The sequence below is a fragment of the Schistocerca cancellata genome, chromosome 6 (assembly GCF_023864275.1).
Source record: "Schistocerca cancellata isolate TAMUIC-IGC-003103 chromosome 6, iqSchCanc2.1, whole genome shotgun sequence".
Lineage (NCBI taxonomy): Eukaryota > Metazoa > Arthropoda > Insecta > Orthoptera > Acrididae > Schistocerca > Schistocerca cancellata.
The window spans coordinates 389858552-390002730 of record NC_064631.1 but is presented as its reverse complement, the minus strand read 5'-3'; positions in this window follow the sequence as shown (position 1 = coordinate 390002730).

The following is a 144179-nucleotide window of genomic DNA, read 5'->3' as shown; positions in this document are numbered from 1 at the left end:
TAACAGTACCATCGGCACTGCGCAGCGGAGGTATTGACTGCGTCTTGCCGCTTGTGTACTCTACATACGACCAGAATTTCTTCGGATTTTCTACCAAATTTCGAGAGAATGTTTCGTTGTGGAACCTATTAAAGGCATCTCGCATTGAAGTCCGTGCCAAATTTCGCGCGTCTGTAAATTTTAGCCAATCTTCGGGATTTCGCGTTCTTCTGAACTTCTCATGCTTTTTCCGTTGCCTCTGCAACAGCGTTCGGACCTGTTTTGTGTACCACGGGGGATCAGTTCCATCTCTTACCAATTTATGAGGTGTGAATCTCTCAATTGCTGTTGCTACTATATCTTTGAATTTGAGCCACATCTTGTCTACATTTGCATAGTCAGGAGAAGGAATGGAGATTGTCTCTTAGGAAGGCTTCTAGTGACACTTTATCCGCTTTTTTAAATAAAATTATTTTGCGTTGGTTTCTGGTGGATTTGGAAGAAACGGTATTGAGCCTAGCTACAACGAACTTGTGATTACTAATCCCTGTATCGGTCATGATGCTCTCTATCAGCTCTGGATTGTTCTGGAACTTCTCTAAGCCAACAGAGACATGGAATATCTCAGTACGCAGGTCAGTTGAAGAGGAACGGACATCTTTAAAAAGGGCGATCACAAATAGGGAAAAAGAGGGTAACTGCGAAGAAGCGACGGGTGACAGCTGATCGGTGAAAGAGGAATTACAAATTGGAACTACAAAAATGTTCAGGGGAATTCAGAAATACGAAATCACAAGTCACTTACGAATGAAATGAATAGGGAGTACAGGGAAGCTAAGATGAAATGAGTGCATGAAAAATGTGAATAAGTCTAAAAACGAATGACTATCGGAAGAATTGTCTTAGCATGTAGAAAACTCAAAGCAGTCTTCGATAAAATTAAAAACAAGGGTGCTAACATTGAGAGTCAAATGGAAGTTCCACTGTTAGTAGAGAGGAGAGGGTGGAAAGAGTGCAATGAAAGCCTCTGTGAGGGGGCAAGTTGGTGTGTTGTCGTGATAGAAGAAACATCATGAGTATATATAGGAGAGAGAGGGATCCAGTATTAGAATCAGTATTAGAATTTTGGAAAATTAAAGATCAAAGAAAACAGAAGGGGTATACAACAGTCCACTGGAATTTCTAAAATCCTTCTGGGAAGAGGCAACGAAACGACTATTCACGTTAGCGTGTAAAGTGTATGAGTCTGGAATTGTAGTGTCTCAATTTCGGAAAAATATCCTCACAATTCCGAAGACTGCAAGCCGACAAGTGCGAGAATTATCGCACAATCAATTTAACAGCTTGTGCATCCAAGTGACTGACAAGGATAATATATAGAAGAACGGAACAGAAAATTGATAATGTTTTAGATGACAATTAGTTTGACTTTAGGAAAGTTAAACGCACAAGAGAAGCAGTTATGATGTTTTTGTTGATAATGGAAGCAAGACTGAAAATAATTGAAAACACTTTCATAGAATTTGTCGACCTGCGAAAAAGTTCGACAATGCCAAGTGGTGGAAGATGTTCGAAATTCTGAAGAAAAATACAGGGGTAAACAATAGGGAGAGAGGAGTAATGTACATTATGTAAAAGGCCGCGGGTCTGCTCGAGTTAGTCCGGACAGTGGTCGTTGGCGGTTGGATCGATTGATCGATCGGTTGGTCGGTCGCGGTGAGACGCGCGATAACTTGTCCGTCTTGGGCGTCCGAGCGTGTGAGGTCGCTACGTCAGTCCAGTGGTCCGCGCCGTATAGCGAGCGGTAGTGGCTTCGCGGCCGACACGGGAGCAACAGGAGCCAACCTACGACATCGGTCTGACCGGTGCGAGCTGCGACGCCGTGAGACTGGAGATCGCGCGCCTTCCTGCGGCCGTTGAAGCGGCTGGCAGCGGACTGTTCGGGAAAGCGTTCTGAGGGTGCTGCGCCAGGTCTTCGCCAGGCATCGCAGTTTATTAGAAGTTAAGTGCTTCGTGATATGTTGTTTCTTTTACTTGTTAAATTCTACTTGTCTTGGTCGGTCTCTCGTCCCCAGCTTGCTCGTCTGACCCCGGTCCGCATTTGTTAGGCAGTTAGTGTCTGTCTGTCTGTCGGTCTGCCGTACGTTAATAACTGCCTCTGTCATGTTTGTCTTATTCGGTGTTAACGAATTTGTTGCCTAAGGTGTAAAGGCCGAATTCCTGAAATATGTTTTTAGCTTGCCTATCAGCTTGAGAGGCGGTATATGTGTTATGTAGAGCATGTTTGTACATTTTATGTAAGACTGCATTTCATGGGTTTTTATTTAAATAGTCATTTTAGTATATAAGTTGCCACCCTTCCACCGTAAGAGTTCTTTTAAAAGCAAGTTTCACTTTCGGTGGCAAATAATTTTTAATGTGAGTGTTTTGTACCTTTTCCATCCCTCTTACGGGGTGCATAGTTTATGTGTTTGTGTGAGGTGTTAAAATTTTCAGTTTAAAGTGATCTGGTGTATTGCAGATTTGCACCAGTGTAGTCTTTCAGAGGTTGTTGTGAGCGGTCGTGACTACAGCCGTGTTAAAAGTTAGCGGCAAGGTTCTCAGCCCGAAAGCTCATACTATCAGAAAAGAAAATTGTTATTTATGCCTCTGAATAAATTGTAAATTGATATTTACAGGGTGCTTTCTGATTATAATTTTAAATCTGTTGCAAGAAAAAAAAGAAGGGCGTATAGAAATAGAATTTCCATTTATTAAAAAAAAGTTATTTGTTTCATCAGTTACCAATTGCACGCTCACATAGAGTGATTAAATGTGTTAATGTTCTTGATGAATCGCTAGTAAATAAAGTAAATTCTTTAAGAAAAGATTTTGAAAGTAAATCCACGGTTCAGGGATGAACAGCGTGATGAGTACATTATATGAATTGAGCATAAATGGAAGAAAGATGAAAATAATAAAAATTGGGCAAGCGGTAACAACAAGAGATTTAACACCAGGATTGGCGACCACGCCGTAAATTAAGTTATCGATTCTGCTACCTAGGAAGCAAAATAACCCATGACGAACGAAGCAAGGATGACACAAAATGCAGACTAGAACTGGCAAAAGCGGCATTCGTAGCCGAAAGAAGTCCACTAATATCAAACTCAGACCTTAATTCGATGAAGAATTTGTGAGAATATACGTTTGGAGGACAGAATGATATAGTAGTGAAACATGGGCTGTGGGAAAACCGGAACTGAAAAGAATCGGAGGATTAGAGACGTGGTACGACAGAACAATGTTGAAAATTAAGGCATGAGGAGGTTCTCCGCAGAATCGGTGAGGAAAGGATTGTACGGAAAACACTGACAAGAAGGAGGGACAGGATGGCAGGACATTTGTTAAGACGTTAGGGAATAACTTCAATGCTACTAGAAGGGGCTCTAGATGGTAAAAACTATGGAGGGAGATAGAGATTGCAATACGTTCTGCAAATAATTGATGATGTAGGTTGCAAGAGGTACAGTGAAATGAAGATATTGGCACAGGAGAGGAATTCGTGGCAGCCATTTCAAACCAGTCTGAAATCTGATCAAAAACACATACACACACACACACACACACACACACACACACACACACACACATCAAAAACAAATGAATAATGAATAAAATGTCTGAAAGGAAAACATCTCTGAGTGCCACTTTCAGTAAAATTATGCGAGATCAAGATTTTATGAAGCCTGAATGTACCTATTTCATTCTTGTGATGCCTCTTGCCTTTTTCCTTTGACACAGTTCATTGTTAAGATTCGCCTACATTACTTTATGTGCTACATCTCCATCCCATTTTAACGGTCGAATCTTCATTATTGTGCTATTTATCAAAACATGGAGAGAGTCAGTTTGGTTACGGGAGATATTGTATTTGCCTCATATTTCTATAGTGCACTATACGTGCACTTTATGTTATACACACCTCCCCAATCCGCGAAGGAGACGTTCCGTTTCGTCTCGAGGGTAAGTGTTTCCTTTCGTTTCTCCGGTGGTATTCTGTGTTTGAGCAGTTGTATCGCTTTTGCCGTTACCTCCTTCTGTGTGACGGAGACCTGGTAGTCCTTCGGTGTCCTAGATCCCCCACAATAAGGACACATTATATATTTTTGGAGGCACTAGAATACCGTATTCAGAGTAACTTTCCATCCGAATTCTTAATATAAATTCCCCCATCCGTATTCTTTAACTATATTAATATAATCCTCCAAATTTTACTGCTGCAGACAAAGTTACCAAGTAATCTCTAGCATTCGCTTGATGACGACGCAGCCGGCCGGAGTGGCCGTGCGGTTCTAGGCGCTACAGTCTAGAACCGCGAGACCGCTTGGTCGCAGGTTCGAATCCTGCCTCGGGCATGGATGTTTGTGATGTCCTTAGGTTAGTTAGGTTTAAGTAGTTCTAAGTTCTAGGGGACTGATGACCACAGAAGTTGAGTCCCATAGTGCTCAGAGCCATTTGAACCATCTGATGACGACGCCATCTTATGGGAGCAAGGCAAATACAATCTGGTAACACAGTATCAAAATAAAAAGAAATATTACAATCTGAAAGATAGGAAGAAATGTACCGGTGTACATATAGCAGATAAATAATATTAAAACGGCAAATCGGATCTGGAAAATTCTTTTTCTCCTCTCAAATCCTAGGCACTAATACCCGTTTACGGCTTCTAGTGTTGACGTGGTGTACGGCGCTTCTTTTTCCAGCAGCCTGTTAGTTCCAAGTGTTGTGAATTGGCAGGAGCTAATTCACGGAGTTTGGAGGAAGCCGAAAGGCACGCGTTTAAGCTCACGCAGGCTGGCGTGAGGTCTGGAAAATGACAAGGAATTAGTAGCCAAAAATAGTACATAGCTTCTGGAATACTTAACTTTAATCCATAATTGGAGAACATCGCTCTTGATGATACATAATTACAATCTCAATATAAACTGGTAATGGCGCCTTGCTAGGTCGTAGCAAATGAGGTAGCTGAAGGCTATGCTAACTATCCTCTCGGCAAATGAGAGCGTATTTGTCAGTGAACCCTTCCTAGCAAAGTCGGCTGTACAACTGGGGCGAGTGCTAGTAAGTCTCTCTAGACCTGCCGTGTGGTGGCGCTCGGTCTGTAATCACTGACAGTGGCGACACGCGGGTCCGACGTATACCAGCGGACCGCGGCCGATTTAAAGGCTACCTACCTAGCAAGTGTGGTGTCTGGCAGTGACACCACACAAAGTCCTTCACGATCCTAGACTGATCCATTCATTTGGGAGCTTGCCCTTTATTCCTAAAATATTGTGGAACCTGGACTGTTCCTAAAACATTTATTCTTCGTGTGGTGTAACCAGAAGATTCCTCCCACTTCATTACCACATTTAGACTCTTGGTACTCTCTTTCTGTTTTTATTTGTTTTGGTCCATGTTCCACTCCGATACAGTTACAAATAACTTAGTTTTTCTTTCCCACGTCGCTTCATCTTTGAATGAGCAACGCTTGACATAGATTGTCACACGTTCAACCAAATTTTACGGTTGTCTGTGTACAACAGGTCGATCTTATAATTTAATTGGAAGTTTAAGTTCTGTTACTCCTCAGTGTCTGACAATTCAGCTCACGATATTCCCCCTATTTTGTGTTCATACTTCAAATGTGAGAAACTTACAACACTATAAAGGAAAACCGTGACGAAATTATATCTTGGAAACTGAACTCATGCGCGGAAACACAGATATTATTTGTATTATGGAACTGTACACTGATGCTGAGAACCCTCTGAAAAACGATTTATTTATAAATTTAGGCTCCAGATGTCGTGGCAAATATTAACGGTGGACCCTGCGATTCTCCTGATGAATTTACCTACACAACTTTCGTACATACGTCCATGTTAGTATGAACTGTGATTGCTGAAGGAAGAAATATTAGGACAAAGTTCAGTCACGTCTCGGTTACTGGGCTTAAGGATAGAAACATAAAGGGATAAGGAAGGATAAGGAATGAAATCGGCTTTATCCATTTTAGAGAAAATATTCCAACACGTACGACCTAAATCCTTACATGGGGATCTGAATGACGTCCTTCCGAATTCATGTAAAGTGTCTTAACTATTGCGCCAGATCGCCTGAGGACAGTGTGCGGGATCAGACGAACGTCCCAGGTAAATGTTGTACCCTTGGCATTTCCAAGTACGCTTGCGCAATGCAAGTAAGTGGCTGGGCCGAGCCCAGTTGGAATTCAGGATGTGGTGTTTTGGTGTTTTCTAAAGGAAGGTAGTGTTTGGGGATATCACACCTTAATTGCCGCTGCCACTTTGCGGTCGATAAATTCAGTAATTCCTACACATCTGGTTTTGTATTCGAACTTGAACCGTATCACTGACGAGAATTTTGGTCGAAAATTACATCAATCATTGCGAGGGAAATCAAGTGATACCTAAACCTCTCGATAGCTATAATCACAGCACAAGTCCCAACTGGCAGGAATGCAGAAGACAGCCCGCTGTAGCTTGTTCGAAGGAAATGTTACGAGATTGGCCAGAAGTGATTAATGAACGTAAGACGTACCATAAATCTGGAAGGTCGAAATGTGATTTGAATCCACAGCTAACAAATACGATTGTAGCTTCTCAGCAAATTCATTACCATGCTTCGAAAACGGAATACTTACACTTCCTTTGTAAGCAGGTGTACATTTTTAATCGTCCGAAGCGTTGTAAGATCTGAATACTGCTGCAAATGTGAATACACTCCTGGAAATGGAAAAAAGAACACATTGACACCGGTGTGTCAGACCCAGCATACTTGCTCCGGACACTGCGAGAGGGCTGTACAAGCAATGATCACACGCACGGCACAGCGGACACACCAGGAACCGCGGTGTTGGCCGTCGAATGGCGCTAGCTGCGCAGCATTTGTGCACCGCCGCCGTCAGTGTCAGCCAGTTTGCTGTGGCATACGGAGCTCCATCGCAGTCTTTAACACTGGTAGCATGCCGCGACAGCGTGGACGTGAACCGTATGTGCAGTTGACGGACTTTGAGCGAGGGCGTATAGTGGGCATACGGGAGGCCGGGTGGACGTACCGCCGAATTGCTCAACACGTGGGGCGTGAGGTCTCCACAGTACATCGATGTTGTCGCCAGTGGTCGGCGGAAGGTGCACGTGCCCGTCGACCTGGGACCGGACGCAGCGACGCACGGATGCACGCCAAGACCGTAGGATCCTACGCAGTGCCGTAGGGGACCGCACCGCCACTTCCCAGCAAATTAGGGACACTGTTGCTCCTGGGGTATCGGCGAGGACCATTCGCAACCGTCTCCATGAAGCTGGGCTACAGTCCCGCACACCGTTAGGCCGTCTTCCGCTCGCGCCCCAACATCGTGCAGCCCGCCTCCAGTGGTGTCGCGACAGGCGTGAATGGAGGGACGAATGGAGACGTGTCTTCTTCAGCGATGAGAGTCGCTTCTGCCTTGGTGCCAATGATGGTCGTATGCGTGTTTGGCGCCGTGCAGGTGAGCGCCACAATCAGGACTGCATACGACCGAGGCACACAGGGCCAACACCCGGCATCATGGTGTGGGGAGCGATCTCCTACACTGGCCGTACACCACTGGTGATCGTCGAGGGGACACTGAATAGTGCACGGTACATCCAAACCGTCATCGAACCCATCGTTCTACCATTCCTAGACCGGCAAGGGAACTTATTGTTCCAACAGGACAATGCACGTCCGCATGTATCCCGTGCCACCCAACGTGCTCTAGAAGGTGTAAGTCAACTACCCTGGCCAGCAAGATCTCCGGATCTGTCCCCCATTGAGCATGTTTGGGACTGGATGAAGCGTCGTCTCACGCGGTCTGCACGTCCAGCACGAACGCTGGTCCAACTGAGGCGCCAGGTGGAAATGGCATGGCAAGCCGTTCCACAGGACTACATCCAGCATCTCTACGATCGTCTCCATGGGAGAATAGCAGCCTGCATTGCTGCGAAAGGTTGATATACACTGTACTAGTGCCGACATTGTGCATGCTCTGTTGCCTGTGTCTATGTGCCTGTGGTTCTGTCAGTATGATCATGTGATGTATCTGACCCCAGGAATGTGTCAATAAAGTTTCCCCTTCCTGGGACAATGAATTCACGGTGTTCTTATTTCAATTTCCAGGAGTGTATTACTGCCGGAATGTGAGTATTACATCACGTTCGATGAATGAATAGACGCTATTGGTTTCGTTTATAGTGAAGTCATAAAATGGTCTAATTATGGTTGTTATTTCTTCCCTCTTAGTTTTACAAATTCAGATTTGGACAGCAACATGTGTTATCAGTCGCCACAAGAGCATGATAAAAATTATACATAGGGAGAGTAAGAAAAATATTATATATATTTTATCATATGAGTCGACTGGTTGATTCAGAATAGACTTAGGCATCCAATATCTCTTAAGCAGAGGAAGTAGCAGCATTGTAGAAGATTATACATGTATATAAAAATCTGATAGTGTGAAATAGTTTATCGAAGACGTTTGTTGTAAAAGTTCCCTTGAGACTTCATGTTCCGTCCTGATTCCACTGTGAATACGAATGGAGTGTAAATGGTATAATGCTAGATCACATCTTAAACGGCTGACGTGTCTATAAATTTCTTAGTATTAGACACTATAGCTGGGTCAATTAGTTTAAGCAAATTGCTATTCTACAGTCGTGAAGCAGCGCAAGTTTTCTAGCTACCAGCACTTACAGTTTGAACAGAAATCGGCAAAGCAATTCTGACGTTCTCAACAGCGAGTACGCTTGACTATTTACTCGGCACAGAGCCAGGATTAAAACCGTACACGGAAAGGGATTCACAGTCCAATTAAAAGTCGAACTTCGTTAGCGTCTCTAATTAGCAGTTAATACATGCATTGTTTCTCAAAAAGTTTATTCGCCCGATCCTTCTAACGAGGTCACTTTGAAATCATGCTACTTCTTGTATTAATTGCAAAGGAAGAAAAGAATTCACTAACACCAGCGATTTATGTAAATGACCTGAAGTAGCATCTCCAAACGTGAAATGTATGCATCTGTAAAGGTTTCGTGGGCATACGTAAAGAGCCACACTACCTCACAAAGGCTGTACCTTTATGATCGTGAATAGGGATGCTACGTTTCATGTTACCACACTGTCTAGTCGAGGAACTACGATTCGCAACAACATCAGCGTAATTCATTCGTCCTTTTAAAATTTGCGCACCATGCTCTTGACTGAAACAGCGTTTCATTAGCGCGTTGCTATACGTAAAGGAGGATATGACACAATAACGCTGCGTAGCAACTGTCTTCTGAGTGCTACGTTGTAAGCGTTAATCCCAGCGGATAATGAATTGTATGGATCTCATCTATTAGTTATGTACTGGTCGCTGTTTCTCTCTTGATTATGGACAATGTGGTCAGGTACCGAATCAGTGACGCTGCTGATCACATACAGCCCTATTCAGGCACCATATGTACAGCAATCACGTTCAGTCACTGCTGTCACGACTGAAGAAAACCGTTACGGTTTATTTGAAAAACTAGTTGTTATGTACTTTCTAGAGCCGAGTAATTTAGCAGTTATTTAAAGCTCGATTCACGCGAAAGCGAGCTGAAAGAGCATGATGTAGAAGAAGTGGATAATTTAAAGTTTCTATTCATTCCTGAAATGACATACTTGGTGGAAAACTGACAGTGGAGGCGACCTCAGATTTTGTTGGTTGCCTTAGTTAAATCACATCGATATTTAAAAACCATACGATTGTCTCATCTCTCAATTTAAAACAAGAGGCACCCATTCTGATTTATAACAATAAAGAAATAAATATAAAATGTGAAAACAGTCACAAGAGGTGCGTTACATATCACATTATTAAATGTAGTAGTTTCAACAAAATGACATGCAGGTGAATCGAAATAAAGTTAATACAAGTAATTATACCCTCCTCAGCTAACATTTAAAATTTTGAGTTACGAATTACCACCTTCCTCGGTTATGTTTTTTCACAAAATATACTAAAGTTTTAGAGGTAACGAAGGGCAGCTAACTGAAAGATATCTGGACTGAGCTTTATATTACAATTCTATATTTATAAATATCTGAACGAAAGCAATAGTTTGCACTGTCTTTATATACAAAGTGAGTTCTTCACGTAAGATAGTGTTTGAAGGTTAAATTATTTTGGAGATTAAAAGTGTCGTTTATGGCCTCGGTGCAATATGGCAACATATTTCCAAAAATCTGCAATATTATAATCAATGTTTCAAATTTTTTCAACTGGTTTGTGATAACTTCTCACATTTTATGTTTATTTATAATGTCTGAATAGCGGCCTTGCCGCAGTGGATATACCAGTTCCCGCGATCTCACCGAAGTTAAGCGCTGTCGGGTGTGGTCAGCCCTTGGATGGGTGACCATCCAGGCCGCCATGCACTGTTGCCATTTTTCGGGGTGCACTCAGCCTCGTGATGCCAATTGAGGAGCTACTCGACCGAATAGTAACGGCTTCGGTCAGGAATACCATCATAACGACCGGGATAGCGGTGTGCTGACCCCACGCCCCTCCTATCCGCATCCTCCTCTGAGGATGCACGGCGGTCGGATGGTCACGGTTGGCCACTCGTGGCCTGAAGACGGAGTGCTTTATAATGTCTGAATCAGTTTTGCAGTATGTTCAAACTAATTTACTCCACAAATAAATTTCTGATAAAAGACGCTCTAATTTGCTATCAATTCTCTGCCAGAGGAAAAACACAAACTCTGCATCTTTTTTAGTGTTATCAGTCTTCTGACTGTTTTGATGTCACCCGTCACAAATTCCTCCCCAGTGGAAACATTTTCATCTCAGAACAGTAATTGCAGCCGAAGTGCTCAACTTTTTGTTGGATATATTCCAGTCTCCGTCTTCCTCTACAGTTTTGACCCTCTATAACTCCATCTAGAACGATGGAACTTATTCTCTCATGGCTTAACCGACGTTATAATATCCAGTCCCTTCTTCTTGTCCGCATTTCCGATTCTCTTCTATTCCAGTTTCCCACAGTTCATGTGTTACTACCTTACAGTGCTACGCTCCGAGAGTACACTTCTTTTTTAAATTAAGGCTTATTTTTGATACTCGCAGCCTCCTCTTGCGCAGGAATGCTCTTTCTGCCAAAGCTAATCTGGTTTTTAAGTCCTTCTTGCTCCGTCCATCAAGGGCTATTTTGCTGCCTACGTAGCAAAATTTCTCAATTTCTTCTACTTCGTGATCTTCAATTCTGACGTTTGGTTCTCGCTGTTCTCATTTCTGCTACTTCTCATTACTTTCGCGCTTCTTCGACTTACTTTCAATCCATATTCCGTACTTGTTACACTGTTCATTCCATTCAACAGATCCTCTAATATTCTTCTTCACTCTCGCTGTGAACAGCAACATCAGCGAGTCTTATGAATGCTACCATTTCATCTCGAATTTTAATCCCACTACTGAATTATTCTTTCATTTCCTTCATTGCTTCTTCGATGTATATGTTGAACAATATGGACGAAAGACTACACTCCTAACTTCCACCCTTTTAACCCTAGCTTCCTGGGCATCGACCTTTATTGATCCCTCTTGGATCTTGTACATACCGTATATTAACCGTCTTTCCCTTTAACTTACGCCGTGCGGGGAAGCCGCCCGGTCTTGGGCGCCTTGCCATGGTTCGCGCGCCTTCTCCCGTCGGAAGTTTTAGTCCTCCCTTGGTCATGTGTGTGTGTGTATGTGTTGTCCTTAGTGTAAGTTAAGTTAGAGTAAGTAGTGTGTAAGCCTAGGCACCAATGACCTCAGCAATTCAGTTCCACAGGAATTTACCACAAGCTTTCAAACATTTCCTATAGCTTAGCCCTATTTTTCTCAGAATTTCGAACATCTTGCACGATCTGGCATTGTCGAATGCTATATCCAGGTCGACAAATCTAAGAATGTGTCTTGATTTTTTTTATATTCTCGTTCCATTATCAACCGCATTGTCAGAACTGCCTCTCTTTGATTATACCTTAGATAAAGCTAAACTGATCTCCTTCTAATAGATCCTCAACTTTCTTTTCCATTTTTTCGTATATCATTTTTGTTAGTAACTTGGATGCAAGATGTGCTAACCTGATTGTGTGATAATTCTCATTCCGGGTGTTACGGTTTCGAGATTGGGTGGATGATGTTTTCTCCGAAAGTCGGATGGTAGTCGCCAGTCTGATACATTCTATATGCCATCGTTAATGCTCGTCCCTCAATGATTTTAGAAATCCCGATGGAATGTTGTCTATCTGCTCTGTCTTATTTGATCTTAAGTTACCCAAAGATATCTCAAGATCGGATTCGAATACTGGGTCCCCTATACCTTCCATGTCGACTCCTATTTTTCCTTCTGTCACGTCATCAGACAAGGATTCCTCCTCATGGAATCCTTCCATGGACCCTTTCCACCTATTCACTCCCTGCTCTGCAGTTAACAGTGAAAATACCATTCCAACCTTAATATTCCCTCCCTTGCTTTTAATTTAACCGAAGGTTGTTTCGACTTCTCTTTACGCTGAGCCCGTCGTTATAATGATCATCCTTTTCCATTTCTTCATATTTGCCCTAGCTTCCTGCACTTACTATTTATTTCGTTACTAAGTGACTTGTATTTGTGTATGCCTGAATTTCCCTGAACAGTTTTGTGTTCCCTTCTTTCATTGATCAGCTGAAGTGTTTGTTCTGTTATCCGTGGTTTCTTCACAGTAACCTTCCTCGTAGCTACGGTTTTCATTCCAAGTTCTGTGACAGCCCTTGTTAGAGCTTTCCACTCCTCTTCATAGAACTGCCTACTTAGCTATTTATTATTGCAGTATCTCTAGCCTCAGAGAACTTCAGGAGTGTCTCTTCATTCCTTAGTACTTCTACATCAGCTCCTCGCGCATTCTTCCGGCTAGTAGTAAACTTCAGCCTAATCTTCATGACTACTTAATTGTGATCTGTGTTTACGTTTGCTCCTAGGTAAGCGTTTTAGAATGTCTGTTTTCCCGTGTCTATCGATCTGTTGCAGGCAGTCTATACTTCCTCCTCTCGTGATTGTTGAATTGTGTGTTTGCAATTATTTACTCATATTTATTGCAGAAATCAAAGACTTTCTCCTCTCTCCTTCCTACTACCAAGACCATATTCTCCCGTAACCCTTCCTTCTACTTTCTCCGCTAAAACCGCATCCCAACCCCGAAGACTATTAAATTATTGTCTCTCTTACGTACGTAAGTTAGTGCTTTCATTATCCACACAGTTATTAATTGGTTATACTTCTAACTCTGTCTCACACTATTTTCTAGTATTGTCACGGTTATTTTCTGCTACCAGTCTATTCTCTAGACTAACGTCTTGCAAGTTTTTTACTTCCTTCACGGTAGCAGGATTTACATGCTTATGCGGTGTCAGGCTTCCATCCTTGCTTCAATCTTCTTACGTGATCATCCTTTTAACTTAGAAGTGCTTTATCAAACATTCTTTCGGACTGTGTTTTCTCATACCTTTTTTGTGGTCAATCGTCCTAGTATTTTTATAATAAGAGGCGTATTAAGTACATTTAATGTTTGTCATAACTGCCACTGGACAGAAAGTAGAATTGCTAAAATTTGGCATTTTTATGATGACAGTTCGTAGGTGACAAAAAAATCACAATTAGGTAGTAAAATTATGTCACATGGACGCCTTGGTAAATGAAATAGGTCATTCGACTGAGGATGAAATAAGTGGGACTTGGTATATGGTAAGAGGGCAAGCATAAGGTAGAGTAACTTGGGTGATCATTTTGGTAGGGGAGACTGCTGTACCTAGAGGATAGTACACCTAAGAAAACATGACGTTTTGCTGTCGGTACCTCAATCTAGCAATTGATTTTAGTATCGCGTGAAGGAATGCACCCCAGAAATGGGTGTAATTTTTAGCCATTTCTACTGTTTTTGTTGTTGTTAGCCATGAGGTTGTGTTTTGCGTAACATTTATAAATATTTCGTGTTCTACACATTTTAGTACTGAATAATATATTAAAGCTATTTGAAATATATTGTTAATTCTTCTGGCCCAGAATTTCATAGTGTGTAAGAATTACGTATATTTTAGAACTATTTACATTACAAGTGTAAAGTCAAGCCATACTTCGTTGGTCATGTAATATCTTGTACTTCGGTAGAGTGGAAGATGTTTTACCGTGAAACAAGTGACACTTGCAAATGAACTGACCTTCTTTAATGTCGTAAGAATACTACTTGTCTTGAAAACAGTCATTTGTGTTAGCTTACTAAACCTACTGTTTCAAAATGGTTTTCATTAGTAACCGGTTTCTGGTAAAATTTACACTTACTTTGATTTCACTTATTGATTATTGATGTTTAGTAGATCAGTGATGTAGCAGATAGATATTAGATACGGTATTGGGTAGATATTCTAGACGGCTTCGTGTTTAAATCTCAGTCGAATCTTTGCTCCTAGGTACATGATCATTTTATGTCCTGAAACAGGTTTCCACATTTCGAAAAATTCAGTTTTTCAGATTTTATAATGCATATAAAGACTGCAGCATGCAAAAAGTGAATCTCATCATTCAAAAATGGAATAAGAAAAAACATTAAATTTCTATTTTAGGGCTGGTTAGGGGGCAACGTGAAAAAGTGAACCCTGATACAACACTCTTACATACCTATTTGAAAAAAGACTGAACATAATTATGTGCAGGTAGAAAACACACATTGTTATATAGTGTATTTGGTTAAAAGGTGGTTTATCTTTTTTAGTAGAATGCGACAGAAATATATCCTGACCAGAGAGATGGAAAGGATACTTAACATTTTGTAATTCGACTACCTATCACAAATAGACAACCTGAGCTGGGATGCGATAGAAAAGGCTGTTTGAGAATTTAATGAGATTTTAAATTTAGTAATATATTGGTAACCGTACTCGCGGCTTATGACGTGTTACACAGTGATCAATATACTTGTACGGAGCCCATTAAGCGAAGCAGTAACAGTTTTTCATAACAAAAAATCTAAATCTATACAAGTCTGTAGGGAAAGGTGACTCTAGGAGGTGTACACTACGCTTTTTCTCATTGCACATTTCCTTGCCGACGTACTACTTAATCACATTTACATTATTCTTTCAGTGGCAGTCGCAGTAGGGACGGAATATTTGGTGGTAAAATCACAGTAATGGTTCGATTCCTTTATTATGGACGATGAGAATTTAATTATGCCAATGACAGAACTAGCCCCATTTGATAATGCAACCACAAGGCGCGTAGAGTCACACACTATCTGCCTTATGGTTCTAATTCAAAACTTCTTATTCATTTACGGGTCCCATCACACGTATCAAAACAAAAAATTAGGATACATCCATCATAGTGGAATCAGCCTCCTGTTGGAGTCATCAGTGATCTAAAGCATGAGACAAGGATCATTTAATTTCACACTAAGTCACACCGTGCGAGAGAGAGCTACGTTCATTGCTACTGCCGGCCGCTGTGGTCGAGCCGTTCTAGGCGGTTCAGTGCGGAACCACGTGACTGCTACGGTCGCAGTTTCGAATCCTGCCTCGGGCATGGATGTGTGTGATGTCCTTATATTAGTTAGGTTCAAGTATTTCTAATTCTAGGGGACTGATGACCTCAGATGTTAAGTCTCATCGTGCTTAGAGCCATTTGAAACACCCATTGCTACAAATCTAGTACCATGAAGCAAACAAAGAATGACCAGAGAAGATACAGAGAAGTATCACCTCACAGCCAAGCGGTTTCCAAGATTTTGAGTAAAAGTCAAGAAATAGCCCACTAAATGAGAACTCTCCACGGACGTCGGAATTTATTAGGGACACAATTTCGCTACCTAAAAATGCATGGTCCCGTTCGCTGAAGAGTACGAAAACGCCAAGACATGAGGGTCTTACGGACAAGGGTGTTGGTATCAACCAGAAGGCTTCGCCTACTGATATAAAACCGAATTTTATACTGTATTAAACATACGAGATATTGGGTAACACATACACAAATTAGCAAACGAGAGCTCTTAATGGCTACTCAATTGGACTAAGGATTTGCGTGTTGGTAGCTCAAATCCCGAACAAAGCATATAAAACACGTCATCCTCAACGCATGAAATTAAGTAACATAAATTAAAAGTGGCAGAGCTTCTTGGAACCATCCAGCAGTCATAAAGAAAATTCTGTCAATCACCACGGGATAGGAAACACAGGTGATGGACAACAGATTGCGACAGAGCACTTGAATCTCGTATTCAAGCCTGCAAAATTTGGCACAGCAATCGAACACCGGAGAATTGGCAGAACGTTTTGGAAACACAGAAGAAATCATCCAAAACCATTAGACAAATTAAAAGCATTTACCATCAAAAGCGATCAGAGGAAATTGATAATGATTTTAAAACAAACAACACGATAAATTTTTATAGGACATTTAGGGAAGAAATAGCAACCTTCAAGCCACCCACTCTTCGTTTTCGGCACCCTGGTGGAACACTTTGGACGAACACAAAGGCCAACTGTGAAATTCTGAAACAGCATTTCGAGAAGATACACCACCAGCAGACAAAACTGACTTCCATGTTGCGACCCCAAACCAGGATTCAACTCCACCTAGGCATGAGGAGACACGAAACATTGTATAACATATGAAAAAGTACCAGAAGAAGAGGGTATAATTGTCGAAATGCTCAAGATTGGAGGTAAACTCTTGATTGACAGACTAAAAACTATCATTGCAAATATATGGAAAAGTGGAGTCATACCAGCAGACTGGAAAACTGCTTTGATTCACGTCTACACAAAAAGGACGACAAGACCGATCCTACAACTCCTACGAGTCATTTACAGAATGCTCTCTGGTACTCTTCTCACCAGATTAGGACAAATAACATATCAGGAAGGCTTCAGCCCACATCTGTCCTGCGCAGAACAGATCTGGAACCTGAAGATGATACTGCAACACCGTCAGCCGAACCACACATTAGTCAGCTTCTTTGATTTCGAGAAAGGATACGACATGTTCATCGCACCAGTCTGTTCAATACACTTCGTGATTATGGTGTAGATAACAGAACTACTCTATTAATTGACACAATCTCAAAAGTACAATTCATTGAAGAAGTTTCTGAACCTTTTCATATTAGGACAGGTGTGAGACAGTGTGATGGTTTGTCCCCTCTCCTCTTTAATGTGGCGCTGGACAAGATTATCAAGACGAGGGGGACAGAAATACCTGGAATAAATATGGGGACAAAGGACAAACGAATCAACACAAAATGTCTTGCTTTCTCTCATGACCTAGCAATAATTACGCTGACTTCCGAAAAAGCCAAACATGCCATCGAGAAACCTCATGAGGTTGCCATCAAATCTGGACTCCAAATTTCTTAAGAGAAAACACATTTCATGGACTCCAGGAGCTCAAATCTGAAACCACTTGCAGCAAAATATGGTGACAGCAAAAACGTTAAGTACGACAAGCAGTTGGGTGAAATGATCAGCAGCACTGGCAACGGAAAAGTAGCTCTCAAAACACGAACCGAAATATTACGTAAAGCTTCTACAATGACCAGGAACACATACAATAATAAATCGCTATCCACGCAAGCCTAACTTCACCACTATCATACAGTCACTCTTCCAGAAGCGCTCTAAGTAATTGAAACCACAATTAACCATCAATATCAAGGAAATGGAGAAAATGGAAAGGTCAGTATTCAGGAAAATATTTGGAACCAAGATACAAGATGATATCTGGATGCGCAAAAGCTCTGAAGAACTCTAATCAACGACTGAACGTTCCACGTCAGTTGAATGGAAAAGACTGTAACCTCCCAACGGATAAAAATATGTATATTGCATTCACATTTAGCGAAACATTTCAACCGATAAATTTCGTAATCTAGCAACAGTTTATTATTCCGAAACCTCACAATAATAAAATGCGACTAACCTCCTAATTAAAAAAAAATCTGACTCATATACAACCTTTCAATAATTGACTGACTGTGAATCTAAACTGGTAAATTTGGACGTCAGCAGTGCCGCGTCATGGCCCTGAAAGATCATTCTGAATAAATTGAAAATTCTTACCTCAATAAGGTCGCCGGATAACGCGTATATATCTGCTCCAATAAGAAATTTTTCTGGCACAGCCCAGTACAATGCTGGTCGATAGATTTTTCATGTATAAAAGAAACAACTGATTTTTCTTTACAATAAATGGGATAACCATGGACTGGAGAAATTAGTAAATTCTTTAAATTGAGATGAATGATAGTCAAAAAGTTAATTTTTATCAGAAATATTATTATTAAGAGATTTTTTTAAAACATTTTACATGGGACTTGATATAACAATAGTACATATGCGCGAGGCTCCTTTTACCTTATACTACATCGCTCAGGCACCGCCATCGCTCCCCACGACCAACCCAGCCAACTCCATACACCAGACCGCTAGCTACTACTTACTCCTACTGCCACACAGCTCCTACTGCAGCCAACACTGCTCTTTGGTCTGAGATTATCTTACAGCTTACATATCGCAGGCAGCGCATGAGCAATCCATCGAAATTACATCTGGTCGATTGCGCTAGCAATAATTCATTAGTCATGGACCTCCTACATAACTCTCCACGGGGGGGGGGAGGGGGGGGGGGCAAAATTTGGGAGTGATGGTGAGTCAATTGGACTTGCCATGAGCAACAAATTTATCTGTAATCCATTTAGTTAACTAAGTCTACAGTTACAAAGTATATATATATATATATATATATATATATACTCTGTTGCTGAGTATGTATATACTGAGTATATATATATATATATGTATAATAGAGGGAAACATTCCACGTGGGAAAATATATTTAAAAAGAAAGATGATGAGACTTACCAAACAAAAGCGCTGGCAGGTCGATAGACATACAAACAAACACAAACATACACACAAAATTCTAGCTTTCACAACCAACGGTTGCCTTGTCAGGAAAGAGGGAAGGAGAAGGAAAGACAAAAGGATATGGGTTTTAAGGGAGAGGGTAAGGAGTCATTCCAATCCCTAAGGTAAGTCTTTCCGCTTTATATATATATATAAAACTGTAGACTTAGTTAACTAAATAGATTACAGAAAAATTTGTTTCTCATGGCAAGTCCAATTGACTCACCATATATAATATATATTATTGATAAATAATATAAGTACAGAACATATTAAGAAATGAAATAGAGTGCACACGCACTGAGTACAGAACATATTAAGAAATGACAGAGTGTATATGCAATGAGTAAAAAATATATTAACAAATGACGTAAAGTGCACACGCACTATATAAGTCTTTATCATTTTTACATGAACTGATCACATTAAGAGATGAAAAAAAAGTGCACATGCACTATGTAAGTCTTAAGCATATTTAGGAGAACTGATCATATCAACAAATTTAATGAAGTGCACACGCACTGCATAAGTCTTTAGCAGTTTTTACATGAACTGATCACATTAAGAGATGAAATAAAGTGCACACGCACTGTATAAATCCTTAACATTTTTACAGGAACTGAATACATTAAGAAATGAAATAAAGTGCACATGCACTGTAAAAGTCTTTACCATTTTTACATCAATTAAACATGTCAAGGAGTGAAATAATGTACTCACGTACAGTGGAAGGCTTTAGCATATTTAGGAGAACTGATCGTATTAACAAATGAAATGAAGTACACACATACTGTGTTAGTCTTTAGCATTTTTTTACAAGAACTAGGAAAGGAATGAGAAAGATAGCATCATGGTTGTAGCACAGTGGGTTGCATGTAGCTGCACTGAAAGTCCATATCTTTCTACAGAAGCACAACACCAAGCGAGACAATCTGAAGTTCTCTTCTCCAAAGTATTTATCATTGTAGCCAAGACACTGAAATGTTGTATTAATATTCTATGTTATCATTTTGGTAGTACATTAGGTACACAAAACAGTAGGACCATAATAACGTCTCCATTGTTTAAGGTGGTGGACCGATTGATATGTCAACACCTCATTCTTGTAGATTCCATACTCTTACACCAGTGTAGAATTAGTGCAAAAACCACATATAGTGCTCCATGACCATGAGGATGGACAGGACATATGGCTATTGCAGTAATTGCTGGTAATTAGGTCAGAAGGTGAAGGACATTAAGTCTTATGCTAGTCATCATTCAGAATTACACTAGTGTATCAACTGATTTGAATAATTATTGGCACTCATTGGCGAGTTACTAAACGTTTATGTAGTATGTATAGAGCATTAGAACATTATTCATAAGTCATCTGATTACAGTAATTAATGGCACTCGCTAGCTAAATACAAGGCATTTATTATGCATTATTCAGAAGTCATCATTAAAAACAGGAGTTACTGGGTGTAGCATCAAGCTGCTAGTGTTTATATATGATATCGTGTAAGTGTCATAAGACATATTTAAAATTTAAGACATTGTAACTAGTACTCAAGGTCTGTAGTCCAAAAATACATAGACATAATGGAATCAATACATCAGAGAAATTTGAATTATATTTAGGACTAGAAATATATCTTAAACTGGTAGCATTAATTAGTTGTATACTGGTAATAGTTGAGACTGGTAATAATTTTTTTTTTTTTTTGCTAGCAGTACATTACGCTGAGATCGACAGTCAATTGCTGGGGCCAGAAAATATTTGCTTTTGACTTATTGCTGGAAACAAAGATTAATAACATCATTTGTCATGAGTCAGCTGTAGCAACATTATGAAACAAGTACAGTATATGTGATCACATTCATAAATGATAGACACAACTGCATAAAAAAATGCAAGTATTAGAACAGGTTTATTAACTAACTGCTTAAAGCATATTAATAATATGAAAATCTTCTCCTGAAAAAAATACAAAATGGATTATTGACCTGAAAGAAAAAATGTATATTATGCTGAAAAGTAGTAAACTTCGGATTAACAGGTAATGAAACGTGAACTTAATATGTATGTACTTGAGCTGTCTTCCCAAAACATTCAGTCATTATACTATGTGACATAAGACATACTGTCAAAAGGAACTGCAACAAATACTTAAATAACTACATAGCACTTCTTAACTAACAGAAAATATATAAACTTCATCATTAACGTCATCTGCAAAGAAAACATCGTTATTCACATTACCATAACTTCAACATTATCATCATCTGCAAAGACTTCATTATTAATATTACCATATTCTTCATGTAACTACTCATCATCATTTATTATCATCTGCAAAAAATAGACACTTCATTGCTCATTATTCATATTCACAGTACCATTCTCCTCATACCACTATTCATTAACATTTATTACTTCGTGTAGTATAGAGTTTCTTACTTATAGCATATTTCATCACTAAAATTAACAAGTGTAGTTCTGTCTCACAGCCTGCATTAATCGCCTTGTATTCTGAAAGAAAAATAATTACTCAAGACTGCTATTATACAGTGTGTATAGTACATTCTTGTTAATTCTGATCCATTTACTCTTCATCACAAGGTATTGCAGTTTCTTTCCTTCATTCCAATGGTAAAATTTCCATTCCATAGTAAACCACTGTGGTTGTATAATTTATTTCTTTTACACCGTATTGCTTTCTGAAAATGATGAATATGGATTAAAATCTTGCATGTAATTCATATAACCATCAAATGAAAACTTGTTTCTAGTGATATGACTAAGCATACAGCATAGCATGACAGAGAACTTATTATGTCAAACACATAGACAGCTTTCAAGTGCGAAAATGTACATACAATATGATAATGTAGTAGCAAAAAAATGTAGAATAGTCAAGATATTGAGATATCATAAGGCAAAAATGTTAGAGTCAGCTGGTGTTTGTTACATTTTAAAGATATCATGCTGTATACAGAGAAAAATTCTACTTTCGTTAGGAAAACAATCATACACACACAAAATATTGGAAAATGTGCACGGTTTGATATATAACGACAAGAAAAGCGACCTGCTAACCTTACCTTGCTGAGCACTTGCCAAGGAAGAATATGATGATTATCAGTAAGTAGTCACATAGATATAATTGCATAAGTGATCATATAAATATCAGGAAGTGGTAATACAGTGTGATAAATCATAAAGTATGTTCATTCAATAAAGGGTTTATTATTGGAGACATAGTGATTGTCTTTGCTTTTTCTGGTTCTCAAAGTTTCGATGTGTACTGCATTGGGGTGAGGAATGCTACGAATTCTATATGGACCTGCATACAGAAGCATAAATTTAAAGCATCTACTCTTTCCTCTGTTGGATAAATAATTTGTGCATACTATTACCTTCTGTGCAATGTGAAAGTCATGGCGTGTACAAACCTGTTTTTGCTGTCTTCTCCGGCGCTCTGCGGCAGGTTTGATGTTGTTGAGCGCAATGCCAATTATTTTATGGTGGCGTAGTCGACGAAATGTAGGGAAAGATCCTAAATCTTTAATTTTGTTAGGTGGTTCAACATTTTTCAATATAACAGTCGGAGTTAGCATAGTGGATTCATTTGGTATGAAGTTAATTACATCCTGGAATGAGAGTATGTGTGTATTCCAATCAATATGTTTTTTATGGCGGTATATTCTACATAGTTTACTAATTTCTTTCATCAGTCATTCAGAAGGGTTCGAAGAAGCGTGATACCCGGAAATATAGATCAGACATATGTTTCTAGCTCGTAACATACGTGTACACATTGCAGATCGAAACTGTGGTCCATTGTCAGGAATTACTTTCAATACATACCCTACATGAAATAAGAAATGTTTTTCAAATGCATTCGATATAGATTTAGCAGTAGTTTTGCGTAACGGAGTGAAGGTAACAAATTTCGAAGTGAGTTAAACAGCGACAAAGATGTAACAAAAAACTATTCGATGTGGGAATCGTTCCACAAATGTCTACAGTGACCATGTGTCTCAATTTAAAAGGCCAGTGGAATGTAACGGAGGAATATGTGGAGTCGTGTCTGATTTAGCTTTCTGGCAGATTTTACATGACGCTAAAACTCGTGGAATATTTTTCGCCATGTTGGCAAAATAACAGTTCTGTCTCAGTATAAGAAAACATATTCTGCCTCCATAATGTGCGTAACTTAAATGATATACCAAATTAAATTGTTTACAAGCTCGTCAGGAATGCATAAAAACCAATTATTGCTGTCAGGGTGAGAGCAGCGAAACAGAATGTTTTTACGTACAGTGTAATGGCTTCTAATGGTAGCGTTATTCCTATCTTGCCAAAGGTGTTTAATTTCTTTCCACACGTTGTCTTAGGCCTGCTCTTGTGCTATGTCTCGTAATGACGACGAAATGAAGTTTTCAAATGCAACTCGTTGAATATACATGACACTAGAATTTGCTTGGCATAAGTCGGTTGCGATGTCTTGCTGATTGTTGCTGAGAGAACGGGATAGTGCACGTGCTACAATTTTTGTGTGAAAAGAATGTGAACATTTGTAAAATAAAATTCCCGTAAATAAAGTTTCCATCTGCCATCCTGTCACGTGTAAATTTAGCGGAAAGTAAAAACTGTATAGCCCTATGATCTGTATAAACGGTAGTACGTCTTCCTTAAAGAAAATACCTACATTCTGTAAATGCCCATACAACACATAATGTTTCAAGTTCTGTAACAGAATAATTACGTTCAGCAGGTGACAGAGTGCGACTTCCAAAGGCGATGTTTTTAATGACTGTAGTACCGTCTTCTTCAATTTCCTGATTAATGTGTATGCCTAGAGAGGTGTTAGAACTGTCGGTGGCAATGGGAAAATTTCTGGGAGGATCTGGGTGTCATAAAAGAGGTGCATTCAACAAGGCATGTTTCATATTAAGAAATTCAGACTGTGCCTGGCTATCCCAGGATCAAATACCGTTCAAGTGGCATAATCTAGGGGTGTCTATAGCAGAGTAATGAATAAATTTACGGAAAAAGTTAATCAATGCCAAAAATCTGCGTAGTTGTTTCTTCGTCGTTGGAACAGTAATGTCAGGTACAGCTTGAAGTTTTTCTGGGTCAGGCTCAACGCCTTCTGCTGAAATTAGATGTCCAAGAAATTTCATAGAAGTTTTGTCAAAGTGTGTTTTGCTAAGATTAACTGCGAGTCCTTGTGCACGAAATGTTTGCAACTGTTGTTCCAGAATCAAATTGTGTTCAGACCAGTTAACTTCTGCAATAAGGATGTCGTCTACATATGTGGTGATTCTGTCGGAAGTATAGTATTCAAACCGCAAATAAATGCTGCTGAAGAAATTGTTAGAACAAACGGTAATTTGCAAACTTGATAACAGTCACCAAAACTAAGAAATGCTGTGTACTTTCCCAGTTCAGATGGAGCTGAATTTGCCAAAATCCCGATTTCAAATCTAATGTAGAAAAAATATCAGTACCATGAAATATCTGTAAAAGTTCTTCTAGTGTCTGTGGGTGATCTGTTTCATTAATAATAATGTCGTTGACATGACGCGAATCAAGTACGAGTCGAGGTGAACATCCTTTTCTTAACAATATGGAGCCGGTTCATGTATGGACTAACTGCCGGTTCAATAATTCCTTGGTCAAGTATAGCTTGCAGTTTTTTCTTAACTTGTTCTTTGTGAATATATGGAATGGGATAACGTTTGGCTATAAACGTGTCGTGCAGTTTAACTTGAAATTCATACATGAAACTGGACATAGTACCAGGGACGTTGTCAAAAACTGGAGCTTGCTGTAATAGAATTTTGCGTAGTTGAGTACGTTCGTCATCTGTATTTGCGTTGTTCTGTTTTACCTTATCAGAAATCATTTGCATAATGTCATAGTCAGCTTCGTCTGGTGTATTATAGTCGAGTACGTACATATTTGTGAACAATGTGGAATGACAGTTTGTGTTACGAGATGTAGAAATGACCTCTGTCCGATTAATTGCCTGTTCTTCTGCTGATAAAGAGTACTGAAATTCTAATGCCAGTTGTACCTTTTCATCCTTTAACAGTAAATAGAAATTTTGAAAGTCAATAATTGCGTCGTGTTGTACCAAAAAATTCGTACCTAAAGTAACGTCTGTTGTCAATAGGGGAACAATCCAAAAATTTGAGTGGAACGTATGACCTGCAATACAAAACGATAAGTGTGTCTGTAATGTTACATCTACTCCTTTACCTGATACTGCTCCTTTTACTTTAGTTTTGCCTAATGGTAACGTAGCATAAGTGTTGTCTTTGTTACATTCATTGAAAGTTTCTTCAGTTGTAACTGATATAGGTGATCCAGAATCGATTACTGCTGAAAGTGTGGATGATCAAATCTTTACTTCAATGACAGGGTGGGAAATGGTTTTTTGAATAACTGGTTTTTCATGCAAAAGTGTGTCTCGGATGTTGTCAAAAGTAATAACATTTTTGTGATCAAGATTCTGTGTGTCAAAAGTATTGCTTATGTTGCTGGAAGATACAACCTGTACTGTGTACCTAGTCAAATTCTTTCTGACATGCTGTTATTTGCAGGAGTATGCTGTGGCATTTCGACTATTTGTACTGTTCTGTTATTTCTTCCTGACGTATAAGGTTCGGGATAATACCGACTGTCTGGTTCATTCATGATAATCTGTTGTTGTTGATGATTCTGCTGCTGATAAAACCTACTGTTATTAAATGTACATTGAAAACTGTGCTCATTACTTTTATGTCTTATACGCGTAGGCGGCAAAACATTAAAGCCTGGTTGACCTTGACCATTAAATTGTTGGTTAGGTATGCTAACCGGCTGCGTTTTCTGCTGTTGTAGGGCAAATCCTCTATTGTTGCCAAAATGTGTTGCTGTTGCTGATAATTTTGACGATATTGATAATTAAAATTTTGTCTCTTATTAAAATTCTGATGGTTATCATTTCTGGAGTGTCTATCACCTTTACTATTAAAATAGCGTAGCTGATCGTAATTACTGTATGCTTGTTGGCCTTGGATATGTTGTGAAAATTTTTTGTTTATGAAAGAATATTCTGATTGTTGGACTTCCAAAAGCTGTAGCAAATCTCTAAATGCCGAAATATTTTCTTTCTGCTGTCCTGTTAAAAGTGACAATCTTAACGATCGTGATAATACATAATTGAATAAGTGCTGACTCACTGTATGGCTCACATAAATATTGGTTTTGTTGTACCAATCCAAAGGGTAAATCTGTGTTCTGTCATTCTTAAATACCTTAAATTTCCTGACAGATAGAAAGTGCTTCTAATCAAAATGATCGTCTCTGAATATTTGAGCATGTTCAGGATTGTATGAGAATCTATTTGTCTGTGTCTGTTCGGAATCTAAGTCATGTACTCTCTGTAAATTACCTAAGTTATACTGGCTGTGTGATTGCGACAAATGTTCAGAATGTGGCGTATGCTGTGACGTGTTGGACGCTGAAACATTTTTCATTTCTGTCACTTCTTGCTGTAAAGATGACAATTTTCTACGTAATGTATTATTGGATGTACCCATGTCACTGATTGTCTGCTGCATGTTTTGGAATTCGGGTGTTTGATTGAACGAAAGTGGTGACGTATCGTGTCATTTGGTGTCATTGTTATTTTCGATAACGTCTATATGACTGGCCAATTCATCAAATTTTTCAGTCAGTGCATTTACCTGATCGTCATTTTTAGCGTCACAGGCATCGATTTGTTTTGTATTTTACGTGTGGTTTTGTTCAATTTCTTAATGTTTGCTTTAATGGCATCGGGATCCTGTATTAATTCCAACTTTTCAAATCTGCTGTTCATTGTCTGAATGTCTACTGTGTGTGTATGTGTGTGTCTGTTTTAGTTTTAAGATCGGAGATTTCATAATACAGTTCGGTGTTCAGCTGTTTGATTTCGTCTGATATTGAAGCAATATTGTTGTCTATGTATGTTTTTGCTTTCGTAAATAACTTTCGCTTATCTTCATGTCTCTGTGCGGTAATTGTTTCCGTGACTTGTTTCTTTACATTGTTCTGTTCCTGAATGAATTTACAGTAACTTGTTTCACTGTTTTTTAGGTAGTGATTAAAACGTTCGTCAATTTGGCTCTTCTGTTCGTCAAATTTCTTGTCTACTTTCGCATCCAATGTGCGTGAAAGTTCTGCTGACATTAATTTAAACTCGTCGCATAACTGTGTTGCGTTTTATGAACATTGTTTAGCAACTGCACTAATTCTGTCTCTAAGTAAATTTGTTGTGTCTGCATGCGTATTACGTAATTCGTGTGCATCATATCTAATTTCTTCCTTACTATTCCTAGCACAAGCCTTAATTTCCTCACGTAATTCTCCTTTTGTATCATGACATTACACGGCAATGGCTGCAATCTGTTCACTAATCTGTTTAAAGTTCTCATTAATTTGTTTGATCGACCTGTCATGTTTTTCATTCGACTGTTTGGAACTTCCATTAAGTTGTGTGTTCGATTCATTAAGGTTGTTGTGTTTCTCATTCAACTGTTCGAAATTGTTGTCTCCTTTCATTAAGTTGTTTGTTCGATTCATTAAGTTGTTTGAAATATTCAATAAGCTGTAACAGTACTGCCATAACTTGATCCATGCCAAAATTGGCGACTCTATTTTTTGTACTGTGTGATGGTGTATCTGCATGTGTCACGTTTTGTGTAACCATTTGGTCATTGTCTGATTCATGAAAAGGTTTGCCAGTCGGATGTGCACTGTTGGTCACTACATCAGAATCAAATAAATCTGACATGTTTTGAGTATATTGTTCACTTACATTAGAAACATTTGTCTGTTCACTGTGTAAATTTTGCAAATCAGTTGTGTCAAACTGGGCAGCGTTCATTGTAACGGAATGTGCGACGTCATCAATTGTCATTAAATTTATAGTGGACACAATCGAATTTGTTTGCTCTTTATTTAGATTAGAATTATTACTGGTGGTCGGTATGCACTGATTATCTGTAATTGGAGGAATATCATTATGGAACTGAGAGTTGTTACTATATTCTGTCAAATTATTCAAGTCCTCTTTTTCACTCACTGCACATCGAAATGTACTGGTAGCAGTTTCTCACGGCTTTTTCACAAGTCAAAGTAGGCACAAAATCAAACAAAGACAAAGCAGAATTGAACAAATACAATAACAACAAAGAGCAATAAATTGCTGATGATCTGTGAAAGAAAGAATGACAAATTAGTGAATGCATTGCGCCAGATGCAAACTACATTTAACGTTAAGTAAATAAGAGAATTTATAAAACTTACTGCTTAGTCATGGCCTTCTTACAAGACGATTGAAATTCTATGGACATTTAGCAAGAATGAACGCCTCCACAATGACCAAGAAAATCTTCATTATCATCAAAGTAACTCCCCAAACCATGAAACTCTGGCTAACAGAAACCCAAAATCACCTCACAGAAATTAGCATTGACCCAATAGAAACCACACGGATTGCATACAGACAGAAAATCAACTCTTCTAAGTTCACGACCAAAAACCCGATGGAAAAGAATCTGAAATAGAAAAACGCACTGTCACAAGAAAGAAGACAGGCCAACGTGAAAGTTTTGGGAAGAAAAGGAGAACAAGGAAGCTAAGAAGACCAGTGCTAATTAATGGTTCCTTGTGCTCCTTAGAGGGTGAAACGAGTAAATAAATAATAGTAAAAGAGGTACAAAACATTCCTCTAATATAGCCAAGCCGAAATAGAATGGCTTGAGCTCTTCTACAAGTTACACTATCAAATTGGAATACCTGCACGCACAACCGAAAATAATAGCTCAAAAGAGCATGTGTCTTAACTCACCAGTTCGCCAGAAGATAGTGATGAACATGGCGCTAGCCCGAAATGGTTAGTCTTTCGAGCAGATGCGGTGCAGAGATCCCGAGGCATCTGACCAACCACATGACGACAATGGCAGGACCTACCATTTATCTCCAGAATTGAACACTACTTTTTTCCACTGGTGCGCTTCCCAACTATGTTTGTCAACTTCGACCTCCTGCGAAAACGTTTATGTGCTGCCATAAGACATAATTGAGACACAACTATTGAAAAACCGCCCTGGCTGAGATGCGACCATCGCTGAACGACTTCTTTGGGGTTTTGCCTTTTAGTGGGCCTCAAAATGGATGCTACTACAAGGCGCTGGCTGAAACCAGGAAGCGAGAGTGCAAGGAAACTGGTGGAGTCGCCCAAAAGAGAAACGTCGAGAAGTAGCCTTGGAACACCGCCTAAGAATTATGTCGTATTGACTTAACTGTAGGCCTGGGCATTTGTGGTGTAGTCGGATGGTATTAGGAAGGATGATCTGGTTGAGCTGTTACTGTACGACACATTGGGTGCAGTTTACTTGGGGCTAGCTCTCCAATCTGTTCCTGCAAGATACATTGAAGGAGCGACTTAGCCTCTGTGAGTGTCTCATTAGACATGGTTACAATGCTGGTTACCTCTCTCCCTGTAATCAGTAGTGCGTTCGATAGGAGAGATAGGAGTGATTTTTAGGTTCAAAATTTCTCGTCGTTACCAGGTTGCTCTCAAAGAACTACATGTTTCGCAGATTGTTATTAAATGGCATTGCCTTTGTGAAAGAAGTATTGTTCAGTAATTGTAGTAGTGTAGTAGTGCACTGCAAGAAAGGGACCAACGACGACTGCAGATAATCCTTCAAAGAGACACAAGTGCTAACTTTCCTCAAATTGTTGCAGAATTGAAGGCTAGCCATCAACAACTGTCAGCACAAGAACCATTCAACGTAACATCATCGATATGGGCTTTCAAAGCTGAAGGCCCACTCACGTACCCTTGATGACTGCACTACACAAAGCTTTAGGCCTCGTCTTGGCCCATCAACACAGACACTGGACTGTTGATGACTGGAAACATATTGCCTGGTCGGACGAGTCTCATTTTAAATTGTATCTGGTGGATGGATGTGTAGGGGTATGGAGACAACATCATGAATCCATGGATCTCCATGTCAGTAGGGGACTGTTGAAGCTGATGGACGCACTGTAATGGTGTGGGGCCAATGTAGTGGGAGTAATATGGGATCCTGATACATATAGATACGACTCTGACAGCTGACACATACGTAAGCATCCTGTCTGGTCACCTGCATACATTCATGTCCATTCTGCATTCCGACAGACATGAGCAGTTCCAGCAGGACAATGTGATACCTCACACGTCCTGAATTGCTACAGAGTGGCTCCAGGAAGACTCTTCTGAGTTTGAAAACTTCCGCTGGTCACCATACTTCCCAGACATAAAGATATTGAGCTCATGTGGGATGCCTTGCAACATGCTGTTTAGAAGAGTTCTGCACCCCATTGTACTCTTACGGATTTGTGGACACCCCTGCAGGGTTAAAGGAGTCAGTTCTATCCAGCACTACGTCAGACATTAGTTGCGTCCACGCCAAGTCGTGTTGTGGCACTTTTGCATGTACGCGGGGTCCTTCGCTATATTAGGCAGGTGTACCAGATTCTTTCGCTCTGTACAACATGCTATAGGTAGCCATGAAGAGAAAGTTACCATTTGCCTTATTTTGTGTACTTAGCTGTAGTCAGCATTCTTATGATAGAATGCACTGTGAATGAGTCGCTAAATTATATTTTGGGGTGTAGAAATCTGACGAGTCAATAGGAGGTTAAGTTAGTAGTATGAACCGAAGTGCTCGACGTATGTCTCTCTCCACTTCAATGAATAGAGAGTTAATAACATCTTGGAAGGTATGTACCTGAGGATAGGATGCGAATCATGTTTATTTCCCCACCAAGGAATTTTGTTCAGCTGTAACAGCTATTGACAGAGGCAAGGTATGTTGAAAGGAACAGTTTTGAGGAAAATAACGTAGGACTGGTACAGGAGAACGTTAAACATAATTGAATCTAGGAATATAAAAGGAAAGGTGTGCTGTGTTAGAGGTGTAAATGCCTGCGTCATTTGGCCAGGAACTGTCGTGAGAAGCAGAAAGATCCTGGTGGATAACGCCAGTGGACTGGGGGATGTGACTAGGTCTCAAGCGCAATATGCTATTTGCCGCCTCCGAAAGTTGCGTTCCTTTTGTACACGCTGAAGTAAATTGACATGTTTCTCCACTACTGGACATGAGCAGTTCAAAGATATATGCAAGTTTAGATCCCTATCAATGAAGGACAAAGTATGCAAGGTAGCCCTATAAAGTAAAATGATCTTACTGAGAGAGTTGGCTGTACAGTTACGTGTTAATACACTCATGCTCATAAATTAAACATAATGCTCATACATGGTGAAACGATGATCTGGACTGCGGTTTGCGGGTTTAAATCACCTTGGGGTATGACCATGTGCCTTGTTTGACCTGTGGTCATCGCACGTTGGCCCTGGCAGCAGTCCACATATGCAGAGATGTGTTGGTGCACGTCAGAGTACGGTGCAGCGTGTAAGTTTGCAGACGTTTTCAGACATGCTAATGGTGACTATATGTTGAAAATGGTTCAAAGAACACATATTGATGCCGTTATGAGGGGTAGAATACTAGGGTGACTGGAGGCTGTTCAAACACAGCAGGTCGTAGCATGGGCTCTCCGTGTGCTACGAAGTGTGATTTCTAGATGAAGGCAGTGATTCCAGAAGACAGGAAGCGTGACGAAGCGCTACAGTACGGGACGTCAACAGTGTACAACACCACAAGAAGACCTATATCTCACCATCAGTGCCCGCAAACAGCCATGGACTACTGCTGGTAGCCTTGCTCGGGACCTTACAGCAGCCACTGTAACAGTTGTCTCCAGACATGCAGTCTACAGACGAGTGAACAGACATTGTTTATGTGCCTGGAGACCTGCAAGGAGCATTCCACTGACCCCTGGTTACAGGAGATCCTGTAAAGCCTAGTGTCAAGAACACACTACATGGTCATTGGAACAGTGGTCCTATGTGTTCACGGACGAGCCCCCGTATAGTCTGAAAAGTGATTCTCGCCGGATTTTCATATGGCGTCAACCAGGAAGTAGATGCAAACCCTTTAATGTCCTTGAAAGCGCCTGTATGGAGGTCATGGTTTGATGGTGTGGGGTGGAACTTCGATTGGTGCACGTACACCCCTGCATGTCTTTGACAGAGGAACTGTAACAGGTGAGGTGTATCAGGATGTAATTTTGCACCAGTATGTCTGCCTTTTCACGGGTGCAGTGGGTCCCATCTTTATCCTGATGGATCACAATGCATGGCATCACTGAGCTGCCATCATGAAGGAGTACCTTGAAAGAGAATATGTCAGGTGAATGGAGTGGTCTGCCTGTTCTCCAGACAGAAACCCCATCAAGATGGTGTGGGATGCTCTCGCAGCACATCTTCAAACTCCTACGACACTTCAGAAGCTCCAACAGGCATTGGTGCAAGAATGGGAGGCTATACCCCAGCAGCTGCTCGACCATCAGATCAAGAGTACGTCAACCCATGTTTAACATCTGCATGGTGATCATATCCCATATTGATGTTTGGGTACATGCGTAGGAAACAGTGGCATTTGGTAGCACATGTGTTTCGGGTTGGTTTTCTCAACTTATGACCTATACTGTGGACTTACAGATCGGTGTCGTGTGTGTGCCCTATGTGCCTATCCTATTAGCGCTAGTTTTGTGTAGTACCACATTGTGTGACACCACATTCTGCAATTATCCTTAATTTGTGAGCAGAAGTGTAAATTTAGGCCAAGAAAGGCGCGAGGATTATCAGCAACAATTATTCTAGGAGCAGATTTTGTTTACTGACGATTTTAATCTCTAACTGACATCACAAGACGTTTTATTTCATTTTGAGCCACAGTAGTAGTTAGATTTTGTAGGATCTCGACCACTAGACCAATCTAATAAGAAATTAAAAATTACTCGTTAGCACTCGCAATTTTCAATTTTCTATAAGATTGATGTAATGATCCAGAATCTACAAAATCTAACTACTCCCCCTTTTACCTAATAATAAAATAATGTAATGTGATAGTGTAATAATAACTATAAAAAAATTATTTATCTTGCATACATTTCCCATAGGTGAATGTAATGTAATTAAATAAATTAGGTAATTAACTATTATTTAAAAAAAAGCATTTTTATAACATTTTCAAAGCCCCAAAAATGTCCTATTTTTGGCTTCTGTGAAGAAGGTGTTTTTTAAATTTATTTTCAAGACAAATTTTAAAAAAAGACATTTTTACATCATTTTCTTAGCCCCCCTTGCCTTCATCTTGAATCACACTTCGTAGCGCACGGAGAGCCCATGCTACGACCTGCTGTGTTGACTTCCATGAACAACGTGTTTTTTAAAAATTATATTAAAGAATAAGTACATAAAATTATTTATTTTCTGTTTTAGCAACCATAAAATCATCATGAGTTGTTTGTAAATGTCTTTTGAGATAACACTTATTTAAAGTTTTACCACATTGACAAGTAACTTTAATTTTACTACATTCTTTGCAGCATTCTTTACATACATATTTTTGTCCACCTGTTCAATATTTATCTTTATAAAATTCATCAATCCTTTTTTAATCATACACTCACTACATGGTCCTAATAGTGGCTCGGCACAGCCTAAAGACTGCTTTAGCTGTCGCTTAGTGTTGTCCATTTAAATAAAATAATGTAAATGGGAAAAATAATTTTACATTGTGAACATAAGAAAATGTAATACTTAACAAAAGTAAATTTTTTACATTGTGAACTCTATATCATGAAATCCATTATTTCTATTTGTAAGTTTCTTCATTCCTCTATGTTTCAGTTTCACTTGTCCTTTTTTTAATTATTTCAAATTTCAAAGGATCAATTAATTTGTAAAATCTATCTGGCAAAATAACTTTAAAATCATTATTACGTTCTATACAAATGTTTTCTCCATAACTAATATCTAAATATTCAAAGTCAGTAAAATTATATAAAACATTAATCTCTAGTTCAGTTATTTTTCTAATCTCTCTCGAGACACTAACATCATTGCATTTATTGCTTATAGTCTCCATTTATATAGAAAAAATTTATTAGATTTATATACAATAATTATTTATTAGATTTTCAATAATGAGTAATGACCATATGGTATATATATCTATTCTATTTTCTTAATATATCTTTTATTATCATGAGGACTAGGTGCATTTTTGTTTACTTGAATTGTATATATTTCATGTTTTTCACTTTTAATTAAATTAAATTTTCTGTATTGTTCTATATTGTTAAACAAACAATGTTTATAATCTTCTAAACGTATTCTGTTTTTAACAACACATTTTTAATTCCTTTAGACTTCTTATCTATTTTGTCACCAACTTTATAAGCATACATCTTCGCTCTTAAACCACAAAATTCTTCCATTATTTATCCATTACATTCATTTTACCAACAAATTTCTCGTTTATTAGTGGAACATTATATATATAATCTGTCGGATATTCACTTCTATCAAACTAATCAATCACTGACTTCATATCTTCATAGAAATCTTTGTTTTTATATTATACATACAACTATCTGTATCTTGATAACATAATTCAATATTTTCTCCATATTTAGGTTTCATAACTCTATAATGAAAATCATACATAAATTGTTTATAAAAAACAAATATACTTAACCCAACATAAATAGGTTTATTAAATATTATTTTAGTTTTATTCATATGAATCACAGTAAGATTTTCACTAAATATAGTTCTCTTTTTAATATTTGGTTTAGCTGCAAGTTTATCACATATTTTCTTATTTGAAACTAATTTTATATCTTGTCTATTTCTTATATTCCCCGTTATGTTGCCAAATACAGAATTATTAATTAATTTATAGACATGTTTTTCAAAATCATTTTTAGCTTTAGTTCTTAACTGTGTGTTTAGATATATGTACTTCTTTAACCAATCAGATTGTTTAAATCTTAAGACTTTATATATTTTTGTATGTTGCATTCCTACAGATAAATATTGTTTACGATTTCTATAAACTGCTACATAACTACATTTTTTATCTAAAGTAGTTACTAATTTACTTTCTTTTGTACGTGGAACAAGTTTTGATTCAGAAGTTAATGGTAAATCTTTACATAAATCATGTAATCCTTTTGGATATTCTAGTTCTACTTCAAATATATAACCATCTTGATTATTGATTGACATTTCACTTATTATTGTACAACTAAAATTATTTGGTCCTTCCCATTTAAATCTACCATATGGTAAATATTGGTTGGTAGCACAACCATATGAATTATTTGCCACTAGATACATTCTATAATTAGATATTTCTATATTATTATAATCTTTTAAATATTTGTTATTTGGTTTTACGTATCTTTTACAACATTGTGGGATTCAACCTTTTATTCCTCTTTCCACCATTAAAAAGCATATTGTAATCATATAATAATTCCAGTTTTTGAATAGTAATGTTTAACATTGCATCCCAAGATAAACCTGGTACAGTAAAATACCAAGTTGGATCTAAATTATACATATTTATACATGTTTTTCTAAAATTTTCAAAAACGTCACTTAATAATAAAACATCAGTTTTAAGATATAAATCACGATATTCAACAATATTTTTAATATCCAATTTTTTCCAAACTATTTTTGCATGTTTATAATCTTCACTACTTATGTCACAATCGTTTGATTCACTATAAAATTTATATTTTGTTGGTAATTGTGTTACTTCAATTGTTTTCTAAGAATCCATGTAATCATATGGATAAACATCTTTCCTAATTACTAGATTAAATAATTGTGGAGAAAAATACTTTTTGATATTTTTAATTAATTTTTCTTTAAATTTGATGAAAGTTTACCAAGTATAGGAGCCATAAATGTAAATGTATCAACAAATCTCATTTTTAAAGTTTTTGTATGTTTACTAAAAATAATGTATTTATTTTTATTGTTCGGTATTAATTGCATTTGTTTATTATCATAACCAAGTTCCTTTACAAAAAGATGTGAATCATAAACAGATAAATTATGTAAATAATTAGGTACAAAAATAGGTTGTTGTAGTTTTAAATCACACATATTACATAATGGAGCAATATATTTTCCACTTAAATGATCATGATGATGAACTTTTTTTATTCTTTTTTGTATAAGGCCATTAACATAGTGTACAATATCTATATTTATGAAACATTCTGTATTCATCAAGTGTAAGTGGTTTCATTTCTTCAATTTTAGAATAAATTTTTCCAGTTTCTTCAACTTCTTGTTTTATACATTCCACAAATTTTTTTGACAATCTGGTCCTCTATAAACAACATTATCCTTATAATTTCCATATATATATTTAATATAATAACAAAATCCACTTCGTTCATGGTTTTGATATTTCATTGTATATGGTGAATCGGGATTTGGTTCACAATTATCCATTTTTAAAAGTAAATTTCAAAATCAGCATCAATAACAAATGGAACTTTTGTGTAAATCAATAATTTTGAACATATATAAATTCTCCTCCACCTGACATTTCAACATTGAATGGTTTATTAGTTAAATAATTTTTTGTGTGCTCATCTAATTTTTCTTTACTTTGAAAATGTAGTAAACATAAATCACAAATAGATTTCCTGAAGTATGTTTCGTCATTGACTCGATACAAGTCTTGACAAATTTTTTATGTAGCAATAATGTGAATTGTCATCTTTCTTAAAATAAAGTAGTTTTACATGTTTTTGTTTTTAGATTTTGTTATTTTTAATGGATACACTTGATAATTTTCATCTTGATAATCAAATGTTTAAACATTAATAGATACATCAATTATTTTTTCTATTTTTGGACTATGATAAACTAGTACAGGAAATTCAATATTTTCATGTTTTTTTTATCAAGGACAAGACCAACATTTTTATATTTTGTTATTCTATAAGAATGATCATCTACAGGAAACAAAGCTGATTTTACAGTCCACAGAAGACATATTTGATCATTATTTTTTACAATAAGACTTGTTTCTTATTTTTTATTTTATCTGGTAACTCAACATAAGATGATCCTCTTAGTGGAACATATTTGTTAATTGCTTGCTGTAAATGAATAATTCTATTTGATGACCATCCTGATCCTTGTGCTTAAAAATTAGATATTTCTTCTCAAATATGTCTCTTACCATACTTGAATTTATTATTAAAATCCTTTTCTGCTAAAATAGTATAGTTTGGTGTCTGTTGTCCAAATTCTTGAACTTTTTCATTTCTTTCATCTGTTTGTAGTTTATATTCATAATATAAACTAAAATTTATCTTTACCCCATGATGTACTTTCAAATAATCATTAACAATCTTACAAATTTTTTGTTATTACTGCATTTAAGAAATGATTAGGATTAAGTAAATCCATATTATTTTCTAAATTTATAGTTTGTAATCTTGCCTTTTCGACTACGTAATCTTTAATTGTTTTTCTATCTTTTAGTTTTACATTTTCTAGAAAATGGAAATATTCCTTTTAATGGTTTATATAGTTTCTATAGTTAGAAAAACATCACAATTCTCATAAAATGGTAACTTTTTCCAAAGATTTTCACTAGGTTTAGCTTTATTATTTTTAACAATATTTGTTTGATTTTCACTTACTTCTTCAGGTAGATAAATATTAACAATATTTTTACTTCCTTCAGTTAATTTTTTTATGATTTTCACTTACCTCAGACATATTATTTTGAACAATATTTGTATTATTTTCACTTACGAGAGGTGTATTATTTCTAACAGTATTAGGATATTACCAATAATATTTGAATGATTACTAATAATAAATATAATTAAATCAGCTTTAAAATTTGAATATTAGTGGGTTATGCGTGTTCCTTTTGTACTGCTCGGTCTGGAAGAAAGTTTCGTGATGATGATTGTGAGAGTCGAAGTGTGAGAAATAATAAAAGATCCACCATCCTATCCAGAAAGTGCACTGTAGCGTTAAATAATTACGAGACCATAAGGTAGAGAATCACCAATGTTAAGCCATGCCCACTGGGCGGAATTTCTCATGTGTTATTGTTGTAGGTTATAGAATTTGTGTGTTTAGGTTATAGAATTTATCGGAATAAATAAGATAGTGAAAAGAAAAAGATTGGTGGCCTCTTCCTTCGAATTGTATGTTGTCATGATATCCAGAATTTAGAATGTGTGCGCCACTCATATTCAGTGCGATGGCCATGTGTTGATAAAAGCTGTTAAATAAAAAGGAAAGAAAATGTGGTATTGCCAGTGCATAGTGAACAGTGAGAGTTCTGTAAATTTACTGATAGTCAGATGCGTGTTTCCGTTGCGTATTATTCATACAGGAGGATAATTTGTAACTAAATTGTGAGTACGAGAGTTCATGTTACTCGATAAATAAGAATGAATCCACTCGCTTGGCAGACCACTCATCTTGCAGCCCTGACTGCTTGATGCCACAGTGTGAGCAAGGCACATGGGAGCCTCTCATAATTTCGACCCTGCCAGGATTATTGCTGTTAAGATTATTTTTGATGGAATATATAGTGATAGCGCTAAGAAGTAATTTTTTTTGTTTGCAATTTCTTTCAGGATTGGTGAGTATCTTTTATTTTTTTACGTAATTAATTGCTATATCGCCCAAGGCTGGAAGATCGTTGTATATTTTTTTTGCGTAATGTCCGTAGTAACTAGGTCACAGTCGAAAAGTGTAGTCACCATGGAGAATAGTGATTCTAGGGTGAACAGAGCAGTTCAGCAGGAAGTAGCTGTTGACCATGGGTTAATGAGCGAGAAAGACAAACACTCGGAAGGGGCTGAATTGTTCAGCGGACCGCGGCTAGGTGATCCTTTATGCGGCGGGCTTTGTCCACAAACGGGAGCTTTTCCCGACGTCGTGGGCGAGCCAGGACTAGATCAGGTATGCTGTGAAAGTGCAGCTACCCTTAGCGAAGCTACCGTTTCTCAGGCGAATGAGGTGAGCGCACCAAAAGTAGCAAATTACAATGTGCTACTGCAGTTTTTGCAGAGGATCGATAGAGATAAAAGGGAGAGAGATAGGGTGATTAAGGAAATATTGGAAGCCATGGATAAAGATAATAAGGAAAGATGGGAAGCGATGGATAAAGATAGTAAGGAAAGTATGGAGGCATTGGATAAGGGAAATAAAGAGGCAATGAGTAAGCTACACTCAGTTATCAATGAGCTTCTGCCCGCAGTTAATAATCGGTTAGATGAGGGGGAGAAGAATCTGGGTGTGTTGAAGAAAGTATGTGACACTGTGAAAGAAATAGCCAATAATTTGGAGGTACGAATAATTGCAATAGAGAGTGATATTACAGAACGTAGGGACGTGTTGCCAGATGAGTGAATCAAAGAGGTAGTGGAGGATTTACTTGCAGATAAACAAGGGGCATTAGACAGCGTGGAAGCTCAAATCATCCGGCAAGAAGTGGCGCTAAATAAACACAGGGATGAAGTTGTGGAGGTAGTGGTCAGAAAGAATAAGATTAGTGCAGATGTAGAAAAGATCAGTATAAGAGGCGAGACAGGTTCTGACAGTACGCAGCGAGAGGTTTATTCCGACCAGGAGGACATACAATCACCATTACAGTTTAAAGAGGCACAATTAGAAATCAGTAGGAAACATAGTGAAGAACTAGCACAGTTGCAATTAGCGTGCAGTAGCGAAGGTGACACACCACCAGGTAGATTGCAGAGGGAGAGTGAAATAAATTCAAAAGGCGAAAATAGGCAGAAAGAGGAAGACGAATTCACAGAGTCAGAAGAACGGTTGTGTCGGATAAAACAGGTGGCAAACCCAACTGGGTATAGTCCAAGGCTGTCTCAATTTCAAGATTCATTACCTTCATCGTGGGGACCGCTCCTCAAAATGAAGTTTGTGTGTAACCATTTGAGGGACGAGGCTAGAGCGAAAATGCAGGAAGTTATTAAAGACTGTAGTAGCTATTTAAATGAAATCTGGACGAAAAGTAAGCAGGACCAGGTTACGCAAAGCATATTGATGATGCCAAATTGTAACGAAGGTGGTATAAGAGATCCAGTGGCATGCTATGAGGAAATGCTGAGACGAAATAGGTATTTGGATGTGCCATACGAACCTGGGGAGTTCATTAGGATCTGTATAACGAAGTTGCCAGTGAAATTGCGCAGAGATATAGCGATAGCAGGCAGAGGCGTAGACGATTCTGCGTCATTTCAGCACTTGTTACAAGAATAGGGTAATGAGAGCAATATCGTGAACGGAGACACGACTCATAGGTCAGATAGTGTCGAGGATAGGAACGGCAGAAACTATCAGAATGACAGGACAGCATGGAATCCTGGCATTTCTTTCTTTTCATAATAGATTGATGGATCCAACATATCAATATATCAGCCCTTAGCATGTTGCCTTAAAACACTTGCCGCTGGTACAGAAAATTGTCTATGTAACAGACATACTCTACTGATATGTAGGAAGGCAAATACCATACTTCTGATCACAGAATAAAACACCAGTAATTGAATCTGTTAGGCTGGTCTCTCAGAGCAAAATTTGCAAATTTTTATTTCGAACACTAAAGTAAAAGGACTGTTTCCTCAAAACAAACCAGTTGCTAGAAATGTTATGTAATAATCCCAATAAATTCAGTTTACTTAGTGTGATTTGACTATTGCAGGTACTTAACACGTAATGTAAAAAGTCAACATTGTGATCTGTATGGCATGGGGTACATTTATACTGCTGTTACAGGTAACATCAGTAATGTGATCGAAGTTTTTAAATTAGATGCCACCTGATCTACAATATGTCATTGTCATAGTGACAGTTATAATGAAGTGCTTGCTGTGTATGGTTGTTCGGAATCTGGTGTTAGGGAAAGAGGCCACTAGCACCAAAGTTTCTAACACTTTGGCTGTCCCAGCTCTCCCAGCTTGTATACTCTCTGCACACATTTAATTTTCATGTAAACTCAGATTCCTAACTAGCGAATTCTTTACTGTGTATAGTGGACCATGCAGAGTGAGGCGGATTGTCCAGGAAAATGCTGTACTGATTGAGACGATCAAGGGAAAACAATTGCGTGGGCTTCATCACATTTCTAACATCAAATTATGGAAAACTTAAGGATAGATCGAAAGTAGGCAATTTATGGTAGATAGTCAGTGTATTTATTTGTGGTGTGTAACGTTGTGCAGGGTCAAATCGAACATAAGAATTCTCAGGCGGGATGTCAGGAAGTATGACGGAATAGACTGGTCGAATGAGTCATGAACAGGAGTCGACAGAGTGGTGTATGCACGTATTTTTTGCCATATGAATAAGGATCAAGCAGAAACGACGTGATGATTAATGAGTGGATAAAGAGGGTAGATAGAGAAGCGACGTAATAAATAGTAGTTGATAAAGGTGATATTTATGGAGAGAGGCGACGTGAAGCAGTGTGATTAATAAAGAGAGATTCGGCGTGATGAAACAGTGGTAAATAAAGGTGAGTAGAACTAATAATGTGGAGATGTCTTAGAGGTATGTTACAGAGAGGCCTGTGTATGCTGCAATCGAGATTGATGCGAATGGCGAAGGAAGACCAAGAAATGATGGAGTAATCGACGGACGGAGGGCCGAAATATGAATGAAGAGATGAGGACAACTGCACAACGTGAAAGGACATAAAGGGAGTATGAGATCCAGATGGTGAACGTTGTGGAATACTGACGTAAGATGTAAAATAAGTGTAAATCTAATTCTTACCATAACATTTGCTTTATAAAAAAAATAATTTTTGTTGTTGTTGTTGTTGAAGCCTGGTACCAGTATAACTAACCAAAACAGTACCGAGAATGTGTACAGTTATTTTGCAGGATGAATAATTTGTGTATTTTTTGTTCTTAGATGAAATGTCGCAATTCTAAGTTGATATTTAGCAGGATGAATAATCGGTAAAGTGAAGGCAGAGGTAAGCTGACGGAGAGAGGTGCCAGAGTGAAAGGACGAATTCGGAGACTGGAATGCTATCTCCGAAACAGCTTCATATGTTATGTGGTTGAGTATAAGGGAGCAAAGGTATGGTATGTTGTCGTGAGTGTGGTGGTGTTAAGATTAGCTGACTTCTAGACCTATTCTGTTAGTGTATTAATGGATTGAATGAGAAGGAAAATGTGATGTCTGGTGAGTGAGGGTCGTAGAGTAGTGTGATCAATGCGCACACTCCTGTAAAGGGGTGCTACCGATACATAACTAAAACATTATTGTGTTATTGTTTGATTTGGATGAACCTCGATGGCAGGTCAGGATCTGACATTATGTGGATGGTACATACATGTCCTAGAAATGTTGTTATATATAATAAAATGATAAAATATATAAAGAGATACTAATTTCAGTCTGTCACGAGCACAAAGGTGGATTGTACGTTGTAGATTTAGAGTCATCAGTTTCTAAAATGTTTATTGTGTTAGGATGTTAAAGTAGTTTACTATTTAACAAAATGTGGTAGGTAATTGTGAGCTGTGTAGATTATTTCTTATTTTTTTGTTAGAACACTTTCAAGGGTTATTAATTTCAGTCTGTCACAAGCACGAAGGTTCATTGTATATTGTAGCTTTAGAATGAACAGTTTCTAATATTTTCAGTGATAGGATGTTAGAGTAGTCTACTATTTTATATTGCAATTATGAGTTGCATAGATTGTTCCTTATTCCTTTTTTTTATTTTTACACTTTCATGTTTTGTATGAGGGACGACAGGTACAATCAATAGCACAAGTGTGGGCTGTATTTAGATAAGGGATAAATGTTGATGTTGTATGTGTAGAAAACTAGGGTGTATGATTTTATGAATTTTAAAACAAAGATTCTTTTATTACCAATGTATCTAATAGATCATACATGTAATGAGTGAGTATATAAATACTGTAAGAATATCCTTTTGTCTGTAACGTTGCGAGATGCACGGAAGGGTCTGACTGATTGGGTGTCGTAGCGCTGAGGTGCTACGCGGAACGCGCCCTACCGCATAAAAAATGAAGGAGGCCAAGCCGACTTCGCCATGGGAGAGGCGACACAGCCGCGGCGCTGCCCACTCCACTGTCGGTCGGGGTACACTCCACGCGCCCGCTACAGCAGGTCAACGGCCTGGGGCGACGCTCACGTACCACTGGCCATTCATAAGTTCCGCCACCCTTACGACTGGGGAAAGTATCCCGCGGAGGCAACAGCAGGTGGTTTCTTCTGCTCAACGGCTCGCGGCAGAATGAACGACGCGCGGCAGAGTCCGGCGGGCATTTTTTACCAGCAACTATTAACTAGTACTGGACTGTGGAGCCGTGAAACAAGATTACTGCTCGTTACGTCTCCATAAGGTGGAAAGTGAAGGACTGGTGTTTCCACGTTGTGAGTGGTGGAAAAGATTTTGTCTTTAGCAGACAGGACGATTGTTTTGTTTTGTCTTGACCACTGAACTGTGGGATCCATGTACTTTTGGCAGTGACTTGTTAAGTGTGCTTTGTGAATTGCATGTGGGACGCTTGGTATACTTAAAGAGGACAGTTGTTGTTTGGTGACTAATTATTGTATGAACGCAAGAAACTAAAGTGGGACATTGACATTTGCATTTGTAGTAGGAGACATTTCTTTAATTGGTGCGGGAATAAGTGCTGTTTGTTGGAACTTACGACTTTTAATTACACCATGAACTGAAAGGACAGAACCGTGGGTAATAGTAGTTGTAGGGCCATTTCTGGACGACCAGATTCGTGTGGATGGTACTCTGAGAGTGACTATGACATTTGTGTTTAATGTGAGATACAGTTTACTGTTCAGTGCGTGTTTAAAATGCCAATTTGAGTGACGTAAAGACTTTCATCCGGGTAACCATGGGAGAGCTGTGACACCAAGAAAGTGTTTCTGGGGAACCTGTCAGCAACTCTTTTGACCCCAAGAGAATCACAGAATGAAATGTTTCCGTGTGACTCGCAAGATAGGGAATAATGTATTTGTACTTGTAATTGTGTAAATTTTTTTTATATGTTTCATTCCTGAAGGGACAGCAAGTGTAATTGTATTTCATTAACATTTGTGTTTAGAATAGTTAGTCTTTTTTTGTTTGTTCTGGGCTACCTGTTCACGTAGCATGTTTATTAGAAAATTTGGTACAATGATGCTTTAATTATTAGCCAGTGGCGTAATACTAACGTAGCGGCTCTTGTTGCATAGATCAGTAAGGTTGTCACAGGGGACAAGAGTTTGCATTGCACAACAAATATCGGAATTAATTGATGCATTTTGATGTCGTGGACAGTAATGATCTTGTAGGTGTGTTGACTGAAACCACTTATTTTCATTATCACAGTGGTGATATTTCACATTAAAGTGTAACGAAGGCTAGTCGAAATGCAAGTTCTTGTCGTCCAAATGTGTAACAACAGAGAAATGAGCAGTAGAGTAAGATACGAGAGGTACTGGTGGATTCAAGCACTTATTGCTAAACTATTTACTGCGTGTATTGATCAAAGTTGATGGACTGACCGGCTCAGCAGCAGGTATTTGTACTGGTGGACAAGGATAAGGTTAAACTCACAGTTGAGTAGTGGTGGCAATTGCTTAAGTTGACTATATTACGTAACCAGTATGTAACTTGTGGTATATTTCATTGTTTTTCTTCTCAGTTTTATTTCTCTGTAGGTTTGATGTATATTTTAGAGTACTGATATGGAGCCTGACTTCTACGTGTAACTAGTGTACGAATTTTTTTTTTGTTGATTTTGGTTTGTATTTAGACATTGCCGTGTAAAGATTATTACAACACAATTTATGAATGTCAGATTACTTGTTCTGTGTTTGGACGGTGAGCTATTTAAAATTTCATGAGTACAATTAGTATTTGTTTTGTTTTGTCATAGAATTAGTGAAGTTGGGATTACTCATAAAAATAACGAAGATCCCAGTAACTAAGCAAATTTTTATCTCAACATTATTTTTATTTGTATGATGTAATGTTTTATTTGGCATGTGGATTGTTGTAAATTTGTATGTGTACGTTACTCCGGATTGTGGAGAGTACAATAATGGAACAACTGTGTCAATAATTTGGTAAAGTAACAGCATATGGTCGTCTATTTGATGTCACCAGGGGCTAAGGTCTCCTCCTACGTTTGTTCTAATACAGCTTTCTTAAAAAAAATGTTTGGAACTACCCTCGCATTGCAAGGATAGTACCGTGCCATTTTTTTTCTGCATGGGTAGCCGGTGATGAAAGGGTACAGTACCGCCCGACATTGAAAATAGGTACAACATACTTCATTATTTTTGCCAGAACAACACATTTTTTTATAATAATAACTCAATTTCAATTAATACAGCGAAGCCGGATACCAGTGTGGGAAAGAATGACTATTTATTTAATTGATCACATGTGCACTCCCACAAAATAAATCCCTACGTCCAATTTGGTGAGATCTTTTGAAATGAATGAATGTATGGTCGTCTGCTAACCGCAGATAGTGAATGTGAATATATGATCGTCTTTGAGTCGATCCTTTGGCCATCTTTGGTGGGACCAAAGAGATGAAATTTACCTAAGCATTGAGCGCCTGAAATATGGCTGACCAATACAGTAGCAAGGTGCTCCCCCACTTCGACAGAGGTGTGAGAGGACCTGAAGAACGGCCATGTTTCAGCACTCTGCCGCTGGATCTTGTGCTGTTAAGAGCTGTCTCAGTTGTGCTCCGTAAAGACAAAAGAGTGGAGACATGGTATGCATGTGGAATATTTAAGAGTAGTTTGAATTAATAATTTCTCTATTTCAGGAACTTTTGTGGGGAGAATTAAATGTCAGGCAGGTAATATTAATGGGATTGTAGTAATCTTTGGAAGTGACCAACGGTCACAATGAAACCACGTGTAGCAATAAGTTGAAATACTTCCGTGTGCTTAAGTTAAGCTGAATTATTAGCGTGTGTACAATGAGTTGAAATATTTAAGAAATAGCGTGTGTACCATAAGTTGAAATGTTTAAGAAATGGCGTGTGCAGGACTTGAAATTAGAGACGAGTACTTCCACGTGGTGAGTACTGCGTGAGGCTCAAACTGTGTATGAGACAAAAGATAAAGATAAGAAAAACACTCCATGGTATCAGTTGAGGACTCGCGTGTGTGATGAATACGTTCTTAATATTACTTTGCGTGATGTGATTCCGTGTGACGCTGGATTCAAACTCAGAGAGAAGCAAGGTGAGTCGGCCGTCTATCCAGCAACGCCACTTGGCTTGCATTGCACAGGAAGACGTGCATATATCTCAAGAGTTCATAGTAGGAAAGTAGAATTACGAAGTGGGGCAGTGTCGTGTGAAACTGGGATAAATATTAATTGAAGTGGGAAAGCTGAAAGTGATAATGTTGTGACGATTCCTTGTGTAGTATTTCATATTGTAGTGTGGTGTATGTCATGTAATTTGGGTAAGTGTGGTTTGCATGGGAGAGAAGCGAGGTAGTTTCAAAAGATTAGTGGGTTATGCGTGTTCCATTTGTACTGCTCGGTCTGGAAGAAAGTTTCGTGATGATGATTGTGAGAGTCGAAGTGTGAGAAATAATAAAAGATCCACCATCCTATCCAGAAAGTGCACTGTAGCGTTAAATAATTACGAGACCATAAGGTAGAGAATCACCAATGTTAAGCCATGCCCACTGGGCGGAATTTCTCATGTGTTATTGTTGTAGGTTATAGAATTTGTGTGTTTAGGTTATAGAATTTATCGGAATAAATAAGATAGTGAAAAGAAAAAGATTGGTGGCCTCGTCCTTCGAATTGTATGTTGTCATGATATCCAGAATTTAGAATGTGTGCGCCACTCATATTCAGTGCGATGGCCATGTGTTGATAAAAGCCGTTAAATGAAAAGGAAAGAAAATGTGGTATTGCCAGTGCGGAGTGAACAGTCAGAGTTCTGTAAATTTACTGATAGTCAGATACGTGTTTCCGTTGCGTATTATTCATACAGGAGGATAATTTGTAACTAAATTGTGAGTACGAAAGTTCATGTTACTCGATAAATAAGAATGAATCCACTCGCTTGGCAGACCACTCATCTTGCAGGCCTGACTGCTTGATGCCACAGTATGAGCAAGGCACGTGGGAGCCTCTCAAAGGATTACCTCTCCAAGTGAGAACTACTGCTACCAAGTTTTTAGTGCTATCTAGAGTCATCCCTATTTGCATCGTGACACTGCCATTACCTTGACGCCAGTCATTACTTCGGCAGTTCCACATCTCTGTGACTGTTTTCGATGATTACAGTAATTGGTTATACACAATACCTGCCAAAAGCTCACAATGAGGTTACCCCTAACATTATGATTTCACAAGCAGAGGAAGAGCTGCACAGTGCAATACAGTTAAAAAATTACTTTTCATACAAAAATTTAATCATTGAGCTAATAACTTTGTTGACTCACGTCGGTGAATCTGTACAAGCTACCGCAAGGTCATTGCACAGTGATTTGATTCATATCTGGACACAATGGAAATAATCGACTAACATATTCCATTCTAATATCTAAAATATCTAGTAGTTCCATTCCACACTCTGATTTTCAAGTTGCTATTTAAGAGTCCTCGTCCAAACATTCTCTTTACTATCTACTGCAAACAACATGTCATATTAAGGACTGTCTAATTTCACAGGCTTCTTTTTAACCTCTCTATTCAAACATCAGGGCTTTCGTCAAAACGAATGGCAACAGGATGTGTCGTTAACAATTTTTGAAACACCTTTATGCACTGCTGATCTGTGCAATTTCGAGTATGTAGAGAAAAACATGAATAATTTTTCTAAAGAACCAGGCCAAAATAACATTATTGGGCTTCTTCCATGGGCTTACATTCTTCACTTCCGAAATCCGAAGCATATACACAAAGAAACCAGGGTCACACGTAATAAATTATTTAAATATGCTCCATATTTTCCAGTCCCCAGTTAACGTTCCCTCTCTATCTCCGTCCCACTGATTATTTGTTTTGTGGCTTCTTCTCTTCTCTTGTAGTTTTCTCTTCAACAGGCAGCTTCGTTAGTGTCAGGAACGAATCCAGATTCTCTGAAATCTAAATTTCTGAGGATATTTCCTTTGGACGTCCCATATCTCAGTTCGCACAAACTACATGAGCAGATCACATCCCCTGCATTATAATTTCCTACAAATACTGCATCAGTCACTTGATGCGATCATGCTTTCCCGGCAACGGAATAAAACCTCCATCGGTACTTCTCGCTACCTTTATTTTAAAAGCAACCTCGTCACGTATCTGTATCACTCGTACATCCAACTATAAACTAAATATGCTTTCTAAGACGCTACCCTTTGTAACCAAGTTAATTAATTACAGTTCTTAATCTACAAATTAACTCGAATATTGCTATGACATACTCTCAAGTATACCATTTCACAATATGAATACAGATGTAGACTGACCAAAGAGTCACAATAACTAGCAGTATGGAACACTTTTTTCTTGGGTAATATACGTTCTGACACAGAAATGACAATAATAATAAACACTAGCTTTCACTTTAACGGGCAATTGCTATAATTAATATAGTCTCTTTTTGTGTTTTTTTTTTTCAATTTTGAGGTTCGCTATGTGGTGACAGCCACATAATGTCTTCATCCGTAGGGATCCGATGTCAACTATATTTTCATGCACAACTCTTCTCACACCAAAAGGACCAGCATAGATATAGAAAAACTAGTTACAATGATGTCTAAGCTCCTTTGATAGTCCACAGGATTTCGGCAACACCCTATATTTTACTGTGCGGTGTAGTTGTCTCAGTGGTTCCTTCTGCTTCTTAGATTTCAAACATCACTTAACTTTAGCTAATATCAACATACATTCCTGCTTTTATACCTACGAGACTTGAAAAAAAATGCAATGACTTCATTATTTTTAGATGTAACGCCGTTTTCTCGCCAAGAGTTTGTCAACTAGAGATCAGTTCCGAGAAAAAAATCATTGTCCTAGAGCCTCCGTCTGGCCTCGTACGTCTTTGGGGTCTTTTCTACTTTTTCTCAACGCTTCAAGTCTTGTATCTGAGAAATGTCCATCTCTGTATCGCGATTTCGTGAATTATATTTGCGCAACCACTCGTATCTCGCCATCTGCCAAACATCGCTAAACAGCTGAAGGTAGGAAGAAAGGCCTCGTCTATCCTTGTGGCACTATAGAAGCACATAGTCCGTGTGTGAACATACGGCCTTACGCTATTATAGCCTTTAACGACATCCAAGCTATTACTGCTGACAATTAAGGTAATCGGAGTTTCTTATTTTCTAACAGAACTGCCCCTAATCTTGTCTGGAAGTACAGACTGCGTCTTTATTTTCTGTGGTGTTGCAACTTAAGTCTGATCTTAAATACACAACGGTGCGCAAAATGAGATTTTCACTCTATAGGGGAGTGTGCGTGATACGAAACTTCCTGGCAGATTAAAACTATGTTCCGGATCGAGACTCGTACTCGGTATGACACCCGTTGAGACGAGGTACTGGCAGAATTGAAGCTGTGAGGACGGTTCGTCGGTTGTGCTTGGGTAGCTCAATCGGTAGACCCATTACCCACGAAAATCAAAGGTCCTGAGTTCGAATCTCGGTCCAGCACACAGTTTTAATCCGACAGAAAGTTTCAACGGTGTGCAAAGCTTAACATGGAAAGTTACTTTCGCACCATGTGTCAACGCCAAATAACACAGCTCAATGAAACGTGGACCACTCATTCAATGAACTGCTATGGTATGGTACAGCACGTACGGAATGTAACAAATAAATATTCTGTGAGGCGAACAGAAATGACAGTTTAATTCAAAGAGAAAATTTACTTTTAAGTTAATGTCATTGATGAAGTTCTCCTGGACAATAGAAAGGGCTCGACTTGAATCTTAATAGGCACTTGATCACCACGGACGGTAATCCATGCAGTGCAACGTACTCTTATGATGAAAAGAAATTGGTAAAGAGTTGTTGTATTCCATCAAAGCATCAGCAAAGGTGACACCTGATGGATGTTCATTGGTGCTCCGCAGCACATGCTTCATCCGTCCCACGCTATTTAAATCGGGGGTATGGGCTGGCCAAGCCCCTGAATATCCTATCGATCCAATAGCTCCTCCATCTGTGTTGAAAGCATCCCTGAATGAACTCACATGAGGAAATAGTAAAGCGCGCAGTAACATTGATCAATGAGTGTACTGTTTTTAAAGATTTGGAGGTCAGTACGCACTTCCAACATTAAGCCTCCTCACACCATAATGCCTGGACCATCAAAACGGTCACGTTCGATAACGTTCCTGGTTGCGTTACTTGTTCCCACCTCTCTCCGTACGAGGAAAAGTCAAACGTCAAATATGATCTTTTCCATGGTTCAGGTGTTATGGTGTGCGGATGCAAAATGCCGCAAGGGGATACCGACCACCGAATCTTTGAACGCCGTACATTCACTGGCCAAAGTAGTTGTTACATTGTACTCCCTTCTCATGTGCGTCTTTTCAACGAGCCATTCGACCATGAATACATTTTTGTGGAAAGCTTCGCAAACCCCAACGAACACTGCTCATGGCGGAGCCCTTGGAATGAGAAGCTATTCGGCGAATGGAGTGGCTTGCACGTTCACCCGACTTAAAACCCATGTGGGTAGCGTTGGAGAGACTTATGTAGCTCATGTACATACTCCAACGACCATCCAGTAGCCTGGTGGAAAAATAGAACTCCCTAACAAAATGGCTCTGAGCACTATGGGACTTAACTGCTGTTGTCATCAGTCGAACTCCCTAACACGACAACTCCCTACGAACATCGTGGCCAGCATGAGACCATGCATTGCAGTCCTTCCTCAGCAGACACCCTATTGAGAACCATTCCCGTCTTTTATAATGCCCAGGGGACCATCACGAATCCCGGTGATTTCACTATAATTGTTAACTTAAGACGACAGTATCATTTCTGTTCGTCTCATTCACTATTTGTCTCAGTTACCTTCTGAACTATAACGTAGCCGTTCTTTCTATGTATGGTCCACGTTTCATCTCGAAACGTAACACAGGTATTGCTCCAGTTTTTTAAGGAAGAACACTGTCTTTATATTTCGCTCGAGTGACGTCAGGTAAAAAGAAGAATTAACTATTCATTGACTTATAATGAACTGAATATGTACACTAAAACATGTTTCTATTTTTGGTCAGTTTCAAGTCGAACGAGCAAATTCCTGGAAAGGTGATCCAGTTATATTTGACCGACGCAGTGATCGACAGTGCGGGTCACTGAACGAATTGCACCGAAGGTTCATGATCGAGAGAACAGCTGGAGAACATTACCAAGGACTACTACGCTGTCTATTAAAAAGAAGATTTTCAAAAACGAGAGTTTATCAATCTCATATCAGTCTTGAAAATCCTTTCATATATAATGATCCGTGTAATATTTATCACTGTGTGATTAAAAAAAAGTACCTTCGTTAATTTGTGTCGAGCGCAACTACTGAGTAGAGTGGTATCTCCGCAACTGCAAGAAAAGAAAATCTCTTTCAGTTTACTGGCAACAGATTAACGTGGCACAAATCTGATGGTGAGTAATCTTAAAAGAAATTTCTTTACTTATGAATTTATTCTGAACAGGAAAACAACATTCAAAAAACAAATGGTGAGAAAATAGTAATTAGTAAACCATAACGTTTTTATTTGTATTGTTTCTTGGAAAGTGAAGCGTAACTTATTACATTGAAAGAAGTATTTTAGTTTAAATAGTGACATTTTAAATATTGATAACTTGATTCTTAAAAAATTATAGTCAGGGATCAAGTGTGTTAAAAGGGAACATCACGCTTACATTAAGTGTGCTATGAATTGTAACATCTGTTAATGGCTACTGATAACTAATTTAATGTTGAAATGTATTCTGATGACTGTTAACTAGGAATCACTGAGAAGAATAACAAATATTTGATTCTACAGTGAAACTTAGAAGTTCTAACAGTGAAACTAACTGAAACAACACCTGGTAATATTGCGGAGCAGTTCTGTCAGATAGAATCTGTCAGAATTCTTGATAGGGCGAGTCGCAGTTTTTAAGGAAATGCACACAATTTACGCTTCAACGGCGAGTTGCATAGACTTTTTAGCGCAGTCTATCTTAATGGCCCTCCTTGATATCTGAAAACTTCGTTAACCTGTTTACAATGAATAGTGACACTAGTATCTGGTCGTCTTGGTGTAGTGTCTCTGATCAATGATCAAAAGTCTTCATTCCCAGGTTCCAACCTCCCCACCACTCAATTTATTAATGATAATTATAAGCAATGGCAACCGAAGACTTGTAGCAAACGAAGTCACCCTCATTCTGCCAACGGACTTCTCAAAGATGGCAGAGGAGCAAATGGAATCCGGAATAGTCCCCCATTCGGATCTCCGGGAGGGTGCTTCCAATGGGGAGGTTACCATGAGTAAAAGACTGAATAACAAAGAAAAGGATAACGTTATAAGAGCTGGGTTGTAGAGTGTCAGAAGCTTGAGCACGCTAGGGATGCTAGATAATTTGACATAGGAAATTCTAGGGCTCAATCTGTATACAGTAGGGGTCAGTGAAGTGGGATGAAAAAAGTATTTCTGGTCAGATGAGTATACGGTAATACCAACAACAACAGAAAACAATATAACGCTAGTAGAATTCGTTATGAAAATTAAGAAGGGCAGACAGTAAACCAACACCGAACGACGATAGTTCAGATATACATGCCGACATCGCAAGACGAAAATGAAGAGACAGAGAAAGTATCTGAGGATATTGAAAGCATAATTTTGTACGCAAAGGGGATGAACAGAAGGATGATGATGATGATGATTGGTTTGTGGGGCGCTCAACTGTGCGGTTATCAGCACCCGAACAAATTTAGAACCTTTGCTCAGCCCAATCTCGCCACTTTCATGATGATGGTCATGAAATGATGAGGACGACACAAACACCCAGTCATCTCGAGGCAGGTGAAAATCCCTGACCCCGCTGGGAATCGAACCCGTGACCACGAGTTCGGGAAGCGACAACGCGACCGCAAGACCACGACCTGTGGACAATGAGTAGAAAGAAGGGTTACTAGAGAATGTGGGCTTGATACTAGAACTGAGATAGGAGAAAGAGTAATAGAGTTCAGCAATAAATATCAGCTAGTAATAGCGAATACTCTGTTCAGGACCCGCAAAAGTAGGAAGTATACTTGAAAAATGGCGGGAGATACTGGAAGGTTTCAGTTTGATTGCATTATGGCCAGCACATATTACGAATCCAGATTTTGGGTTGTTAAACGTACCCAGGAGCAGATAAAGATTAAGATCACAATTTGATAATGATGAAGAGGAGGCTGAAGTTTAAAACTCTGTTCAGGAAGAATTAGTGGGTGAACAAGTGGGATACAGAAATACTAAGGACTGAAGAGATACAGTTGAAGTTCTCTGAGCCTACATATACCGCGGAGTAGTTCAGTGGGCTATTCGGTTGAAGAGGAATGGACATATCTAAAAAGCACGATCTTATAAGTTAGAAAGAAAACCATAGGTACAAAGAAGGTAACAGTGAACAATCCATTAGCAACAGAAGGATAACTTCAGTTAATCGACGAAAGAAGAAAATACAAAAATGTTCCAAGAAATTGAGGAATAGCGAAGTACAAGTGACTTAGGAATGAAACAAATAGGAAGCGCAGGGAAGGTAAAACGAAAAATATGAGGAGATCGAAAAAGAATTTACTGTCGGAAGGACTGACGCAGAATATGGAAAAGTCAAAACCACCTTCAGAATTAAAAGAAAGGGTGGTAACATTAAGAGCGCAATGGGAATTGCACTGTTAAGTGCAGAAGAGAGTTGTATGTGTGGAAAGAATCGCCGCGCGGTCTTAGGCGCTGCAGTCATGGACTGTGCGGCTGGTCCCGGCGAAGGTTCGAGTCCTCCCTCCGGCATGGGTGTGTGTGTTTGTCCTTAGGACAATTTAGGTTAAGTAGTGTGTAAGCTTAGGGACTGATGACCTTAGCAGTTAAGTCCCATAAGGTTTCACACAAACGTACACACACACACACACACACACACACACACACACACACACACACACACACACACACACACACTTGCCTGTGGCTTCATACAATAGGGGTGGACACGAGAGCTGCCCGCATGGTTGCCCGCGGGCACAGTGAGCCGCGAGGGCAACGCTGAGCGGCTGTGCGACGTTGCTGGCCGCTTGGGTATGCACATTACAGGAGGGGCAACTGTGCCGCTGTGAGAGCGCTTCGCGCGCACAGCTGAGTATGAAAAATCAGTGCAGGTGGAACACACATACGTCCGAGGTCGTTTCAAGCGTATGTGGAGTCCGTGAACTCGGCGCCGGTACACGGTTATCGCGAAGCCAAACATATGTGGCACAACATGCGTGTGTGGGACGTAAGTGTAAAACGTGCTTACCCGAAGTTTGTGTATCCTGTGCCTTGCATTGGTTGGCCATCAAAGGATGAAACACAGTTTCGAACCATTGTAACATGTCCTACTTGCATGACCACAAATAGGATACAGACGTAGAGCATTAAGATATTAACACAGTCGTACTGTAAATGTAACGTTATATTTACACAGCCGTTTGTAGTTCAGAGTAGAGGTACTACGTACGAATAGGATATAGGCATGAATTTACACAATCCTGGATGTTTTTACAATGACTTTAACTAGCTTCTAGATATTTGGTGTGAAATTACTGGTCATTAGGCGCATTGCACCAGTCAAGTGAACATAATTAAGAATACTCCTAAGCTTCGATTTTGTCAGTTTCATTATGAAGAAAACACTTACGAACAAGTATGTTGTTCTAAAAAAAAACGATAAACACGAGCAGCTATTTTAATTAACAATGGAAACTGTTCACGTGGGAAATATTATTAGAAGCTTCCCAAGGTTTCTGCAGTGTGAAATTTCTCCTTCAGTACACGATTGGACTGAAAGTCAGTGAGTTCCAACTGAATTTCAGAAGGCAGATTTTCAGCGTTAACTACAAAACGAGTCGCAAAGAAGTTGACATCGCATCCAGTCGATTTAAGTCCTTAAAACTACTAACAAAAATGCCTTCGAGGGACTGTAGCACCGTTAGAAACCCATCAAAATGTTCTTTGAGCCTCTCCTGTTCCAAATAGTTTTCAGTAACAACGAGAGCAAATGTAGATACGACATTTCTGACAGTTGCTTTGCCCACAAAAGCAGTTTTCTCTTGAATGCCAAAACAGTGTCATACACATCGCCAATTACCTTATTTCTACCTTGCAAAGCTACATTCAAGCTTTTCAGATGCTTGGTTACGTCAGTTAGAAACGCACTGTTGGACCTCTAATCCTTTCACTGGTTTTCCTTCCGCATCCATGAATAACGCTATATCTTTATGTAAATTAAAAAACCGTTCTAAAATATCAACTCGATTCAACCAGCATACTTCACAAAATATGGAACTTCGCCGTATTCACAATAGAGATGCCAGGAACTATTTGAATTGTCTGGGTCACAAACCGTGCGACCTGAGAATATTAACTGTTTTTATAACCACGTCATTGACGCCAACTAGTTTGGCACATTTTCCTAGCAAATTAACACGATAAAGAACGCAATGTATTGCTGGTAGTTCCTGCTAGACACCGAGGGCTTTCAATTTTTTTCGTATCAAAGCAATGACGTCAGAATTATGACCAATCATGAGCCCCATCTGTTGCAATCGATGAAAGTTTTTCCCAACATTGCTCGTATTTCTCGATACTATGTTCTATGCACGAAAATACATCGTCGGCCGTTGTTGTGTAATCCATTGGCACTAAATCGAGGAGTTTCTCAATCACATTAAACTGAGCATGAACTCCTCGCAGTCGCGCAGTGATTAGACACTGGACTCGCATTCGGGAGGACGACGGTTCAATCCCGCGTCCGGCCATCCTGATTTAGGTTTTCCGTGATTTCCCTAAATCGCTCCAGGCAAATGCCGGGATGGTTCCTTTCAAAGGGCACGGCCAACTTCCTTCCCTCATCTGATGAGACCGATGACTTCGCTGTCTGGTCTCCTTCCCCAAACCAACGAACCAACCAACTCCTCGCAAAAAGACTGCAAGTTGAGCAACATCACATACATCAGTGCTTTCGTCCAATGCTAATGAAAATAAAACCAAATTTTTAATCCTGTTTCTCAACTGAGCGTCCACGTTGTTTGCCATTACTTTAATGCGCCTGCAAACCGTTCTACATGAAAGAGGAACGGTTTGAAAAACAGGAAGACTTGTTGTCAAAAAATTGTTCCGACAGCAAAAGAACTTTCTTTCACAAATTCTTCGGCAAACGGCAGTGTAGTTTTAGCTATTTTAAGAGCTACGAGATAGCTTACTGTCATCGGTGCATTGTTGTGGATGATGAGGTTTTCGTCCTGTAAATACGTACAGGAGAATGTAAAAGTGACCAAAAATGTATATAACATATTATTAATAACAATAATAAGATGAATCAATGTCCTAATTATCTACTTGTATACGTATGTCTGCGCGGCTCTCCCTGTCGAATGTTCGAGTCCTCCCTTGCGCATGGATGTGCGTGTTGTCCTTAGCATACGTTAATTTATGTTAGATTAAGTAGAGTGTAAGCTTAGGGACCGATCACCTCAGCAGTAGGGTCCCATAAGACCTTACCACAAAATTTTACGTCTTTCTCCTTTTTCTGCTTCAGTTCGATAAGTGCCTTTTCCTTCTTGATTATTGAAACCGACTATATTCTTCTCTTGAAGTAGCTGATAATGCTGCTTCATATTGTACTTCTTCCTTGAAGGCAATGTTGCATTTCAAATGAAACACAGAGGTCCGCTTTGCGTCACAACAAAAAAGTAGTCTTCTTCCCACTGTGGTTAACGAGTATGGGTTCAAAGTACTTTCGTTTCAACGACTTTAACTCCTTCTCATCCATTTTTCACTCACTAGTTCTGTTTTATCACAAACACCGAACGCGATATCTACAAAGATAATAGCACCGACGGGAAGTAAACGCACCGAGTGTCTCTGCGCGGTGCAGTGACATGCGTGGCAAGGCGAGTGGATGGTGGGGGTACAGCTGGCTGACAGAGTGGGGCAGAGCCGCGGGTAAGCCGTGCGGGCGTCTACGAGTCCCCGCGCTCGCGAAACGGTATTTGCCTAGACGTGTCATAGAAGAAGAAACGAGGGCGGATATAGAACAGATACAGTATCCATCATTGGAATCGGAATTTAAAAGAGCTTTGGGAGACTTAAGTCCGAATAAGACTGAAGGGATAGATAATATTCCATCGGAATTTCTAAAATCACGGAAGCAAGTTGGCACAAAATGATTATTCACGTTGGTGTGTAGAACTTATGAGTCTGATTATATACCATCTTTCGGAGAAACATCATGCACATAATTCCGAAGATTGCAAAAGCCGGTAAGTGCGAGCATTATTGCGCAACCAGTTTAGCAATATGGATTGATGGTAAGTCGAACGTAATGAGAAGCAGCAAACAATGAGAACAGCGATAAGCTTTAAATGAGGGTGGTGATCACGAAGTAGACGAAGTTAAGGAGTTCTGTTACCAAGGCAGCAAAAGTATCTATGACACGCGATGCAAGGAGGACACAAAAAGCAGACTACCAGTGTCAAGAAGGGCATTTCTAGCTTAGAGACATCTGCTCATGTCAAACAAATGCCTTAATTCGAAGATGAACATTCACTGAATGTAGGTTTGGAGCATGTAATTGTATTGTAAAGAAACATGGACAGTGGGAAAACAGGAACAGAAGAGAATCGAACCATTTGAGATGTGGTGCTGGAGAAGGATCCTGAAAATTAGATGGAGTGAGAAGGTAATGTTCTCCAAAGTATCGGTGAGTAAAGGAATATATGTAAAACATACAAGAAGAAGGGACAGGGCTGTAGAACATCTGTTGAGGCATCACGGAATAACTTCTACTGTAGTAGAAGAAGGTGTAGAGGGTAAAAACTGTAGACGAAATCAATGACTATATCCAACAAATAACTGAGGACGTAGTCTACAAGAGCTGCTCTGAGAAGAAGAGGTTAGCTCGGGATGGGAGTTCTATCTTGCCGCATCAAACCGGAGTGAATGTATAACAGAAAACTAATAGCATGCGGTGAACATACGATATACAACGCTCAAACTACTACCTCAAAAGAGCCTTTCGACTTTTTATTAGCAATAAACTGAAACCAAATAACAGAAGATTTTGCACAGTGTTATCTGCTTGAATGCAGAGAGGAAGTTCAGTTGGTTGTAGGCTGCTTTTGATACGTAGAAATGAAGAAGCTTGCGCAGGACTAAGTAGCATAAAGAACAGCATCAGGCCAGTCTTCGGTCTATAGGCCACACCATGTACAAGTTACTATGTGCGTGGTTCGAAGAAACACTTCCACGCTCGAAATGCTAGAATTCGACTTCAGAGTCGTTTCGCGATGCCTCTAGGGTGTCCAATCGTGTTAAAGGCTCTTCATCCCGGAGTAAGACTCACGCCCAACGTCTTCAAATAAGTCTGATATATATTTCGGTCTTCGCGCAGTTTTTGCTCTCTATGGCTTCCTTTTGTACCACTAAAGTTAATCACTGAAGTCCGAACACCTGTCGTATCATCGAGTCTCTTCTTCAAGTTAGCGTTTACCACACATTGTGTTCCTCGGTGATTTTGCGAAGGGTCTCCTGATTTCAAAAACCAGCCCAAGTAATTTTTAGCATACTGCTGCACCGCCGCCTCTCACACGCTTGGCTTCTCTTCTTTTCCGCTAGCTGCATTTCCATTATAGTGTGACAGGTTAATAATAATTATACCGATCAGCTTATACTTGCTAACATGTAGATAGCTGCAAACGATTTTTCTGCTCTGCGGTAACTGTTTGGTTGTAGTGACACGAAGCGTAAAGGGCTACAGAATTTAAAAAAATATGAAGATGGTAAGATGTTCCACGGACTGTTGCCCGTGAGCACAACAAGCAGTGGGTTCAGATGGTTCAAATGGCTCTGAGCGCTATGGGACTTAACTGCTGAGGTCATCAGTCCCCTAGAACTTAGAACTACTTAAACCTAATTAACCTAAGGACATCACACACTTCCATGCCCGAGGCAGGATTCGAACCTGCGATCGTAGCTGTCGCGTGGTTCCAGACTGTAGCGCCTAGAACCGCGCGGCCACCCCGGCCGGCGCAAGCAGTGGGGAAACAAACGCTGAAGAAGAGAAGGAATGTGAATAATATTAACGCGACTTATATTTCTTAAGTGTAAAACCAATTAGATTTTTGTGAGCTCTGCCTGACAGCCGGCCTGTGTGGCCGAGCGGTTCTAGGCGCTACTGTCTGGAACCGCGCACCGCTACGGTCGCAGGTTCGAATCCTGCCTCGGGCATGGATGTGTGTGATGTCCTTATGTTAGTTAGGTTTAAGTAGTTCTAAGTTCTAGGGGACTGATGACCTCGGCAGTTAAGTTCCATAGTGCTCAGAGCCATTTCTGCCTGACGTTTTTCATTTACATTATTTCTTGCTCGTTTTCAAGCTAACGAACAGAGTTTCATGGAGGTCGGAGAACAAGACGCGCCGCGTGTTCGGATCTTTAGTTTCAGAAGTAGTTCACCGAGAGTACTTGGAATTTGCCCCTCAACTCGATATGTACTGCAGCGCGGGGAAGGCAGCTGCCAGAACTGGGGGCGACGGTTCGGGTGTTGTGCGAGTTACAGCTTCGAACAGCGCCGGACGACATTCCGCTGTCGCTCCGGGCTCGACCCTGCCAGACCCGGCGTGACGTTAATTACTGGCAGTGCGGGGGCGGGAAGTGGCGGCCAGAGGCTGGCGCTGCCCCCGCGCCGTGTTCCACTCGCTGACAGCCGCATCCGCCGCCAATTTCATTTGCTGTCGGCTACGCGACGCGACCTGTCAGCCACTGTGTCCAGAGAACACGGCTTTCACTCCGACTTTGACCGTGTATACGAGGCGATGGCAGAAATTTATCTGCTTCAATCAGACCAAGCGCTGGTATCATTGGTTATCATTTAGGTTGGTAAAGTATATAAAATATACACTACTGTCTGGGAAACGTGAAACACCATGATCGAGAGATGTGATTGTAATGAAATTCATTCCACCGATTAGGAAATGACAACACACAAATGATTGCCATTACAGATCTCAGACCTGTACACGCAGCGTGACTGTGGGAACTTCGTAATAGCACCGCCACGTGTTGCAATCAGAGCCACTAGACGTCGTGGCATGGAATCTAAGAATACTTGAATATGCTGCTGCACAATGCTGTGCCTCGCAGTTTTTAAGCGCGTCCAGTTTCAACTCTGGCAGCAGGATTACCTTGAACAAACAAGTTCCCGATCGACCATATCCCAGGCATGTTCGATGGATGATACGTCAGACGTACGGACGGACCATGGAAGAAGTGGTACTCATTATTCCTAGAAGAAGTCTTGCACATTCCTCGCCAAATGCGACCGGGAGCTGTCCTGTTGAAACATGAGATGTGGAAGGACTTGCAGCAGGGGCAGTGCTTCAGGCTGTAGAACCTCCCAGAGGTAGCGGTAGCTATGTAGATTGACCTCAAGACGTACGAGACGAGCTCGCGTATTACAACCAATGATGGCCCATACCATCACACTTGGCGTTTATCCGAAAACAATACAGTCCATCCGATTACGTTCACCATGGCGGCCAACGCCATAGGTGCAGCCTGCGGCGTTGGTGGGTTCTGGTCAATGGAAGCCAACGCAATGCCACCAGTCCCACCCGCAGAAGACGCCATCGAACCATTCACAGAGACATGGCCACACCCGCTGCAATGGTCCGACGTCGTCCCGACACTTTGAACGGCCAAGCGGACGAGATGCTAGTCATCTCGCGCTGTGGTCACATTGTGTCCAGTACCCTGTCGGCGCTGTGCACGGCCCTCTTCTCTCCACTGGCGTCACTACTCCTCACCGCTAAAGCAACGTGTAGTGTACGAGCCGCAGTGTCACGGAACGATAGACCCGCCTCCCGGAGATCAATCATTCTGCCCCATTTGAATGTACTCACATGCCGATATTTCACTCTGTGATCTCAGCAAGGCATTGTGGTGGTTGGTTACCGGTTTCAACGTCGTATGAGGGCTGCATACTGACTGTGCGTTCCGTAACACGGACTTGTCCGGTCACACAAAAGAGGGCGCCATTGGGCCTACGTTCACGATACCTAACTGTCGTTTAACTCTCTTATTATGGTACTGCTGTTATACACGTTCTCTTATCAAGACGTGCCGGGAGGGGTAGCCGCGAAGTCTGAGGCGTCTTGCCACGGTCCGCGCGGCTCCCCCAGTCGCAGGTTCGAATCCTCCCTCGGGTATGGGTGTGTGTGTCGTACTTAGTGTAAGTTAGTTTAAGTTAGATTACGTAGTGTGTAAGCTTAGGGACCGATGATCTCAGCAGTTTTGTCCCAGAAGACCTTACCACAAATGTTCAAAATTATCATAACGTGTAGCTGTCCACTGCTTCTGTGTGTTTCACTTTTTACAAACAATAGTGTATGATGACAGAATTGGACAGTCTCACAGCATGAAACGCTATCGGATGCTCACCTACAATGGGTATTACGTGACTAACATTCAGTTAATTGGTAACTGATGCCTATCAACATCATCAGTATGAGGACACGAATACATTCTTATGCCGATTGTAGCATTGTAGTAATCAGCCAGGAAAAACATTAAACACTTCATGTGTCAGTTCATGAAAGTTGCTCGATAAAGGTTGTTGTGAAAGTATACGTCTGTCTATCACTTCCCAGACATTCTACTTGAGGAGAAGATTCATGTGATGAAGCTGCCGGTCAAGAATGCTCAGGATGTTTGTGGTTTAAGCTTCTATGTGGGTTCTTGCACTAACATCATGGGATGTGCAATTTGGCACCCTGTTCAACAGGTGAGAATTCAGACTCACTTATACAATTACTATATGAGTCCTGTTGTCAAAGCTCCACACCCTATCGTCACTGAATAACACAGAATGCCACTTGATGTCAAAAAAAAAAAAAAATGGTTCAAATGGCTCTGAGCACTATGGGACTCAACATCTTACGTCATAAGTCCCCTAGAACTTAGAGCTACTTAAACCTAACTAACCTAAGGACATCACACACACCCATGCCCGAGGCAGGATTCGAACCTGCCACCGTAGCAGTCCCGCGGTTCCGGACTGCAGCGCCAGAACCGCACGGCCACCACGGCCGGCCACTTGATGTCATATTTCATTCTAACTGTATACCATGAAAGTATCAACTATAAGTGGTCTGAAGTTAACGGTAAGCGAAGCCTGGTAATTTAAGATCTCGAACAAACTTGCAGTAATCTGCTCCCAAATGTTTGTGTTTACACCGCACTTTTAACTCCTACCTGAATTTCAGCTGTTGCCTTCCATTTGTTACGGACTGAGTGAGTGGCAGAGCTACGCTGAGGTGAGTGTGATATTCTTATTCGAAACACATTAATATTTCAAATCTAAAACTCTCAAGATAAAAATATTCGAAACGTCATTTAATTTAAAAATAATATAATTTTAATAGCGAAATGCTTGTACATCAACTTATTCAGCAATTACAAAGTGCAACTGAATAATATGTGAAAGACGCGACAGTAATACAAATTCATAGACTCCAGATTACCCATGCATGGAAAAATTGTCTTCTGACATGAATCACATAAAACCTTAACGAGATAAAAAAAATTAAAAGCATTCTCCTTTACATAACCTAACATTCACATTTATGAACACAATAATATTTATAACTGGTCTTCAAATTTAACTCCGATTATATACAGCAACAATTTGTAGCCACTTGCCTTTGGCCAGCCACACCAACTCTACCACGATGACAGCGTTACTGGATAAAAACAAGGCATCCAGCACTTGTGCGTAAGCAATGAGATTAAATAGGGCCCACAACCACGAGGAAGCGACCGTAGACACACTGGGTCAACCGATGGTAGGTGCTACCAATGACAACACTGAGCCCACAGAAACAAACGTATTCAACTAGGGCTCTAGCGGTGATGGCTTTGCCGATGGTTGCTCAGGTTTGCAACTCATGGCGGAAGAGTACATTTCGTGTGGTCTCTCCCCGGAAGACCGCCGAGAGTTTCGTTTCAGAGGTGCCAGAGTCGCGCTGCCCACAGCACCGCCCAACGCCACCACTTGCAGAAGAAGGAAATAAACTGCACCGGCAAGGTGGTGACTTTTGTGCCGGCACACAGTTCATCAGAGCCAGTCGAAAAATCTTGCGATTTCCTCTTCGTGTTGTCCTTCGAAAAGGACTCGAGACACCTACACTGAAGAGCCAAAGAAACTGGACCACCTGCCTGTCATCATATAGGACCCCTGAGAGCACGCAGAATTTCTCCAGTACGAGGTGGCATGGACTCGAGTGGAGTCATGCTGGAGGCAACTGACACGATGAATCCTTGAGGACTGTCCACAAATCCATAAGAGTAGAAGCGGTTGGAGATCTATTCTGAATAGCACGTAGCAAGGCATCCCAGATATCCTCAATAATGTTCATGTCTGAGGAGATTGGTGGCCTGAAGAAGTGTTTAAACTCAGAAAAGTGCTCCTGAAGCCCCTCTGTATCAATTCTGGACGTCTGGGGTGTATCAGCTTCCGTCGAAATGCGCAATGGACATAAATGTATGCAGGTGATCAGACAGGATGTTTACGTACGTGTCACCTGTCGGAGTCGTATCTAGACGTATCAAGGGTCCCACATCGCACCAGCTGCAAACGGCCCCCACCATTACAGAGTGTTCACCAGCTTGTACAGTCCCCAGCTGACATGCGGGGTCCATGGATTCAAGAGGTTGTCTGCATGCCCGTACACGTCCATTCGGACGACACAATTTCAAACGAGACTCGTCCGATCAGGCAACATGTTTCCAGTCTCGACAGTCCAATGCCGGTATTGACGGGCCCAAGCGTGGCTTAAAGTTTTGTGTAGTGCAGTCATCAAAGGTACACGAGTGGGTCTTCGGCTCCGGAAGCCCATACCGATGATGTTTCGTCGAATGGTTCGCACGCTGACATTTGTTGATGGGCCTGCACTGAAATCTGCAGCTATTTGCTCAAGGGTTGCACATGTGTCACGTTGAACGATTCTCTTCAATCGTCTTTGGTCCCGTTCTTGCAGGATCTTCTTCCAGCCGCAGCGATGGCGGAGATTTGATGTTTTAGGGGACTTCTGACATTCAAGGTACACTCATGAAATGATCTTACTGGAAAATATCGACTTTATCGCTACCTCGGAGATGCTGTGTCCCATCGCCCGTGCTCCGACTATAACACTACGTTCAAACTCACTTTCATGTTGATAACCTGCCATCTAATAACTACGTCATACATTTGTCTTATATACGCGTTGCCGACTGCAGCGCCGTATCCTGCCTGTTTATGTATCTTTGTATTTGAATATGCATACATATGTCAGCATCTTTGGCACTTCATTGTATTTTTGCAACACTGTTGCCCTGAGTCCGTTTGACCATTATCCGTTATATGCTCACTGCACTGCCTATTGTCTGTGTGACCCCTTGATTCTCATGTTATTGGTTCTCCTTTTTTATGTACGAAAGATGAGCCGTACGTTCGCGTCCGCAGGGCACGCAGTGTTGCGGTCTCCACACGGATATTTCCATTAAGGTAAGTACACCAAATAGCCATCATGTATAGGAATTGGGCAAAAATATGGTAGCTTTCTACGTTAGTGTTCCGAGCATGCGGGCATCAGCTGGATATCTGCTACCCACTGCGTAATTTGTGTATGTGTATGTACGTATGTGTGTGTAGGTGTATGTGCGTCTATGTGTGTGTGTGTCTGTTCCTACATTCAAAATTTTTTTGTGTATGCTGCTGTAGGATTATGTTGTGGATACTGTTGAACTTGATGGACTTTGGCAAAAAAAAAAAAAAAGCTGTGGCGTGATTCGCTGTAAAAATTCTCGCCACCCATCCCTCACCGCCTCCTTGCTATGCAATTGATGAAAAACATATCCCGCTAGCATTGTTTTGGATTTTTAAATTCACCACCATCAACACTCCTTCATTTTTAAGTGTACTACCACCAGACATCTATTTTTTAAATTTTTTTCACTGTTCACCTATTTAATTTTTAAATTTACTACCATCCAAAATCCTTAATTTTTAAATGTCCCACCAACCGCCATTTTTAATTCTCAGTTTTTTCGTCTCCCACAATCTTGATGACATTATGCTTTCAAGGTCATTGATGAAGTCATACTTGCTGTTGTCAAAGTCACTGATAGTGTCATTTACCCAAAGTCAGTGACCACATGTAACATCACCAGGGTTCAAAGTCGTGAAAGTGGTCGACGACCTCAAAAATATACTGCTCCGATTAAGTGTTTATGAAATATTCAATGGTGTTCCAACAACCGTAAAGTTGGTTACATGTCGGGGTATTATTTGTTTTGAACTATTACTACTTTGAGTAGCTTCGCTCAAGGGCAACAAAGATGAACGAATTCAATTCTGTTACCAACAATGTGGAGAAAGAGAGTGTGGAACTTCATTCAACCTAAGAACAAACACGTCATTCGGGTTATTATAACTATTACTGATTCTGCTACAGTCAACAACATATCAAAGTAACATATTTACAACAGTTTGGAAAAAAAGTGTTTTACAGTATTCCATTGAATCCGATTTCGCAGTGAAACCACAAATAAACCGTCTATAGAACGTTTTATATTTATATAGCGGGAGTTTAATGTTTGCGTCACCTTAGCTAATGCTGTTGAGACAGTTGTTAGTATCCTGCATACTGATAGCTACTGTTTGCACTCGGTACATGGGATGCACAGCGCAACCATATCGAAAAACTCTCTAGTTTGTGTAAGAGACGAAGGATCAGGTTTCAAAAGGGATTTTTTAATCTTCGTAACTATGATTCATAGTTCCATAACTGCCATTAACGTACTTATCTATGCAGCTGAGTTTGCACTTCTAAAAGAAAGAATTTAATTTACGTCTTCTTTTCCCTTAATGCATAAACTACGAGTAAATTCAGTTTTTTTATGACTTGAACTTTCTTTCGAAACTGGTTAGCTGATGAGGAGCGATCAGTAGGTAGTGTGTCTTTTGCAGTCAACTTACGGAGTAAAGCCTTGAAAAATCACTGCAATAAATTGTGTGGAAACACGAATAAACAGAATTCAGCGAAATAAATAATGGACGTCTAACTTTATTTCTTGACTTTCATGTGGGTAACTAATGGATACAACGATTTTGGTAGTAATATTTAAACATAATTAACTTGGTTAGAATTAAAGTAATGAAATAGAACTTTTTTGTTAATTTCTAAAGAATAAAGGCAACCAGTTCCATAAATTCATGCAACTGGTGTATGTCTAATTTTAAGGTTGCTGTTGTCAGTCACGTTTAAAATCGTGAAACAGCAAATATTTTAGTAGACTACAAATTTTCTTCTTGAGCCTTCTGCCATCAAATTCATCGCTGAAAATGCTACCACTATTCCTGCAATGAACGTGACGGTCGTCAGATCATCATTATGGTCACAGTAAAATAGTTTTTCAATTCCAACGGCAGATCCACTTTTTTTACATCTTATTACAAGGTCAGAAGTTCACGATAACGTGAGGTCCAGTTTAGCTTTTACGATCTTATCGACAATATCTTAAGTGATACATGAACTGTATTTGCAGTTGAGAATATGAGCAACCATCAGCTGTATAATGGAATTATGACAATGACAATTTGTGTTGGACTGGAACTCGAAACAAGACTTCCAGCTTATCGCGAGCTGTCGCGTTACCATTAGGCTATCCGAGCACGCTCCTCAGTCATATCCAAACTTTCATATGTCGTCAAACATGTGTCTACAACCTGCACTCGTGCATTCATTATGTAATTACCTTATACGGGAGACGCTGTAACTGAAAGCTTCATGTTGAAACATCATATCTGCCTCACATCCCTGGCCTACAAACAGGATATAAAATGTCAATTTAGTGTAGAAACGACACTTCTCTTGCAGAGTTGCTGTACCTGTTCATGAATTTGGTGCTACTAAGGAAAGAATTTCATTGCTGAAAAGTTGTTCATTGTTAGAAACTTATCTCTTCTGCAGTCAACAGTCCGTTGTTGCCGTGCGCACCAGATTACCCAAAGAGCTATCAGAAATTAAGTGAAAAGAAATGGCTTGACATAAAAAAATTGGAGCTTTACACACCAACACACTATCGTAACTTATATAATGAACTACTAGCTGCCCCCCCTGCCCCCCTCCCACAACAAGTGATGACAAATTATGTTGATAAAGTTGCACACATAGATGTAAGATGTAATTTTTTATGCTCGCACTCTTTATTGAATTTCTAATACATGTAGAGCTTTATAACGTAAGAGAAATGTCGTAAAATTGTATCCTCTATACTGCATACACCATGGTCTGGGTAGAAATATTGTTTAATATCTTGTTACTAAGAACCTTTGGCACAGGATAGACAGAATGGATTCTATAATCTGTTGTCAATTTAAAACTTTTCTTTGTTAAGAAGTACAGTTTATAAATGCGTTACAGACTATTACAACCGATTTAGTGCGTTTTATTGTCAAAGTTATTACAATTTATTCCACAACCAGCATTTCTCCACAACTTTTAAAATATTCTGTAGGCTCTGTATTGATATCATATTATCGAACAAGATGTACAAATATTATCACTCAGTAGTAGAGAAAACAACGAAAGACCGTTACTTGCGTATCTAGATTATCCCTTGCAGAATTTTTGTTTCATTTCCTGGTAAATGCGACTGATTGGTTCAAATGGTTTAAATGGCTCTGAGCACTATGGGACTTAACATCTGTGGTCATCAGTCCCCTAGAACTTAGAACTACTTAAACCTAACTAACCTAAGGACATCACACACATCCTTGCTCGAGGCAGGATTCGAACCTGCGACCGGAGCGGTCACGCGGTTCCAGACTGAAGCGCCCGGCCCGCTGGCCACACCGGCGGCAATGCGACTGAGCGAGGTTTTGTTTTAGAAATAAAGTATTCGTTAATGTATTAGTACTTCACGCATGATGTGCCATTTTTCACATCTCTCAGTTTTATGACGTCATATCTGTTGAGCTATTTGACATACAATGATGCATTTGTGTAGGTACATTCAGCGCATGTGTGGACGATGTCTGCAAAATGTGTTACGAGTAGGGTTTAGTAGCAAAGATGTAACAAATTTGAACATGCACAATGCGACAGTTTGTTATGTGTTTTAGATTTCATGATGTCATATATCCTGAACTATGAGTGGTACCGTGATATAATTTTAAAATTTCATTTAGCAACATACGTTGATACTGTTTGCGCTAATACTCGTAGGATCAGAAGTAATAAGTTTAAATGTCTTGCATGAAGCGACCGTTTCTCATGCATCTCTTGCCGTATTTCCTGATCTGTGGTAGACAGGTGGTTCTTGTCAGCCCGCATCTCGTGGTCGTGCGGTTGCGTTCTCGCTTCCCACGCCCGGGTTCCCGGGTTCGATTCCCGGCGGGGTCAGGGATTTTCTCTGCCTCGTGATGGCTGGGTGTTGTGTGATGTCCTTAGGTTAGTTAGGTTTAAGTAGTTCTAAGTTCTAGGGGACTGATGACCTAAGATGTTAAGTCCCATAGTGCTCAGAGCCATTTGAACCATTTGGTTCTTGTCACCACAGAGATTGTAGCCTGATAGTACGGGATACGTGTACCAAGTTTGGTTGAAGTCGATCCAGTGGTTTAGGAGGAGATGTGGAACATACAGACACACATACATATATACATTTTTATAACATGTACGGATTTTATGGTTTGTCACGGGAAGTAATTCTCTAACTGTAATAGTGTTTCGTTGTTATCAGCATGGTTCTGCTTCTCGTCATCATAATTCATTCATATCATAGTATAGTAACTAATTTAGTTGATTGGCAAATACATTTTCTCCGAAGTGGAAGTTAATCAGGTTAGTGTTCATTTTGGTTTTGAAGTGAAGCTCATTTACAAACGTAGTTCATCAGACTGGTATTGTATTCGACCGTGTGCACAGTGCAGACGCAGGGGCGCGCTCTAGTGGGGGCAGGGCGCAACAGGGCTGGCGTGGCCGCTGCCGCTGCCGGGGCCGGAAGTGGCCACAGGTGACCGGCGCCCCGCATCCGGCACCCGCTTTTGTTTGCGGAGGCGTCCGCCGCCTCATCACTCGAAACAATGGCGTCCGCCACAATGGCTTCCACCACACACACGCACGTATGAAACGGTACCCCTGCGTCAAAAGAATCGGATCGAGGGCTCGCACTCTCTGTTATCGCGTCGCATGCATCCGAATAGAACTGTGGCCACCGATTATCGGGCCTCGGCAAAATGAATTACGGTCTTCCGTAATATTAGAGTGACTGGGCGCAATACATAATCATTGTTCAGGTACTCAAACGAACGTGTAGTAACGCTACCAGTAACGATATAACAAGTTTTACTCACGTTTCAGTGGAAGATGCAGCACTCATTGTGCCAAAAAACCTTTTTATATAGAAATAATACTGCCGTTTTAGATCTTTTATACTACCACAGTCTGCTTGTAATTAATTATTTCCAATGTTTCTGTAAATTCGCTACTGGTTTCGATTGCAACAATCATCTTCAAGCAGAAAACTATTAGGTGACAAAAAAGAATACTATGGGTATACACAGACATCATACATAGATATTGTACATCAATCTATGAATCACAAATTTACGTCATATATGAGCCATATAGATGTGGTACGTACATAATTGCCGTAATAGGTTGCCTTAGTGCAGTTGATACAAAACCGATAAATACTGCGCGACTACGCTTGACGTTGGGGCACCTCAGCACAACTAACGTCACAAGTCAGGTCGGTTCCTGACCACCCCCGTCACAGCCACAGCACGTAGAGATCGAAACGTCGCCACAACCCAGTTTTCCAGAGCAGCAGGCAGTGCCATCCATCCTACCTACGAATCCTTCCAGACGACATTATAGCCTCCATTTGCAGACCAACGTGTCTAGTCTACCGCGGAGTGATTTAGATTATATTACCTAAATTAAAAGTGCAGAGGGGAGAAAGAAAAGGAATATGAAGGAACTACTGATATCAGCTGCATCGGTACCTTAGTCTGAATCATCGACGACGAGTGAAAATGTGTGTCAGGCGGGGACTCGAACCCTGAATCTCTTGTTTAGTCGGTGGATGCATTAACCATTGCTTCACGTGGACTATCTCGGTACGCCCCTCAGCCGACACACTTTCCCAACTAGTGCCTCCTATATGCAGTCCCCATCCATGTCGTCCTTGCCTGCTACTTTGAGGTTCCCACAAGAGGTCATACATAATTGTGTATCCGCACTAAAGGTGAATCAGTTGTATGAATACGTGGTGACTGTTCTTTCTGACATGTTCAAAATAAGTGACGTCACGCTTTCACATGTCAAATATGATTTAGAATATCTTTGTATTAATGGTCCGGAATCTCCAGAGATAGTCGCATAGCTGGGGGCGTTTATAATTGGGAGTAGCTGTGTGTGCGAAGAACATCCCAATGGACCACGCAAGATAATATGGGTGGGTTCTTTAACGAATCTATAAGAAACAGGAGGCAGCAATGGCGCCCATGACCGAAAACTTGTACATCTAGAGTTCTTTAGGCCCGTACTGATTTGCGACAACTGTTCCCGCTACACAGAGAATGCCTTTCGACATTCCTGGAACTTTTAGTGACGTTGATGATTACATACTCTGGTTAGCGGCTTGTTTCTGAGTGGAGGGTGAAAGCTGTATTTTGGCCCTTGATGGACAGACTGTATCAAGTGAAACTGATGCTTTTGTTTGACTTTAACAAAATGCAGCCTGGAATCCACGTAAGAGCACAGTCACCGGTTATGCAGGCTGAATTCTGCCCACGGCTTCTGTCACTTATATAGCTCTGTGCAGGGCCTCTTCTTTGAAGGAATAACTGCGTTGGATTACTTCGGTAGGTATCATGAATAAACGTGCCCAGTGCAAGAGAGATTTAGATCCTTCCAATCACAATGAATTTTTCACAATTTTTGTAACTTATTCGCTCTACGGCCTGTTTAAGTCGCTCAGGGCCCGTAGCACTGACAAACCACATGGCATCCTGTTCAGCACTATATAGTTACAGTGTTTAAATGTATTACTTTACAATCTTATATCATGAGAATGTAACGTGAATGTTTTTCATTTGGCATTAACACATGAAATGTAAGTTTGAACCACTATTGACAGACATAATGAACTGATTAAGATGCAGAAGGAAATGGAAACCACTGTATTAAAATCACGTAATACACTCCTGGAAATAGAAAAAAGAACACATTGACACCGGTGTGTCAGACCCACCATACTTGCTCCGGACACTGCGAGAGGGCTGTACAAGCAATTATCACACGCACGGCACAGCAGACACACCAGGAACCGTGGTGTTGGCCGTCGAATGGCGCTAGCTGCGCAGCATTTGTGCACCGCCGCCGTCAGTGTCAGCCAGTTTGCCGTGGCATACGGAGCTCCATCGCAGTCTTTAACACTGGTAGCATGCCGCGACAGCGTGGACGTGAACCGTATGTGCAGTTGACGGACTTTGAGCGAGGGCGTATAGTGGGCATGCGGGAGGCCGGGTGGACGTACCGCCGAATTGCTCAACACGTGGGGCGTGAGGTCTCCACAGTACATCGATGTTGTCGCCAGTGGTCGGCGGAAGGTGCACGTGCCCGTCGACCTGGGACCGGACCGCAGCGACGCACGGATGCACGCCAAGACCGTAGGATCCTACGCAGTGCCGTAGGGGACCGCACCGCCACTTCCCAGCAAATTAGGGACACTGTTGCTCCTGGGGTATCGGCGAGGACCATTCGCAACCGTCTCCATGAAGCTGGGCTACGGTCCCGCACACCGTTAGGCCGTCTTCCGCTCACGCCCCAACATCGTGCAGCCCGCCTCCAGTGGTGTCGCGACAGGCGTGAATGGAGGGACGAATGGAGACGTGTCGTCTTCAGCGATGAGAGTCGCTTCTGCCTTGGTGCCAATGATGGTCGTATGCGTGTTTGGCGCCGTGCAGGTGAGCGCCACAATCAGGACTGCATACGACCGAGGCACACAGGGCCAACACCCGGCATCATGGTGTGGGGAGCGATCTCCTACACTGGCCGTACACCACTGGTGATCGTCGAGGGGACACTGAATAGTGCACGGTACATCCAAACCGTCATCGAACCCATCGTTCTACCATTTCTAGACCGGCAAGGGAACTTGCTGTTCCAACAGGACAATGCACGTCCGCATGTATCCCGTGCCACCCAACGTGCTCTAGAAGGTGTAAGTCAACTACCCTGGGCAGCAAGATCTCCGGATCTGTCCCCCATTGAGCATGTTTGGGACTGGATGAAGCGTCGTCTCACGCGGTCTGCACGTCCAGCACGAACGCTGGTCCAACTGAGGCGCCAGGTGGAAATGGCATGGCAAGCCGTGCCACAGGACTACATCCAGCATCTCTACGATCGTCTCCATGGGAGAATAGCAGCCTGCATTGCTGCGAAAGGTGGATATACACTGTACTAGTGCCGACATTGTGCATGCTCTGTTGCCTGTGTCTATGTGCCTGTGGTTCCGTCAGTGTGATCATGTGATGTATCTGACCCCAGGAATGTGTCAATAAAGTTTCCCCTTCCTGGGACAATGAATTCACGGTGTTCTTATTTCAATTTCCAGGAGTGTATAATTCACATGACATGTGGATAGTAATTGAAAACGCCGTGAAGATCTCTCCATCGGCAAAAGATTCCTGAATATTTCCCCTTTCGGACTCCGGGAGGGGACTGGCAAAGAGAAGGTGACCATGAAAAAAAGACTGAATAACTAAAGAAACGATAACGTTCTACTAGTCGGTGCATGGAGCGTCAGACGTTCGAACGTTGTGGGGACGGTAGAAAATCTGAAAAGGGAAATGCAAAGGCTCAGTCTAGTTATAATGGGGGTCAGTGAAGTGAAATGAAAGGAACACAAGGATTTTTGGTCAGATGAGTATGGGGTAACATAGCAGTTAAAAGTATAAAGGAAGAAGGATTCGTAATGAGTAGAAAAGTAGGACACAGAGTCAGTTACTGTGAACAGTTCAGTGAAAGCGTTGTTCTCTTCAGAATCGACAACAAATCAACACCGACAACGACAGTTCAGGTATACATGCCGACGTCGCAAGAAGAAGAAGAAGAGATAAAGCATAGGAAGATATTTAATGGATAATTCAGTACGTAGAGGAAAATCTAATAGATGGGGAACTTGAATGCGGTTGCTGGGGAAGATGCAGAAGAAAGGGTTACAGGAGAATATATACTTCGTACTATGAATGAGAGAAAGATTAACTGAGTTCTGCAGTAGATTTCAGGCAGTAACACTCTGTTCAAGTATCACAAGAGGGGACGTGTACTTGGTAAAGGCCGGTAGATACGGAAAGATTTCAGTTACATTACTTCATTGTCAAGCAGAGATTCCAAAATCAGGTACTGGATATTAAGGCGTACCCAGAAGATGATACTGATCACAGTTTAGTAGTAATGAAGAGTAGGTTGAAGTTCAAGACAGTAGTCAGGATGAACTAATACGGAAATAAGTGTGACACGGTAATACTAATGACTGAACAAGAGATAAGTTTGAAGATCTTTGAAGCTATAAATACTGCGATAATGAATAGCTCATTGGACAGTATGGTTGAAGAGGACTGAGCATCTGTGAAAAGGGCAATCATGGAGGTTAGAAAGAAAAACGTAGGTGCAAAGAAGTTAATTGCGAAGAATCCATGGGTAAGATAAATTCTTAAGTTGACTCTCGAAAGAATTAAATACAAAAATGTTCAGGGAAATTGAGGAATACAGAAACACAAGTTACCTGGAAATGAAATAAATAGGAGGCGCAGGGAAGCTAAGTCGAAATGGGTGCATAAAAAGTGCAAAGAAATCGATAAAGAATTGATTTTCACAGGTACTGACACAGCATTTATAAAAGTCGAAACAACCATCGGTGAAATTAAAGCAGTGACGACAACATGAAGAGTACATTGAGAATTCCTCTGATGAATGCAGAGAGCGAATAGATGGAAAGATTTCATTGAAGGCCTGTATGAGGGGGAAGACTTGTCTGATATGATGGAAAACTAAATAAGAGTCGATATGGAAGAGATAGGGGATCAGATCAGGATCTGATTTCAGAAGAGCTTTGGATGTCTTAAGAACAAATAAGAGGGATAGATAACATTCCATTAGAATTTCTAAAATTGTTGGGTGACGTGGCAATAAAACGGCTATTCACGTTGGTGTAAAAGATATACGAGTCTGGCGAAAAGCCATCGGAATCTGGAAAAAAATATGAACCACCCAGTTCCGAACATTGCAAGAGCTAACAAGTGCGAGAATTATCGTATGATCAGTTTAACAGTTCATGCATCCAAATTGCTGACAAGGATAACATACAGGAGAATAGAAAATAAAATTGAGGATGTGTTATATGACGATAAGTTTGGTTTTGGGAAAGGTGCAGTGGAGAGGAGACGGTGGTACTCACAATGGATCAGCGTATGTTCGTGTGCAAAGTTGAGTGACTGCAAAGTCTTGGAAATGGAGTGTTCACTTGTTTGCTGAGACGTTTGATGGTGTGAAAGTACCAGCAAGGAGTACGATGCAAAGTTTACTCCAAAAATGGCGTCACAAAAGTTCTGTTTTCAACAGGCCAAAAAAATTCGAAAAGGGCCCGCACATCAGAAAATGTGGCGGCAGTTCACCACAAAATGCTTCAGAGTTCTACCACATTAACCCCACACCTGTCACAAGAGACCTGCGTATCACGTCGATCATGCGGACGAATACGCCACCTGGAATTGCACATGCATCACTACAAAGCGTCTGTTGTTCATGCATCGAAACCAGCAGATGATCCTCAACGCCTCCAGTTTTGTGAGTGGCGTACTTGATGTGTGATGAAACCTTGTCTCACCTGAGTAGTTATGTCATCTCACAATATAACAGATAGTGGGCAGCGGAAATTCCGCATAACTTCCACGAATCACCATTGCATGATCAGAGGATTGGGGTTTGGTTTGCAGTGTCTGCAAGCCGCGTTATTGGTCCCATCTTCTTTCATCACACACTGACTTCGGCGTGTTTTGGAGCCATTTGTGGCAGCATTAGCGGATGAGGAAAGACCAACAATTACTTCCAACAGGATTGAGCAACTTGCCATACATCCGGCTCGAACTTGGTTGACATTTACACAATCTTCACGCCTGACAGAGTTGTTAGCAGAGGTCAGTCTGGTCGCGGCCCTAGCTGGTACCCAGATCACCCGATCTGTCAGTTCGATTACATTTTGTGAGGAGCCCTCCAGTCTAAAGTGTATCACAACAACCCACACAGTCTTCAAGAACTGCAGTAGAACATTTCGCATGAGATTGCAGCAGTTCCAGCAGTCCAGTTTCGACCAGCTTCAGCAACTTGCCAACCAGGACCCAAAAGTGCCAAGACATGAATGATGGTTACTTTCGACATCTGCTTCAGTCAGGTTAGTACTCTATCTCTTTTCCTCCACCGTGTTTCTTTGTACCCTGGAACTGTGATCTCTGGGCCATTTTTATTTTTCCCACTCTGCGCATCCTCCTGCAGATCCAACCATTAGTTAAACTGGTTGGACAAAACACACTCAGAAGGATATATAGTAGTGATGAATGTGCAGTTCCAGGTGGCGTATTCGTCCGCATATATATATATATATATATCAAATTTGTGTCATGTGTCTCAGCGCACTCATAAACAATTGACTGCTCGCCCCCGAAAATACTCGTATGTTCTGTAATGCTTACTCAAATACCTTCCTGAAATTAACGTTTAAAATTTTACAGCATTAATTAAATAATACAGCATAAATTAAAGAGAAAAGAAAGTCAACTAGACTCGACAGCATCCAGCTGAGTAATGATATTAAGTGTAAAATTATGACAGCGACTCACACCAAAGGCGACAAGTAATTTAAACTAAACGAGTTCCAGCTACTGACATTTCTCCTTGGCGAAGATCTATGTCTGTTTTTGTTTGTTATCGCAGCCAGCATTGCTCCATTGTAACAAGCTTCCAATCATGCTGTAGCCGAATAAAAGCAGCGAAAAAGCAACATGACGGAAAAGTACGCTTACACGGCCGGTTATGCGTCTGTGGTGAATTTTGCTTTTTGGGGATGAGGCCGCAGAGCAAGGCATAGATCTGTGTCCAAAGTTTCGTTAGCTACGAAATATGCCTTCGACGAGGCCTAACGGCTAGTGGTGTAAGAATATCGTGTTACGCAGTTTCAGTGCAGTCGTCATGGTTTTAAACGGTTATATCTTTGCTTAAATTTCTGTAACCACAAACCGGTGTGTCCTGCGGGTACCAAACGCCTCTAAATGGAAGTGCAAGAAACAGAAAGTACTGGACGTAAAACATTCGGTAGTGTGTTGCATTTGTTTACTCGTTGCACAGACGCATACATTTGAGGAAGTGACTGTGTTCATCACAGCTCTTCTGCAGTGATGTGTTCTCTTGACAGCGTATGGAATCGGTATAAATGACGTACATTTCAGTATTGGGGCCGTCTCTGTAATTATACACTATCGCGGCGACTGAATTATCTCAATGAATATCAGATATGATACTGTCTATAAAACTCACAGTTTTGTTACAAACAACGACAGGAAGAACGCAGCCACAAATTAAATTGGAAAGGAGCAGTGTTAAGCCTAAGCCTTATTAATCAGTTATCATGTCGTAGTATTCAGAGGTATCTAAGCTTACTTATGTAATGTTGCCGATACTGTACCTGCAGTGTCATCTAGAACTGCCACCGAGAAAAGAATTTATTGAAATATTCCTACAGCAGTGCATGTAACATGTGTACAACTTCCACTGTTATAGTCCAAATACTGGCGAGCTGCATTCCAGAAGGTGACAATTACGAACTAGGTGCACTTCACACACACGGAGAAGGGCTTCTAGACGTTGAATATTGCCGTGTTCCAGTAACTGGTACACAGAAAGTTCATAATTCATATTCGTTCGGATTAATTGTGCATGGCTGAAAGGATCTTGAGGGCTAGAATCTGACTAATTTTATAACAACCACTCTGAATCCAGCATTTAGTAGACGATTGCTCCTGGTGGCAGATCTCATGCAACAGACGACGCTAAAAGAATGCTTACTGCAGGCAATACTTTAAACGAATCATAACTACTAATCGTATGCATAGGGTGCACAGCGTCCAGCGTCTTGCTACTGACAAATGAGATATTGGTGTATAGGCACTTCGTGAAATGAGGTGCGTAGCCAAAAATATAAGTAAATCAGTCGTGTTCCTAATGAATTAGAGGCTATCAGGAAAGAGATATACATTATCTGTCGCATTCAAACTTCCGTGTCGATGGCGATGGGCTGCTGTAGCAATGTTCTGATAGTTTGTTAATGTATGGGGAAGCTTTACTGGAGACCAATTTTCGTCACAGTGTGCAGTTCAACAATGTGGTGACGAGGGCTCAGGAAATAAACGTATGACGCTATAAAGCGAGCAAAAGTAGACAATACCACCTTTTCATAAGTACACGAGAATTTTCCTTTGATTTCGACTTACGTAGACGCAGTGCTGAAGAAGAGTAAAGCATATTTCGCAGACCCGAACTATTTGAAACAGTTAACGCAGAACAGGGAATCAACGATCATAAAGCGGTTACTGCATCGATGATTTCAGCCGTAAATAGAAATATTAAAAAAGGTAGGAAGATATTTCTATTTAGCAAAAGTGACAAAAAGCAGATTTCAGAGTACCTGACGGCTCAACACAAACGTTTTGTTTTAAGTACAGATAGTGTTGAGGATCAGAGGACAAAGTTCAAAACCATCGTACAATATTGTGTGATGTCCTTAGGTTAGTTAGGTTTAAGTAGTTCTAAGTTCTAGGGGACTGATGACCACAGATGTTAAGTACCATAGTGCTCAGAGCCATTTTTTGAGTACGCATTAGGAGTGATTTAAAATGGAATGATCATATAAACTTGATAGTCGGTAAAGCAGATGCCAGACTGAGATTCATTGGAAGAATCCTAAGGAAATGCAATCCGAAAACAAATGAAGTATGTTACAGTGCGTTTGTTCGCCCACAGCTTGAATACTGCTCAGCAGTGTGGGATCCGTACCAGATAGGGTTGATAGAAGAGATAGAGAAGATCCAACGGAGAGCAGCGCGCTTCGTTACAGGATCATTTAGTAATCGCGAAGCGTTACGGAGATGATATATAAACTCCAGTGGAAGACTCTGCAGGAGAGACGCTCAGTAGCTGGGTACGGGCTTTTGTTGAAGTTTCGAGAATATACCTTCACCGACGAGTCAAGCAGTATATTGGTCCCTCCTACGTATATCTCGCGAAGAGACCATGAGGATAAAATCAGAGAGATTAGAGCCCACACAAAGGCATACCGACAATACTTCTTTCCACGAACAATGCGAGACTGGAATAGAAGGGAGAACCGATAGAGGTACTCAAGGTACCCTCCGCCACACACGGTCAGGTGGCTTGCGGAGTATGGATGTTGATGTAGATGTAGATCAATCAGTTACAAAAACTACAGTGAAACAAAGGAAAAAGGATATGTTCAAGACGATGGAAGCTGTGAGAATCCTTCAGGAGGCTCTGTATAGGGGAGGAGTTTTTAATGTAACCGAGAAACATGGAGAAGCACTACGTAATTTGCTTCAACTTGACTCTGAAATTATTTCGAATCTAGTGGAATTCACAGCTGGTGTACGTTTGATAAGTCCAACGTTCCATCAAGTGAGACTGGAAAGTGTGTTCTTGTTTTTATTTCATCAGTTATTTCGTTACACATATTGGTCACAATAAGAGAGACAAGTTTTTCTCACACACGATTGGACATAAATAGAATTTGACCTTTTCCTTGGTTTACATTAACTCTTGCTTGTTATGATGAAGCAAAACGAAAATAAAAATAGAAAAATATTTGGGAGTAAAAAAGAATATTGCAATTTTCCTTAGGGAGCACGTGATATCTAAAGCGAAATAGATGCGGTAAAAGCATGATGGAATCAAAAAGTAATGACTCTCAGAAAAAATTGCAGCATTTAAAAGCGAAGTAACATTCGAAAACATTTAAGCAAGTGACACAAAATTAACAGTATGTTAAGAATGACACTGTTAAGCGTAGGGAAGGGAAGGATAAAAGGAAAGGGCACATTGCAGATACGTACGAGCCAGGGGAACAGTCTATTGACATGATACAGCAAGAAATGGGCATCGATAGGAAAGACTTTGTGAACAAGTATTTGATTCCGTTTGATACAGGTTTGGAAGGCCCGATTTGATACAGGTTTGGAAGACATGTTTTCAAACACGACAGGATAAATAGATAAAATTTCTTCTGAACTTCTAAAGTCAATGGTGGATGAGTGAGTTAAAAGGATATTCATCATAGTGTCATGATTCTATGGGACCGAAGACATACTATCGAAATTTCGGAAGACTGTTCGTTCACGCAGTCTCGAAGATAGCAAAAGTTGATAAATGCTATAATAATTGCATAATCAGCTTATCAATCAGTGCAATCAACTTCCTGAGAAGTTTGCAATGCACATGAATGTAAAAGAAAAGTCAACATTAGATAGCTAGATGGCATTAGGAAAGGTAAAGGCGCTAGAAAACCTGTTCTGACTCTGCATTTGGTACAGGTAGCAATACTTAAGATAATTTCATCAGATTTGTCGACCTAGAAAAGAGTTCAACAACGTAAATTGGTTTATGTTACTGGGAAACACTGACAATATACAACAGGTACAACAAAGAAGATCATACAATGAGAATGGACAACAGGCAGACACGTGTTCGCAGTAGAAAGGGAGTGAGGCAGGGATTGCACGGCTAGCCGCGCGCTCTAATGCGCTGATTCTCGAGCGGGAAGGGGTGCCGGGCCCCGGCACGAACCCGCCCGGCGTATTAATGTCGAGGTCCGTATTGCCAGCCAACCTGTAGATGGTTTTTAAGGCGATTTTCCATGTACCTCGGCGAATGCGGGCTGGTTCCCCTTATTGCTGCGCAAACACTGCCTCCACTCGTCTGGTATGAGACGTTCCCGGGAGGGTCCACTGGGGGCCTGAACCGCACGGTAATCCTGGGTTGGGTGTGGGGCGGCGGTGGGATGGCTGGACTTCTGTGGCCTGTTGTGCGGTTGTGAACAACTTAGAGTTACGGCGGGACGAAGCCTCTCCATCGTTTCTAGGTCCCTGGTTTAATACACAATACACACATGGTAGGGATTTCGTTTTCCTCTACATTACTATCTAGAAAGTAATGGATGAAAGAAAAGAAAGGTTCAGAAGTGAGATATCAACAGTGTTATTCTCTGATAACACTGCTGTCTTCTGTAAACTGTATGAATATGTGTAGGAAATGAAACTGGGGTACTCAGGGCAGTAGGAATGAGATTAACGATGAACTTAAAATCAAAATTGGAGACCACGACGTAGATTAAGTGACGGAATTTCGATGCCTTGAAAGAAAAATAGCGCATGACACTGCATGGGGGCTTAATTTATATAACTTTTATAATTATGCAAATAATTTTTTTTTTACTGTCTGTCCGATTACGCAAGTCTCGTAAACGGCTGGCCCTGACTAGTTTTAGTACGCAATCTGACTGCTTAGAATGACAACAAAGAATGTAAGAAAATTTCTGTTAGCACAATTAATTAATTAAGTCCCCAGCAACTATAAAACCTACGAAACCAACAAAGCACAAGTGTAGCTGTTCTATATGTGGTAGTATGGCTCAACGCACATCTGGCACGGTTCTTCCTCAACAAGACAAGAATTTTTAAATACCAATTATACTGACGTGATAAAAGAAAATTAGAAATACTATAATTGTGCAAGAAAACCAAAATTACACTCTAATACAAGAACACAAGCCAGATGCTTTGTTGACTGAACCTGTAATGATGCATTATTTAGGTCACTGAAATAATGAGAGAGAAAAATAAAAGTAGTTTGTTACCTTAATTTATATTGACGAAATGCACTCTGATCATTACAATGTCTCCATTAGAATAACATCTGCTATCTCTCCCATCAAATAGCTGCATAAAACATGGAACAAACACTCACTACTACCCCATCTCACTCCAACTTCAGCGACAAGCAGTGTCCACCACAACTTCTCGGCCAGAACTGCCTGCCGCTACGTCTCAATAAGCACTGCCAGTGGAGGCGGCGGAACAATACTCTCTGGCGCGATCTTTGGCGCTGTGGCTCAGTGTAGCCACCTTTCATATGCCCTTCCTCCACGGGCTAGAATTTGATGGTATTTTTGCCAGCATTGGTGGTGAAAATACCACCAAATTCGTCAAAAAAAATACAGACAAAAATAAAAGATAATATTAATACATAAATATCATATAACTAGATAAAATTTTGGCTTTGAACTGACCTTTCAATAGCCTAATATATAAAATACACTAAGCAATACAAATTCTTTCATACATGTGACTTTACATAATAGTTTACACAAGTATTATGTGGTTAAACAGTTCAATCAATAGCGTCAGCAATGACGAATATGTACAGGTAAGAGTCTCATAACTTTTCACAAACAGTAATACACAAAAAATCAGTTTATACAAATATTCACATAAAATGTTTTCATAACAAGTAGTTGACAGTTCCAGCAGTAGCACCCAGTATTGTGGAACAGGTGCAGACTCCAACAGGTGACATCATTTCAGTAGAAGCAGTTCATCAGTGGCACCCAGCAATGTCGAGTAGGTGCAGACTCCAACAGGTGACATCATTTCAGTAGAAGCAGTCCATCAGTGGCACCCAGCAATTTCGAGTAGGTGCAAACTCCAACAGGTGACATCATTTCAGTAGAAGCAGTCCATCAGTGGCACCCAGCAATGTCGAGTAGGTGCAGACACCATCAGGTGACATCATTTCAGTAGAAGCAGTCCATCAGTGGCACCCAGCAATGTCGAGTAGGTGCAGACACCATCAGGTGACATCATTTCAGTAGAAGTAGTCCATCAGTGGCACCCAGCAATGTCGAGTAGGTGCAGACTCCAACAGGTGACATCATTTCAGTAGAAGCAGTCCATCAGTGGCACCCAGCAATGTTGAGTAGGTGCAGACTCCAACAGGTGACATCATTTCAGTAGAAGCAGTCCATCAGTGGCACCCAGCATTGTGGAACAGGTGCAGACTCCAACAGGTGACATCATTTCAGTAGAAGCAGTCCATCAGTGGCACCCAGCAATGTGGAGTAGGTTCAGACTCCAACAGGTGACATCATTTCAGTAGAAGCAGTCCATCAGTGGCACCCAGCAATGTTGAGTAGGTGCAGACACCAACAGGTGACATCATTTCAGTAGAAGCAGTTCCATCTGTGGTACCCAGCAATGTTGAAGAGGTACAGACAGCAAGAAGTAACATCATTTCAGTAGAAGCAGTTCCATTTGTGGTACCCAGCAATGTTGAAGAGGTACACACAGCAAGAAGTAACATCATTTCAGTAGAAGCAGTTCCATTTGTGGCACCCAGCAATGATGAGCAGGTGCAGAGAGCAGTCCATCATATTCACCAGCACTGATCACACTGTTCATCACAGTTTATAAGCAGAAATTAAACATGTCCTATTGGCACCAATCAAGTAGAAAAAGTACAAGTAACAGTCCATAATATTTACTATCACTGATCACACAGTTCATCAGCAGAAATTAAACATTTCTAAGTGTCACACATCATGTTGAAAAGTGCAGGTAACAGTTCATAATATTCACCATCACTACTCAGACAGTTCAAGCATGAACAATAGTTTGAATGCACATACAAATGCTTTTACAATGCTCTTACACTAAACATACAAATCATAACAAACACACAAATGATATCAGATAATTGTCATATTACTATTACAAATACACAAACATCAGTAAACCTATAATATTTATGGGTGTCAGTGCAAGCCACTACAAACAAATAAAATAATATTTAGGAGATAGGTGGGTAGGATTAGGAAAGGAAAACACACAAAACGCACTCACTCATCTTTCATCCACATTAAGTACTACTGTGTAATTGAATAGTGTTAACTGTTTAAATGCAATTCTGTCAAAATTTCATGTTCATCATGTGTATCAAGTAATAGTGGCAGCAATGTATAACAGTCAATAATAGTTAAGTCAACGTCATAGTCATCATGTCAAGACCAATGTTTGCCAAGCCAGATCAATTGTACTGTTACTGAACAACTGTCAGTGTGCCAAGATATGCAAATACTTCCTCTCTCCAAAAAAATACATACTGCTTAGTGATTTAACAAAGTGTGTGTAGACAATCTTCCTTCCACTTTAGTGTTCTAGTCTGCTATCTTCATCCTCTTTGTTCCATTTAGACCAAAAAAAAAAAAAAATATGCACCTCACTTACTTTACCTCTTATACACCAAAACTCCAATCAACTTCATATAATCTCAATACCTCAATAATACCTCTTCAATACGTCGATACATATAAACCTTATTGCCAATATCATTTCACTTCCATAACAACTCTTTCCTCTCGTCAGTCTCCTCGAACAAGTACAGATAAAATCCTAATGCAAACCTCATCATCCCATACAATCCGAAGACACACTGTCAACACACAACCTCTGTGTAATCCATCTGCCCAAAATCTTCTACTCATTATGAATTATAAACAAAGAATGCATACATGACCTCTAACTGACTTAGTTCGAATAACTCTCAGTAATTAAGTACGATTACGGAGTGTGAATGATCCTAATATTTCACAGTGTGTACACCACTTCAAGAATTATGGCAAACAGAAGCAAATATGTGGACTATTTCTTGTGTCAAGTGTCACTTCCTATTTCAATTGCTCACGAAAAATGCAGTGTAATAACTGTGTTGGTATGTCATGTCGTTTGCTTCCTTCCTATTGGCATACATTTATACAGCTTTCATAAAACCTCCAGCTCATGTGACTTCTATGATGTTTCTTGTACTAAAGTCGCTCGTCGAATTACTGCAGTTCATTTTCTTATCTTAAAAATATAAGGCACTGAGCGTAAGCAAAACAAGCAATAGCGAGTAGATATTCCAGTAGTGAACAGAATGTCAACAAGTGGATGCAGCACAATTCTTACAACGAGGCTCTGCCAAATAAACAATCTATAATTAATGCAATAGTGTGACCTAAACTCTATGTTTGTACTCAGTATATCAGCATTTCTATATACCAAATTAAAGAGTAGTTATGACAACAAACAGAGATGTATAAGTATACAATCCATACGCATAGCTGCAAACATATCTTACGTAATAAACAGGTCATCAGCATCGTCTCACCGTAAGCAAATAAATGTTCATATGTAATCTTAATAAATAAACATGAAGGCGCAAGCAGATAAATCACAAAGTATAACTTACATACCTAACCACATCAGCACAATTAATCAGGTGACAATTATAATTTAAATAAATAAGCACAGCAGGCACATAATTAAAAAATATGACATCAGTGAAAAAGCAGTGCAGTCAAGCGATGCATAATATACACAAGTTACAACCCAGTTCATTAATAATCATTGTCAAAATCAGTTAACGTACGCAAGCACGTCGCTTCACAAGTAAATTCATAGAACATGAAATTAGTACAAAGTATGAATCACGTAATTGCGAGCAGCAAATTACGTCTAAAGTACGTACCTAAGTGGAAATATGTTACCTGAAAAATAAACTCAATTAATAGTTACCTTTTTTTAGTTTATTAGTTTCTTCTTGGAAATTACATTCTTCCTGAAAATTTCTCGATAGCAAGTCGTCTTAACGTCGGAGACACACAGAATTTACCTGAAGTTCTTAAGTATCTTATAGAACCGTATCCTGAAAAATACTGAATGTTAATACATAATTCATCAAGTCACTAAGGCTTTATACTGAATTTAGTCGGAGAAATTAGACTGTGTATTTATTTACGGCTGTCAGTGCATTCGCACTGAGCGCTCGATCAGCTGTAGGCGCGTGACGTAGGAAGTGATTGTTTGCGGTCAACGACTGCCCTGTGCGGCGCGCAGACTTGACTGTTGCTTTGAGTATATGCCGCCGCCAAAACACAGCGCGGTATCCTTGTACTCTCTGCGTGTTTACATGTAGCTGTTAGTTTCTCACAAGTATGTCATTCTACAAAAATTTTTCAAAAGTATATCATTCCACAAAAATTTTAACGTTAGATATATGATGTATTCCTTTAGAGCGTCGTGATTTAAGAGTTTCTGCTTCAACAGTGTTATCATGAATAATTTTGTGAATCCTATATGGACCGTTATAAAGCAGACAAAATTTGCGACACAAGCCTTTTCCTTTGTGAGACAATCGATGAGACTTAATTAACACTTTTTGACCAACTGACAAGATTTTTAAACGACCAGGACGCTTAGCTGATTTCTCTCTTCTAGCAGCCGCAGATGCAATCTTTTGTAGAGCCAGGTTGACAACTTCAGAATGCCGCAGTTTCCATGAAGGCGGAAAAGGAACGATTTCAGAAATGCGATTTGTCGGTGCTTTGTTTTTTAATATCAGTATAGGCGGTAAAGAAGTTGAGTCATTAGGAAGTTCATTCAGAATGTTTTGAAAAATATGAAGATACTGATCCCACGTTCTGGGATTCTGATGACAATAAAGACGACACAATTTATTGATTTCCTTCATCCATCTCTCTGAACCGTTAGATTGAGGGTGAAAAAGTGAAATGAAGATTGGTTTAATTTTACGACGCCGTAGAGTACGAAGCCAAATTTTAGAACGAAACTGTGATCCATTATCTGATATAACCTTATCAACATGACCAACTTCTTTAAGAAAATGGTTAATGAAAGCATTAGATACTGAACGAGCTGTTGCTTTGCGTAACGGTGTAAAACACACATATTTTGATGACAACTCCACTGCTACGAAAATGTACGCAAAACCATTAGTAGAACGAACCACTGGACCGAACAAATCAACTGCAGCCATGTCCTTTAATTTTGCTGGAATGATAGGAAACAATGGTGCTCTATGAGAAATTGTTGGCGGCTTAGCCTTTTGACATAATTTGCATTTGGCAAGAACAGATCGAATACGTTTTTCCATATTACTGAAGTAGCAATTTTCTCGCAATTTATGAAAGCATTTTCTGGGACCAAAGTGTGCATAACTGAAATGCGTATACCAAATCAGCTTATTAACCCACTCATCAGGAATACAAACTAACCAAACAGAGTTGTCGACCGATTTTCGTTTAAAAAGAACTTTCCAGATAGATCACAAAAACGAGGTGTGGCCAAATCGTCCAATTTAACAAAGCGTCGAAGAAAATTACAGACACCTAGAAAACTACGAACATCACGTTTTGTAGTAGGAACAGCATAATTTCGAATAGCGTCTAATTTTTCTGGATCAGGAAGAATACCTTCTGTAGAAATAATGTGACCGAGAAATTTCACCTGAGAACGACCAAATTCAGATTTTTCTAAGTTCACCGTAATGCCAACTCTTACAAAAATACGTAATAATGAATCCAAAATTTTGTTGTGCTCACTCCAAGAATGTTTAGCAATAAGAATGTCGTCAACATATGAAGTAATATTGTCACGATGATAAACGGGTAAAATTTCATTTAAGCTACGAATGAATGCTGCTGAAGATACAGTAAGTCCAAACGGTAATTTCCGAAACTGGTAACAGTTACCAAAGGCTAAAAAGGCAATATATTTTCTACAATCAGGGTGTTCTATTTGCCAAAAACTTGCGCGCATATCAATCGTGGATAAAACTTTAATTCCATGAAAATGTTGAAGAAGTTCATCTAAATTTTGTGGACGCTCAGTTTCAGGAATGATGATATTATTTATCTGTCTGGAATCCAGAACCAAACGAATTGATCCATCCTTTTTAAGAACAACGTGTAATGGGCTAGTATAAGGACTGACTGCAGGCTCAATAATGCCCTGATCTAACATGTACTGAAGTTCATTCTTAACCTTGTCTCTGTAAGCCAAAGGAATAGCGTACGTTTTCCCGCGAAATGGTGTGTGTTCTTTTACTTTAAATAAATATTGTAGGCCTTGTATAGTTCCTGTATGATGACTAAACACTGTAGCATGTGAAGTCAAAATTTGGTGCAGTTCTTCTCTTGCAACGTCATTTGGCACTTGAGCTTTCTTAACCTTTTCATTAATTAATACTTCGCTATTAATTACATCATCCATCGCGTCTCTGTATCTATTGTCATTATCATGAATGAACACACTGTCGTCATAATGCTCAATGAAAACATCAGAAGTAAGAAACCTGAAACATTTTGCATTTGACTCGGATCTTGTTAAACACTCGAAAAATTTCAAACATTTCGGCATTCCGGCAACAGTCAAATTCACACTTCCTTCTTTAAAGTTCAAAATTGCCTTATGTGCGTTAAGTAACTCCATACCTAATATAATTTGTGTACTGAGTAATGGAACAATAATAAAATTAGCAGAAAATTCGTATCCTTGACAATTGAACTTTAGGTTGGTCTGTTGTTTAACTTCTACACCTTTTCCAGAAATCGCTCCTCGAATTGTAGTTTTAGAAATAGGTAACACAGGACAGGCAATAGTCCTTTCACATATACGAAAAACTGATTCACTAATGACGTTCAATGGGCTCCCAGAATCTAAAACTGCAGTGAACTTATTCTTATCCACACATACTTCAACAACAGGATGTAAAAATGCGTCTACATTATTTTCCTTTTCGTCTAACAAAATGTCTCTCATGTCTTCCAGGCGTACGTGGTGTAAAGTCGTAGTGTCATTACTTTCTGAACCGTCTATATTGCTGCCAGAAGCCGAAGCTGCAAGTCATTGTCGATTGTTTGCGTCACGTCTTTGAGTATTCCCGTCATTCCGCGGATCCATTTCTACGATTTGCACTTGTCTCTCTGAAGTTCTGTCACGTGGAGGATGCCAATTAGGTCCCTCCTGTCTGTTAGATACAAATTCTTGGTTGTGTCTGTTATTAAAATTTCTGTTTTCCTGTCTGTCTGCATAACTACTTCTTGTGTAATTTCGACTGTCACTTCTGAAATTATTGTTGTATCTACTACCCTGGTTATTTCTGTAGTAAGAATTTCTATTACTGTATGAATAATTTCTGTCTTGATGATACCGATTACTGTTTCCGTATGATTGATCATTCCGGTAGGAATTACCGTTATTATTATTATTATTATTCGTTACAGTCAACTTTGGACTACGCTAAGCATCAGTCATTTCTTGTGCTTTTTCTTGCGTTCTTCCCAGTACTTCTTCATTTTTTCTGAGTGGGCTTCTTTACGTTCTTGCGACCAGGTTGTTCCCGTCTTCTTTGATTGCGTTCGGTCTTTGAATCCCTGTATTTTGTTGATGGCATTCCTATATTCAATTCTGTTGTAAACTGTCTCTGGTATAATGTTCATTTCTGCAATGTCTTCTTTTACTTCTTTCAGCCAGTTAATTTGTGTCTTTCTGCTTTCCATGTATTCCAGGATTTTCTTTGCCGTTCTTTCTGGTGCCATTCTTTTGACATGCCCATAGAAACTCAGTCTTCTCTTTTTAAAGGATGTTGTCAGTTTTTCAATTTTCTCGTATAACTCTTTATTGGATCGCAATTTATATTCCTTTCCATCCTTTTTAGGTCCTAAGATCTTTCTCAGTATTTTTCTCTCTTTTATTTCCAATTTCTCCAACAGACGTTTTCTGTTCAGTGGGATGCATTCAATCGCATACAAACTTTCTGGTTTTATTACCGCATTGTAGTGCCTGAGCTTGGCATTGATGGAGATGGACTTTTTATTGTATACATTTCGGCATAGCTGGTATGCCGTTTCCATCTTTATTGCTCTTTCCTGTAGTGAAACATTTGGTAACCCTGTCGGTGTAATTTCTGTTAGAACGTCTGTTATTAACATAAGGCTGGTATCTATTGTCCTGTCTGTTACGTCTGTCATTCTCAAAGTTACCCATATAACGCCCGTTCCGATCACTATCCCTTTTCTCTGAAAATCTATTGTAATTACTGTTACTGAAAAATTTACAGGAAGTCCCATCGTCATTGTCATACTCGAGTTCTTGTAGCAAAGTCTTAAAAGTCTCAATGTCGTCTTTACATCTTCCGGCTAAAGCAATTTGTCTTATGGATTGTGGCAGCTTAGTTAAACAAATGCGAATTAATTCAGTCGGGCTATAAGGGTTGGAAAGGAACTGATTCTTTCGAATCATGTCTTCAAAATATTCCGCTGGCGTGCGGAATTCAGACTGTTTGAAATTACGCTGCATAATAAGACTGTGTTTGACTCTGTCTTGCGTGTTTTCGGACCAATATGCCGATAGAAATGCATGATAAAAATCATTCAGATATTACAATCTCTAATGAGTGCGCGCATCCGCGTCGCCGGTTCGTTTTCTAAATATCCACACATAAATTCCAGTTTGTGACTTAGTGGCCAATTTGGTGGGAGTGCGTACATAAATTGATCTAACCATGAACATGGATGTATGTCATTCTTAGAATTGCGGAAGATCTTAAATTTGCGAACAGTCAAAAAGTGTTTATAGTCAAAGTTTTCGCCTCGTGGCGACAAAGACCTACCGCGTCTGTCCCAGTCCCAATGACGATTATTGTTAAATTCACGCGCCTGGCGCTCTCTTGTTGCATCCCGTAAATGAAACAAATTACTTTCTTCAAACCCCTCTGGTATCTGTGATTCTAAATTTCTTTTGCCGTCTTTTCCTACGATTTCGCCTTCAATCTGTTTGACTTGCTTTTTTAAAGCCTCAAACTCCCTTTTCACGCGTTCATTAAATTTTCCCTGATTTTCAACATGTTCATTTATGTTCTGGTATTCTTCGGTTTCTGCAAATGGCAATGGTGCTGTATCATCTGAATCTCTGTCTCCACTTAAACTAAGATTTGTCAGTTTATCTGAAATTTCCTCAACTCTTTCCGATAACTCACCTAATTGTTCTTTCTGTTTATTTACGTCTTCTGTAAGTGTCGCGACTCTGGTTTCAGTATTGACACATTTGGTAGTTAGCTGTTCATATTGTTGTGTTAGGTTATTTAATCTGTCATTTGGTACAGATTCCTCGATTCTCTCAAATAATTCTTCCTTATCCTTTGCACATTGTAAATTTAACTCTGAAAATTTCTGTACTATCACGCGATCTCTTTCTTCCTGTTCTCTATCCTGTTCCCTTTGTCTAATCTCTACTGCAACTAATCTATTATTATGAGAATTCAAAATCGGTTGTACTTCTTCTCTGATTTCTTTCTTTAACTCATCTTTCATATTTTTGAAACATGTCCCTATTCGTGAGTCTAACCGTGTTTCCAGTGTTCCCATATCAGTTTTTAATTCAGATCCCAAAGTTCCCATTTCGGTTTTAATTGTTCCTATTTGTGATCCCAGTGAGTCTAACCGTGTTTCCATTGTTCCCATCTGTGTTTTTAATTCAGATCTAAACTGTGTTTCCATTGTTCCCATATCTGTTTTAATTGTTCATATTTGTGATTCTAACCATGATCCCAAATTTAATATTGCACTCATCAACTGCTCCGTGTTAAGTTGTTCGAAATTCTTTTCGCCCCTAACACATCCCACAAAACTAACTTCCTTCTGCATAGCCATAAAGCTATCTGTGTTCGATACTGTTTCAGAATCTTCTATCGTTAATCTCGTATTCTGTGAATTTTCTGATTGAGAAAAATTTTGAAATGGTTCCGGACTATCTTCCCGACTTATTACATTGTTTTCCACTTCATTATCCATCACACTGTTCTCCTGTGTTAGCGCGTTCGCCATGTTAACAATTTCGTCGTTCTCACTATTCAACATTTTTGCCTTTTTCATTGAACGCGTAATCATTTACAAAATATAAAAAAAACTCGTCACTGTACGAAAATTACACACAATGACTCCTCATCTTCAACAATACCATTCACACGAAATATTTCCCTCAAACACGATTAATCGAACAATTGAAATAATTGCACCAACTCGTCAAACGCGTATACAAGGCAATAAAAATTAAATTTTGAAAAATACCATTAGAAGAATGCCAATTACCAAATCTACACATGCAAAATAGACTACAATTACTAAACTACAAATTACTACTACAATACTACTGTCTACTATTTTTACAATCAGAAGATTCCAAGGGACGATCCGAAGCAGCGGTCGCCACATGCATGGGGGCTTAATTTAAATATAAGGAATGCAAATATTTTTTTTTTGTAGCTGTCAGTCCGATTACGCAAGTCTCGTAAACGGCTGGCCCTGACTAGTTTTAGTACGCAATCTGACTGCTTAGAATGACAACAAAGAATGTAAGAAAATTTCTGTTAGCACAATTAATTAATTAAGTCCCCAGCAACTATAAAACCTACGAAACCAACAAAGCACAAGTGTAGCTGTTCTGTATGTGGTAGTATGACTCAACGCACATCTGGCACGGTTCTTCTTCAACAAGACAAGAATTTTTAAATACCAATTATACTGATGTCATAAAAGAAAATTAGAAATACTATAATTGTGCAACAAAACCAAAATTACACTCTAATACAAGAACACAAGCGAGATGCTTTGTTGACTGAACCTGTAATGATGCATTATTTAGGTCACTGAAATAATGAGAGAGAAAAATAAAAGTAGTTTGTTACCTTAATTTATATTGACGAAATGCACTCTGATCATTACAATGTCTCCATTAGAATAACATCTGCTATCTCTCCCATCAAATAGCTGCATAAAACATGGAACAAACACTCACTACTACCCCATCTCACTCCAACTTCAGCGACAAGCAGTGTCCACCACAACTTCTCGGCCAGAACTGCCTGCCGCTACGTCTCAATAAGCACTGCCAGTGGAGGCGGCGGAACAGTACTCTCTGGCGCGATCTTTGGCGCTGTGGCTCAGTGTAGCCACCTTTCAACACACGTATCATTGATGATATAAGAATAGCATAGGTAACAGAAGCTTTTCTCACTTAAAGAAATCTGTTAACATAGGCCGTACACTAGAAATAGAATGAATTTTCGGAACACAGCATTGTGTGGAAGTAAATCATAGACTGTGAGAAAACATAAAAAACGAGAATCGAAGCAGTCGAGTTATAACAGAAGAACGCTGAAAATTAGGTTATCAACAGAACTGGGAAAGAAAAGATTATATAAAGTGCAATAAACAGAACATGGGATACAGTGGTAGGACTTGTGTTAGGACGATAGGAAATAATTTCAGTTGTACTAGCGGGAGCTACAGATTGGAAAAACTGTAGGAGCAGCATTATTTTGTTTTTATCCATTATATTACAGGTGGAACAGCATGTAAGAGCGGCTCTGAGATGAAGGGGTTGGCACAGGTGAGGTGTTCGTGTATGCCCACATGAGATGATGTGAAGACTAATGAGATGAACAAACTCGTGTGGCAGCCATCTACGCTCCACCAGAAGAAATGTAACAGAACGACATACCTCCGTGGCAACCTGTAGGGAAACTTTCTTAAGGTACAATTTGTGATAATGGCAATTTCGCTGTGAAAAGGAGAGTAGTGCAAACGCCTTCCAAACTCCCATGGTACATCTACATCTACATCTACATCCTCTCGGACAGTCGCGCTAGTTAGCCGCACAGTCTCAGGCTCCTTGCCACACTTCGCGCTGCTCCCACGTTGGAGGTTCGAGACGTCCCTCGTGGTTGGGTGTGTGTCTTGTCCTCAGCATACGTTATTTTCAGTTAGATTAAGTGACGTGTAAGCTTAGGGACCGATGACCGCAGCAGGTTGGTCCCATAGTCTCTTACCACAAATTTCCAAATTTCTACACGGGTACTCTGCGAATCACACTTAAGTGCCTGGCAGTCGCCCTTCGACGAACAGCGGAGCACTTCATGAGACGTGGTTCTTCGTTATACAACTGCAGAGGACGTCAACATAACGCGTCAATTACATATATTTCGTGACATCGTTACGTATTTGAGATGAGCCACGTCATAATTTCAAAATATTTAGGGCAGGTCCACATCGGTCTGATAAATGGCAAATAAGAACCACAGTGACACTCATACAGGTATTTACCTTCGAAGAATAATCTCTAATACAAAACTGGTCGAGGGGAAGTCTGACCATGATTACGAGGACCGCACCAAGTAGCGTAAAGGTAGACAGTGTCCTTATATCGAATTGGAGCTTCTTTACAATACCGGAGCCTAGTTGCAAAGGGATTGTGGCTATGTTGTTGCCTACTTCATGCACACAAATAACCTAGTCATGCATGTCGTCTCTGTTACCTGTTTCAACAACGGCCAATACAGTAAAATAAGATAAGTTATAATATAGGATAATATACCAGAAATTCCCCAAGACTTCACTTCCTACATTATATTACTAGTTGTCGTCATTTATGGGGCCAAAATATAGTTTCAGGTTCAAGAGAATTTTAATTCTGAAGCCCAAGTTAATTTTTTAAGTGAATGTTAGTTTCAGGAAGATTTTATTGTTCGACTAGAATCTAGTTTTTTAGACGGTCTTAGTTTTCCAGAGAAACCTTGTTTACAAGACAATCTTAGTTTCCAAAATGAGTTTAGATTCTATTGAGGAATTTAGCCAAAAGAAGGGTTTATCTTTACACACGGGGTTGTTTTCAATGGGTATGTTAGTAATGGAGAAGAGGTTGTATTCGGTTCTGTAGTTCTGTGATTCTTTTACACATGCAGAAACTTTGTCGCGTGCATTGTATGTCATTACTCCCTCCATAGGAAATAAAAACTGCATGAGAAGGCAGTTATTTGGGACAAGTAGTACATCCAGCGAAGGCATTGATGTTAAGCACAAGATGGGCTAGTAAGGGAGGAAGGATGATAAAAAAGATGGTAAAATCAACTGTTTGCAAGAAGCAAGCTATCCGGTTTCGTAACCTGGAAAAGGTTATTTGTAATCACACTGTAATTACATTGCAAATCCTCAGTTCATGTATGGCACAAGTACATCCCGAAAATCCTGAAGAGAACTGTTATTTCCACTCAGTTACCTGTGGCTACACCAGCACTGTCTTAAGTAGGGTAATGTTTTAGCTATCCTTTTATGAATAACAAATCTATTGGTCATACAGTAACACTAAAACGTGAAATTTGGACTATTGACTGTTCAGCCCATGTGTATACTTAAACTAAAAATATGATCAGGGCGTTCATACTTTTCCTTTCGTTAAGCGGATCTGTAATGATCGAATTGCAGAGTTTTACTGTCACTCTGATCACCAGCGAGCAGACCTCACTGTTGTTCTCTGTTAATGGCGCTAATTCGTACAGACTGTATCGAAAGTGACTACGAACTACGAGCTAAGGTTGAAAATGAAAATGTGTTGTTGTGTTATATCACATGAAGTTTAGCGCCAGGAACAGAACAAAATTTCGTGACAGACTTTGTGGGAGCATGTCGCACGTGGAGATGCAGGTAAGTTCATTGGGGTATGGAGCGCTGGTTTTTTCCCGACTGAGGGTTGGTTAGGCGCAAACTTATTTATCTACGCTATTTAAACCTTTTTTCTTTTATTTTTCCCAGCTATAATTTGATTAACAAGTAACCTTCAAATTAGAAGCGAATGTGGAACATCCAACGTCTCTGAAGTGAATACGGCACCCAATGTCAAAACCTGATCCAGCTCGAGCAGCGCGGAGTCTGTAGTAACGATGGCGCGAACCGTGTAACACCTGAAGGCGTAAGACAAATGGAAAATGAAACCTCAGTCGTTCTTAAACACAGAGATGAATAAATGACATGTCTCACTCCAACTAACAGCATCACTGGCGGACAACATTTAAAACCACACCAAATAAAAACATCGAACGAACAATGATCTAAAGACACGAGCAGAAAGGCATCCAGAAATCATTAAATAAAGACGTCAAAAAAAAGATCTCAATGAACATTAAATGTGAAAGCAACAACGCACTTACGATTAATAAAAATTCAGAACACAGTAGTTACCAACGTGACACATAAATTACCATGTACTCGCCAAATAATAACGGTTGCCTGGCATTAGTAGATACACCACTAACCGCTCACTAAGCTACACCTAAGCAAGAGCACTCACTTAAAATTCCTTAACTTTAATAATAATGACGTCACCAACGGCTACGTCATCAGCAATTTATCGTACCGTATCATTCAACTGTTAGGTGACACCCCGCCATATACTAATCGGCAATAGCCGTAGCTTAACCTAGATTCCTAATTTAGAGTAGGGACTTAGCCCCTTTGTAGCTAAACAAGTTGTAGGCTGATCAGCATTGACATTAGGAGAGGTCTAACAGCTCTTGCAGTGGGATTTTACTGTTGAAAACTCAGGATACTCAGTGAGCAAGGCGGGCAACTTCGATAACAAATTCACGTACATTGTCCCGAACAAGCAACACAAGGGAACAACTTGAACTAAATACGCACACATGCGTACCTCAACAGAACCAACAGGGGTGAGAAAGATTCATACTTCGTAGCCATCAAGAAAGTGGTTTCTTACAACGAACCAAAACACCCAGTGGCAAAACTGAAGCCAAGCACAGATCAATATACGGGAACGACTTAAAATAAAGACACAGATGATGTTTTGTCAATACACAAGTAGTACCAAAAACCAGACAAAAATACTCAAGGCAGACGATGTAACCATTTAACCTCCGTGAGAGACACGCACAGGAAACGAGACTGAATTCATTTCATAGAACACTACGAAGTGAATCGCAATTGTCGTTCGGTCACGGCTGTTGCAGACCACACGCCCCCGGACAGTGTAAACAGGGACACATCCGATCCAGTACAATTCAAAAAGCAGTGGCGCATCCTGTCGACATTAGGACAACCTCATCCAACTATACTTGTTCAAGCTTCCACACAGTACACAAGCTAGACTTGTCCACTTCTTCCCGAATGACGCGCAAAATTCATTACTCCCAACAGTTTACCTCACTAATCATATTATGGGACATCTGCTACAGAGAATCATTGTAAGCGTTCAGTCGGATTCCACCGTCTACAGAAAATCTCAGTACACAATGGAAAGTACAAAACACCAGACAGGTAAACTACAAGTAACTAATCTTCCTTTCGGTTTACGTACGAACAGAAAGAATAGGACGGGATATATTACTGAGTGGGAACAGAGAGGATCACTGAAGTCTCCGCTGACACATTTGGAGGTCAAATAATCGGTTCCTGCAGCAGGAAGCTGAACTTTGTTTGATACGATATGTTACAGGTTGGCTTGTATTTCACAATCCATATGCGAGTAGCCAAGCCGTGTGGCGGCTGAGAGAAACAAATAGAAAACGGTTCCACTTGCAGAACAATTCTGCTCAGTATCTTTACTCCTATTTCGTTCCACGTGACTAAACTTACTGTGCGAATGGTAAAATTATTGAAATATGAAATCAGTATAAGAATTCAATTAATTCCACCACCCGAATACCTCGATTGGAAGTTAATGGTACAAAATATTAATCAAATAATCTATTAGTCCCTGATCTCCCTAACGTTTCACTGAAAAGGGACATGTAAATGTCCGAAATTATCAACCACATGCCACTGTGGAAACAATCGGCAACCGAACCACAATTAATCTCCCTAGACGTGGTGATTAACCAAGAACACACATGCTCACTGGTGCAAACATCAGACTGACAAGTATTAACAACTAATCCTTCCCGTGGTTCACATCCAGGAAAGAAATGCAAATCTTCCTAATCACCAACTACGCGATATAACAGAAACACTCGACATCGAATGAAACGAATTTCCGAAGATGGCTCTGAGAACTATGGGACTTAACATCTGTGGTCATCAGTCCCCTAGAACTTAGAACTACTTAAACCTAACCAACCCAAGGACATCACACACACCCATGCCCGAGGCAGGATTCGAACCTGCGACCGTAGCAGCAGCGCGGCTCCGGACTGGAGCGCCTAGAACCGCACGGCCACCGCGGCCGGCCTTTCCGAAGACGTGATTCCCAATTTACTAGGAACACGCACGCTCACTAAACCAACAGCAAAACCACGCATACTTCAGCTTGCTGATCATTACAACAAGATAAAAATTCTAACTACAACTGGCATAAGGGAAAAACCCTAGTCAATACCTTATCAGTTATATTAATCCGCAACTGCGATACATGTAGTGCAAAGTAGACGTGGAGGGGGAGAGGTGAAAGGGAAGAAACTAATGACATCACCTGCATCGGGGTCCGCACCTGGTAGCTGAGTGACCAGCGCAACGGAATGTCATACCTAATGGCCCGGCTTCGATTCCTGGCTGGGTCGGAGATTTTTTTCCGCTCAGGGACTGGGTATTGTGATGTCCTCATCATCATCAGTTCATCCCCGACACGCAAGTCACCGAAGTTTCGTCAACTCGAAAGACTTGCACCAGTCGAACGGTCTACCTGGCGGGAGGCCCTAGCCACACGGCAGTTTCATTTATTACCAGCATCGGAACTTCATGCGCAATAGCCAGAGTGAAAATTGGTACCTGACTGGGACTCGGATCCAGGATTTCCTGGTTACTACGGACGTTAAAGTAACCTCTGGTGTACTACAGGGAGTGTTATGGGACCATTGCTTTTCACAATATATATAAATGACCTAGTAGATAGTGTCTGAAGTTCCATGCGGCTTTTCGTGGATGATGCTGTAGTATACAGAGAAGTTGCAGCATTAGAAAATTGCAGCGAAATGCAGGAAGATCTGCAGCGGATAGGCACTTAGTGTAGGGAGTGGCAACTGACCCTTAACATAGACAAATGTAATGTATTGCGAATACACAGAAAGAAGGATCTTTTATTGTATGATTATATGATAGCGGAACAAACACTGGTAGCAGTTACTTCTGTAAAATATCTGGGAGCATGCGTACGGAACGATTTGAAGTGGAATGATCATATTGTTGGTAAGGCGGGTGCCAGGTTGTGATTCATTGGGAGAGTCCTTAGAAAATGTAGTCTATCAACAAAGGAGGTGGCTTACAAAACACTCGTTCGGCCTATACTTGAGTATTGCTCATCAGTGCCGGATCCGTACCAGGTCGGGTTGACAGAGGAGATAGAGAAGCTCCAAAGAAGAGCGTCGCGTTTTGTCAGAGGGTTATTTTGTAAGCGTTACGGAGATGTTTAGCAAACTCAAATATCAGACTCTGCAAGAGACGAGCTCTGCATCGCGGTGTAGCTTTCTGTCCATGTTTCGAGAGGGTGCGATTCTGGATGAGGTATCGAATATGTTGCTCCCCCTTACTTATATCTCCCGAGGAGATCACGAATGTAAAATTAGAGAGATTCGAACGCGCATATAGGCTTTCCGACAGTCGTTCTTCCAGCGAACCATACGCGAGTGGAACAGGAAAGGGAGGTAATGACAGTGGCACGTAAAATTACCTCCGCCACACACTGTTTGGTGGCTTGCGGAGTATAAATGTAAATATAGATGTAGATGTGGAGCCACTGTGCCCCCCGGGCAGAGTAAAATATCGCAAATGTGCAGACAATCTCGGCACGCCCCTGGCCGACTCACTTTCCTACCTAGGGCCATCTTCTTGCAGATCCCTCTTTAGAGAAACTTGTCAATAAAAAACAAACGGTATTTGTCAACAATGTCCCTCTGCAAGACCTCTCTATTGCACAGCAGAAGAGAGTGCTGCAGTCCACGTAAATCAAACTCTTGAGCCAAATTGTAGTACTTAAAATGCTTTTTGATAAACTAGAATCTGCCGTCCACTATTTTCAGTGAATCAATAACATTACGCTGTAATGAGCATTTCATGCTAAACACCGTTACTGAAAACACAAAACCTCTAACAGGTGATTTTCTAACGGAAAACTTGGCAGTGTAACTGATGATGCGAGGCCGAAGCCGTGTGATTCACGATCGGTATGGATAAACGCACTCCGATTCTCTGATTAAAGTACTACGTCTTACACATTTTTTGAACAACCAGATCAAGCGTAGTGCATTTGATTCAGTTAAGTTAATGATTTGCGCTCAGGATCGAATCATGATGTTGAATCTATGTGGCTGAAGTCATTCTATATTATCCTGTCAGAGAGGACCAAATGAGTAGACAGAACTGCCTAGACGTCCACTGTCATATGCTCGCCTCCTACAACCACTAGCTGTCTGCCTACAACATATTAATGAAAATTTTGTCTATCATGTATTAATGATCCCCCATTCAAACTAAAGTGTTCCTTGACACCTCTGTTGTTTACGATTTGAATCTGGTTTTATGTAACCGCCAACGGTAGATTGAATGCGTATATGTCGGTTTTCAACGGTGATGTAATTTTAAAAGGAGTGTTGATGATGTTACAAACCTACGAGCTCTAGGCTAATTCTTTCATTCTGGTCTTGCCAGTTAATACCTAAATGGCGAATGTCGCGAATTTGCATCGTACCAATGTTGTGCTAATAATTGGAAGGTTAACAGTTTTTGAGCGCCAGTGCTGGTGCGTGCTAATTGAGCACGCACTTATCTACGCTTCTCCTGCGTGTTTCGGGTACCTGTAAAGCAGCACCATTTTTTACTTTAGTGTTTCATCTAGAAATATATTTCGGCATTAAGGGGATAACTACTGTGACAGTTAATTTTGGAATATTTTTGTAACTACTCATTTAAGTGGTACTACCTTGAATTGTTTTTTATTGATTGTGATTGGGGTTAATATGCATTGTGGTAATAGAATTGTAAGGCTAACTGGGGTTTCTTTCTTATTTGGCATTTATTTCGAAAGTATACTTTTTTTCTGATAATAAAGTAACTGTGTTTTCGAATGTTGCTTCGCAAACCTCTCGAACCGGTGTCATCACTCACTCCTACTGTCACAGTTATATTCTTCAGGGGAAGTGCGGGAGCATACCTCCCCCACTTTACGTAGTTTTCGTGTTAGATTTCTTAGTGTTTTCTTGATCGTTTAGAACAGAAAGCGCCCTAAAACCGTCTTTGTTTGTTTCGCGGCCGTTAGCCACTAGTCACTTGAATCAGCAGTTGTCTTGTGACAGCCAGAGCGAGAGCACCAGCAGCAGCGAGTACTGTTTGTATAAAGCGTTTTTGTACTTATTTGCTGCGCTTAGCTTTTAAATAGTTTTTCTGGGAAAACCTAGCGTAGTTTTCGCGTCTCGTATTTCAGTGAGTGTTTCTTGATTATCAGAGTAACTCATCAGAAGATTATCTTGGGAATTTGTCACCGTATAGGGTAGGGTAAACATAGTCATGTGTAGGGACTGTGGTTGTTGTGAGCGGACGCAAGGAGAATTGGCCACTCTTCGGGGGCAGGTGGAGGCTTTGTCTGTTAGGCTCATCGAGCTCGAGGCGCAGGCGTCGGCTCGTAGTGGCGTTGGGGCAACTGTGGTGAGACCTATGCCTACTTCGGTGGCCTTGGAATCACATGCAACCCCTGATGTCGCTGCGTCTTCCGGCAGTGAGCATCTTACCGGTCAGCCATCACTCCAGGGTGAATGGCGGACAGTGGTGGGCTCTCGCGTGCCTGGCCGAAAGGCGAAGGTGGGATCTGGCCGCGTGGCAGCTGCCTTACCCCTTTCCAACAGGTACGGGGTGCTTCCTAGTGGTGATGACATCGTTTCCGAGCCACCACAGGATGCCTCGCCTGTTGGGCCAGTGGCCGATTCTCCGGCAAGGTCCCGACAGTCACAGAGGGCGGGCCTATTAGTTATAGGGAGCTCCAACGTTAGGCGGGTTATGGAGCCCCTCAGGAAAATAGCGGGTAGGTCGGGGAAGAATGCCAGTGTGCACTCGGTGTGCTTGCCGGGGGGTCTCGTCCGTAATGTGGAGGAGGCCCTTCCGGCAGCTATTGAACGCACTGGGTGTGACCGGCTGCAGATAGTAGCACATGTCGGAACGAATGACGCCTGCCGCTTGGGTTCTGAGGCCATCCTTGGTTCCTTCCGGCGGCTGGCTGATTTGGTGAAGACAACCAGCATCGCACGCGGAGTGCAAGCTGAGCTTAATATCTGCAGCATAGTGCCCAGAGTCGATCGCGGTCCTCTGGTTTGGAGCCGTGTGGAGGGTCTAAACCAGAGGCTCAGACGACTCTGCGACTATAATGGTTGCAAATTCATCGACCTCCGTTATTGGGTGGAGAACTGTAGGGCCCCCCTAGACAGGTCAGGCGTGCACTACACACCGGAAGCAGCTACTAGGGTAGCAGAGTACGTGTGGCGTGCACACGGGGGTTTTTTAGGTTAGAGGGACCCCCCCCCCCCTTGGGCGAAACGATAAAATACCTGACGGCTTACCAGAGAGGACATTATCATCGTTGATAAAGAACGTCCGTCCTCAGAGACCAAAAACAGGAAAAGTTAACGTAATATTGGTAAACTGCAGGAGTATCCAGGGCAAGGTTCCTGAATTAGTATCTCTTATTGAAGGAAATAGTGCGCATATAGTATTAGGAACGGAAAGTTGGTTAAAACCGGAAGTGAACAGTAACGAAATCCTAGACACAGAATGGAATATATACCGCAAGTATAGGATAAACGCCAATGGTGGAGGAGTATTTATAGCAGTAAAGAATTCAATAATATCCAGTGAAGTTATTAGCGAATGCGAATGTGAAATAATCTGGGTTAAGCTAAGTATCAAAGGTGGGTCAGATATGATAGTCGGATGCTTCTATAGACCACCTGCATCAGCAACCGTAGTAGTTGAGCGCCTCAGAGAGAACCTGCAGAACGTCGTGAAGAAGTTTCGTGATCATACTATTGTAATAGGGGGAGACTTCAATCTACCAGGTATAGAATGGGATAGTCACACAATCAGAACTGGAGCCAGGGACAGAGACTCTTGTGACATTATCCTGACTGCCTTGTCCGAGAATTACTTCGAGCAGATAGTTAGAGAACCAACTCGTGAAGCTAACGTTTTAGACCTCATAGCAACAAATAGACCGGAACTTTTCGACTCCGTGAATGTAGAAGAGGGTATCAGTGATCATAAGTCAGTGGTTGCATCAATGACTACAAGTGTAATAAGAAATGCCAAGAAAGGAAGGAAAATATATTTGCTTAACAAGAGTGATAGGGCACAAATCGCAGAATATCTGAGTGACCATCATCAAACGTTCATTTCTGAGGAAGAGGATGTGGAACAAAAATGGAAAAAATTCAGAAACATCGTCCAGTACGCCTTAGATAAGTTCGTACCGACTAAGGTCCAAAGCGAGGGGAAAGATCCACCGTGGTATAACAATCATGTACGAAAGGTACTACGGAAACAAAGAAAGCTTCATCATAGGTTTAAGAGTAGTCGAATCATAGCTGATAAGGAAAAGCTGAACGAAGCGAAAAAGAGCGTAAAGAGAGCAATGAGAGAAGCATTCAACGAATTCGAACATAAAACATTGGCAAACAATCTAAACAAGAACCCTAAAAAGTTTTGGTCATATGTACAATCGGTAAGCGGATCTAAATCCCCTATTCAGTCACTCGTTGACCACGATGGCACCGAAACAGAGGACGACCGAAGAAAGGCAGAAATACTGAATTCATTGTTCCGAAACTGTTTCACTGCGGAAAATCGTAACACGGTCCCTGACTTCAGCCGTCGCACGGACGCCAAAATGGAAAATATTGAAATAAACGATATCGGAATTGAAAAACAACTGCTATCACTTAGTAGCGGAAAAGCATCCGGACCAGACGAGATACCCTTAAGATTCTACAGTGATTATGCTAAAGAACTTGCCCCCTTTCTATCAGCAATTTATCGTAGATCGCTGGAAGAACGTAAAGGACCTAGCGACTGGAAGAAAGCGCAGGTCGTTCCCATTTTCAAGAAGGGTCATAAATCAGATGCGAATAATTATAGGCCTATTTCGCTTACGTCAATCTGTTGTAGAATAATGGAACATGTTTTGTGTTCTCGTATTATGACGTTCTTAGATAATACAAATCTCCTTCATCATAACCAACATGGATTCCGCAAACAGAGATCATGTGAAACTCAGCTCGCCCTATGTGCCCAAGAAATTCACAGTGCCGTAGACACTGGCGAGCAGATTGATGCCGTACTCCTGGACTTCAGGAAGGCATTTGATACGGTTCCGCACTTACGTTTAGTGAAAAAAATACGAGCTTACGGAATATCGGACCAGGTTTGTGATTGGATTCAGGATTTCCTAGAAGAAAGAACTCAACATGTCATTCTTAACGGTTCAAAATCTGCAGATGTAGAGGTAATTTCGGGAGTACCGCAAGGAAGCGTGATAGGACCTTTATTGTTTACAATATACATAAATGACTTAGTTGACAACATCGGTAGCTCCGTGAGGCTATTTGCAGATGACACGGTTGTCTACAAGAAAGTAGCAACATCAGAAGACTCGTACGTACTCCAGGAAGACCTGCAGAGGATTAATGCATGGTGCGACAGCTGGCAGCTTTCCCTAAACGTAGATAAATGTAATATAATGCGCATACATAGGGGCAGAAATCCATTCCAGTACGATTATGCCATAGGTGGTAAATCATTGGAAGCGGTAACGACCGTAAAATACTTAGGAGTTACTATCCGGAGCGATCTGAAGTGGAATGATCACATAAAACAAATAGTGGGAAAAGCAGGCGCCAGGTTGAGATTCATAGGAAGAATTCTAAGAAAATGTGACTCATCGACGAAAGAAGTAGCTTACAAAACGCTTGTTCGTCCGATTCTTGAGTATTGCTCATCAGTATGGGACCCTTACCAGGTTGGATTAATAGAAGAGATAGACATGATCCAGCGAAAAGCAGCGCGATTCGTCATGGGGACATTTAGTCAGCGCGAGAGCGTTACGGAGATGCTGAACAAGCTCCAGTGGCGGACACTTCAAGAAAGGCGTTACGCAATACGGAGAGGTTTATTATCGAAATTACGAGAGAGCACATTCCGGGAAGAGATGGGCAACATATTACTACCGCCCACATATATCTCGCGTAATGATCACAACGAAAAGATCCGAGAAATTAGAGCAAATACGGAGACTTACAAGCAGTCGTTCTTCCCACGCACAATTCGTGAATGGAACAGGGAAGGGGGGATCAGATAGTGGTACAATAAGTTCCCTCCGCCACACACCGTAAGGTGGCTCGCGGAGTATAGATGTAGATGTAGATGTAGACCTGAACTCCTTCACTGCACTACTGAGCTTTTTCCGCACAGCCCGGAAAATGACGCCCTTGGAACTCGCACATGCCAACAGTTCTAGTAACCTACCTATCGTACGATAACATGCAAAGCCCCTAAGAATATGGCGAGACATGCGAACAGTACTAAGTGTCGGTAGAGATACGGTCATGAGAGTCTCAGCTCTGGACTGACTGCTTCTAAATCACAGATCCTGGGATCAACATGACTATTTGACACGTCAGAAGGGTCAAAATGTGAATGTGAGCAGTACACTTAAACTAGAGGTGTGCGGACTTTCACTCTCCTCTTTGAATGATGTATATGATGCTAAGAATCCATGCTGTGATATTCCTCAATTGTGTCATCAACGATATGTTGCAGGTATTAATAGCTGCAAAATGTGGAAGTCCAGATTGGACATTGGAATGTACTGCTCACACCTACATGTGGAGCCATCTGTGTCAGCTATTATTACAGCGCCTTAGGAAATTGCTAAACGGTGCAATAATTGAGTGAATATGTTTATAAGAAATTCTAAAGTTTCTCTCTCAATTTTCATGATAGAAACCACGTGCATCACAGTCACAAAATAGAAAATATGTTTTTCTGATTTACGGGAATCGTAGCATTGCTCTGCTGTTTGACAGTTCGTTTTCTTTTGATGAATTGTGACTGACGCACAACATATAGAACTAAAATGTAATTAGACACCAAAGTGAAGCAGTTAATGTTAAACACATTGCGAGAGTTGAGAACAGAATCAGTTCTGTTTGTTGTGCAAACAGCATTGTGCTGACGCTGGGAGTGTGAGGTGGTACGCAGCGAAGAGAGCCTGTGAAATAATAACAGTGCTCATCGCTGTGCGAAACGCGCTGTGTGCACTTTTTTGCGCTCTCATAATGGTGACATTGTTTCTTTAATCAAACACTGGGCGGTAACGCTTCTCCGGAACTGGCGCCAGCGGTACAGCGGTTCTAAATGGACGCCTAAATGAGGTCCTGTGCGCGACCACCGCCGCGCCGGCTGTACAATACTGCACAGAGCTTCGGTGTCACAGAGAAAATCATACGCTTTCCACAATGTCGCAGAGCCGCCATCAAGCGTATGTCTCTATGTGCGCTAGCACTGTATGTGGTTTTAGCGCCCACTAAAACACTGAGCCACGGTAATAGCACTCTTAATGTGTCCATGTATTTTTATCGTCGGAACAAAGTAATTCAGGAGCCTCAGGTGCTGTACAAAAGGTATCACAGTGCAATATTGGAGAATACACGTACAGGCAATAAGGAAATAACGGTATATAGCATGAATTTTGGCAGAAAAATGGTCCGAAATGGGGAATGTAATAAAGAGAGCTGTTTTATTCACTGGAAAACATCTATAAGTAATGTGTTATGACGAAGAATTTTCCCTGGACTGTTTGAGTATTCAGTTAGTTTTAAAATACTAGTGGATTCATTAAGCGTGTGACGCATTTATATCAGAAGGAAAAATAACCAATATTTGCATGAAATGAAATAATTGAAATGAAGACAGCGCATAACCGAAACAGTATGTACGACCCCAGTGATACACGCCAGTCCAGTGCACGTCTCATGTGTTAATCATAATCTATTGAAAATCATTACTGTCTGAATTCTATTCTTATCAATTATTAAAACAGTTAACATCGAAATACCTCACGGGTGAATTAGCAGTTGTCATGTGAGTGTCCGATGGGTACAAAATTCGGCAGATGACGTTAAAGTCATCAGGTGCGCTGATGAACTGACTGATGGGAGGCCGTCACCGCACTTTCTTCTCCTGGCCCTCGTCCTCCGATCTGCCGCTCTTTCAGGCGTCCGTGCCCAGTATCCATAACCTCACTGTCCCGCCGACACAGTGCTCCGTCCTAGATTCGCTCTCAGATGTGCGTACTGGCGGCTACCCTACTATGTCCATTAGCATATCAGTGATTACCAGCATCGAGCTGTGTACTTTTAAATTCATTCCATTTCATTTCTAGTCGCTGCTAAGCATGTAATATTCTGTGTAATGTCGCTGGCTACGTGATGAGCCCGGCTGGGCGCATTGGCCCAAGCCAATATCTTGGTCTTGAGACCATATACCCTGTTAGTTGCGGCTTGTCTCTCGGAGGAAAGTATCAGGAGAGGAGATGAGCTAAATTCTCAGGGCAGACTGCGAACGGTGACCTGGGCGTTTATGCAGTGCCACATGGCCAAAACACATTCTGAGGAATCTTGTTTTTGGCTGACGAGTCACCTTCAGAGAACGCTGCGCCAGGGAAGTCAATGACAGAAGAAAATATCAGAGTTCGGTGACAAGTAACGGACCTGCATTGAGGAAAGGGATTCTTTGTGTTTTGTAAAGGAGTGATCCGACTTCCTGGCGCAATTTTTCGTAGGGTGCGTAACAAAATGGTTCAAATGGCTCTGAGCGCTATGGATCTTAACTGATGAGTCCCCTAGAACTTAGAACTACTTAAACCTTACTAACCTTAAGACGTCACACACATCCATGCCCGAGGCAGGATTCGAACCTGCGACCGTAGCGGTCGAGCGGTTCCAGACTGTAGCGCCTACAACCGTTCGGCCACTCCGACCGGCGGGGTGCGTAACGTCTGGCGTAAAAGAACTGTAGGTCACCCCATCAGTTAATTTAAAAAAAATTGAGTAGTGAGACAAGCGTATTGGGTGAAGTTTAAAATGTGGCAGAGGAGAGGAAGAGTATCTCAGGCTTGGTTAGGAAATGCGTAGTTTGGTGTCTAGTGATTTGTTAATGTTGTTGAACTTCGGCTCTGACCAGTATTTTGCAGAGCCCTTTTCACTGACTCATGGTGACTCTTAGACAGGAGAAACGAACTTAATGTCGATGGAGAACGCAATTTCGTTCAAGGTTCGGTGGAGAGCAGTTCTTCTGGAGATCGTGAGGAGAGCACTAAGACGCGGGATATGAGAGAGCACACACTTCGTCTGGAGGTCTGATGTGTCGCGGTCTGCAGCTCACTGCTCTGCGCGCTCCGAGTTTTGAAATAGCGAAAATCGCTGACTCAGCGAGCTAGTTAGGAGAAATTTATCATGCGTTTCTAGGCACGCTGTTAGGATCAGATAAATTTCGCGAATCCAATACTTCTCTGGAGTTTCATTCACTACTCGATCAGCAATGTTATTTGCTTCTGCGTATTTCTGTTCTTCTGGTGGATTCGGGGTACCACTGGGTGCCGACCGCGAATTTGTCTTTCCATAATCCTGCTACACAAGCTGCGAAATGGTGGCGGACTAAAATAGTGCTCCAGGAAGCGCAGAATAAATTCCTTTTATTTCCGTCGGTGATTGGAGAACGTTTTGTCCTTAGACTACCAGTTTCCGTCAACAGCGACCACCATCAGAGCTGCAGAAAAACAGGGGAAAATGAACAGTACAGATAAGATTAAATCGTAAACAAATAAAATGCGCCATAACGAAAAAATTTTACTTCCATGGATGTGGCAATATGCGTTTAAAATATGACGGGGCATACCGCTTTTGCGTTACGTGAGGCCCTCTGGTGGTTAAATTCCTCCAGCTTCTCTTGCCTATGCTGCATTCTAGCGCCTACTCCTACAGAGGTCGTTAATTACTTACTTTAATTTTTTGTTTTGGTCATTTTCAAGTCTTTTCCAATCCTATCAACTTTGTGTTATTTTACTAGCTACAGAAGCTTCTTCTCGTGTGTTTCATCTAAAACTGATCGCAAGAGCGTTTCAGATACTCATATTATCACTTAACGACTTGGTTTAAACGATTTTGAAATCAATAGTCTTTTAATCATTGCATTTTACCACTGTAATAACTTATACACATGGCGAGCCCACTATACACTTTATCTATTGCACTATTCATTTATTGCTTTCGGTACAATCGTATACTTGAAAAATATGTCTGGATTTTCAGTAGCTGCATCTAACGAGACATGTTTTGCGGATACTGTACTGTAGTTTGTTATGCGCAGTAAAACTATCAACAGTATGACCCCACCGCCAATGTGGTCCAGTTTCCAGCCTATTTTAAATATGTGTGACAATGCTAAGCTGGTCTGGTGTATATTTTGACTGTACCACTGTGGCGTTACTGCATTAAACTACGTTATAACACAGGTATGCCTCGTCATTATTTTAGGCGCATATTTCCACATCCATGAAAGTGATAATTTTTCTTCGTGGCATCATTTATTCTTTTAAGATGTAATGTGTCTACAAGTCGTATTTCATTTCCCATATTTAGCTGTGGATCTGAAATTAGTCAACGTTAACCGAAGCTCGATGAAATATCCGCACCCAAAGACTGGGAAGTTGCACAGGTCACGCCAATATTCAAGAAAGGTACTAGGAGGAATCCACTAAATTACAGGCCCATATCGTTAACGTCGATATGCAGCAGGATTTTGGAACATATATTGTGTTCGAACATTATGAATTACCTCGAAGAAAACGATCTATTGACACACAGTCAACATGGGTTTAGAAAACATCGTTCTTGTGAAACACAACTAGCTCTTTATTCACATGAAGTGTTGCGTGCTATTGACAAGGGATTTCAGATCGATTCCGTACTTTTGGATTTCCGGAAGGTTTTTGAGACTGTACCGCACAAGCACCTCGTAGTGAAATTACGGGATTATGGACTATTGTCTCAATTATGTGACTGGATTTGTGATTTCCTATCAGAGAGGTCACAGTTCGTAGTAATTGACGGAAAGTCATCGAGTAAAACATTAGTGATGGCTGGCGTCCCTCAAGGTAGTGTTATAAGCCCTTCGCTATTCCTTATCTATATAAACGATTTAGGAGACAATCTGAGCAGCCGTCTTCGGTTGTTTGCAGATGACACTGTCGTTTATCCACTAATTAAGTCATCAGAAGATCAAAATAAACTGCAAAACAATTAAGGAAAGACATCTAAATGGTGCGAAAAGTGGCAGTTGACCCTAAATAACGAAAAGTTTGAGGTGATCCACATGAGTGCTAAAAGGAACTCGTTAAATTTCGGTTACACGATAAATCAGTCTAATCTAAAAGCCGTAAATTCAACTAAATACCTAGGTATTTCCGTTACGAACAACTTAAATTGGATGGAACACACAGAAAATGTTGTGGGGAAGGCTAATCAAGGACTGCGTTTTATTTGCAGGACACTTAGAAAATGTAACAGATCTGCTAAGGTTACTGCATACACTACGCTTGTACGTCCTCTTTTAGAATATTGCAGCGCGGTGTGGGATCCTTACCAGATAGGAATGAATTGAATGTGATATGCAGAGTATCAATGTAGATGTAGAATCCTGTAAGGACTAAATGTTTTGTGACCACTAACAGAAACAAATGAAATTTATTCACAATTCGTATACTGATTGTAGTTTTACCCCATCTACCTAACCTATCGACTCTTTGCAGTGTCATTCAAGAATAGATGCCAACAGTTGTTGGTCTACATCTACATCCACATGATTACTCTGCAATTCACATATAAGTGCTTGGCAGAGGCATCATCGAACCACAATCATACCATCTCTCTACCATTTCACTCCGAAACAGCGCGCGGGAAAAAGAACACCAAACCTTTTTGTTCGGGCTCTGATTTCTCTTATTTTATTTTGATGATCATTCCTACCTATGTAGGTTGGGCTCAAAAAAATATTTTCGCATTCGGAAGAGAAAGTTGGTGACTGAAATTTCGTAAATATATCTCGCCGCGTCGAAAAACGTCTTTGCTTCAATGACTTCCATCCCAACTCGCGTATTATATCTGCCACACTCTCTCCCCTATTACACGATAATACAAAACGAGCCGCCCTATTTCGCACCCTTTCGATGTCCTCCGTCAATCCCAACTGGTAAGGATCCCACACCGCGCAGCAATATTCTAACAGAGGACGAACAAGTGTAGTGTAAGCTGACTCTTTAGTAGACTTGTTGCATCTTCTAAGTGTCCTGCCAATGAAACGCAACCTTTGGCTCGCCTTCCACACAATATTATCTATGTGGTCTTTCCAACTGAAGTTGTCCGTAATTTTAACACCCAGGTACTTAAGTGAATTCTAAGTGTCCTGCCAATGAAACGCAACCTTTGGCTCGCCTTCCCCACAATATTATCTATGTGGTCTTTCCAACTGAAGTTGTCCGTAATTTTAACACCCAGGTACTTAAGTGAATTGTCAGCCTTGAGAATTGTACTATTTATCGAGTAATTGAATTCCAACGAATTTCTTTTGGAACTCATGTGGATCACCTCACACTTTTCGTTATTTAGCGTCGACTGCTACCTGCCACACCATACAGCAATCTTTTCTAGAAAGCTTTGCAACTGACACTGGTTTTCGGATGACCTTACTAGACGGTAAATTACAGCATCATCTGCGAACAACCTAAGAGAACTGCTCAGATTGTCACCCAGATCATTTATATAGATCAGGAACAGCAGAGGTCCCAGGACGCTTCCCTATACATTTTTTGTAACTGAAAAAGTCCTGCAAAGTTTGTTATTCATGAATGTTTTCAGGGAACGTATAAGAAAGAAGGATTGATGTGAACCACGTTTAGTTTCATATTTAGCTGGTAACATTGTTTGTTATCTTTTGTGAGATGCAACACTCAGTCTGAAGTTGCTAGGACAGCTCCTGTCCTATTAGTTACCCATTGTGCGACACTTTTTATTACATGGGCATGAGCCCATGAGGATCGCTCTGACTATTGGCCAGTCGAACTGACGTTGGTCATTCTGAGGGTATGTACCCTCACACCAGGAAAAAATACAACCAAACAGAGGGAGAGCATTATTCCAAACAAAAATTAACTGAAATGAAATGTCAACTAGTGGAAAATATGTGAAGAAGCCTAGGAAAGTTTAAACTCGTGTAGTAGCCAATTTGGGTGACAGTTGCGTATATTCAGTACAGTGCATGAGAATTGAAGGTTGAATTACATTATTCGTATGGGGTTCTGTTGTATCCGTGATGTCACTGCATAGACGATATTGGGTGTCCATTAAAGGAATGAAACTCACATCTCACTGAAGTCTTTAGCTACTGCACTGGAACTGAAACCGCATTGTGGTTATTTCTTATTTTGAAAGATGTGATCCTCTTTACCGGATACGTGCGTCGTCTACAGGGGATAGAGCGACCATTGAGAATTAATGCCAAGATAAATAACACAGTCAGGTTATAATTGATCTTTTATTAGTAATAACAATCTTCCAACGAAATCATCAAACTAAGATGATGTCTGTAGGTGTAATTCCAGTTTCAAAACGCCTTAGAGAGATGAGCACTTCTCAGAATTTGAGCAGCATATTATTGACACAGGGGGAAAAGCCATGGAACCAAAAATTTAAATTTTACCTATAGATTCCGCTGAAAGCGTTGTAACGTAAAATGACAGATGAATCGTAATACGACGGCTATGATTTGAGTTGCACATTACGCCATCCGTACTGTTCAAGATGCATGACTACATAAGTTCGGCAGTAAACAGCTCCGGCACTATTAGTTAGGCGAACCACTCAACCATGGCGAGGTCGTACCACATCGGTGGGAAAAATACGCTTTTAATTGCTCTGGTGCCAGAAACCGCAGAAAAGGAGAAATGACCTCTTGAGGCTGGTACAATACATGTTCAATATGCTGTTCGCCGTTCTCTGCTACTGGTTGGTATCGAAAAACAGCATGTTCCGTATCAGGTCGAAGTGCCCCGGTGGTCTCCTCCAGAACGCATTGCGGAATGAGTGCCTTCATTTCAATTACGTTTGTAATAGGAACATTGAACGTAACTTCTTTCAAATAACTTCACAGCTAGCGGTCACACGGATGAAGAGCGGGTGATCTGGATAAACAGGCTGTAGGGATATGACAGCTGATAATTCCGGCATTTCCGAAAGGCCTGTGCAACAACAGCTCCATTGGCTGTGCGATGTGCGGAGGACCACTACACATCCCAGCTGTTGAAGAGATAGAATGACGACTCTGTTGAAGAGTTAGAATGACGATGCGCAAAAGACTTTCATACGTTTACCAGTAGCAATAAAGGTAATAGGACCAGCAGAGTTCATATCTGAGAAAATACGAAAAAAAATGTTCAAATGGCTCTGAACACTATGGGACTTAACATCTATGGTCATCAGGCCCCTAGAACTTAGAACTACTTAAACCTAACTAACCTAAGGACAACACACAACACCCAGTCATCACGAGGCAGAGAAAATCCCTAACCCCGCCGGGAATCGAACCCGGGAAGAAAATACGACCCCTCGATAAACGAAGCTGTCAACACGTACCACACAGTCACTTTTACTGAATGTTGTGGAACCGGCTGATGTGCGTGCGGCTTTTCCGTTGCCCATATTCCGCACTTTTGCGTATTGAAATGTCCTTGGAGATGGGAATGGTCTTCGCCTGTCTACAGATTGTTTCACGGCCAGCGACCGTTTGTCTTGCTGGCTGGTCAACAGGAAGCAACTGCTGAATATGGGTGATTTTGTACGGATAGAAATGCAGGATGTTTCGTAGAATTTTGTGTGCCGTTCTCGCCGTCGTGTCCAACGTTCAGACAATTCCCCGTGCACTGTGCGTTTGCACGACACCGTTGACCCGTTCTGCAGTGCTGTGGCCACATCTTAATAGACGTCACAGCAACAGTTTTCCTCCCTCTGCCACACCGCAGACTATGTGATCAAAAGTATCCGGACATTCAAAAACATTACGTTTTTCACATTAGGTACATTTTACTACCACCTACTGCCAGGTACTCCATATCAGCCACATCAGTTGTCATTTGACATTGTGAGACAGCAGAATGGGGCGCACGGCGAAAGTCACGGACTTCGAACGACGTGATTGGGAGTCACTTGTGTCATACGACTGTACGCGAGATTTCCACACTTATTAACATTCCTAGGTCCACTGTTTTCGATGTGATACTGAAGTGGAAACGTGAAGGGACACGTACAGCACAAAAGCGTACAGGCCGACCTTGTCTGTTGATTGACAGATACCGCCGACAGTTGAAGAATTTCGTAATGTGTAATAGGCAGACATCAACCCAGACCATCTCACAGGAATTCCAAACTGCATCAGCATGCACTGCAAGTAATACGACAGTTAGGCGGGAGGTGAGAAAACTTGGATTTCAGGGTGCTTATAAGCCACATATCACGCCGGTAAATGCCAAACGACAACTCGCTTGGTGTAAGGAGCGTAAACATTGGACGACTGAACAGTAGAAAAACGTTGTGAGGAGTGACTAATCACGGTACACAATGGTGATCCGATGGCAGGGTGTGGATATGGGCAGCGTGTGTAGTGCCAACAGTAAAATTCGGAGGCAGTGAACGATGGTGTGGTCGTGTTTTTCTTGGAGAGGGCTTGCACCATTTATTGTTTTGCGTGGCACTATCGCAGCACACGACTACAGATATGTTTTAAGCACCTTCTTGCTTCCCAATACTGAAGAGCAATTCGGGGGTGGCGACTGCCTCTTTCAACGTTTTGGAATGCCGACTTCACGCCTGGCCTTACCAACCGACAGCGATACCTCTCCTCGGTACAGCAGTCCGTTAGCAATGGGATGCCGTTCCCCAATAAACATTCCAGCACGTGCTTGAACGTATACCTGAGAGAGTGGAAGCTGTCATCAAGGCTAAGAGTGGGTCAACACTATGTAAGCCATTTTCAGCCAGGTGTCCGGACACTTTTGATCACATAGTGTACTTCAAAAGAACTTGTCTTTTCGAACTTTGTAATAATTTTCTCCATAGTTCCGGAAGACATCAGACCGATGCCATTTTTCATGCTCTTGCGTGTCCTGAACTTGTACAGGGATACTGGCGCACCGTCACAGTTCTCGTAAAAGAGCAGCACCAGTAGCTCGTCACCCTTCATGGGGACTGTCCTGTTGGGCATCTCGGACGCAAACCGAGGAGCAGCCGTAAGTCAGGCTGATACGTTCTGCCGCTTACAGCGCCATCTAGATCTCCAATTTATTTTATTTTATTGTGTATCTCCGTGTGTCAATAACACGTTGTCCAAATTGGACGTCATTTTGACCAGTGGGTGTCTTTGTACAGCAGTTTGAAACAGAAACTTTAACTAAGGACAACAAATGTTCGGCGATGGTGCTGAGTATAGCAGACAGCACACGTGTTGTCATCAGGTATTGGCTCTGAGGACAATGAGACTTAACTTCTGAGGTCATCAGTCCCCTAGAACTTAGAACTACTAAAACCTAATTAACCTAAGGACATCACAAAAATCCATGCCCGAGGCAGGATTCGAACCTACGACCGTAACGGTCACACGGTTCCAGACTGTAGCGCCTAGAACCGCTCGGCAACCCCGGCCGGCCATCAGGTATTGCAAATCTCAAGGTGATCTTGCTAACAGACCGAAGCCAGTAATAAAAATAGTAAATTATTCGCGAGATGTTGTTTTTCGTTAACGGTTCATTCCATTCGCGTGTGCCAATAGCTTACGGAAGGGGGTTCATTACCCCGCCTGTCATCTGTATTAGAAAGGAAAATTGTGAATTATTTCTTGCCAGTAAATAGCAGCTACTAAATTCTTCGGTATTCTCTAAATGAACATTGAGGTATAAATGATGTAAAAAAAAGGAAAGAAAGAGAGAGAGAAAGGGAGAAAGAGTAAAGTTACTGTGTCCTACAAATGAGTGGACCTGATCGGATGCCACTGTTGACGTAAGCATCTTCAGCGGGTGTGTATATAATTTGGATTGTTATACACTGTGGCAGGTAGAAACCCCACTAGAGTGCCTTAGCGTTGTCAGTGCTCTTACCAGGCCTGGAAGAGTATAAAACGGGCATGAATAGTTTCAGATGTCAATTGATCACTGTGAAGGGCACTGAGATGTCCTGTACTCAAGTGAAAAAGCGTTATCAGCATGTGGTATAGTTTGAAAGTAGCGTCAATTTGAATGTCCGTTTGGATGGTTGGTCGAATCATGCTATATCCAGATTTGTAGAGCATCCGGATTTGACAGTGGCTCGATGTTAGACTGCATGGTGTGTGAGAGAAGGGATATCTGTAGTTAGGGTTCCGGTCTAGAACATTGTCTTCCCTCATCAGATATGGAATTAATAACGTTTAACAACTCGAGGCTAATTAGAATAAAACCTGCCACACACAAAACTTCACGGATAAATTATTCGAACGTTGTACAAACATCTCTTTACAAAAAAGAGGAATAACCAGCCAAAAATTCACTTCATGACTGTAGTATCGAACAACTTTCCTGGGCTGCAAAGCGATGGTTCCACAGGGGTGCGTCACTCAGGCACAACACTGAACTGCACTCTGATGCTGCTTACCTGATGTGATGCCACACATCTTCGACTCATACATGCTCTTATCTGTGAAGCACTTCCTTACGCTGCACTCGCATATTTGTGCCTCATTGAACTTTGCATAAATACAAGTACCTCTGATCCATCGGTACACCATTAAAAAAAGAAGAATCTAATCCGGTAACACGAATTATATTATAGATGCTCTGTCCTCCAAAGAAGTTGTTGTATATGTGTTACAACATTTATGGAAGGCTGGCAGTACCACTCACCTACATTGGAGTAACTTGCGAGAGTACAACTAAATCCCTTTGACAAGACATTTCCGTCATGCAGAATTAGAGACACATACGTACCATTAGAAGCATTTTGCCACTCTGTCACGCGCCACCAGACACGGGCTGCAAAAATAGTTTTGGGAGCTTCCGAGAATAAGTCACACGATATCTCCAAGACAGAAACCACCCTAAACCCTCAGCTGCCACTAGTATGCCATCAATGACAATATGTTGCAACATTGCGACAGATCACACCTAGTTTATCTGTATTGTTCTACATGCCAACATTTTCTTAAGTGATGACGTGTGACACCCCTTAAGCTTTGTTCAGTTAACTTGTTTCTACGTAAGTGCCTGTGCGACTGTACTTATTCAGACTTAATTGACATACACAAATACGAATGTTATAAATAAGATGGACTGTCATCTGACATTAGTCGAACCCCATCTAAACACCAACACATTCTCCCGTATATAATGGTCTGCCACACCCACTTCTAGTTGTTTGAGCTCCTATGACGACAGACAACCCACATTACTAGTAATACGGCTCTCTAAATTATGTCCTATCTCGGCTCCTCATGTGGAACCCTTTCCAGAACACGTCAGCCGCTGTGGCCGAGCGGTTCTGGGCGCTTCCTTCCGGAACCGCACTGCTGCTACGGTCGCAGGTTCGAATCCTGCCTCGGGCATGGATGTGTTTCATGCCCTTAGGTTAGTTAGGTTTAAGTAATTCTAAGTCAAGGGGAATGATGACCTCAGATGTTAAGACCCATACTGCTTAGAGCCATTTGAACCATTTTTTGATCTTCCGGAACACTGTAATTATACCTTAATTCATATAAAATGTGCTTTTCGAATGGATTTTTCTTCTTTCCTCATTTACCCATCCCACCTGTTTGTTGTCCAGGGGCATCTGCACTCGCAAATTTTGTCTTTCAGTTTTCGCCACTGGTATTCTATGCTAGCTTCCTCAAAGATTTCCGTCATAATGGTCTAAACCGCCCGTTATTGGTGTCCTTAAATATTTTGTCATACCACCTCACGATAATGGTTGCTTTCAGCTACCGCGCGTTGGCACGATTTTGGTTTCAGTATTTAATTACAATTTCAACGTTTTCTAATACACAACTCCGAAAACCATGCGGTTTTCTTAAATGAATGACCTTAGCTGTACATCGTCCTTTCCATCCTCTTTGGCCTGTTACTCAATTCTTACGCTAACAGAAACAAATATGTCGTCAATGAGTGCAGTCCACACCTATCACTGCCACGTTTCAGGTCGATAGCATCTGACACCACATTGAAACCCCTTCACATATGAGAACATGTAATACACTCACTGCAACTTTTCTGTCATCCCACAAAATTGGCTGGATACTGGTAGTCCCATGCATAGGCGATCATTAACAGTGCGACACTAACCGCTTTGTTTGAAGAGCTTCTGTGTCCTCCTGACGAATGGCGTCGCATTGGGTTCAAAAATGAATAGCAGTTCTGCACTATCCATAAATGACCATTGTTAGCAAACCTATGGAGTCGTCCCATTCTTCCAATGTCTTGTAGAGCTACATTGGTGTTACAACTGACATCATGGTGTGGAGACCCATTGGATATGACATAACGAGTGGTAGTGATTGAGGAAACGTTGAAAGTACAAAGCTACATCACCGAAAATCCTGTGTCGTTATATGTTACTTCTACGCGACGGTATTTCTGTGCCATTTTTCAACAGAGAAAATCCTCAAATGGCACGTATCTTCATAAACTGTTTGAATGATGATGACGTACTTCCGTGGGCAGCGAGATCACTAGCTTTGTACATGATAGAATATGTTTTTGACCTGATAAGACATAAACTGCAGTCCAGTGTCAGTTATAGCAGTTGTGGGCCAGTAGGCCTCAGAAGAGGATACCACGGCTTTGTAATACATTTCCGAACCGGAACAGTACCTGCATTCAGGCCAATGGCACTGTAACATCATACTCACGTGCGTACTCATACAGCCACGTTCTCTGTAAATTTGATGCTATTTTGTAATTAGTGAAACAACATAAAATTTCATTTCAGACCTAGAAGTATCATTTCTGCCTCTGCGTGTTACAATTTTTTTTCCTTGTCAGGCAATGTAAATCGGTAGTGGAATTGACAGCCTTTATACTTAGGGAACTCGTACTGTGTTGTTGTTGTTGTTGTGGTCGTCAGTCCTGAGACTGATTTGATGCAGCTCTCCATGCTACTCTATCCTGCGCATGCTTCTCCATCTCCCAGTACCTACTGTCTCCATGCTACTCTATCCTGTGCAAGCTTCTTCATCTCCCAGTACATACTGCAGCCTACATCCTTCTGAATCTGCTTAGTGTATTAAACTCTTGGTCTCCCTCTACGATTTTTACTCTCCACGCTGCCCTCCAATACTAAATTGATGATCCCTTGATGCCTCAGAGCATGTCCTAACAACCGATCTCTTCTTCTAGCCAAGTTGTGCCACAAGCTTCTCTTCTTCCCAATCCTATTCAGTACTTCCTCATTAGTTATGTGATCTACCCATCTAATCTTGAGCATTCTTCTGTAGCACCACATTTCTAAAGTTTCTATTCTCTTCTTGTCCAAACTATTTATCGTCCATGTTTCACTTCCATACATGGCTACAATCCATACAAATACTTGCTGGAACGACTTCCTGACTCTTAAATCTATACTAGATGTTAACAAATTTCTCTTCTTCAGAAATGCTTTCCTTGCCATTGCCAGTCTACATCCTCTCTCCTTCGACCATCATCAGTTATTTGGCTCCCCAAATAGCAAAACTCCTTTACTACTTCAAGTGTCTCATTTCCTAATCTAATTCCCTCAGCATCACCCGACTTAATTCGACTACATTCCATTATCCTCGTTTTGTTTTGATGATGTTCATCTTAAATCTTCCTTTCAAGACACTATCCATTCCGTTCAACTGCTCTTCCAAGACCTTTGCTGTCTCTGACAGAATTACAATGTCATCGGCGAACCTCAAAGTTTTTATTTCTTCTCCATGGATTTCAATACCTACTCCGAATTTTTCTTTTGTTTCCTTTCACTGCTTGCCCAATACACAGATTGAATAACATTGGGGAGAGGTTACAACTCTGTCTCACTCTCTTCCCAACCACTGCTTCCCCTTGATATCACTCGACTCTCATAACTGCCATCTGGTTTCTGTATAAATTGTAAATAACTTTTCGCTCCCTGCATTTTAACCCTGCCACCTTCATAATTTGAATGAGAGTATTCCAGTCAACATTACTAAAAGATTTCTCTAAGTCTACAAATGCTAGAAACGTAGGTTTGCCTTTCCTTAATCTAGCTTCTAAGATAAGTCGTAGGGTCAGTATTGCCTCACGTGTTCCAATATTTCAACGTAATCCAAATTTATCTTTCCCGAGGTCAGATTCTACTAGTTTCTCCATTCGTCTGTAAAGAATCCGCGTTAGTATTTTGCAGCCGTGACTTATTAAACTGACAGTTCGGTAATTTTCACATCTGTCAACACCTGCTTTCCTTGGGATTGGAATTATTATATTCCTCTTGAAGTCTGAGGGTATTTCGCCTGTCTCATAAATCTTGCTCACCAAATGGTAGAGTTTTGTCAGGACTGGCTCTCCCAAGGCTGTCAGTAGTTCTAATGGAATGTTGTCTACTCCCGGGGCCTTGTTTCGTTTCAGGTCTTTCAGTGCTCTATCAAACTCTTCACGCAGTATCATATCTCCCATTTCATCTTCCTCTACATCCTCTTAAATTTCCATGATATTGTCCTGAAGTACATCGCCCTTGTATAGAAACTCTATATACTCCTTCCACTTTTTTCCTTTCCCTTCTTTGCTTAGAACTGGGTTTCCATCTGAGCTCTTGTTGTTCATACAAGTGATTCTCTTTTCTCCAAAGGTCTCTTTAATTTTCCTGTAGGTAGTATCTATCTTACCCCTAGTGAGATAAGCCTCTACATCCTTACATTTGTCGTCTAGCTATCCCTGCTTAGCCATTTAGCATTTCCTGTCGATCTCATTTTCGAGACGTTTGTATTTCTTTTTGCCTGCTTCATTTACTGCATTTTTATATTTTCTCCTTTCATGAATTAATTTCAATTTTCTTCTGTAAAACAAGAATTCTACTAGCCCTCGTCTTTTTACCTACTTGATTCTCTGCCGCCTTCACTACTTCATCCCTCAAAGCTACCCATTCTTGGTTCAAAAATGGTTCAAATGGCTCTGAGCACTCTGGGACTTAACATCTCAGGTCATCAGTCCCCTCGAACTTAGAGGCTCGAACTTTCAGGCTCGGTCTCAGGCTGATACTGATCTTCGGCCTGACATGGCTGCTTGTCCTGTTCCAGAGGTTGCCCCTCAGTCTGCAAGATCCGGGCGGTCGCAGAGGGTGGGCTTACTGGTAGTTGGGAGCTCCAACGTCAGGCGCGTAATGGGGCCCCTTAGGGATATGGCAGCAAGAGAGGGGAAGAAAACCAATGTGCACTCCGTGTGCATACCGGGGGGAGTCATTCCAGATGTGGAAAGGGTCCTTCCGGATGCCATGAAGGGTACAGGGTGCACCCATCTGCAGGTGGTCGCTCATGTCGGCACCAATGATGTATGTCGCTATGGATCGGAGGAAATCCTCTCTGGCTTCCGGCGGCTATCTGATTTGGTGAAGACTGCCAGTCTCGCTAGCGGGATGAAAGCAGAGATCACCATCTGCAGCATCGTCGACAGGACTGACTGCGGACCTTTGGTACAGAGCCGAGTGGAGGGTCTGAATCAGAGGCTGAGACGGTTCTGCGACCGTGTGGGCTGCAGATTCCTCGACTTGCGCCATAGGGTGGTGGGGTTTCGGGTTCCGCTGGATAGGTCAGGAGTCCACTACACGCAACAAGCGGCTACACGGGTAGCAGGGGTTGTGTAGCGTGGGCTGGGCGGTTTTTTTACGTTAGATGGCGTCGGGCAAGTACAGAAAGGGCAACAGCCTCAACGGGTGCGGGGCAAAGTCTGAACATGCGGTGACCAAGCAGCAATCGGTATTGTAATTGTAAACTGTCGAAGCTGCGTTGGTACAGTACCGGAACTTCAAGCGCTGATAGAAAGCACCGAAGCTGAAATCGTTACAGGTACAGAAAGCTGGCTGAAGCCAGAGATAAATTCTGCCGAAATTTTGACAAAGGCACAGACGGTGTTTAGAAAGGATAGATTGCATTCAACCGGTGGTGGAGTGTTCGTCGCTGTTAGTAGTAGTTTATCCTGTAGTGAAGTAGAAGTGGATAGTTCCTGTGAATTATTGTGGGTGGAGGTTACACTCAACAACCGAGCTAGGTTAATAATTGGCTCCTTTTACCGACCTCCCGACTCAAGAGCATTAGTGGCAGCACAACTGAGAGAAAATTTGGAATACATTTCACATAAATTTTCTCAGCATGTTATAGTCTTAGGTGGAGATTTCAATTTACCAGATATACACTGGGACACTCAGACGTTTAGGACGGGTGGTAGGGACAGAGCATCGAGTGACATTATACTGAGTGCACTATTCGAAAATTACCTCCAGCAATTAAACAGAGAACCGACTCGTGGAGATAACATCTTGGACCCACTGATTACAAACAGACCCGAACTTTTCGAATCTGTATGTGCAGAACAGAGAATCAGTGATAATAAGGCCATTGCAGCATCCCTGAATATGGAAGTTAATAGGAATATAAAAAAAGGGAGGAAGGTTTATCTGTTTAGCAAGAGTAATAGAAGGCAGATTTCAGACTACCTAACAGATCAAAACGAAAATTTCTGTTCCGACACTGACAATGTTGAGTGTTTATGGAAAAAGTTCAAGGCAATCGTAAAATGCGTTTTAAACAGGTACGTGCCGAGTGAAACTGCGAGTGACGGGAAAAACCCACCGTGGTACAACAGCAAAGTTAGGAAACTACTGCGAAAGCAAAGAGAGCTTCACTCCAAGTTTAAACGCAGCCAAAACCTCTCAGACAAACAGAAGCTAAACGATGTTAAAGTTAGCGTAAGGAGGGCTATGCGTGAAGCGTTCAGTGAATTCGAAAGTAAAATTTTATGTACCGACTTGACAGAAAATCCTAGGAAGTTCGCCATACGTTAAATCAGTAAGTGGCTCGAAACAGCATATCCAGACACTCCGGGATGATGAAGGCATTGACACAGAGGATGACACGCGTAAAGCTGAAATACTAAACACCTTTTTCCAAAGCTGTTTCACAGAGGAAGACCGCACTGCAGTTCCTTCTCTAAATCCTCGCACAAACAAAAATTGGCTGACATCGAAATAAGTGTCCAAGGAATAGAAAAGCAACTGGAATCACTCAACAGAGGAAAGTCCATTGGACCTGACGGGCTACCAATTCGATTCTACACAGAGTACGCGAAAGAACTTGCCCCCTTTCTAACAGCGGTGTACCGCAAGTCTCTAGAGGAACGGAAGATTCCAAATGATTGGAAAAGAGCACAGGTAGTCCCAGTCTTCAAGAAGGGTCGTCGAGCGGATGCGCAAAACTATAGACCTATATCTCTGACGTCGATCTGTTGTAGAATTTTAGAACATGTTTTTTGCTCGAGTATCATGTCGTTTTTGGAAACCCAGAATCTACTATGTAGGAATCAACATGGATTCCGGAAACAGCGATCGTGTGAGACCCAACTCGCTTTATTTGTTCAAGAGACCAAGAAAATATTAGATACAGGCTCCCAGGTAGATGCTATTTTTCTTGACTTCCGGAAGGCGTTCGATACAGTTCCGCACTGTCGCCTGATAAACAAAGTAAGAGCCTACGGAATTTCAGACCAGCTGTGTGGCTGGATTGAAGAGCTTTTAGCAAACAGAACACAGCATGTTGTTATCAATGGAGAGACGTCTGCAGACGTTAAAGTAACTTCTGGCGTGCCACAGGGGAGTGTTATGGGACCATTGCTTTTCACAATATATATAAATGACCAAGTAGATAGTGTCGGAAGTTCCATGCGGCTTGTCGCGGATGATGCTGTAGTATACAGAGAAGTTGCAGCATTAGAAAATTGTAACGAAATGCAGGAAGATCTGCAGCGGATAGGCACTTGGTGCAGGGAGTGGAAACTGACCCTTAACATAGACAAATGTAATGTACTGCGAGTACATAGAAAAAAGGATCCTTTATTGTATGATTTTATGATAGCGGAACAAACACTGGTAGCAGTTACTTCTGTAAAATATCTGGGAGTATGCGTGTGGAACGATTTCAAGTGGAATGATCATATAAAATTAGTTGTTGGCAAGGCGGGTACCAGGTTGAGATTCATTGGGAGAGTCCTTAGAAAATGTAGTCCATCAACAAAAGAGGTGGCTTACAAAACACTCGTTCGACCTATACTTGAGTATTGCTCATCAATGTGGGATCCGTACCAGATCGGGTTGACGGAGGAGATAGAGAAGTTCCAAAGAAGAGCGGCGCGTTTCGTCACAGAGTTATTTGGTAACCGTGATAGCGTTACAGAGATGTTTAACAAACTCAAGTGGCAGACTGTGCAAGAGAGGCGCTCTGCATCGCGGTGTAGCTTGCTGTCCAGGTTTCGAGAGGGTGCGTTTCTGAATGAGGTATCGAATATATTGCTTCCCCCTACTTATACCTCCCGAGGAGATCACGAATGTAAAATTAGAGAGATTAGAGCGCGCACGGAGGCTTTCAGACAGTCGATCTTCCCGCGAACCATACGCGACTTGAACAGGAAAGGGAGGTAATGACAGTGGCACGTAAAGTGCCCTCCGCCACACACCGTTGGGTGGCTTGCGGAGTATAAATGTAGATGTAGATGTAGGTTTAGGACTACCTAAACCTAACTAACCTAAGGACATCACACACATCCATGCCCGAGGCAGGATTCGAACCTGCGACCGTAGCGGTCGCGCTGTTACAAACTGAAGCGCCTAGAAACGCTCGGCCACCAGAGGCCGGCCTAGCCATTCTTGTTCTACTGTATTTCTTTGCCGCATTCTTGTCAATTGTTCCCTTATGCTCTTCCTGAAACTCTGTACAACCTCTGGTTTAGTCAGTTTATCCACGTACCATCTCTTTAAACTGCCACCTTTTTGTAGATTCTTCAGTTTTAATGTACAGTTCATAACCAATAGATTGTGGTCAGAGTCCACATCTGTCCCTGGAAATGTCTTACAATTTAAAACCTGGTTTCTAAATCTCTGTCTTACCATTATATAATCTATCTGAAAGCTGTCAGTATCTCCAGGCTTCTTCCATGTACACAACCTTCTTTTATGATTCTTGAACCAAGTGTTAGCTATGATTAAGTTGTGCTGTGTGCAAAATTCTACCAGACGGCTTCCTCTTTCAACTCTTACCCCAATCCACAATCACCTAATACGTTTCCTTCCCTCCCTTTTCCTACTGCCGAATTCCAGTCACCCATGACTATTAAATTTTCGTCTCGCTTCACTGTCTGAATAATTTCTTTTATTTCATCATAAATTTCTTCAATTTATTCGTCATCTGCAAAGCTTGTTGGCATGTAAACTTGTACTACTGTGGTAGGCGTGGGCTTCGTATCTATCTTGGCAACAATAATGGTTCACTATGCTCTTTGTAGTAGCTTACCTGCATTCCTATTTTCCTATCTATTATTAAACCTACTCCTGCATTACCCCTATTTGATTTTGTGTTTATAACCCTGTAGTCACCTGACCAGATGTCTTCTTCCTCCTGCCACCGACCTTCACTAATTCCCACTATATCTAACTTTAACCTATCCATTTCCATTTCTAAATTTTCTAACCTACCTGCCCGATTAAGGGATCTGACGATCTGATCCGTAGAATGCCAGTTTTCTCTCTCCTGATAACGACATCCTCTTGAATAGTCCCCGCCCGGAGATCCGAATGGGGGATTATTTTACCTCCGGAATATTTTACCCAAGAGGACGCCGTCATCATTTAACCATACAGTAAAACTGCATGCCCTCGGGAAAAATTACGGCTGTAGTTTCCCCTTGCTTTCAACCGTTCGCAGTACCAGCACAGCAAGGCCGTTTTGGTTAGAGATACATCCCCCCCATGAACCATGGACCTTGCCGTTGGTGGGGAGGCTCGCGTGCCTCAGCGATATAGATAGCCGTACCCTAGGTGAAACCACAACGGAGGGGTATCTGTTGAGAGGCCAGACAAACGTGTGGTTCCTGAAGAGGGGCATGAACCTTTTCAGTAGTTGCAGGGGCAACAGTCTGGATGATTGACAGATCTGGTCTTTTCACATCCTACTGTGTATGGCCTTCATTTGCAAATAAAGATTCCTAAAATGAATTCTATTATATATACACTCCTGGAAATGGAAAAAAGAACACATTGACACCGGTGTGTCAGACCCACCATACTTGCTCCGGACACTGTGAGAGGGCTGTACAAGCAATGATCACACGCACGGCACAGCGGACACACCAGGAACCACGGTGTTGGCCGTCGAATGGCGCTAGCTGCGCAGCATTTGTGTACCGCCGCCGTCAGTGTCAGCCAGTTTGCCGTGGCATACGGAGCTCCATCGCAGTCTTTAACACTGGTAGCATGCCGCGACAGCGTGGACGTGAACCGTATGTGCAGTTGACGGACTTTGAGCGAGGGCGTATAGTGTGCATGCGGGAGGCCGGGTGGACGTACCGCCAAATTGCTCAACACGTGGGGCGTGAGGTCTCCACAGTACATCGATGTTGTCGCCAGTGGTCGGCGGAAGGTGCACGTGCCCGTCGACCTGGGACCGGACCGCAGCGACGCACGGATGCACGCCAAGACCGTAGGATCCTACGCAGTGCCGTAGGGGACCGCACCGCCACTTCCCAGCAAATTAGGGACACTGTTGCTTCTGGGGTATCGGTGACGACCATTCGCAACCGTCTCCATGAAGCTGGGCTACGGTCCCGCACACCGTTAGGCCGTCTTCCGCTCACGCCCCAACATCGTGCAGCCCGCCTCCAGTGGTGTCGCGACAGGCGTGAATGGGGGGACGAATGGAGACGTGTCGTCTTCAGCGATGAGAGTTGCTTCTGCCTTGGTGCCAATGATGGTCGTATGCGTGTTTGGCGCCGTGCAGGTGAGCGCCACAATCAGGACTGCATACGACCGAGGCACACAGGGCCAACACCCGGCATCATGGTGTGGGAAGCGATCTCCTACACTGGCCGTACACCACTGGTGATCGTCGAGGGGACACTGAATAGTGCACGGTACATCCAAACCGTCATCGAACCCATCGTTCTACCATTCCTAGACCGGCAAGGGAACTTGCTGTTCCAACAGGACAATGCACGTCCGCATGTATCCCGTGCCACCCAACGTGCTCTAGAAGGTGTAAGTCAACTACCCTGGCCAGCAAGATCTCCGGATCTGTCCCCCATTGAGCATGTTTGGGACTGGATGAAGCGTCGTCTCACGCGGTCTGCACGTCCAGCACGAAAGCTGGTCCAACTGAGGCGCCAGGTGGAAATTGCTTGGCAAGCCGTTCCACAGGACTACATCCAGCATCTCTACGATCGTCTCCATGGGAGAATAGCAGCCTGCATTGCTGCGAAAGGTGGATATACACTGTACTAGTGCCGACATTGTGCATGCTCTGTTGCCTGTGTCTATGTGCCTGTGGTTCTGTCAGTGTGATCATGTGATGTATCTGACCCCAGGAATGTGTCAATAAAGTTTCCCCTTCCTGGGACGATGAATTCACGGTGTTCTTATTTCAATTTCCAGGAGTATATATATATATATATATATATATATATATATATATATATATATATATATATATATATATATATATATATATATATATTCGGGAGATCACACTTAACCACCTTCACACATATCCTCTATTATTCCGTTCTCGCTCAGCGCACGGAAAAACGAACACCTGTATCTTTCTTTGACAGCCCTGATTGCCCTTATTTTATTAAGATGATTGTTGCTCCTTATGTAATTCAGCGTTATCATAATGTTTCTGCATTCTGAAGAGAAATTTGGGGATTGAAATTTCGCGAGAAGATCTCGTGGCAACAAGAAATGCCTTTGTTGTAATGATTTCCACCTCAAATCCTGTATCATTTCCGTGACACACGCTCCCCTATACCTCGATAGTACAAAACGCGCTTCCTTCTTCGTATTTTCTTGGTGTACGTCGTTAATGATGTCTGGTAAGAATCCCACACCACGCAGGAGTACTGCAAAACAGATCGAACAAGCGTAGTGTAGGCAGTCTCTTTGTTAGATCTGTTGCATCTTGTTGGTATTCTGCCAATAAAACGCAGTCTTTGGTTCCCCCTCCCCATAACATATTCTGTGTGTTTTTTCCAATTTAAATTGTTCGTAATTGTAATTCCTAGGTATTTAGTTGAACTTGCGGCCTTTAGATTTGATTGATTTTTAGTGTTACCAAAGTTTAACGGATTCCTTTCAGCGTTCATGTCAATCACCTCACTTTTCATTATATGGTCAGCTCTCAACTTTCAGGCCATACAGCATCGTCCGCAAACAACCTAAGATCGCTGTTCAGTTGTCTCCTATATCGTTTATACAGATAAGGAGCAGCATAGGGCATGTAACACTATCTTTGGGAACGTCATAAAGCCCTTCTGTTTTACTCGTTAACTTTCCGTCAGTTACTACGAACTGTGACCGCGAAACATTTCAACGCAACTGTTAGAATGGGAATGGCATTTGAACGTGTATTTTGTGTTGTCGCTTATGCGATTTGCCCTGTATTGAACTTTTCTGACTGCGAAAATTTAAATTTAATGTAGCTGCGACAATGTAGACTGTCTATAACTTTAAATTAAACCAAAACTGCATGAATTAACTTAATACAAAAGCTGAATCTGATGCAACACTACAGACTGGAAAATGAATCTGGTAATAAAACAAAACTTGATCAATTTGAAAATAATGGAACCTGTTCTTAATGAATTCTATCCCTGACATTTATAAAATTTCTTACCTTTGCCTGCGCAATGGTAACGCTCTTCGCACTGTTCTCTGTTAGTACTTTAATTGTTAGGAAACAGTTATTATGCACGGCTGTTGCATGAAATGAAATGAAGTCCCATGCTTCTTTACAGAGCGTAGGAGTACGATGCGGGAGACCCGCACCGCCTTACCAGGCAAGGTCCTAATGGAGGTGATTTGCCGTTGCCTTCCTCCGACCGTAATGGGGATGAATGATGATGATGAAGACGACACAACAACACCCAGTCATCTCGAGGCAGGAAAAATCCCTGACCCCGCCGGGAATCGAATCCGGGACCCCGTGCTAGGAAGCGAGAACACTACCGCGAGACCACGAGGGGCGGACACGGCTGTTGCATAGCATACATTTAAATTAGATCGAACATGACGAAGACAATAACTTCTAGTGAAAAATACTTAATATAAATGACATGGATCTCGGAAATGTTACTGACGTGTGGTAAGTAACAATATGGCACTAACTTTAAAACATGTATGTTTACTCTTAGAAAATTAATGATCCTCACAATTAACATGCTCAATAAACTGATTATACATTTACAATTAGCTTTAAAAAACCATTGGGTGTGAGTGCTATACACGGTCTCAAACATCGCTTATGAATACGCGCATTGAATTAGTAACAAAACAACATTCTTCACCTTAATTATGTCCAACATCTGTTGAGATTCCTTTTACAGTTAGCAAACATCACAGTATCTTGCAAATAAAAAAATATTGCTGACCATAGCGAGTAAGTACAGGGTGTTTCAAAAATGACCCGTCTATTTGAAACGGCAATAAAAACTAAATGAGCAGCGAAAGAAATATACCGTTTGTTGCAATATGCTTGGGACAACAGTAGATTTTCAGGCAGACAAACTTTCGAAATTACAGTAGTTACAATTTTCAACAACAGATGGCGCTGCGGTCTGGGAAAAACTATAGTAAGATATTTTCCACATAACCACCATGCGTAGCAATAATATGGCGTAGTCTCTGAATGAAATTACCCGAAACCTTTGACAACGTGTCTGGCTGAATGGCTTCACATGCAGATGAGATGTACTGCTTCAGCTGGATTCTGGCGGTACACCTGGTCTTTCAAGTGTCCCCACAGAAAGAAGTCACAGGGGTTCATGTCTGGCGAATAGGGAGGCCAATCCACGCCGCCTCCTGTATGTTTCGGATAGCCCAAAGCAATCACACGATCATCTAAATATTCATTCAGGAAATTAAAGACGGCGGCCGTGCGATGTGGCCGGGCACCATCTTGCATAAACCACGAGGTGTTCGCAGTGTCGTCTAAGGCAGTTTGTACCGCCACAAATTCACGGAGAATGTCCAGATAGCGTGATGCAGTAATCGTTTCGGATCTGAAAAATGGGCCAATGATTCCTTTGGAAGAAATGGCGGCCCAGACCAGTACTTTTTGAGGATGCAGGGACGATGGGACTGCAACATGGGGCTTTTCGGTTCCCCATATGCGCCAGTTCTGTTTATTGACGGAGCCGTCCAGGTAAAAATAAGCTTCGTCAGTAAACCAAATGCTGCCCACATGAATATCGCCGTCATCAATCCTGTGCACTATATCGTTAGCGAATGTCTCTCGTGCAGCTATGGTAGCGGCGCTGAGGGGTTGCCGCGTTTGAATTTTGTGTGGATAGTGGTGTAAACTCTGGCGCATGAGACGATACGTGGACGTTGGCGTCATTTGGACCGCAGCTGCAACACGGCAAACGGAAACCCGAGGCCGCTGTTGGATCACCTGCTGCACTAGCTGCGCGTTGCCGTCTGTGGTTGCCGTACGCGGTCGCCCTACCTTTCCAGCACGTTCAGCCGTCACGTTCCCAGTCCGTTGAAATTTTTCAAACAGATCCTTTATTGTATCGCTTTTCGGTCCTTTGGTTACATTAAAACTCCGTTGAAAACTTCGTCTTGTGGCCACAACACTGTGTTCTAGGCGGTGGAATTCCAACACCAGAAAAATCCTCTGTTCTAAGGAATAAGCCATGTTGTCTACAGCACACTTGCACGTTGTGAACAGCACACGCTTACAGCAGAAAGACGACGTACAGAATGGCGCACCCACAGACTGCGTTGTCTTCTATATCTTTCATATCACTTGCAGCGCCATCTGTTGTTAAAAATTGTAACTACTGTAATTTCGAAAGCTTGTTCGCCTGAAAATGTACTGTTGTCCCAAGCATATTGCAACAAACGGTGTATTTCTATCACTGCTCGTTTAGTTTTTATTGCCGTTTCAAATATACCGGTCATTTTTGAAACACCCTGTATACATCCAGCATGTATCAGATAGAACACTTGAGAGCCCTCCATACATCTCTCGATCTACAGTTCCTCTAACACATAACCCACAACACCTTGAATCAGTGACCGCGGTTGAGCAGCGACACTTCTGCACAGTCGATACTACACTCGGCCAACTCTGGTTCAATGTAATATTTTCTTATAAAACTTTAATTAACTTACCCTGTGTGTATACCTTTAAACCACTCTGTCCGGAAATCAGGAATCCAGTCGCATAACTGAGACGCAATATGATTACAAGCCGCTTGTGAGCCACGGTGTCAAAAACCATCTGGAAATCTAGAAATAATTTGTGTATCCATAGTTGATTGCAATCAACAGTTCGGGTGAGCGAGGAGCTACTTGCGTTTCGTAAGAACAATGTTTTCTAAATCCGTGTTGACTGTGTGTCAGTGGACTGTTCTCTTCTAGATAATTCATAATGTTCGAACACAATATAACTTCTAAATTCCTACTGCATATCGACGTTAATGATATGCGCCTGTAATTTATGGGATCACTCCTACTGCCTTTCTTGAACACTGGTGTGACCTGTGCAATTTTCGTGTTTTTGGATACAGATCTTTCGTCGACCGAGAGGTTGCGTTAAGTATGGACTTATTGCGTCAGCACACTCGTAGAGGAACCAATCTGATATACATTCCCGACTGGACTGGAGGACTTGCTTTCATTAAGTGATTTAAGATGCTTCACTATTCCGAGGAAATCTACTTCCAAGATGCTCTTGTTGGCAGCTGTTCTTGATTCGAATTCTGTAATATTTACTTCGTCTTCATTGGTGAAAGAATTTCAGAAGGCTGCGCTTAGTAACTCTACTTCAACAGCAATATCGTCGGTAGTATTCTCATTGTCATCGGTCAGAGAAAACAAAAATTTTATATTGCCGGTAGCATACTGGTGTGTTTCCGGGGTCTGCTGCAATGCTGCTAACCCGTAACGTAGCACCGGTATGCGGGTCATCGCTCCAGCTCCACAGGCGCACCGGACGAAGTCAGCCGAACTTCTGATCTGCAGCAAGCACCCTAGCTCAAAGGAGGCGTGCTAGAGCAATAGAGGCCGCCAAATCAACAGGCCTTTTGGTGCGTTCGCTGCGCCATTTTCCTCACCAAATGCGGGCCTACATCGGTAGGCAAATATCTGTCTGGTAGTCATACGCCACGTATAATTGACCTCGACCAGCGAGATGCAGGGTGTTCCGTCTCCGCTAGTAGAATTAGAGGTCGCAAACGCCACGCCGCCACCCGGACTCGACATACCCTGGCCATCTTGTACCATAGCGCATCGCGACCCACTGTTGTCGCCACGAACTCTGATGCTGCAACTCATATTTTTCGTTCGATGGGACTTTAATTTTCTGCCTACTGTTGATGTCTAAGAAGATAATCTCGTTTTTAAGAGAACTTCTCGGAAGATGGTCTAACCCGGAGATCTACTTGTGTTGTTTTCCAAGCACTTTAAGTTGTCAAGGAAGAAAGACTTTTCTGTTGGTTTCAATAAATTGATTTCTCAGTGTAATCAACTGACATACTCTCAAAGTGTTCCCAAACAGGGCTCTTCCCATACTTTACATACGATCAAAGTCTTTTTGGATTTTCTGTCAGGTTTTAAGACAAAGTTTCTTTGTGGAAACTACTACAAGCATCTCGCTAAATTTCGAGCTTGTCTAAAAGATCCCCATTATTGAGGATTTAGCGTTCGTTTGAATTTGTCATGCTTTTTCGTTGTTTCTGCAAAGTGTTTTTATCAGATTTCTATCTTTCAGTTGCTGCCGATACTTTTTTTAATTCAAGCAAAAGTTTTCGTTTATCTTTTGAGAATTTGTGGGTTACGGTATTCAGTCTCGCTACGACAATCCTGTGTTCATTAATCCCTGTACGAATTTTGAGGCTTGTTATTAGCTCTGGATTATTTGTTGCCAGGAGATCAACTGTGTTTTAACACCCGTTTAATATTCGAGTGTGCTCATGAACTAATTGATCGAAATAATTCTCATAAAACGCGTTTACCACAATTTTACGTGATGTTTTACAAGTACCACTGGATTTAAAAATTGTATTTTTGTATTTTCGCGAAAAGTCGAGGATACATTGAAGTTATCATCAATTACAACTGTATGAGTCGGGTACGTGTTTGAAATTAGTCTCAATTTCCCTGGATCCTTTCATTAAATGTATCATCTGAGTTGGGAGATCGGAAAAAGGATCGAGTTATTATTCCATTTTCATGAATTACTTCTACCTATACCAACTTACAGGAACTATGTACTTCAATTTCGCTAGAAGATAAGTTACGTCTAACAGTGACAAACTCGCCACCACCAACTGTATTTAGCCTACCCTTTCTTCATAAAAATTTCGGCTGAACTTATCTCCGGATTTAGCCAACTTTCAGTGCCTATAACGATTAGCTTTCGACTACTGCTTGGGGCTCTGGTACTTTCCCCAACACAGCTACGACAATTTAAAACTGTTACACCTATGGTTTCTAGTTCAATGGTCTTCCTGTGTAGGACCTGCACCCTTTGAGACTGAAGCTCTGTTTGTATTTCTCTGAAATCCTGTTACTTAATAGACTACCCGGTCACGCCAAGAAGTCCCCACTGCGCATGCAGCCGCCTCCTACGTGTAATGGACTCATGACCCATTTACCGGAACCCAAAACGCTAGCATCCTCTAGCGCAAGTCGAGGAATCTGCAGCCTACACCTTAAGCAGAACGCTATGAGTCTCTGATTCAAACCCTCCACGTGGCTCTGTACCAAAGGCCGGTAATGGGCTTTGTCGACCGTCCAGAACTTGGTGAGATCTGCTTTCATCTCGCCAGGAAGATTGGCAGCCTTTCTCATTTCTGAAAGCTGTTCAAACCTAGAGAGAATCTCTTCCGATCCAAAGTGTCACACACATCATTCGTAACGACCTGAGCCTGCAATTCGCTGCACTCTGTGGTTTTCATGGTATATGGAAGCACCCGTTCCACGTCTGCAATGTCTTCACCTAGTGTGCAAACACAGCCGGGAGTCAACACAGACTGGAGCTGAGAGCGAAATGTCACCATCCAGACTTGCATCAAAATGGTTCAAGTGGCTCTGAGGTACGATATACTACTTTAAACGTAGTTGCATGCATTCTCATCATCGAGAACTGTGAGATACCGACCACAGAAGATATTTGGGAATTATAAATGACCATAATTATTTATAAAATATTTTTCCGTGGCCAATGAGCCGTGCTCCAAAGTGACAGTCATCTGCAACTACATGAATATCCCGACATTCACACTTAAGTGCCTGACAGGGGTTCATAAAACCACTTTCATACTATTTGTGTACCGTTCCATTCTCGAACAGCGAGGGGGAAAACGACTGAAATTTACACATAAGTGCCTGGAAACCACTTCCACAGTACTTCTCGACCGCTCCACTCTTGAAGAGCGCACGGGAGACATGAACACTTCAGTGATCCCGTGAGACCTCTGATTTCTCCCATTTTATTACAATGACCATTCCTAACTATGTTTTGGGTGTTAAAAAAATATTTTCGCACACAGGGGAGAAAGTTTGAGACTGAAATTTAATCATAAGATGTGGCCTTTCATTTCAAAATTTCCAACATTCCTCACGTATCATATCCATCATATCCGTGGCACTCTCTCCCCAATTTCGCGTTAGTACAAAACGATTTCTGCTTTGTTGTACTTTTTCGATGTCTTACGTCAGTCCAGCCCCATACCACACTGAAATACTTCGGCAAAGGGGGGACAAACCTAGTATAAGCAGTGTCTTTGGTAGGCCTGTTGCATCTTCTAAGCGTTCTGGCAGTAAAACGCAGTCTTTGGTTAGCCTTCCACTCAGCATTGCCTATACGATAATTGCAATTTAAGTTGTTCGTTATTGTAATTGCTAGATATTTAGTTGAATTGTCAGCATTTACATTCGTGTGATTTACCGTGATTCAGAAATTTAACGAATTCCTTTTAGTATTCATGTTCATGATCTCATACTTTTCATTAGTTAGGATCAGTTAGCACTTTTCGCACTATACAGTCACCGTGTCTAAACCATTGGTTTTGACCCTCTGATGGCTTCACTAGAGGGTAAGTGACAGATTCTTTTTCAAACAAATATCACTGGTCCGATTGTCACCTGTGTCATTTATAAATATTAGAAACATTAAAACTTATATCACTTCCCTGGGGAATGCAGGGTATCACTTCTGCTTTGTCGATGAATTCCCGTCAGTTACTACGAAGTGTGACCTTTCTGTGGGAAATCATGAATCCAGTCGCACAACTGAGACAATATTCCATGAGAAGACAATTGATTAGGCGCTGCTTGTGAGGAACGCTGTCAAAAGCTTTGGGAAATATATAGATGTCGAATGAATTTCAGATCCTCTGTCAATAGCATTCTTTACTACGTTAGAATAAAGAAATAGCGGAGATACATATTCGTACCTCAAGCACTAGTCGCAGTTACCCTTTGGGTCAGAATTCTTTAATGTTAGTGGAGGCTGAGAAGGCGAGATGTCAGACGCTGTTGTAAGAGGTTGAGCTCGTGTGTTAGTGTCACACGGTATCAAAACTGAAACAGCGTTGTCTGGAAACATACTTATTATTTCTGATTTTACGATACGGATTTTCTTCTCCGGGGTGGCGGGAGGCGCAATGATGCAATGTTTCACGGAACCAACCGCGATGGTTGTGTCTCTGGATCTCTGCAAACTAATATCTATTAACGACTAGTCTCCGCAGATCAACCGGAGTCTGCGTATGTGCAGAGACAGATCGCTCAATGACAAGAGCAAAATTTTACTTTCAGCAAGTTTCGACGCCGACTGTGGGTGTCTTCATCACACAATTCAAATTACATGTACTAGACGAAGAACAAATTTAAGAGCAAAAGTGCTCTCGTCATATAAAATAATTCACTAAAAAGTTTAAATTAAAACTACATAAAATAAAGACAGTTTGGCTAACATTAGATTCATAAGTGCTGACACAATTATAGGTACATGACATAGTGATGCATGCACCGCTAAGGGCTGCGAGAGGTGACATGAAACTAAAAGTAGAGTTTTTTAGCAACCGATTGGCTGTTTTATATCTGCCTTATTCTAGTACAGTTGCTGTCTCACAGACAGGTTTAAAACTTTTTGTAAAAAATGTAGTTAATTACCATGCTGTAAATGACAATATTGTTCTTTCGACGAAATCAGACAGTGACTGCATCTTCGTGCTTTCGAAGAAATATTCATCAATTCAGACAACCTATAGGGCATCGTAGAGCGTAGAAGTAGGAAACCATGTATCGTAGAATTACTAAGAGTTAACGTACCTTCTAAACAAAACGTCAGCATGTATTCCTTTAGAAATAAACTCCCTCTTTTAACGTTCCCTGGGAGCACACACACTGTTAAGAAACTGAAATGACGAATTATTGTACTATGTACGCCGCTATGAAGCAATTCGTATGTACTGTAATTGTTCAACAAAAAATATTATTTAATTTTGTATAAAGGACGTTGGTTATTATTGTAATATTTTCTGTAATAATATTCTCGATGTATTTATGATTGTAATATTTCTATACTCATAATGTAATTACGAAATATGTTAATATCGGCAATGAAAAAATATAAAATGTAAAATGTAGTCACAGAGGAAAATAATGTAGTAAGATTACAAAGAGATATTAATAAACAGCAGTAGTATAAATAGCACTACATAATGTGCATTCCTTGTCGTCTTCCTCGAGAGCTGAGAGAGAGAGGAACCTGTGACGTAGCACTATATGCATGAGTAGATTTCTTTTGTCTGTATCTGTCTTTAGCCGCCATTAGAGGAGAAATTATAAAGGTGTGTAATTTTAATTATTGTTGTGGTCTAAATACATTATAATTTATCAAAATAGTGTATTACTAATGTAAATTAGCTTGCCCATGTCATCTATAATATTTCTTTAAAGAATTTTCAGCACTTTTAGCGATTATCGTTGGTGTTGCTGGGCTGTGCCGCGTGCCGCGACCGAACGATTTGCAGCGGCGGCACATTTAAAAAATTGTTCCGCTATAAAATTAACCAAACCCGTAAATCGGGAGCAGGTAAAATTAGCAGTGAATTACGAAATATTTTTCTTTTACAGCGATCCTGAGGCTGACTGAATTTATTACTGGTTTTACATTTGTGAGTTCATAGGCGGATAATTAACGTTGAAGTTGTTAATCTGTTGGTTCTTTCAATTTCTAAAGTAAATAAACGTATAGTGAAGTGTGTTTTGTCAATGATAATTAAACGTTGAAGTCGGCTTGGCAATATTTTACGATTTTATGCTAACAGAGACAGTCTTGTGTTCCATAGCTAACGCCGGCAAAGTATTCAGTAAATATTTAAAAATCCACTGCATTTAGAAAATGTGTGCCAAGGCCGAAATACGTAAAAAATTTAATTTAAATAATTTTCAAAGTCATAAATGTTATTAATCAGTTAGTTTGAATTTATCAGCATGAGAGGGTTGCTAAAGTTCACGTATTTTTAAATGTACTTAATTCTGTCTACATGAATTTTTATTACCACACATAAAAAAATGGGTTCTACAACAAAGTTCGTACTGAAAGAGTAAATAACAAAAATATTTAATGCCATTTCTTCCCCATTTTCATCCATGCATAATACGTAATAAATTTTAATTTTCTGATATAATGAGCTCTCTTCTTCAGCTTGCCTCTGGGTATATAGTGTTCTCATGCGAAAAATCATAAACAGGTACTACCACACAATGTTGGTTAGGCAATACATACAGTACATGAAAAAATTATTAATTGTTCTCCAACAAAGTTCGAGTACAATAATTCCCTAATTATCTCATGGGTATTTTGTGACCACAGCTTATTCTGGCCCCACGTTGGGCGCCAGTTTAATTAAGAAAATATAATATATATATATATATATATATATATATATATATATATATATATATTATATTTTCTTAATTAAACTGGCGCCCAACGTGGGGCCAGAATAAGCTGTGGTCACAAAATACCCATGAGATAATTAGGGAATTATTGTACTCGAACTTTGTTGGAGAACAATTAATAATTTTTTCATGTACTGTATGTATTGCCTAACCAACATTGTGTGGTAGTACCTGTTTATGATTTTTCGCATGAGAACACTATATACCCAGAGGCAAGCTGAAGAAGAGAGCTCATTATATCAGAAAATTAAATACCTACCACAATACCAAGGGGCAGCTGCACCCAAGATAGATCACCAAAAGGTAAAGCTACAGTGTATTTGTCCTGTGGGTAGTAAAGTAGCCTCAGTGCGGTGTTCTCGGATCATTAGTGGTGTGCTTGTTGTTAGTGTTTTTTTTTAAATAACAGGACATTTGAGTAGTTAGTCATCGTAGTATATTATAAGTGCGTTTCAACAAATGACCATTTCTTGTGTGATTATGTCAGTGAAACATGAGTGTTAGGATATTTAGTTCAGATTTTGTTTCTTTTGTTGACTATGGTTAGATTGTGTAGTCAGAAAAATATAAACGTGGATAATGAACAACATTTAGCAAGCAGTGATACCGAGTTAGAATGTGGGGCACAAAGTAATGTTAGTGGCGTAGTTCAGGAAGTGCAATGTGAGAATCTGGGGGCAGAAGGGCAAGAAATGTTGCCACTGCCAGCCAGTGATTCAGTTGAAAGTAGAAATACTGTGCCACCCACACGCGCTAGCCACGGACCAGAGAGTGGTGAGGTGTCAGAAGTGCAATCATTAAGAGTTATGTTCGGGTGCATGCTCAATTTCCAAGCTACGTTTGTGCATGAACAAGCAGAGCGTGACCAGAGATTGGTAGCTGAATTTGCACGTAAGCAAGCTGAACACGGTAAGGAACGTGATGCTATGCAAGCAGAACGCGATAGAGAACGTGATGCTATGCATGCAGAGCGAGAAACGGAACGTGATGCTAAACAAGCAGAGCGTGATCGATGCCAGCATGAGAGAGACTTGCCGTTAATGCAATCTTTGGAAGCTATGAGATTGTTAGTTTGAGACAAAACTATGAAACCATACCCAAAGCGGTGCAAGAACTGAGCGAAAGAGCAGAAAATGTCCGAACAAAATTGAAAAGAAATTTACGAACTGGTTAGAAGCAAAAGACACCGACCTTAATGAAAAAGTAGACGAGAAGGTGCACGCCGCGATTGACGCCAAAGGCTTGGGCTCGAGTGCGGGGGTGCGGGGCCTTGGAGGGGCGGTGCACACTGGCGTCCCTGCGGAGCTGGAAGGCGGCTTGTTGCATGGCGGCAAGTCGCGATTGAGGCTCGAGTGCGGGGCAGTGCACACTGGCATTCCGCTACAGTGTCAGCCGACTCCGCGGAGCTAAAGGACAGCTTGTTGCATGGCGACAAGTCGCGAATGAGGTCAAAGACTGGGGCCCGAGAACGAAAACTATGATAGGCTTATAAATACAGCAGTGAAAAATTGCGACTGCGAGACAGAACAAGCAACCAATGTTAGCGAAACAAACAAATGTCACTCCAAAATAGTGATTGAAGAAAGCCTGATTAAAAACCGACAGTTTCGGATCTTTACAACGAAGAGGAAATCTGTTCACACTTTAGTATTTATCAAGGAATTTAGAAACATGTTGCCTAGTGTTTGGAGTCATACACAGAAAATACAGTACGTTATGTCTTACACACAAGGAGATGCTGCATTATGGGCAACCCAAGCAGCTGACAGTTGCGTCACATATGAGCAATTTGAAAAGGCATTCTTGGCCAAATATTGGTCAACATGTATTCAGGAGAGATTACGGAAAGAGATATATAATCCAGAGCCGTGTTCTTCACGATTAGGCAATTTACGAAAATATTTTGAGAAATACATTAATAAGACCCGTTACTGGGACGGGCAGATTTCATCCCGGGATTTGATCAGACTTTTGAAATCACACTTGCCGATACACGTAAAGGAAAATCTTATACACGTACCGGAGAACGACATGGAACAGTTCATGTCTGTTCTGGACTCAATTGACCTGATTCAGGAGGATGTTAAGGCAGCCTCTGAACAGGCTAGAAGTAACAGAAACGCTTACAGAAATGGTCGAAATAAAACGCCTCCACCAAATAATGGAAACGGCGGAGGTAACAATACGAGGGAAGATTATGTACAAAACGGGAATAGAGGTAGAGACCGGAACGGCAATAGTCCGTCGGGAAACAATGACCGGAAAAGGAGGTTCGATGACCGATATGAAACAGGCCCACCAAACAATAGTAGATGGAAAAATGCCAGGGGCCGTGGAACACCAATACCTATAACGATGCAAACCGAACTCGGCCACAGAACTAGAGGCCCAGTCCGGACCGGCAAAACAGTGAAAGATGTGACAATAACCGACTGCCACCACAAAATGCGCCAATTGCGCAACCGTGGCGGCCGACGCAACACAACTTACACATAGTGGAGGTCAGCGACACAGAGCAGTCACACCCATCCACCAGTAATAATCCAACAAACTAGGTTCAGCCGAGATACGCTCTCCATCTTCGGCTGCGGTTTGGAGTGAGAGCAGCCCGACACAGAACAAAACATCGGAAATTTGTATCCTCAGGTATAATGACGGGGTACAGATGGGACATGAATTAATAACTGAACCACCAACGTACATAAAGGAGCACAACGACAAAGTACAAGCGATAATAGAGATCAAAATTAACAATATTGATGTGCAAGCAATCGTAGATACAGGTGCTACTGTCAGTGTCATGAGTATGGACTTATTGAGAGTACTGGGGAAAGAAAAGCGTATGCTGACTTTTCCTGTGAACAATTGCAAAGTCACTGGAGCCATCAGTGCACAGCGACAAATAATTAAACTCCAAGTGCGGGTAGAGATGTATACGGGGGGAGAAGCCATAGCGTGCTCGTTCTTGGTAGTAAAGGGTTTAAAGGTAGCCTGCATTTTGGGGGTAGATTTTTTGAGAGAAAGGGACGCAGTAACCGACCTTTCTCGGGGAAAATTAAGTTTTATGAACACGGGTAGGAGGATAGAAATGTCTATGCTCAGATCTAAAGAGGTACCTGTGCCTAATTGTAATGCTATTAACATAAAATGTAGGAATCAGTGGATACTACATTTAGACAACCATTCTCTAGGACAAAATCTCTATTATCCAGACGTACAAGGTGATCAATTAAAAGCAGATGTGGACGCATTTGTGAACAAAGTATCACAGTCCGAATATTTGAACTCAATACAACAGCAGGATTTGGTACAGTTATTATTTGACTATGCAGATGTATTTTCAGAACGGCCAGGAATTGTTAAGGGATATCAATACAATATCGAGGTGAAGCCTCACAAAACCTACTGTCGAGCCTCATACTCCATTCCTTGGTCCAAGAAGGAAATAGTAGCTAAATAAATTAGAAAGCTGATCGAGTGGGGAATAATAGAACCGTCTTTGTCCCCTTACAGTAGTCCTTTGGTGGCGGTGGCAAAAGCAGACGGACAGGTACGGTTAGTATTAGATGCAAGAGACATAAACGAAATTATTGTACATGTCAGGACTCATCCGGAAAACTTAGATGAGAAAATTCAAAAATTCCATGGAGTGCAATATTTGACATCTGTTGATATGAAAAGTTCATTCTGGCGAATCCTGCTCACACCCGAATCGAGGAAATATACTGCATTTATATTTGGGGAAAGGAGATACCAATTTAGGGTACTACCTTTTGGGCTAAATGTAAATGCAGGAGTTTTCATAACAGCCCTCGACGCGGTTTTGGGCCCGGATTTGCTGCAAAGGGTCACAGTGTATGTAGACGATCTGGTGATTGCTACTGCCACCTGGGAAGAACACACAGAACTACTGGGTAGAGTCTTAGAAAGGTTTAAGCAAGCGGGAGTAACAGCGAATGTTGAGAAATCCAAATTTGGACATAATCAGATTAAATTTCTAGGTCACATAATAACACCACAAGGCATCAAACCCGACAGCAAAAATCTTGACGCAATTCGTGGGTTTCCGAGCCCGAGAACTAAGAGGCAACTCAAAGCGTTTATAGGTCTTGCATCCTTTTTTAGACGGTTTATTCCAAACCAATTAATAATTAACGAGGCGTTATTGAGCCTGTTGCGTAAAAATGCGCACTGGGTGTGGACAGAACAATGTCAACGCGAATTTGACGTTATCAAAAACGCCTTGGTGAATGCAAACATACTGCGACACCCAGACATGACAAAAGATTTTTGCATAGCGACAGATTCGTGTTCATACGGTCTGAGCGCTTGTTTGTTTCAGTGGGATAGGAGCAACGACCACGCAACAATCAATGTAATCGGTTTTGCCAGCCGCACACTAAACAGCTGTGAGAGAGCTTATTCCGCTACCGAGTTAGAGGCTCTTGCAGTTGTTTAGGCGGTAAAGAAATTCAACTATTACATCCATGGCAAAGAAATCAAAGTATTCAGTGACCACCAGGCTATGAGCTATTTAATGTCTTGCAAATTATACCATACCCGCTTGCTAAGACGGAGGTTAGCATTGCAGGAATATAAAATTAAGATTATGTACATAAAAGGACAAGATAATGTTGTAGCTGACGCCTTGTCGAGGCTCCCACTAGGGCTATCCTCAGTGTCAAAGATTTTGGAACAATCGGAGGAATATCGAATACTCTTAGTACAAGATAAGGTACATAGGAGGGACTTTTTACATATGTGTAAGAATATGTCTACATTGCAGGAAACTGATCCGATTTGGCGAGATGTCATTAGCAAAATTAAAGAAGGTACCAATCTTAAAAGTGTTCAGAAGTTCAAAATAGTAGATAATATTCTGTATTATAAAACAGGTGTGTCAAATGACCATGGAGTCGTGTGTATACCGCAACAGGCTATCCCAACTGTAGTGTGGCACACGCACTTAGCATGGGGTCACGTTGGGATAGGCAAAAAAATAAGGATTTTATCCAGATACTGTTACTTTAAGGGAATAAGTCAACAAATTTGCACCATTATCAGGACTTGTCCTCTGTGCCAAAAAGCTAAGTTTCAAAATAAATCCACAAGGTTTGAACTGCACCCTATAGTGCCTCAGTGGCCACTTCAGTTATTATCTATAGACATAGCAGGACCCTACCCTCGAGCCAGGGATGGATTAAAGTACATTTTAGCGGTATATGATATTTTCTCTAAATACTTAATAATATAGTGCCTTAAACCAGCCACCGCTCGTGGATTAGTTAAATGGTTAGGGAAATAATATTTTACACAGGTGGGTAAGCCTGAAGCGATAATATCAGATAATGCTTCCTATCTTACAGGTCATACCTGGAAGAACAATTTACATGAACAAGGAATAAAGCACATACTAATATCCCGTTTTCATCCAGAGGCAAATTTAGTAGAAAGAACATTTGGAGAGTTAATAAATTTTTCAGGTTATATATCGCATATAAGCACACAAGATGGCCAGATCTGATATCTAAATTTTTGGATATTCACAACGCAACTTCGCATGCCTCTACAGGGTATCCACCAACCGAGATTATAATGAATAATAATAGAGTACTGAATGAGTGGCTGTCACCTTTGCCTAAGGTCCCAGTCATTCCTGAGCCTAAGGAAGAGAGGATAAGGAAAGCAGGGTGCAACCTTACCCGGTGCGCTCAGAAAAGGAAAGAAAAATATAATCGACATGTGACGAATAATCAAAAACTTAGTGTTGGGGACTTGATGCTCTTACGCAATCATCCTAAGTCCTCGGCACCCTTGAAACAGAATAGCAAGTGGCAATTGGTGTACAATGGACCTTTTAGAATAGTAAGTGTGCCACATGAGTGTAGCTATCTCTTAGCAGATCCCCAATTAGGGAGAGTACGAGGACTGTATCCGCGTAAGGATGTGAAAATATTCCTACAGTAAATGACTAATAGTCCTATGTGTTATGTGTAAAAAGGTACACCATTCTTTTGGAAATGAATGAACATTAGTGATGTGTGATCTGTAGAGATAATGTACTAGTGTAGAAGTATTTAGTTATAAGAATATGGTTGACTTTCTCTTTTGTTTATGATTATATGTGTTATGTCTTCTTTTTAATTAGTGTTAGCTTAAACATGCTCTAAATGTCTGCACAGATAACCTGATTAGTACAATTATTTGTAGTGTTAAATTGTGACAGAGATCAGTCAGGAGGAACATTTTAGTAGTGATTAGTTTGTGTACTGCATGATATTCTATATGTGTGTCAAACTTGAAATACTTCTCGGTACAGTATTTTCTATTACATGTATATATATATATATATATATATATATATATATATATATATATATATATATATATATATGTGTGTGTGTGTGTGTGTGTGTGTGTGTGTGTAGCTGTCAGATTGACAGGTTCGAACTCAGAATAATATTAATAATATGAGACCCTGAGAACTTTATTTTCAAACCAGTATTATCAAAGAGAGTAATGCACCCAGTAGTGACCCGAGGGCACCATAGGAGGCAAACATATTGCAAATTTAAGTAACGCAAAGTTACGCACAAAGAAGCTTCAATTGAAGCATGTGCAGATCGAATCAGTAGAAAGAGCTAGCCTGATACAGTCCAAGTCAATTTTAGCCTACAGAGACTACACTGTATTTACGTAAAGTGAGACATAATTTCAAAGGAGTCATTGAACAATATTCCTGAATCCGGCTG